General features: G+C 45.0%; 2 protein-coding genes across 5 annotated transcripts; both read left to right on the top strand.

Annotated features, from left to right (window-relative positions):
- Positions 1-26,956: 26,956 nt before the first annotated feature.
- Positions 26,957-125,636, top strand: CAMSAP2 (calmodulin regulated spectrin associated protein family member 2). 4 transcript variants are annotated; one of them, XM_060126660.1, is made up of 17 exons: positions 26,957-27,585; positions 45,824-46,083; positions 82,990-83,151; positions 92,045-92,128; positions 100,777-100,918; positions 101,214-101,353; positions 106,074-106,167; positions 108,210-108,294; positions 111,177-111,211; positions 111,479-111,548; positions 111,864-114,036; positions 116,724-116,860; positions 117,271-117,491; positions 119,498-119,570; positions 120,319-120,434; positions 121,967-122,085; positions 122,722-125,636. In XM_060126660.1, the coding sequence occupies exons 1-17, from the start codon at positions 27,447-27,449 to the stop codon at positions 123,025-123,027; spliced, it is 4,356 nt and encodes a 1,451-aa protein (XP_059982643.1). In that variant the 5' UTR covers positions 26,957-27,446; the 3' UTR covers positions 123,028-125,636. The 4 variants fall into 4 exon arrangements, with proteins under 4 accessions (XP_059982643.1, XP_059982648.1, XP_059982658.1 ...); XM_060126652.1 differs by having other exon boundaries at positions 27,154-27,585; positions 111,129-111,211; XM_060126665.1 differs by lacking the exon at positions 82,990-83,151 and having other exon boundaries at positions 111,129-111,211.
- A 9,784-nt stretch (positions 125,637-135,420) lies between these two features.
- Positions 135,421-136,542, top strand: GPR25 (G protein-coupled receptor 25). The gene has a single exon (XM_060142009.1). It carries the CDS (start codon positions 135,421-135,423, stop codon positions 136,540-136,542), a length of 1,122 nt encoding a protein of 373 aa, XP_059997992.1.
- The last annotated feature ends 7,637 nt before the right edge of the window (positions 136,543-144,179 follow it).

The following is a 144,179-nucleotide window of genomic DNA, read 5'->3' as shown; positions in this document are numbered from 1 at the left end:
TATTATTCAATGTAGTACTGGAAAGTCTAGTCGCTGCTCTAGGGCAAGAATAAAATAAAAAGCATATCATCTGGAATGGAAGAAATAAAATTATCCCCATTTGCAGATAACACGATTGTGTACATAGAAAATCGAAAATCCCAAGGAATCTGCAAAAAACAAACAAACCCTAGAACTGAGTTCAGCAGGATCGTAGGATAAGAGATCAACACACAAAACACAGGGTATCTCCACATACTAACAATGAACATGTGGAAAAGAAATTTAAAACACAATACCAGGCTTCCCTGGTGGCGCAGTGGTTGAGAGTCCGCCTGCCGATGCAGGGAACACGGGTTTGTGCCCCGGTCCGGTAAGATCCCACATGCCGCGGAGCGGCTGGGACCGTGAGCCGTGGCCGCTGAGCCTGCGCGTCCGGAGCCTGTGCTCCGCAACGGGAGAGGCCACAACAGTGAGAGGCCCGCGTACCGCAAAAAAAAACCCCACAACAACACAATACCATTTACAATCACCCCAAAGAAAATGAAATACTTAGGTATATATTTAACAAAACATGTAGATGATCTGTACACTGAAAATTGTAGAATGTTGATGAAATAAAAGAAGACCTAAATAAATAAAGTGACTTTCTGTGTTCACGGACTGGGAGACCAAACAGTAAAGATGTCAATTCTCCCCAAATCAACCTGTAGCTTCAATGGAGTTCCTATCAAAATCCCAGCAAAGATTTTTTAAGACATAGACAAGCTTATTCTAAAATTTATATGGAACACATCCTAGAATAGCTAAACTATCTTGACAAAGAAGAATAAAAGGGGAGGAATCACTCTACCTGATAGTAAGGCTTGTAATCTAGCTACAGTGACTAAGAGAGTGTGGATTTGGAAGAGGGAAAGACACGTAGTTCAATGGTTTAGAATAAAGAACTCAGAAATAGGGGACTTCCTTGGTGGTCCAGTGGTAAAGAATCTGCCTTAGAATGCAGGGGACATGGGTCCGATCCCTCGTCAGGGAACTAAGATCCCACATGCCGCGGGGAAGCTGAGCCCGCGTGCCACAGCAACTGAGCTCGTGCACCCCAACTAGAGCCCGTGTACCGCAAACTACAGAGCCCACCCACTCTGGAACCGGCGCACCACAACTAGAGAAGAGAAAACCTGCATGCCACAACTAGAGAGAAGCCTGTGTGTCACAACAAAAGATCCTGCATACCTCAATGAAGATCCCGCATGCGGTCATTCATAGTGAAAAAGATTTGAAACAAAGTGTCCACTGAGAGAGGAATGGCTGAATATGTTACATTCATTCACACTGTGAAATGTTGTGCAGCCATGAAGAAGAATGCGTTAGCATTCTGCCAGTCGACACAAAGGGATTTGGATGAGACATTACTGCAAGACAAAACTAAGGTTTGAGAGCAGAGTATATAATATAATCGCATTTTTGCAAAGCAAATAATGGTTTAAAATCTACATATCTATGTATAGTTATATGTCTGGAGAAAAACACAGAATAAATATGCATCATCTTGTTTGCACAAATTCCCTGGAGGAGAAAGGGGTGATCAGAGGGATGGGGGAGCAGGAGAGGAGAGAAGGAGAGGATGCAGATAAATAAATAATATGGAAAGACTAAGCAAAGTGAACGTACTCTAGTATACACGGAATAAACTCTTCTATGTAAAATGGCATGTGTGAGGGAGATTAAGTATGAAGAAATTAGAAAACATTGTTACAGACGTAGATCTACTAACTTGCAGAGAAATCTATGATAAACTGTCAGATTAACAAAATGTAAGTTGGGCTGCATGGGCTGAGGGTACTTAAAAGCAAGTTGGGATTCGGTACTGAATCTTGGAAAATCTGGAACTGTATAAAGTATGATAACAGATAAGCCCCCAACGTATCTGAATATATATTTGTATATGTGTTAAAATACTGACGTTGGTTATCTCAGGGTAGCAGCAGTGAATGGATGGCGTTGGGGCAGAGGTAGCAAAAAGAGGAGACAATTAGCTTTGTCTTTTATATATGTTCATTCCATGTTATTGCACTTGTTATTAGAAGTGTTCAAAACATTTTTAAAAATTAAAAAAACACAAACCCCAAGTTTTCCCACATGACGCCTCAAATGCATGCCATAATCTTTGTGGAGAGCACACATCAAAGAGGAATGTACTGAACTCATTTTGGAGATGGGATACAGGCATTCGTGGCTGAAAACGGACGTACTTTAAGGAACATAACTTGGGAGAGAAAATAATACCCACATTTAGGTGCATAAATATTCATTTAATCTCAGCTTGAAAGAATATTAGATAGCAACTGCTCGAAAATAAAGCATCAGAATGATTCTTAATGTGAAGCAGGAGAGGTAGATGGACTCGTGTGGCTGGACATGTGATACTGATGATGCAAAGAGACAGAACTGCAATCTTTAGGGCCTGTGAGTGCTCACTCCAGTTCAGTTCAGGCAGCCACAGCCCAATGAGCCAACAAGCCAATGGAATCATTTAGGACGGTTTGCAGAAGCTCATAGACAGACCACTAGAGTCCTAGGCAAATTGCAATGAAGAGAATTTAAATGTGTTCCCTTTCCTCATGTCTTCCTCCTCCTTGGACTCCCACTTCCCATGTCACAGGATGTGAGAGGAGATTTTGTCTCAATATTTCGGTGAAAGCCTCAAGGCTTGGACAACGGGTGACAATGCACCCATATTTAAGAAAGAGACTAGACACATCCCTGTAGGACTAACTAAGGGGTGACCACACGGATCCATCAATAATCAATACCATCCCCCATTTCCAACCTTTATAACAGAAGAGATTCCTCAGTGAGATTCTTGGTAGTAAGGGAACTCAAGTGTGAGTAGAAAGTCTTGTAGTTTTGCTTCCCCTCCCACCTCCAAACCAAAAGAAGGGATCCCAGTTGACCCATTTATAGAGATTGGCGCTATCTACAAGAGGGGAGATTGGAATCTCACTTTCCAGCCGGATGTTTTGCTACTAATGTGGAAACAACAGTTGGGGGAGAAAATGTCCCCAGGAAATTGGGTCATACAGGACGAAGGTAGGGACTAATGTCTAACTCTCCCCTGGAAAATTCATCAGGTGGGGAGCTGAGCTGGAGTTGCCCATGGTGTCAGGGCAGGAAGAAAAGGCAGCAGTGGGAACAGTCTGCTGTTCCGGAGAGCATCGTCCAATCCTGGAGCAAGGATGTGCAATGTTTCCGGTGGACAAAGTGAGTACCATGGCGAGTAGCTGGGAAAGGATGATCTTGGAGGAGCCCCATCCAAGAGAACCATCTGCCTAGATCCCTACAGAGGGATACTCTGGGTGACCCACCAGGGGATGGAGGTGATAAAGGCCAGGAACAGTGCTGTAACAGGACATCCAGTGGGACTTCCAAAGACCTCGCTACATGCTGTGTGAAAGAGCCAGCACTTGGATGCGCGCCACACATTAGGTGGCCAAATGAGAATTACAGACATCACCAGATGTGAGAAATAGACTTTGCCACTTTCCCTCTAATCCCTTACCTGCCACTGTCTCCAACCCTAAAGAAGCCAAGAGCAGTGGTGGGTAGGATATAGAGCAGGAACAGACCAGACGCCCACCCATTGCTGGCTCCCAAACCAGAGGTCTGGCCTGAGCTGAGGGCAAGAGAAGAGCTCTGACCGGATGAGGGATTGGCATGTTTATTTATATTTACTCAAAGCCCTAAGTTTGCCCTGAAAACTATGGACCTTGCTCAAAAAGTCACTCAAGGGGTGAAGAAGAGAATTCCTATTTGGAGTATGTTTTCAGCAAGTGGTGATAAGTAAAATCACTTCCTAACTGCATCCAACCAAGTTCAGCCCATTCGCTACCTGTAAACTCGTATGTCCTTAGCTGGCATTCAGCGCCCTCTACCATCTGGCCCTTACATGCTCTTCAAGTTTCTTTCTTTTAAATTTAGTTATTTTATTTGTTTATTTTTGGCTGCATTGGGTCTTCGTTGCTGTGCGCGGGCTTTCTCTAGCTGCGGTGAGCGGGGGCTACTTTTCGCTGCGGTGCGTGGGCTTCTCATTGCAGAGCACGAGCTCTAGGCGCGCGGGCTTCAGTAGTTGTGGCACATGGGCTCAGTAGTTGTCGCTCACGGGCTCTAGAGCGCAGGCTCAGTAGTTGTGGCGCACAGGCTTAGTTGCTCCGTGGCACGTGGGATCATCCTGGACCAGGGCTTGAACCCGTGTCCCCTACCTTGGCAGGCGGATTCTCAACCACTGCGCCACCAGGGAAGCCCCCAAGTTTATTTCTTAATGACTTATTCCCTCTATTCCAACTAACATTACGCGGAAGTCCCACACCCATGCCATCTCCTGTTTTGTTGTTATGCCTTCCTTACCTCCTTTCTGCCCGTCTATGCTCCAATGTTCTTTGAAGGCTTCCTTTCAAGCCACGCCTCCTCCACAAGGTCTAACCAACCAGCCCAGGTGCTTAAGAATCACCCTTTCTTCTGAGCTCCATCTGCTGACTGGCAATAACATAAGAGGTTCCACCCCCATAAGTACCCTTAGTCCACACCACGCAAATCTCATTTGAAAAAAGTGCTCACTGTACACCTAGCCTTATTACTTTACGTTGTCGTCTACGTTTACGATTATGCCCCACACCTCATTAGAAACTCCTTGAGGGCAGTGTTTACATCATGATTATGTGTTTGTCTGTTTTGGTCTTATGTCTCCAGACTTAGCCTGCAGTAGATTCTCAGGAGTGTTTGTTGGTGGTGTTGCCAGTGCTGATAATTCAGTGCTTTCCCGCCTCCTGGGAGCTTCCTGCAAGTCCTTACTGCCCGTAAATTATCTCCTGGACCGCCCAGCTCTGAAACATCCCAACACAAACCAAAACACGAGGATCGGTCATTTTACAACCACTTCCAAAAGGCCAGAATGACTAAACTGTATTTCTAATGAAGGCATTTCCCGACTGAAGGCATGAAGCGTTTCAACACAGAAGAGCCAGGAAATAGGGAAAAAGATAGCACTTCAAACCATGGGGGGCGGGGCTCCACCGGCTCACTCCCTGTTTTGCCAGCGATCTGTGAGCCAGGACTCTAAAAGGGCTTTGTGCCACTTTCTCTATTTCTGAGACGGGAACAACAATATATTTTCTTCTGCATAACCAGTAAACATATTAGTAGAACCAAATGAAATGATGTGAACTGATTTGCTCTGTAAATCTGATTATATATCATTAGCCTTTTGCAACATCATTTCTGGAGAGATACAGAAATGATCTGAAAGGATACCAGTTTCTCAAAGAAAGACTTTCACTTTTTACTGTTGTCAATTTAAAAATCAAGATGTCAGTCCTTTAGACATAAAATAGCTGGGGGGCTTCCCTGGTGGCGCAGTGGTTAAGAATCCACCTGCCAGTGCAAGGGACATGGGTTCGAGCCCTGGTCTGGGAAGATCCCACATGCCGCAGAGCAACAAAGCCCATGCGCCACAACTACTGAGCCTGCGAGCCACAACTACTGAGGCTGTGAGCCACAACTACTGAAGCCCATGTGCCTAGAGCCCGTGCGCCGCGACAAGAGAAACCACCGCAATGAGAAGCCCACGCACCGCAACGAAGAGTAGCCCCCGCTCTCCACGACTAGAGAAAGCCCGCGCGCAGCAACGAAGACCCAACACAGCCATAAATAAATAAATAAATAAAGTAAAAAAATAAATAAAATAAAATAGCTGGGCCACGAATCAGTCGTGATTCATTTCAAAGATTCAAACGATGTAAGGAGAGCCTTAACCCAAAGGCTCCTCATCCTCTAAAGGCTGAAACTTGTACCTAACTCCCGTTTTCCAATTCTTTCTCTGTTAGTCACCAGGAGTCTTCTGTGCCCTATGACGGCACAGGGCAGGTTAAGGACAAAATCAGCATTTGCTCCCGGTGAAGCAAGTAGCCATGCTTTGCCTCAAGAAGCTGCCGAATGAAAGATGATGAGATTATCTGGTGAGCTTTAATTGCCGAGTTAATTGTCTGGCTAATTCAGGAAAACAAGTCCAGAAATGGAATTGTCTAGATTATCTGTCATCACCTGGATCTGAATTTGCCTATTCCACAGATAAGTCAGCCCAATCTCCATCTTCCCCTCACTTGTTTAAAGTTAATTTGTAGTGTTTAAAGCAACATGTCCGACACGTGATCTTTATCCCTGGTGGTGGAAAGTCCGGGCTCTGACCTCAGCTAGTATCTCAGGAGGGACAGTTAAGAGTGAGCAGTCCTGCCTGGGACGCGGGCAAAAAGCAACGGGGGCCAGAGGCCGGGGACTGATGAAGGGGTCCCAGGAAGAAGGGATGGAAAGCAAGGCAGGATCAATACACGTGTGATGACAAGTATTTAATTTTCCCAATGAAAGGTTTCTTTGTAAAATTGGAGCATGTCTTATATTTCCAAATATGGTGATTTGGAAAAAGAAACCATCACATCCCTCAAACTTGCTTTTAATCTCATGAAACTCCAGCAATAAACCAACTCGAAAGTTAATAGTTTCCTTCCTGAGTTTGGTGAATGAAAATAAGAATTCTAAACTTTTTAGATAATTGTTGAAAAAATCACCTTTACTCCTGAGCTTTGAGCCTAGTTGTTAGATATGACTACCTGATATTAGAGAGTCCTTTCATACATTTTCAGGTTTACGTTATGATTATACTTGAGAGCAAATGGGGGCAAATATTTGACTATGAGCACAGGGAAAGAGGTCTGCAGAGAGAAAGAGAGAAATGTGATGAACACAGGAAACCACAGAGTCCCCAAGTAAGAATGCAGAGGCTTAGTTTTCTAATTTAGTTTTCTTGTTTAGTTGTCTAATTCTTCACATTACCCCATTCTTGAGGTTCCTTGTGATAACCTAATTACTTATAATAAACCCTTTATATAGTATATTTTCAAGATGGCTTGAGTAGATTCCTATTGCCCAGAACCAAAACAGTTCTGATTAAGATACCCTGCCATTCACTGTAGCTGAGTATTTAGAAGTTGATTTCACCCAAGCACCACTTAAAGGACTTACGACAGTTTTTATTGCTAGTGTAGATGTACGTCAGCTCTTTCAAGGTTTTTGGTAGGCAAAGTTGCACCTAAATGCAAGTACTGGAAATTGATTATTGAAAAAATAGTTATCATTTCAAGTATCTTATTTAAAACACTTCCTATAAAATATTTAAAGCAATATGTTATTGATTTGTCATCAAAATTTCCCTCTCTGAATATTGAGTAAGAGTAGTAATTCCAGGACTTACCTGGTGGTGCAGTGGTTAAGAATCCTTCTGCCAAAAAAAAAAAAAAAAAAGAATCCTCCTGCCAATGCAGGGGACACGCGTTTGAGCCCTGGTCCGGGAAGATCCCACATGCCACACGCGGAACAACTAAGCCCGCGAGCCACAACTACTGAAGCCCTCGCTCTGCAACAAAGAGAAGCCACCGCAATGAGAAGCCTGTGCACCACAATGAAGAGTAGCCCTCGCTCACTGCAACTAGAGAAAGCCCAAGCACAGCAACGAAGACCCAATGCAGCCAAAAATAAACAAATAAATAAATAAACTTATTTTTTTAAAAAGAGTAGTAATTTCAAAGTTCCTTTAAGAGACACTTTAGAATTTAGGCAAAACGATTATAATTGATATTTAATTTTAAGGAGTGAGTTACAGAATGCATTAAGATGATCTCCTCATCTACTTTGCTGTATATTATAGATGTTATGCAAGATGAAACCCTTCTTGGCTAACATTAGAGTAATAACAGTGATTAACGCTTCATGTGATAGTTGACTTAGCGCATGTTCAGATTTTCATACCAAATTTATTAGGAGATATTTGACTAAATGTTTCTGATAAATTCTCTAAATTTAAATAAATATAAAAATAACCTTACATCATTTACCTTACCTCTCACTGCTTATACTGGAGTTATTCTCAAACCTTTTGTATGGCTCTATTTGGAGGTAGGGTCTTTAAGGAAGAATTAAAGTTAAATGAGGTCATAAGGGTGGGGCCCTGATCTGATAGAATTAGTGTTCTTATTGGGGAGCTTGGTGTGTGTGTGTGTGTGTGTGTGTGCATGCGTGCGTTTGCACATGTGCACACCAAGGAAAGGCCATGTGAAGACACAGCGAGAAAACATCTGTCTGCAAGCCAGGAAGAGAGCTCTCACCACAAACTGAGTCATCTGGAGCCTTGATCATGGACTTTCAGCCTCCAGAACTAGGAGAAAATTCATTTCTGTTGTTTATGCCACCCAGTCTACGGTGTTTGTCCTGGCAGCCTGAGCAGACTAATATATACCACTAGGTACATGTGATGGAAAATTAAAGTGCTGTTTGTTGAGGAAACTTAAAGGCCGAGAACAACAGAGGGCACACGATCTTCCCATCTCTCATTATCCCGCAGAGAAATGTGCTCAAGTGGGGACTTTGTGATGTGTCACAGGATCCAAAAAGAGGCTCCCCCTTTATTGTTCTACATATTTCTAGGGATGTTGGAAGGAGAGGCAAGGAACATCTATTTACAGCAAAACAGTGGGACCTTCTTGATGGAAGAAATGGACTTATTAGGAAGAGGAAGCTGGCACTACTAGGATGTGATATCAGCCTGTCCTTCCATCGAGTTAATCTGCTGAGCTACTTTCTCCTTAAGCTACCAAATGTAGGAGGGAATGAGCCTCAAGGACGACCTGTTTGTCTCTCATCAATAAGCAGGAAACTTAAAATGTAAGGGCACCAAAAGGGTGAAAAGGTAAGATGGGAAAAGCTATGTTAGGTAAATTCTAACAAAAGAAAGCTCTGTAATTCAGCCAAAGAGCATCATCAGGGACAAAGAGAGTAACTATCCAATGATAAGAGGAAACAATTTTCCAGAAAAATATAATAACACTAAACTTGCAGGCACCTAATAACATAGCTTCAGAGTATACAAAGCCAAAGTTGTCCAAAGTACAAGGAGAAACTGAAACATGAACAAGCATATTGTCGAGGTATGAATATGCCTCTCTCAGTAATGGACATAGAAAGCAGACAAAAATTGGAAAAGATACAGATGTTTGGAAAAAACATGTATCAACTTCAATCAAATGCACATATAAAGAACCTTGCAACAAATAATTAGATAAAATCCAGTCCGTCCAAGCATGCATGGAACATATATAAAATACATCACACAGGAGCACAATAAAAATCCTAACACATATCAAATAATCAATATCTTACATAGGATGTGCTCTCGGAACATAGTACTTTGAAATTTTTCTTAATAAAAGCACAAATATCGTGTCAAGAAAGAAGTAATAATATAAACTAGACAATTCTTATAACTGAAAAATAATATACATCAGCATTTGTGGGTCAAAGACTAAGGAGTTCTTAGAGGGAAGTTTACGGCCTTAAATAGTCACATTAAAAAAGGAAAAAAAGTAAAGATTAGTGAGCTAGAATCAACTTTAGAAGTAATAAAGAGAAAGCACTGTAACCCCAAAGAAAATAGAATGAAGGAAATAAAGGTAAGAGCAGAGATTAACAAGATAGGAAACAAAGGGAGACTAGATCAATAAAAACAAAAGTTAGTTTTTATTTTATTTTTATTTATTTACTTATTTTTTTGGCTGCGCTGCATGGCTTGTGGGGTCTTTGTTTCCTGACCAGGAATCAAACCCGGGCCCTGGCAGTGAAAGTGCTGAGTCCTAACTACTGGACCACCAGGAATTCCCCAAAAGTTACTTTTTAAAACTATTAATGAGATAGACATGCTTCTGGCAAGACTAATCAGAAAATAAGAGAAAAACACAAGGAAGAAATATTGGGATGAGAAAAGGGAAATAACTAGGAGATTAAGCAGAAATTGAAATAGTAATGAGAAAATGCTATGAGCAAGTATATGTAAATAAATTTGAAAACATAAATGAAAGGGAAAATTTTCCTAGAAAAAATTTAACTGATCAAAACTGACTCAAGGGCTTCCCTGGTGGCGCAGTGGTTGAGAGTCCGCCTGCCGATGCAGGGGACACAGGTTCGTGCCCCGGTCCTGGAAGATCCCACATGCCGCGGAGCGGCTGGGCCCGTGAGCCATGGCCGCTGAGCCTGCGCGTCCGGAGCCTGTGCTCCGCAACGGGAGAGGCCACAACAGTGAAAGGCCCGCGTACTGCAAAAAAAAATAAATAAATAATAGAGTTTTAGAAAACCAAATTGCATTTCTACATATCATCAATATAATAGTACCCAAACCCATAAGATTCTTAGGAGTAAATCTAACCCTGTAAAAAAAAATTCTGAGACTAGTCAAAATAAATAAAAGGAGACATATAAATGCAGAGCTATATCTTGTTTATTGGAAGATTCAATATTGTAAAAATGTCCGTTCTCTTCCAGTGAATCTCTGAACTCACAGTATTTCCAACCAAAATCTCTACAGGGTTTTCGCAAATGAATTCTAAAATTTATATGAAGAGATGCTTTTAGAGAAAAAGAACAACGTAAAAGAATATTCCCTGCCATGTAAGAAAGCTTATTATAAGTTATGACTGTGCCTATTATAATTAATGTTGGTTCAGTGATGGGAAAATAGATCAAAAACACCAAACAAAAATTTGCAAAATGAAACCATTCCTACATGGAAACTGCACATGACATTACAAATTTGCGGGGAAAGGACAAACACTTCAATAATTGGTGGCAAAACTGATCAATCATGTGGGAAAAAATAAAATAACATACCTATCGCACACAATGCACAAAGGAAAAGCCTAAATAAAATAAAGACTACTCAAAAGCAAAATGAGTGAAGGGCGAAAATAGGCAAGTCACAGAAGAAATTCAATTAACATGAAACAAGAATGATCCAACTCACCTGCAATCAGAGAAATGCAAAGTCTCACGAAAATGATCTTGCATTTCCATACATCGGATCAGAAAAAATGTAAACATCTGATGATGTCAAGAGCTGGTATGGATGTGGACCAGGAGAAACGCACACACTTCTTTACAACCAAGGAGACATCTTTTTTTTTTTAATTCATTCATTAATTTATTTATTTTTGGCTGCGTTGGGTCTGTTGCTGGGCGCAGGCTTTTCTCTAGTTGCGGCGAGCAGGGGTTACTCTTCTTTGCGGTGCGCGGGCTTCTCATTGCGGTGGCTTCTCTTGTTGCAGAGTACGGGCTCTAGGCACACAGGATTCAGTAGTCGTGGCACACAGGCTCAGTAGCTGTGGCTCGTGGGCTCTAGAGCGCAGGCTCAGTAGTTGTGACACATGGGCTTAGTTGCTCCGAGGCATGTGGGATCTTCCTGGACCAGAGATCAAACCCGTGTCTCCTGCATTGGCAAGCAGATTCCTAACCACTGCCCCCGCCACCAGGGAGGTCCCCTGAAACTCACACACTTTTGAGAGCCTTTGAGAAATACATATTTAGGTTGAAAAGGTGCATCTTTGTAACCCCTAGCAACTCTCACACACGTGCCCAAGAAAACAGGTACAAGAATATTTACTGTAACACTTTGCAATAGCAAATAATTAGAAACCACCTAAATATCCACTAATAGTAAAGTGGATCAATAAACCGTAGTATATTCATATAAAAGGATGCTATACAACTATCAAAATGAATGAACTTGGGCTTCCCTGGTGGCGCAGTGGTTGGGAGTCCGCCTGCCGATGCAGGGGACACGGGTTCGTGTCCCGGTCCGGGAAGATCCCACATGCCGCGGAGCGGCTGGGCCCGTGAGCCATGGCTGCTGGGCCTGTGCGTCCGGAGCCTGTGCTCCACAACGGGAGAGGCCACAGCAGTGAGAGGCCCGCGTACCGCAAAAAAAAAAAAAAAAAAAGAATGAACTTGAGTTGAGTGGGTCAACATGGGTAAATGTTAACATTGAAAGATGGTCTGATATCATTAACATAAAATTTAAAAGCATATGTCAGTAATGTGTTTTATTTGTTACACACTCATATGTAATAAAATTATAAAAAGAAGTAAGGGAAAAAACGTTCAGTGTATAATGTATACATGGGAAGCAGAGGGTGAGGAATGAGATGGGGAAAACATACAGAAGGTTTTAACTGTACCTGTAACATTTTATTTTTAAAAACTTGGAGCAAATATAGCAAAATATTCAGATTTGACAAAGATCAATGTTCAGTACTTTATGCTATTTTCTGTAACTTTCTGTAGTGTTCTTGAAATATTCTAAGCAAGTTTCCTGAAATATTTTAAAACAAAGTAAAACCAGTCCTGCCTGATTTATACCTTCGAATGTTGCAGTAGTTGCTGAATACAAGTCCTATTTTTCTAACATTTTGAACTTGAGTAGGAATGTCTTATGATACATTGATTTAATACTAGCATTTTCTACTTATAACACAGCAAATGAAGAAATCATTTAAAATCAAGCAGTGTTTTCCAAAATTACTTTACTAGGGTGAAAGAGTGAAGACGCAGTCATATTTAATAAAATTGGGAGAACAATGAAGCGAAAAGTGAACCAGGCTTGGCGGGGAGCATAGGGATAGAGAGGAATACAGCTGAGCAACCAGGAGAGAAGGGAACCAGAGGAAAGGAAAATAAGTTTTAAATAAGCAGGCCCAAGACCAAAAACAAAGGGAGCAAATTGAAAATAATACGAGTGGGTAATTTTTTAAAGTTCAGAACCTTAATTTTTTTTATTTTCATTTTTTCAATTTTAGTATTTTTTATTGAAGTAGAGTTGATTTACAATGTTGTGTTAATTTCTGCTGTACAGCAAAGTGATTCAGTTATATGTACATACACTTTTTAAAAAAATATTCTTGTCCATTATGGTTTATCATAGGATATTGAATATAGTTCCCTGTGCTCTACAGTAGGACCTTGTTATTATCCATACTATATATAATAGTTTGCACCCGCCAACCCCAAACTCCCAGTCCATCCCTCCCCAACCCCCTCCCACTTGGCAACCACAAGTCTGTTCTCTATGTCTGTGAGTCTGCTTCTGCTTTGTAGATAAGTTCATTTGTGTCATATTTTAAATTCCACAATTTAAGTGATATCATATAATATTTGTCTCTCTCTCTGATTTACTTCACCTAGTATGATAATCTCTAGGTCCATCCATGTTGCTGCAAATGGCATTATTTCATTCTTTTTTGTGGCTGAGTAGTATTTCACTGTATATATGTATAGAGTGGGTAATTTGTCACGTAATTATAGAAACTATTTTAAAAGGCAGACTTAAATGCCAAATGTGATTTAATTTAACTTAGGCCATTCCTAACGCCTTCTTCAACACCCTACTTCGAAATGGGAAAACTGAGTCCCAATGAGGTAAGTCACCCTGTGGTCAAGTGCAGAGCTGGAAGAATGCACGGCCCTGAGAGCACCTGGATGCAGTGATTCTTTCTCTTCACAGCACCACCTCATGCACCTGGGTCTCCATCTGCCACGAAGGGGTGCTGGGTGAGGGTGGGGTGCGAGGGCAGTTCAAGGGACACACCCAGGCTGAGAAAAACCCAAAAAAGGCAGCAGAGGGACATAGTGAGTTAAACTTTTACACCTGTGTAGTCTTCCTCTTGTATTTTTAAGCCTTCTTTTTTTTTTTTTTTTTTTGCGGTACACGGGCCTCTCACTGTTGTGGCCTCTCCCGTTGCGGAGCACAGGCTCCGGACGCGCAGGCTCAGCGGCCATGGCTCACGGGCCCAGCCGCTCCGCGGCATGCGGGATCTTCCCGGACCGGGCCATGAACCCGCGTCCCCTGCATCGGCAGGCGGACTCTCAACCACTGCGCCACCAGGGAAGCCCTAAGCCTTCTTTAAAAAGGCTAAGTGGGCATGCTTCTTCTGTTTTAGGTATTTAAATTGACAAATGATATAGGGAATTAAAAATGGACAGCTGAGAATAAAAAATGTTGAGAACTGTTACATTAATCCATTCTCATACTATTTTTATTTCTGCTTTTCCGGGAGAACATTCTCTGTAACTCATTCCTTGAAATCCAGTAAAGTATCTAAAAGGAATCTTCTCTAATTAGGCCCTAAAAGAAGAGTACAACCTGCAGAGGAGAAGCTGGCCTCTGCACACCTCCAAGATGATTGCAATGATTGCCTTTTTTTAAAACAAAATGACATATCAAATTTAAACAGTAAACTGTGGTTTTTGATGATTGTTTGACATTGATGGTTAGGAAGTGGTTATGTGCTTTAAGACAGAATGTGAAGTTAAGGGAAAAAAGCAAACAAAAACCAAATGGGGAGCATGATACACTGAGCTTGAAGTGTCTTAGTTTTGCTGGATGGTAAAAGCCCATTATTAGCTAATGAAATAATCCATGTGCCAAAATAATATTTGGTCTATCAGAAGTGCAGTGCATGGGCAGATCCAGGCACCCTTCAATGTGTTTCTTTCCATGCCTTTGAGTTTTCCAGACAAACCCCACTAACAGCTCCAGCAACCTCATGTTTAGCTAGTGACAGACTGGAGCGTGCAGTGTCCTGGAGACTCCTGAATGCTTCTTTGTTCCAGAGCTCTGCTGACCTGAGGGCTCCGTCCTGCCCAGCGCTTGCCATTCAAACCTCCCTTTGCAGAGATGTATAACTTGGCTGGAACACTTTATTCAGGGGATTGTTGTGGTGGTAGGTTTTTTTCTTTTGTTTTGTTTTTTTTACAAATTCTGAAAACACACACACCAGGTAAAGCAAACCGAATATGATGTGTAGAACCTGACTTTGTCCATTTGCTCTCACTTTTTATTGTAAGAAGTTTGGGGAAAGGATGCAATTAGGAAAGTGTGTGTTTCAATAAGACCTTTGATCAAAACCCAATCATGCTCTTGGCCAGCATCTTTTACATAATGTAGTTTTAGTTCCATTTGGGATTTAGAAAGAACTAAGATATTTGCCTGGAAAAAGTGGTAATTTGTTTTCTTTTAGAGAATTTCCTCTGCAGAAAAGCACCTGGGGTCCTACTGAATCAGTTGAAAAAAACACCTTGTAGTAGAGACCATGTAATGTTGTTCTAAACTACAATAATTAATAGATTTTTTTTAAAAAGAGGATGACAAGACCATTTTTATTAACTTTCATGAAACTGTGAGAAGCCACTGAAGTGTCACAGAGCTCAAGGGCTGGACAAGCCCTCTGAGGCCACTCAGTTTGTCTTTCCACCAGACTAGACTGTCCCCTTCATTGTTCTATTCAGCATTGTTCTCTAGTCCCCTTGGAATGTCTAAAGCAACACAACACAGTCCTTGGAATTACAGTTGTTATTCCAGCATTTCATCAACTGAAGCAGTGCTGAGTGGTTTTCCTAAATTGAATGCGGCTTCTAACCTCCGTTAAGAGATTTAAAATTAAGGCAATGACCCTCTTTTCTTACATTGGAATTCTGTTTGGGCCTGGATGTTAGGGTGGTGGGTAACTTATAGATTAGCACAATTCAAACATTTACTGTATTTGGTCATTATGTTTCAGAAGATAGTTCTGTGTGGAGTCATACTATAGGTCCTGCTACAACACATCATTATTTTGAGGTTTTATTGCTTTCTTACATACAGTTATTCTGTAAAATGACATACTATCCTTTTGGATGTTTAGTTGGAAGTGTCTGGTGGAAAACAGTTTATTGAAGGAAAGAACTTACCTCAAGACACAAAACATATTGTAGCTGATGGCCCCCAAAGAATATTTGTCAAGGGACCTATTTAAAAAAAGGAAGAGGCAGGGCTTCCCTGGTGGCGCAGTGGTTAAGAATCCACCTGCCAATGCAGGGGACATGGGTTCGATCCCTGGTCCAAGAAGATCCCACATGCCACGGAGCACCTAAGCCTGTGCACCACAACTACTGAACCTGCACTCTAGAGCCCATGAGACACAACTAGTGAACTCCCGTGCCACATCTACTGAAGCCCGCGCGCCTAGAGCCCGTGCTCCACAGCAAGAGAAGCCACCGCAATGAGAAGCCCTCACACCGCAACGAAGACCCAACGCAGCAAAAATAAATTAATTAATAAATTTTAAAAAATACATTTGTTAAAAAAAAATGCTATAAGTGGGAATTCCCTGGCGGTCCAGTGGTTAGGACTTGGTGCTTTCACTGCCAAGGGCCGGGGTTCAATCTCTGGTCGGGGAACTAAGATCCCAGAAGCTGCGTGGTGCGACCGAAAAAAAATGCTATAAGTAACATTAAAAGAGAAGTGATACTACCATGTATAAAATAGACAGCTAGTGGGAACCTGCTGTATAGCACAGGGAGCTCAGCTCAGTGCTCTGTGAGGACCTACACGGGTGGGATGGGGGGTGAGGGAGGTCCACGAGGGAGGGGGTATAGGTACGCATATGGCTGATTCACTTCACTGTACAGCAGAAACTAACAACATTGTAAAGCAATTATTCTCCAATAAAAAGTAAAATAAAACAAATGGTGCATCCATTTGGAATAATTTAAAAAAAAAGAAGTGATAAATTTGGAAAAATGACTATTCGAGAGACAAAGCTAATATATTTAATATATAGTATGTCTCTCACAAATCAATACAAGAAGATGAATACTGTAATAGATAAATGGGAAACTAGTCTTATAAGAGAAAAAAGGCAAATAAAATTATGAAGAAATGTTTCACATCATTAGTTAGCCATTAAAGAAATATAAATTTAAAAAACAACGTGTACTCTTACCTATCGCTGGTATGCATGAAAATTTGTACAACTTCTCCGAAGAACAGTATAGCATATATATCAAAAGGCAACAAAAATGAATGGACAATTCACATTTAAGAACTTATCCATATCTAAGAATAATCAGTGAAGTAAGCAAAGATGTATGTTCAAGGGTATTCCTTACAGCTTTATCATAAAAACAAAAATTATCGAAATAACAAAAATATCCTGTAACAGGGGTTTGGTTACAAACAAACAAAAGTAATGCATCCAAACAATGGAATTCACTATGCATTAAATTGATGTTTTAGATGAATAATTATTAATATCAAGGTATATTAATAATACTATTATGTGAAAGAAACAAGGTACAAATGGGATATACAATATGATCTCACTTTGGTACAAAATATATGGAAGTATATACAAAGCATATCTCTGGGTGGTGAAATTACAGGTGTTTCTTTTCTCCATTTGCTTTTCTGTATTTTCTAAATCAAAGAAATAAATGTGGATTGCTTTCGCCGTGAGAAAAAATTGTGAGTTTTAAGTATAAAAAACATACTCAATTGCAATTAGAAGAACGTATTCTAAATTGTTTTTAGTATTAACGTAGGGTTCCTGAAGTTATTTGTACTGTGTTCCCTTTTCCTAATGAAAAAATACATACTTTAAAAAGTGCTGGCCACGATTTGGGAACAGGCTGTGGTTCCGACCATTTTTTTTCCGATCCTACCCACCATGTCTCTGCTCTCATCTCTCAAGTCCATCCTCACTCCCAAAAGTTAACCAGACTAGCTAAGTGGCCTGTGGAAGGTAAACAACAAAACTCACTTCAAATGAAATCAAAAGTTAAATGATGTACAAGTATCCAACCTGCTTGAACCAGCCCCGCTCTGTGAATATTCATGTGGACAAACGAGATCAGCGGTGAGAAAATGGTTTGCTATTCGCACATGTCCAGGTGGCTCCGAGCATTTCCGATCCTATTTACTTTCAAATAAAAATCTCCTGATCTTCTTTACAAATGGTTGTTATTATTCTGAATTGTGTCCACTAATGTATCAAAAAATGTTTTAAAATGCAATAAGAAACAGGTTTAAGCAGGTTTAAAATGGATTAGCTAACGCTCCAGAGTCTTTCTTCTGTTTTCAAGGACACCTCTTTTGTTTGGGAATCGTGGAGGACGATCTCTGCACATTTTTAACCCTCTGGGCCATTTGTTGCTTTTCCTGCCTTTTCAACTCCAGCTTTGATTTTGAAGACCCCAAGTGTTTCTCAAGTGGCAAAGATAATGTTGAGTTACCCAAGCGCCATAAGCAATATCATTTTGGATGCCACAGGCTTTTTCCTTTTCAGATGCTCAAGCCCAAGCTGTAATTTTCCTCTTCCAGTTTTATCCAGAACCTTTAAATCAACAACAGAAGAAACTAAACAGGAAGCTGCCTTTCTCTGATGTAGAAAATGGGAAGGAAGATGGGGACAGATGAGAAAACTAAATCTGGAGAAGGAAGCCACCATATTTTGTTTCTGTTCATCAAAATCATATATGCAGCATCCTCCCAGTAGCCTGGCCCAAAAGATCAAACATCGGGGGGGGGGCAGTACATTTTTCTAGCTGTCTATAGGGCATCACAAAAGGAACGACCATATCCTATCTTCAGCAACAGTTCGAAATCCATTTAGAAAGAGGTCCACAAAAGTTGAAGCATAACTCCTAACAAGAGGTTTAAAGGAAGAATTGATTTATATTTTTAGTGACTAAAAAAGAAGGAAAATTTAGCCCATATGCCATCACTTGTTCAAATACGAACATATTTGAAATGAGAGTGATAACTGTTTCCATAGCAAATATGGTAACACAAAAATAACACATCTGTGCTTTGTTTTTCTGAATGCTATTTGGAGCCAGTTTTGTTTAAGAAGCCTAGGCAGGACTAATTCACTTAGTTCGGTCGATTAGAGCAGTGACCTCCAGACTGGGATTTCACAGAGCAGCGATGGTTCCCAAATGAATGAATAAGTAAACTGGAGAGGAGAAAATACAGGGTTGTCCGCTTTTCATTTCTCTAAATGATACAAAAAGCTCAACCATCGTCAATCATCATGGTTATTCCCTGAGAGAAAGGACATTTTAACAGAAAAAAATCAGGAAGGGAACAATCTCATAATAAAAAATAGCCCTTCAGAGGAAGAAAATTAGTTTATGGAAAAAAATCACTACATTTTCTCACTATAGATTCTAATAAAACATAATAGACTAGTACTTATGAACCAATGGAAACGACTTAGTATAGTATTGAGATTAACTTTCCATTTTTAATTCCCATATAAGCTAGTTAAGTTATATTGGTCTGTTTCACGGTCTTAGAATGTGTGTTAATGTGTATTTTTTGTTACCTGTTAATTCACTGATTCTTTCTTCTATTCAACAAATACTTGCTGTGGTCTATTATATATTAGGCACTGATGGAGGTTATAAAGCAGAATAAGATTGTCTCTTCTCTCTTTTTTTTTTTTTAAATTTTATTTTATTTATTTTTTATACAGCAGGTTCTTATTAGTTATCCATTTTATACATATTAGTGTGTACATGTCAATCCCAATCTCCCAATTCATCACACCACTGCCCCACCCCGCCCCCCGCTTTCCCCCCTTGGTGTCCATACGTTTGTTCTCCACATCTGTCTCTATTTCTCCCTTGCAAACCGGTTTCATCTGTACCATTTTTCTAGATGTCACATATATGCATTAATATACGATATTTGTTTTTCTCTTTCCAACTGACTTCACTCTCTATGACAGTCTCTAGATCCATCCACGTCTCTACAAATGACCCAATTTTGTTCCTTTTTATGACTGAGTAATATTCCATTGTATATATGTACCACATCTTCTTTATCCATTCGTCTGTCCATGGGCATTTAGGTTGCTTCCATGTCCTGGCTATTGTAAATAGTGCTGCAATGAACATTGGGGTGCATGTGTCTTTTTGGATTATGGTTTTCTCATGGTATATGCCCAGTAATGGGATTGCTGGGTCATATGGTAATTCTATTTTTAGTTTTTTAAGGAACCTCCATACTGTTCTCCATAGTGGCTGTGTCAGTTTATATTCCCACCAACTGTGCAAGAGGGTTCCCTTCTCTCCACACACTCTCCAGCATTTGTTGTCTGTAGATTTTCTGATGATGCCCATTCTAACCGGTGTGAGGTGATACCTCATTGCAGTTTTGATTTGCATTTCTCTAATGATTAGTGATGTTGAGCATCTTTTCATGTGTTAGTTGACCATCTGTATGTCTTCTTTGGAGAAACGTCTCTTTAGGTCTTGTGCCCATTTTTTGATTGGGTTGTTTATTTTTTTAATATTGAGCTGCATGAGAAGATTGTCTCTTATGGTGCACAGAAAGAATTATAATTCAAGACAAAACTTACCATGAGAGGGCACAGATCGATGCGGGAAGCCAAGGGTGGGGCTATAAAGGCTTCATGGGGAAGGTGGCATTTGAGGCAGATATTGAAAGATGAGAGGATTTCCATAGCTCACGTTGGTCTGGTGGAGGGTGTTATGGAAGGAGGTTAAAAAAAAAATCATCCAAACCAGTCAGCCTGGGAAAGGATTCAATACGTTCAAGGTCTTGAGAGCAGTATGGCTCGATATGTACTGGAGAATCCTGGGGAAATACGAACATAGCGAAGGCCATTTCGTAGGGGATCCTCAGAATCAAGGCGAATGTTTAGACCGCATCTAGGAAGCCAAGCAGAGCGAGCAAGCAGGTGTGTGCGGATGGAGAGATTCCCGACCTTGAAATCAGGAGGCGTGACTTTGAGCGTCCGCGCTGTTCTCCCCATGAAACCTTGAGGAATTCTCTTACTCTCTCTGGGCCTCCATTTTCCGGCTGTAAAATGCGATTAATACCTCGATGACGTGCTATCGTATTATTCAGTTCAATAAGCCACAGTATGGGAAAGGCCTAGGACAGTATCAGACACATAGTCGGAAACCATGACAGTTTGCTGGTCGTGGATATTTGCTGAATCACCAAAATCCAGGTTTAGGAAGATTCTCACGTTCACCTGTGGGCTCAGAAAGTGAGACATAGTGGGAGTGGATGAGAGGGAACGGAAGTGAGAGATATTCGGATTGGTTGGTGCAGGACTCAAGGACAATGACACATGTTAGCAGCACGTGCGAGGCAGAAGCTGAGACGTGGATTAGGGAACCACCTGGTCCAGTGATGAGAGTTGAAGCCATCAAGACATCCCTGTGATGCCAAGAGCAGGAGTGTAGAGGAAGGAGGGGACCAAGGGCTGGGTTTTGACCATCTCCTCTGCTGGGCTCGGAAGGACAGCAGAGAGAACACGGGTCTCCCGGAGCCCACGGAACCTGAGAGAGAAGATGGCCTCGGGAACAAAGGGGCAGTTGTAAGTGCCACACGTCACAGGGGCCAAAGAAACAGGAGCACAGGAGTCACAACGGGAGCTCCTGAGGGACTTTTGTGAGCACAGTGTCAGTGGTTCCGGGGGAGCCGAAGCCACATCGCAGCAAAGAGTGAAGAGGTGAGTTTAAAATAGATTAAGTTAATATTTGGAATAAGTACAGCTGCCTATGAATCAAAAGGTACCAAAGCATATAAAGAGAAACCTAGGTCTCTCACCTACTCCTCCAATTTCTGTTCAAATGTTCAGGAATATCCATGGAGAATCAATGAATAGGTATTTTTGGTTTTGGTTTTCGGGATTTTTAAGTCCCGAGAATTTTTTTATTGTTATTTTATGATAGTTTCACACATTTTAATATATACCTGATTCTTCATAATCTGAATTTGTAGTAACATATCAGGCACGTTTTCGAAATACCAACTAAAACCTACTACTCTGCACCCCTCTTTCTACTTGACCATATGATGTCTTGGAGATCTCTCTATATGATCCCGACATACAGCGTAATTTATTTGATCAGTCTTGACACAATCCTCTACTGGTGGATATGTGGGATGTTTCCATCAAGAACTTGATAAAAGGAACAAAATCTTCATGAGTGACTAGGTGACGTCCTAAAACTCTAGACCTTGATGACTCAAGTAGCAGAACTACTGGATTTATCCACAAACAGCTGCATCCATTCCCTCTTGCTAGACTCCTTCCAGTTTTTTTTTTTTGGCCGAGTCATGCAGCATGTGGGATCTTCCCCCACCAGGTATTGAACCCGTGCCCCCTTCCCTGCTGCGTTGGGAATGCGCAGTCTTAACCACTGGACCGCCAGGGAAGTCCCCTTCCAGTTTTTTTGTTTTTTTTTTTGCGGTACACGGGCCTGTCACTGCTGTGGCCTCTCCCGTTGCGGAGCACAGGCTCCGGACGCACAGGCCCAGCGGCCATGGCTCACGGGCCCAGCCGCTCTGCGGCATGTGGGATCTTCCCGGGCCGGGGCACGAACCCGTGTCCCCTGCATCGGCAGGCGGACTCTCAACCGCTGCGCCACCAGGGAAGCCCCCACTTCCAGTTTTTATTTGGTCCTTGCCTTCACTGGAGGACCCCATTTCTTGTCCTGTAACCTCCCCTAGCCTTTTTGCATTATCCTATCATAATGCTTTCTGGAAATAAAAAAAGTAACTTCTGCTCTAAAGATTTAAATCTTGAGTGCTAGCCAGCTGACTGATTAAACCTTCAGTTATGGTCTGGTAAAGTACAGAGATGTCACGCTCCCATTGTGGACTGTTGGCATTGCGAGTACCTTAGAATTTGCATAACTCTACCTCCTTTGTTTTACAGAAGTGGAAATCAGAGAGCAGAGAAGTGACATGTGTTCCCCCAAATCATGTGGCCAAAGAGTAGTGGAGCCCAGTATCCCCACTACCTTTTTTTTTTAAAAATAAATTTATTTATTTATTTATTTATGGCTGCATTGGGTCTTTGTTGCTGCATGCAGGCTTTCTCTAGCTGCAGTGAGCGTGGGCTTCTCACTGCGGTGGCTTCTCGTTGCGGAGCACGGGCTCTAGGTGCGCGAGCTTCAGTAGCTGTGGCGCAGGCTTAGTTGCTCCGCGGCATGTGGGATCTTCCCGGACCAGCGCTCGAACCCGTGTCGCCTGCATTGGCCGGTGGATTCTTAACCACTGCGCCACCAGGGAAGCCCTCACTCCCTTTTTTGTTTTGTTTGTTTTTTGGCCACGCCATGCAGCTTGTGGGATCTTAGTTCCCTGACCAGGGATTGAACCCAGCCCCTGCAGTGAGAGCGCAGAGCCCTAACCACTGGATCACCAGGGAATTCCCCCAGATTGGTGTTCTTTCTGTTTCCTCCAACATCCTTACCTGTCTTCAATGATTCTGAAAGTGGTAGAAGCATTGCCCATTACTGGAGACTCAGGTTTGAGCAGGGAATAAATAAAGGACAAATGTCTTAGGGATCTGGAAAACGGGAGGGCCGCCCCTGGGAAGCTGAGGGCCAGGCTTCACGGTTGGGTTTAGACACTGACTCACCTCCCGCCCCGCTGGGAGGTTTCGGGGATCCCAGTGTTTCAGCTGCTGCAGCTCCACACTTGGCCTCAGACCACACAGGCCTTGCTGGAGTCGTTGTGAAGGTTGATGAGGTAATCCTTGTAGAACTCTGTTAGCTCTGCGGACGAAAACCACAACCGTGTCTAGAAATGATGGAGTGCCCGCCATTCGGCCCACACTCTTCTACCCCAACTTGGTTTATCAGATGCGGCTATACTTCAGCCAGTTTAACCTCTTATTGTCATCGGTTAGCTTAGCATTCTTGTCCTTTTTAAACCTACCCCACCCCTGCCGGTCATTCTTAACTTGGATGATTCAAAGGTGACTTATTCTAGTTCCTTGAGTTTCAAAATAACATAAGGTCTCCACCACCTCCTTAAGCCCTCTGTACCTTGGTTATTCCATTTGCCAAATGAGGAAAATAGGGCTGTGGTGAAGGTTAAAAAAGTTAATGTATGTGGAGCAGGTCCTGATACACAGAAAGTGTCAATAAGCGTTAGCTCCTGTCAGTGTAACTAATTGAAAATGGATGACAGTATGTGAATACACGCCTTCAGTTCAAGAAATAACGTGCACTTAGTGTAGTGCTTAGTGTAGTGTAGTGTTTAGTGTTTCTCTGTTTCCGAGGGGACGCAATGAAGATTTCCGTGGGTGAAGTACCAAGGCTTTGAGCCTACGAAGATGTAATCATGACAACGGGAGGAGAGCTGGGCTGCCCAGGCCCCGAGATCTCTCAGTTTTCCCATTCAAAATTTGCTTTCTCAGCTGTCTTGTTCGACACTGCAGCCTCAGCACGCAGGTACTCAATCAATATTGGCTTATGAATGAATGAATAAATGTATGAGTCTATCCAAAGACAGAGAAATGGAGGATGGCCCCAAGGAAGGAAGTCTGGCTGACACTGTGGATTTTCCAGGAGAAAGGAGATCAACTTTTAAAACAGAGAGGATGAGGAATAGACATGTAGGAATAGTGTAACTGTGGCCTGATGGCTAGATTCCAAGCCTGGAGATAAAAAATAGAGGGATGGCTGTGCAGTTGGACAAGTTGGCCCAAAGAATCATTGGGTTTTGTTTCTGTTTTTTAATGAAGTCAGATACCTCAAGAAGGCCGCGGAGAGCGTTTCTTTTTGACAGCGGTACTCTGCAGAGATTTCCAGTTGTTAAAAGGGATCATTCGGAAGGTATCACAAAGAGCACCCTATTAGAGTGTCTGTCTCCCTGAAAGTAAATCCTTCTCCTTTGTACTCAGGGTGTTTCTCTGTTAATAATAGCCTCCTACTATGACCCCAAGTTTCACAGCCTCCCTGAAAGTAAAAGCTACTCTTTGTGTAGGCATTTTTTTGTTTTCCATTCCTACACACACTCCTACCCAATTGGGGTCATAGTTATGCCATCGCTACTAAATGCATCACCACTGAATCAAAGGACAAGCAGAACAGCTGTCTGTGCTCCCTTCTCTTCCTCATTGTGTTTATTTACGTTGAAATTGTTTTCCGTGAGATTCAACAAGCATTCACCCAGCACCCTCTGTGAGTGAAGCACTGTGTTAGGTCACAAACACAGCATAGAGTTGGTTGGGCGTGGCTTCTGGCCTCGAGAATCTTGCATTGGTTTGCAGGTGGTCACGGTGACTGGTGAAATGCTTTGGTGTCTCTCTTCAACCTTTCCAGTATATAGGTTTCTCTTAATTTGACTTGTCACTTTAGGATTTCATTGAAGGTGAACTTGAGTGCATTCGGTTTAACAGAGTCTCTACGAAACCCCCCTGATTCCTCTATCCGGATGTCCCCCCTGCACTTTATGTGCACTTACATCATTGTATTGTATTTATTTATGTACATGTCAACTCCATAATCTGGGGAGGGAACAGGCACAGGGAAAGGAACCCTGGGAGTGGAGCCAGAAGACCTGTGCTTGTTTTTGAAGCCAGCCTCAGGTATGAATCAGCCATGAAATCTTGCCCAGGCAACTTAATCCCTCAGATCCTCAGTCCTGTATCTAGAATTGGAAGATAGTAATAACGCCTATTTCACAGCATGGATGTGAGAATTAAGGTAGTTATCATATGAATGGGCTGTGTCAACTATCATTCATATGCTAGTTTTATTATCCCCTGAATGATCTAGCAAAAGGCCTGGCCCATGAGAAATACTTTATTAATATTCATTCACTCATTGAAAAATGACATCAACCACCCTGTGGTGTATTATTCTTGTCTTCTTTTTGTAGCCCCTATTGTTAGTAGGTTTATCTGTAATGCCCTACTAGGTTCCGGGGGAGTATCTGTAGGGATCAAAGGGGCCTGCTTGCCAGTGGAGCTGCCCTTTTAGATAGTAGGGTCCAAAGCCCCCTCCCCACCCCCCATACTTCATATGTCCTGCTTCTATCTTAAGGGCAGGGAGTACCAGAGAAGCCCTAGTAGTTAAAGCATGGGCTTTGCAGTAAGACAGTTCTGGGTTCAAATCTTGGGTCAACCAGTTTACTAGTTGTGTGATCTGGGGTAATTTTCAAATTTTTCTGAGCTTTCCTTTTTTTGTATGTGTGTGAAATGAGGATAACACAGGGTTGGACAATTAAAAGTCAATAATGTATTGAAAGGAGATAATGTGAGGAATTCTGAGTTAAATAAGCTCAACAAGAGTGAACTACAATGATATCCATCCCGAGTCCTTGTACATTAATTGAGCAAGTACTATGGGTTGGGCCCTACACGGGTGCGGGAGATAGACGCTGTCATCAGTGGGAAGACAGACAAGTCCTAGATGATTGCATGTACAGTACGTGCAAGAGCTGGGACAGAACAAGAACACAGTGCTCTGGGAACAGGAGAGCACCTGCCTGGCAGCCCTGACCGGGAGGATCAAGAGCTGTCAGGGAAGGCTTCCAGGAGGAGGTGATTCCTGTGAGAGCCTTGCGGGCCGAGTAGGAGTGAGCCAAGGGGACAGAAGGAGTACGGCCGAGCCAGGACACTGACATCTGAGAAGACGCCCCTTCGGGAAAACGGAGCAGCTCTGACAAAATGCAGCCACAAGGGTTTGTGGATGCCAGGTCATGCGGTTGGCTCCGTGCAGGAACTGATGCTTTGTTTGGAGGCGCTGATGGATGTGCCCCCTCCCGAGAGAGGACATTTAAGTGGAGAGCATGGAGTAAAGTATCCTGAAGTTGTGAAATCAACACCGGTGCGGAGCTTCCCAGATCCTCAATCGTGGTCAAGCCCCACGTGTGACTTAATCACCCCACGTTAACCTCTATACCTTTGTGGTCAACCAGCGATCACACCCATCCCCTCGGGTTACTTCGAGGACTAGATGGAATTGTTTAGGCACAAGTTGGCAGCAAAGTGTGTGTCACCGAATAAGCATTTTACTAAACATCAGTTCTCTGTGCGTCAGTCCTGCGTCGCGAAAACACGAAAGCCACAGCGAGGCCCGTCTCCCCCTCCCTCCCCGCCTCTCCAGCAGGGGCAGCGGCCGCCTCACGCCGGGCCAGGACGCCAGGATGTGCACTCGGCTGACCAGCAGAGCCACCGCCGCCACCGCCGCCACCGCGCATGCTCCGCGGGCCGCCTGGACCCCCCGCGGGGCGGCGGGCGGGGCGGGCCGCGCGAGGACGCATGCGCAGACCCGCGCCGCCGCTCGGTCCAGTGCGGCAGCTGGAAAACCGCAGCTGCGGCGGCGGAGGCGGCTACAGCGCGGGCGGCCGCAGGGGAAGCGCGGGGCAGGGCTGGCCGGGCGGGGCCCGAGCTCCGGGCTGACGGCGTCCGCAAGGCGGAGGGCGCGGGGCGGCAGCGCGGCGGCGGCGGCGGCGGCGGCGGCGGGGAGCGGGCGCCAGGAGGGACGGCTGTCGGCGCTCGCGCCGCAGGGACTTTGACGTTCTCCGCGGCGGCTCCGGCTGCGCCGGGTGGGGGCCGCTCGAGTCCCCCGGCCGCGTCTCCGGCGAGTCCCAGCGGCCCCGCGCTCCGGCCGGCGGGCGCCCCGAGGGCAGGGCCGCGAGCGGAGGGCGGCGCTGCGGGCGGCGCGATGGCGGGACGGCCCCCGCGACGTGACCGCTGAGGACGCCCCCGCCGCGCCCGGGCCCGGCCGCGCCGAGACAAAGGGGAGGCGCCCGCACGCGCGCTCGCGGGAGGCTCGCGGGACGGCCGGACGCGGCGCCGCCTCATCCCGGGCCGGGCGCGCGGGGCCGATGCTCTGAGCGGCCCGGATCCCGGCCCGGACCCAGACCCCGACCCCCACCCCCCAGCGCCTACCCCGCGGCCGGGAGCACCATGTGAAGGGCGGGCCGGCGCCCCGAGCGCGTGAAGATGGGGGATGCTGCGGACCCCCGGGACGGGAGGAGGACGTTCATTGTTCCAGCCATCAAGCCCTTCGACCACTATGACTTCTCCAGGGCCAAAATCGCCTGCAATCTGGCCTGGCTGGTGGCCAAGGCCTTCGGGACAGGTACGTGGTGCCCGCCCCCCATCCCTCCATCCCTCCGTCCCCGCAGGCTGCGCGCGTCCCCGTTTTGTTTCCCATCCTCTGGTCCCCTTCGCGCGTGTCTCCGCGCACGGCTCGGGGACGCGATGGGAGAAGAAAGGAGGGGGGATAACGCAGGTTTGCTCTTCAATCAGGAGTCCTTGATTTGGGCAGGTGGGATGCAGCCAGATTTCTTTTATTGGATAGCAAAAGTGGGTGGTTTTGGTTTTTTTCCCCCTCCCAGTGACCAATTTTGTCATGTTTTTACATGGGGTGGTTTTAATTTGTGGTATTTTCCTCATTGTGCTGCATTCATTTCCCCCACAGTCATAGTTGTGATTACACCACCGAGAAATCTGAGTTGGTTTCGTTATTATTGGAAAGAGGTGGATGGCACACAGACTACATTGATTTTGACATTTGTAACCATGGCTGCGATTCAGGATCCGTGGACTGTACCGTGGCCTCTGTCGGAGCGCAGTATTAATTTTTGTCGTCATTTTTGAAGCCCGTGTCCTCCCGTACACGTTTCAGGCTCTATTAAACCAGCTATTTAATATTTAGCTTGCTGAGTGTCACGTCCTATTTTTACTTCGTGTTCAGACACATTCCTTTTCCCAAACATTTTGGCTTCATAAATTAAGAAAAACAACAACTCCCTACTGTGGGATTTTTTTTTTTTAATAGAAGAGATTTTTGAGGGCATGTGCTGTTGACACAAATTGTATAGGACAGTAGGCGTCAGACACTCCCACCTTTACCCAGTCTTTGCAAAATGACAGGAAAAGGGCCTCCTGTTGTAATTCCTTAGCTGTTGCTTTAGGAGCCCATGTTGTGGAGCTCTGGAAGCATTACCTTCTCATGTGGAGATGCTCCTGGAAGGTAATTTAATCTGATAACTTTGAGTTATTTTGTAAGATTTCTGTGGCCTAGTTCATAAAGATTGGATGTGTAAAATATTTATTGAGAAATTTCTTAGTATTTACAGACTTTTCTCCGGATGTTAAATACAGGGGTTTTTTTGTTTTGTTTTTTTTGAGGGGAAGAGGATGGCTTATTTCCAACTTTAGGACCGTGAAAATTTGTGGGTAAATGTTTTAATTCATTCTTACTGTTTAAACATACACAGCTGGATACATACACAGGTGACTATCAGGGCTGCATATTTAGTTAACTAGCAAATGAATCTCAGTGTTTAGAAAACTATTTGAATTAGTTTTGAGGGAAACTTCACGTTACAGTGATTTTGTGCTTATGACAGCTTCTGCTTTATTTGAATTATCATGCTTTGATATTGAAGTAGAAAGATGTTAAAGGTTTTATTTATTTATTTTTGGCTGCGTTGGGTCTTCGTTGCTGCGTGCGGGGTTTTCTCTAGTTGCGGCGAGCAGGGGCTACTCTTCGTTGCGGTGCGTGGGCTTCTCATTGCAGTGGCTTCTCTTTGTTGCGGAGCACGGGCTCTAGGTGCACGGGCTTCAGTAGTTGTGGCAAGTGGGCTCAGTAGTTCTGGCGCGTGGGCTTAGTTGCTCCGCAGCATGTGGGATCTTCCTGGACCAGGGCTCAAACCCGTGTCCCCTGCATTGGCAGGCGGATTCTTAACCACTGCGCCACCAGGGAAGTCCTGATGTTAAAGGTTTTAAAACTAGCATCAGGAGTAAATATAATAAAAAATTTATTTTGAAATAATTTAGATTTTAAAGATTTCTTTGGAACTAAATGTGTAGAGTAACACCTCGGAGGAAACACAAAGTGTTAGTATATTTTTGTTTTCTGGCACCACTGATATCGGTGGTGAAAATAATTGATGTATTTTGGTTTTAACTTAAGCAGCATACTGAAGCTAATATCCATTTAGAAGAGAAATGAAAGCTATTTAAGTTTTGGGTTTTTTTTTTTAAAGATTTTGTTTTGATGTGGACCATTTTTTAAAGTCTTTATTGAATTTGTTACAATATTGCTTCTGTTTTATGTTTTTGGTTTTTTGGCTGGGAGGCATGTGGGATCTCAGCTCCCCGACCAGGGATCGAACCCACACCCCCTGCATTGGAAGGCGAAGTCTTAACCAGTGGACTACCAGGGAAGTCCCTATTTAAGTATTTAGAAAAGATGGAAAGAGTAAAATTGATATAGTGACCTCTGTGGAAAAGCAGTGTGTACAAAATGGAAGGCAGAGGGAATAACAAAAATATTTTCTTTCCTTCTGAAACTGAGAGGAAACTTGTAGTACAGATGTCACAACGTTGCCCTGGATTCACAAGGGTTCCTAACCAGAAAACGGCCTACTCTCTGGATGCCTGTCAGGCAAGTTTACTAGATCCTGGACCACTTGAGAAACAAGTGTTGAACACACTTGGCGAAGAAGAGAAGAGGAAGAAACAGTGTCAGTGGAATGTGTGTTGTGCCTGGGCACTGCGCTAGATGCTTTGCATTATGTTGTATGTTCGGGACTTACAGCAGCTCTGTGATGTAGGTAGCGTACTCCCCATTTAAAAAAGAGAGGACGCCAGTGCAGAGAGAGGTTAAACAACTTCCCCACGGTCACAGTTTTAGTACGGGCAGACGTGAGCTTTGATTTGATTGTCTGCCTAAAGGGTATGGCGTTGGTGAGGGCAGGCATGCCTCTTGTATGCCCGATACCTCAAACACATTGCTTCGTTTATTCCCACAGCATCCCTCTAGAAAGATGTTGTCCTCATTTTGCAGGTGAGGGAAGAAGCTCAGATGAATTTGCTCAAGGTTAAACATCTGGCGAGCGGTGGATCCTGCGGGCCAGTGCAGGTCTTTCTGACTCTTAAGTCTGCGCTGTTTACCCTGCTCTGCAGAGTAAGCCTCTCATCTGCCAGTGTGCAGAATGGGCATACAGCACGCGTTAGAAGTCTTATTGATTTATTTTCTTTAAAGGATGGGCAGATCTTAACACACTCTCAGATGGCTTAGGTGAACGTTGTTGGTACTTGCAGTTGTCTTGGCAACAGTTAGAGTGGATGAAAGTCATATTCAAATTGGAATGAAAATCAAGCTCAGAAGACCTTAAGAGTCACTTAGTAACGAGAAATTATATTATTAAGAATGTTACCTTTGTGCATTTTGTTTATTCTTTAATCAACAGTATTTGAAAGTATAAATTTACATGGAGTGAGTTGAAACAATGTCGTGTTTCATTTCTTTTGATGTAAATTTTGTGCATTTGCTGCAGACACTGTTACATGGCAGATGATAGTAGACAACATATTTCAGAGGTATTGCAGGTGGTGTTCAGCTAATCATTCAAAACATTAGCCCAAATTTAAGTTATGATTTACTAAAATCGCTTCTTTAATGATGACATGTCCGGTCCTCAGTCACCAATTTAGTCTTTTTCTGTGAGAAAGTTTCTAACTTTTGACATATTAAAAAGAAGTCAATTTTAAACCCTATGTTGGACAATTCATTTAAAATGATAGCTAGAAATCAATTTTGGGCACAGAATGAAGTTACTGAACTATAAAAAGTAAAGCGCTAGCATTGTAGTACCTAGAAAGCAAATGGAGTATTTACTTAATTTGAAGTCTTCTGTCAGAGCTTGGAATCATATTCTTTTTCTTTACACTAAAAATATTCCACATAGCTCAAATCTTCATAGTTTATTTTGTGGAAGAATGCAGGTACGGTTTTGATCAAATGAAGAATAAGTTTGTTTAGGTGAATTTTAATCTGTAAACCAAATAGATACTTTAAGCAAATTGCGGAAGGGGGGAAGTTAAACTGTGCTGTGTCTGCTGTATTTGAACAGCTTAAGCCACCTAGCAGTGATATTACTGAGTTTGCTTTAAGTGCTTTGGGGAAAATGGTGGGTGCAAACCCTTTTATGACCTTCTTCCTTACTAAAGTCTTGCATTTGGAGGCAACTCTGTGAGGCTTGCAGGATCTCAGTTCCCCAGTCAGGGATTGAACCCAGGCCATGGCAGTGAGAGCACTGAGTCCTAACCCCTGGACTGCCAGGGAATTCCCAGCATTTGGAGTTCGAAACATGGAGCTTAAGGCCCAATTCCTAGTGTCACTTTATCATTTCAACTTTATCAACTATCATTCTCCCTTTCATACAGTGTAGTTTGATACAAACTACAAAACATATAGGAGAATATAAAATCATCTGCTATTTTAAATACCCCTTATTTCATTTCTTTATATATCCCAACACGTTTTCTCAAAATCCCGTCTCACACCTGACTCTCATGCACGTGTGAAGGATGTGCTGTCAGCGGACAGCACTCTGGTTAAGAGAGACTGATTGCAGAGAGGCCTGTTTGGGAAGTTCTCGTAGGAGTCTGGGCAAGAGATGGTGAGAGCTTGAAGCAGCCGCGCGGAAATGCTGCTAATATTTATTGAGTACTTACTGTGTGTCGGTCACTCTCCATGTATCATCTCATTTTAATCATCATGACGGCCTTGAGAGGTGGAAACTGTCCATCACTCCAGTGTTACTGATGAGGGAATGAGGCCCAGAGGGTTAGGGACTCACGCAAAGCCACCCAGCTTATGGTGCTGTGTTCTGAACCTGATTTCAGGCCTCCCACTTTACCATGTGCTGTTTGGGGAGAAGTCAAATTAATGGAAAAGAGGCAAAAGATAGAAAAAACATTGCAAAGGTATAATCCCTAGTGTTTCTAAATGACTGAATTCGGGGTGCATGGGGGGAGGATGAGGCCCCCTGAGGTGGCGAGGAGAATGAGGTTACTTGAGCTTTTGCGATCTGGTGACTGGGAAGGGTGAGTCCAGTGCCGCTGGCAGAGATGGCAAGCAGCAAGTTAAATGGCAAGTCGGCTTTGTTCTGGGGAACCTTAAGCTTGATGTGTTGGCCAGATACCTTATCTGAGAAATCTAGTAAGGTAGGTAGCTGTAAATGTGGGCAGGGAGTATGATTGACCAGGTGAGGCTACACAATAGCAATTTGGGAATCTTCTGCGTATAAAGTGTGATTGAAATCAGAAGGAGATGACACCATAGAGCAACAGAAAAGATTTGAGACAGAATCTAGGGTGGTGAACACTTAGAATAGTTTTGGGAGGAGGCTGAGGAAAAGAAGGTGGAATTAGAGCAGAGAGTTAGGAAGAGAATTAAGAAAGTGTAAAGACACTGAGGCCCTGGAAGGAGAAAGTTTCCAGGCGGGTGGTCTTATTAACAGTGTCAAAGGCTACAGGTGTTTAAACCATGCCTGAGTGGCAAATACGGGTGGCGGGTGGAGCACGTGGTCTGTGTGCCGGCACGGAGCTCCGAACCCGAGCACCGTTAGTGCAACAACATAGCCCAGTAGGACTGGAGGAGGTTTGTGTGATGAGTAGAGGGAGATGCAGCTTGAAAGGTAAATTGGGATCGTTTGAAGGACCACGTTAGGGAATTTGGTATTTGTTTAGTAGATAAATAAATTATCCTAAGCACGTTGGAGTTTTGGAAAAGCTACTATGATTTATTGAGCACATACTTTGTGTTAAGTACAGTTTTGAACATTTTATATGCCTTATTTTAATCCTGAGAACGACCCTATTAAGTAGATACTATTTTATTTCTTCGTCTGCCACTCTAAGGTAGGGTTTCCCACTGCAGAACTTCTGGCTGGCTCCTTCCTTGTTGAGGGGGCCATCCTATGCATTGTAGGATTTCACCAGCATCCTGGCCTCTACCCACTAGGTGACAGTGGTATTCCCCACTCCTACTTCTTCCCCAGTTGTGACACCCAGCAATGTCTCCAGACATTGCCAGTGTCTCCTGGGGCCAATACGACCCCAGCTTAAGAATCACTGCTATGAAGACTGTGAGATACACCTTCAATTTAAAAAGGTTTTTTGGACATTGAAGTACAAATTTGTTACATGTCCTGATTTCACAGATATTCAAATGGAAAATAAGAATTTAGGAAATATGACAGTTTGCCCTTTTTATAAAAGAGGAAATGGGTTTAGAGGGGTTAAATAACTTGCCCTTGATCATCCAGCTTGTAGATGGTGGAACAAAAATTGGAGTCAAAACCTTTATGATACTAAAGTTTGTATTTTGACCTCTGTGTTATACCTCTGTGCCTAGAGTTCATTACAGTTCTGTAGTATAATACTGGAAGTGAAGGCGCAAAGAAAGCGTGAAAACCGTTCAAAAGTAAGTCTTACATTTTTTGTTTTTTGTGGAATTTAAAAGTATATTTAATTTTTCTTCAGCAAACCTGTTTATATTTGATTAGTTAGTACAGAAATAGGAAACATATTTAGCATCGGTCTGTCATTTCAGGGTCGTCCCCACCCCCCACCCCAGTGGATCTAGTTTTTTAGGTCCTAGTTCATGGACCTTTTCTATTGGTAAATTACAAATAATGATCTTTAAATTAATATTACACATTTGTTAGTAGTCACAGTGTGGTGCTTCTGCTGAGATAATAATTGTATTCACTGATCACGTTTAGCACTTTCCTTCCTGTGCCTTGCAGGGTCTCTCCTTTTTAAACACGGATTCTGCATCAATGTAACATTCTGGGTTAAAGGGCGACACCCCAACACTGTAGTGTCTTTCCAGCTCTCCTTCTACCACCTGCTCCCTTTTTGGGGGCCTTTTTCCTAAAGTCTTTGTCTCAGTTCCCCTGCTTGCCAAATAGTCATGATAATAAGCATTTGTTTTGCCTTCTTTAGAAGAAAAAGCGTATACATTGAAACATGAATTGATCCATCTCACACTTAGGCTGCTTTTGGATATTCTGTTTCCCATTGTGGAATGGGATTGTATTTCTTTAATAATTTCAAAGAATTCTTTTTATTCAAAATACTTTTTTCAGGAACGAAATTGGGTCATTTGTAGAGACGTGGATGGATCTAGAGACTGTCATACAGAGTGAAGTAAGTCAGAAAGAGAAAAACAAATATCGTATATTAACACATATATGTGGAACCTAGAAAAATGGTACAGACGAACCGGTTTGCAGGGCAGAAATTGAGACACAGATGTGGAGAGCAAACGTATGGACACCAAGGGGGGAAAGCCACAGCGGGGGCGGGGGTGGGATGAACTGGGCGATTGGCATTGACATGTAGACACTGATGTGTATAAAACCGATGACTAATAAGAACCTGCTGTATACAAAAATAAATAAAATACAATTCAAAAATTAAAAAAAAATAAACTTTTTCAACTATGAACTGGGAAAAATAAAACAGAGGCTGGGACTCCAGCACTAGAGAGAAAACCGAAGTCCCTCTGTAATCGTCACGGTCACACCCTGAGTGTTAGGCCTAGTTGTGTTTATGAAGCACCTGAAAATGGTTTTTTGAGATAAAGAAATAGAATTTCAGTTCACTGAAAAAGTGTTCGTCTCCTTACTCCATATTTAACGAATATAGGTTCCTGGGAACATGTGTGTATGGTCTTGAAAAGTTATTTTGAATCTACCCCCGCTCCCACTCCCAGCCCTCTCCTTCAAACCATTTTGTCTCTAAATGGGAGTTACAAGGAAATTTTAAGTACTTTAGGCTCTTGGAATAAAAAATATTTGAAATGTTTGAAATACTTTAAAAGACATTTGTCCTCAGCAAAGGAACGTTTCAAAGTAGATGGTTTCATTTTTGTCTGCTGGCATTTTACTGCTACTTTCAAGATTCTCTTTCAACTGTCTTCTTGTTTTCCATTCTTTTTGTTTTATGACATTCATATGACGAGGGTGCTGGCTTGTAAATTTTTCTCTAATTTACGCGTTTTGTAGAATTTTGTGTTGTAACAGATTTTGAAACAGCAGAAATAACCTTTTTTCTTTTTTAGCTACCTCCATTTTTTTTTAACATAGACTTTAGAGGTCTTGATTATAAGTTCTTGAAATTTTACTTTTGACACTTAATAGTTTTTGAAGAGGTGAGACAGGCACCGATTCAAAAGTCCAGAGGTGTAAAAGGCTAGGTCTAGTGGAAAATCTCCTTCCCTCCTGGACCCTGAGCCACTCAGTTTGTGTTTTAAACTTGGTAATGTTGGAAGACTGTTTCTCAAAAGATCTCTGGGAGTGCACTTACAAGTGGTTGACATGGTGATTTTAATGTTACGTGTATTTGGCCACAACAAGGAAAAAGATCTCTTGGATACAGAGCAGGAAATGCATTGGAGGGAGACGAAGGGTTGTGAAGGGGGAACAGTTAGGAAGTTGTTACCGTCCAGGTGAGAGGTGGCAGCGACTTGAAGGTGGATGGATGCGGAAGGAGGTGGATGCGCGTCAAAGGTAAGACCTGGTGGTTGGTTGGACACGGCGAAGGAAGGATGATATTGTGGGGCGTGTGAAGACTGATTTTCCTTACTGGGGAACAGAACAGTGGGAGAGGGCCAGGTTGTGTGTGCGAAGGAAAGAGGGCGGGACAGAGCAGCGCTGAGACGGTGGGGTGTGCGTTGGGCCCTTGAAGAGTCCCGCTCAGGTGGGGCTCAGAAGATCTCGGGGATGAGAGGCGAGGTGGTGATGGAGACACACAGGGTGGGTAGGTGCCAGTCACCCCGTGGGAGAGTGTGGGGAGGCCCCCAAGACAGGAGAGCCGCAGAGAGTGACCAGAGGGGAAGCGAGGAAGCGGCATAGGAGGCCCAGCCTGGGGGGTGAAGGCGCGGCCGGAGGCACCTCGGGATTTCGCAGCTCGGCAGAAGGTGTGGAGGGGAAGCGGGGGAGCGAAGCGGGCGGGGCGGCCGGGGCGTGTTCGCTGCGGCACGGAAAGCGCACCTGGGTCGGCGGACGGACGGCGGCGGTGGCGGAGGTGGGGGGGAAGCCCTCCTCCCGCGCCCCGCCCTCTCTCACGTCCTTTCCCACGGCACCCAGGGCTCCTCAGAGAAACTTCTCTGCCCTTCTCCCGCCTCCTCCTTACTCTTCAAGCAGACAAAGCCATGTGACGATGGCACATCCCAAACAGCTACGATGACAGCGAGCTCCCTGTACCCCGCGTCTGACCTCCGCGGCCGGCGGCTCACCCCCGACCCAGCCGCCGGCTATTTAAAGCAAGTCCCCGACATCGTGTCATTGCATCTGTAAACATAGTAGTGTCTCCGGTAGCCAGGGGCTCCCTTTTTATTTTTTTTAATTTATTTATTGTTTAAGATTTTTTGATGTGGACCATTTTTAAGGTCTTTATTGAGTTTGTTACGGTGTTGCTTCCGTTTGATGTTTTGGGTTTTGTTTTGGCCCGGAGGCATGTGGGATCCTAGCTCCCCAGCCAGGAATCGAACCGCACCCCGTGCCTCGGAAGGTGAAGTCTTAACCACTGGACCGCCGGGGAAGTCCCTTTTAAACTTTGCCGTGGTGCTGCCGGCATCACACCGCTCCACGTCACCAGTCATCTTTTTGTTTTCACTTTTCTGTTTTACAGTTCATTTGTTCCAGTCAGTATCTAAATAGGGGCCAGCCTTTGCAATTTGGTATGTCTGAGTTTTTTAAATATATCGGCTCCCCCTCCATCTAATTTTGTTTTCCTTACAGTTTACTTACTGGAGAAACCATAGTATTTGTCCTGTCGTTTCCCACGGCCTGGATCACCATGAGATTGTTTAACAGGTTTCTTTTTGTCCCCTGTATTTCTTATACATTGACAGCTAAATATAGAGAATTGTACAGATTCAAGTTTGATTTTTTTTTTTTTTTGCATACTCCATAGGTTTGTGTACTTCCACCAGGAGGCACTTAATGTCTCGTTATTTCTCTTTGTGTCATGGCTTCTTTGTTTGTTAGTGGGAATTCTCTTCCCTGTATTAAATGTCTGGGTGCCCTGGGGGAGAAGTTTCCACAGCGAGCTGCTGGGCAGCCACCCTGGAGGTCACGGAGCAGGAATATTCACAGACAAAGTCAGAGAGCTTCAATCACAGGGATTGTTAAATCGGTTTACAGTGAGAAGCGAGGGCAAAGAAAGGTGGGGTGAATTAACACACCCTCCCCGAATCCTGCAGCACACCACACCTCGTTCTTTGTGCTCCATCAGCCTTGCCCACAGATGGTACGGTTGCAACAACCAGCGCTGAGGTTTGAACAAGGAGGCCCACAGTGACACAAGGCCGCACACTTGCTCCATCAGAGACGCAGAGGACATGTATGCCTGCCGCAGCTGTGGCTTGTCGGGAAGCCTGATGAATAGCTTGGGTCCCGTGCGCCTTGGGCAGAGCACACGCAGGCCAGAATGTGTGTCACTGATGAGTGGCCCAGTTAAGCATTCATGAATTTTAAGTGTTCATGTATATTTAGTGTTCACTGCCTATTGTTTGTTTAGCCTCATGTATATTTAATATATCATGAATATTTATTGCCTGGTGTATCATGAATAGTTAGCACGTTGGGACCTCATGAATATTAGGTATCTTCTGGTTTTTCCATTCCTTACTATGTTTAACATACATATGCTGCTAACCACTTAACCTTTATTTGGTAAATTCTTTGAGTTCTGTCTGTGATTAACAACTTTTTGCTTACTAGTACTTATCTATACTTCAAATATCTTAAAAGGTTTCACATATATTTTACAAACTTAAGCATCTTTTATAACAGAATTGGATAGCCTCGGAAGTAAAAGTGCATTTTCTGAGGTACAGGAAAGGCAGGATAACTGTTCTGTTCTTTCCCTTTATTGGACCAAACTGAATGGATCACTGGCCCCTGAGAATCTGGAAGGGAGGAAAGAACAGGGAGGAAGAGCACGTGAACAGTGGTGACGAGAATGTGCAAAGGCTTTGCGGGGGGAGGGAGCGTGCGTGGTTCCAGGAACTGAATGGGCCGCCAGGGGCAGGGCCATGTCTCTCTTGTAGGTCAGAGGAAGGCTTTGAGTCCTTAAAGAAGCAGAGGTCATCGAAAACCCTGAGGTCTGGCAGGGTGTGTGACCCGCTCAAGTTTGCCTACGGGAAGGAAGCAGATTCTGGCTCCAGTAGAGAATGGTTTGGAGTGGGGACAGGTGTGAACATTGCAAAGACAAGTTGAGGAGTAATGCAGTAGTGCAGGTGCAAAGTTCCGAGAGCCAGGACCAGGAGGTGGGAGTTGAGATTGCGAGAAGGGGAGGGTTGGGCTGGGTTTGGTGATGGATTTGGTCTGGGGCTTGAGGGACGACGCCTAGATGCCGCTGTACTTCTGTGACGCAGGGAACACCGGGAATGATTACGCTTGGGGAGAAGATTGATTTGGGGCACTTTGAGGTTCATGACTCTCTTCAGCGTAATTTCAAATGCATAAGAATAGTACAAGGAATTCCTGCATACCCTTTCCCCAGGGTTACCAGTTGTTAACCTTTTGTCCCATTTTCTCCCTTCCCCGTCCCCCACACAAATCCGTGTGTGTCTGTATACACACACACACACACACACACACACACACACACAGACACACGTAATGTTTTCTGAGCTGTCTGGGAAAGAATTAGAGACATTGTACCCTCTACCCCTAAATACTTCAGACTCTCTCCTGATGAGAGATGAACGATAAGCCTCAGGTAATCTCAGTAAAATTATAAGAATAAGGAAATTTAACTTGGACCCCGTATTATCTAATCCACATCCCCTATTCAGATTTGCCATTGTCTTGATGTCCTGTGTTGCTGCTTTTTTCCCCCATTCCAAGATGCAGTCCAGGATCGGGCATCACATTTGGTAGACTTGTCTCCGTCGGCTCCTTAACCTGGAACGGCGTCTCAGTCTGTCTCTGTCTCCCGTGATACGGACATCGTGAAGCCTCAGCGCCCCAGCTGCCTGCTGAGCTGGGTGGCAGGCCCCTGCCCTGGGCACTGTCTTTGCCTGGTGCTCCTGGCACAAGCAGGCAGTTCCCTGCAGGCTCCACCTGGGCCACCTCCTGCCTCGTGGTCCTCTGCCCTCTCTGGAACGCTGGGCCCTCATTCCGCCCCTGGGCTCCATGACTGGGACGATGAGATTCTGGTGTGGCTGTGGGCAGTGTCCCAACAAGAAAACCTAGACAGTCTGAAGGAACAGTACACAGACCCCTGCCCCAGACAAGAAGTGATGGAGACCCAGTAACCGGAGACGTTTCCCGACCCCCGCCCCGCTCCTGTCCCCTGGTGCCACCCCGTCTTCTTTGGCTTTCTTCCTTCTTGTCCTTTGACCACCTACTCTCTACTCTCCCTCCTTCCCTCCCTGCTCGCCTCCAGCTGACCCGCCCTCGCACCCCCTCATCCCTGCCACCTCCATCACCTGTCTCTCCAGCAGCAGGTGTGCTTCGTTGCCCCCTGCCTGGCCGCATCCCTGCGTCCCTCAGGAGGCTTGGGCAGGGATGCCCGGGAGGCACCAGAAATGAACCGCTGGGCAGCTAGGCAGCCGCAGAGGAGAAGTATCTAGACAGAGCGCAGTTTCCTTACCCTCTGTTGCTCCCAGGATCAGACCGCTTGACATCCTCCCTCATGCACCGAGATGCTGGGGGGGGGGGTCAGGAAGTAGGAAATCCAGGTTCTCAGTACCCCCGAAATGTCTGAGCCTGCAGTGTTGATTTGCTCCCTTTATTAAAATGTATTTTTATCTTATGAAAACTGTAGGCCAGTTATTTTATAGAACGTCCCTCATTTGGATCTAACGTGTCTTCTTGATGGATTCAAGTTATACAAACCTGGCGGGACGACCACAGAAGAGGTGCTGTGTTTTCAGTGTGGGTTGTGTCAGGGACACGCGATGTACGTTCAGTTGGTGGTGCAGACTTTGATCACTCGCTTCAGGCGGTATCTGCCACTTCTCTCCGCTATAAAGTTATTATTTTCCATCTTTAATTAAGAAGCAATTCGTGGGGAGATAATTTGAAATACCCTGTTCATCAAACCCACCAATTTAGCATCCAGAATGATTCTTGCTTGAATCAGTTGTTATCCCATTTATTTTATCCCATTTTTAGTTGGTATTCCACTACAAAGAAGAGTTTTCCCTTCTTTTTCTTTCACATACTTATTCATTCATTTGTTTCCATCAGGGTGGACATTCTTGTTTTATTCAGTGGGTTCTAATCTTTTATTGTCATTATTTATTTTGATGTTCAGATTGTCTCAGGTTTGGTCAGTGGGATCTCCTTCTGAATCCTGTGAACTTTTGACATGGTCCCATCATTTGTTAGCTTTTGCACACGCACACACACACACACACACACACGTTCTTAGCTGATCTTGCAGTTTTCCTGCTCCAGCCCGGGAGGAAACAGCCATTTCTGGAGGAGTCCTGGTTCGTTTTAATGGGAGGCGTATTAGAAACTGAGATATAGGTGCGAGGCTTATTGCCGCTGGGATTTAGCAGACAGAGCTAGGAAACACGCACGTGCAGGTGTGACTCTCTCTGTCACAGATACATGCCAACCACCATGTGTCCACACTGACACTTCCCATCTCAGTCCAGCCCCACAGAGCTCGCTCGGACCCCCCCGCCCTTTCCATGTTTCTGAGAAACCAGGCTCTGGTGTGGGGTTTGTGAAGGGTTGTGAGGACCTGGAGCTCAGGAGAGGTCCCTGCGTCTCAAAGTATCCCGCTCTCCTCGAGGCTGCATTGTAGTGGGAGGGGGTAGAAATAGGCTAACCTAAATATTATGGGATAGTAGTCATTGAAACAGGACGACTGCGTGGGGTCAGGGAAGGTGTATCTGGGAGATGACCACTGACTGAGCTCCCGATGGGAAGGGCCGACCGCGGGAGGAGGGTGAGGGGCCGGGGAGTAGCTGGTGCCCAGGCCCTGAGGGACAGACGTGGCACCCTGTAGCGTCTGCGGTGTGGTGGGCCCAGAGGTGGAGGAACTTGAAGTCAGGAGCGACCATGGCTGCACACCTGTGCAGGCTGGGGAGCCCGAACTCAGGACCGGCAGTTCCTGTACTCACGGTCCCGGGTCAGGGAAGACACAGCTTTTAAATCCAAAGCCCGTTTTCCCCACTCTGTCATGCTGCCTCCTGCTGGTAGTGAATGTAGGTTAACTGGAAAAGGTTTGGTTTTGAGAGGGATACTATTGCAGAAGTAAAGAGTGGCCTAGGGGAAAACTGTCAGGTTTTTCAAAGCAGGTACTCGGAGTAAATTAGGATTACTAGTACAGAATCTGGGAGTTGAGGGGAAATTTGAAATCTGGGAGCCCCTTTAGGACAAGACTGATGACTAAAATTAAAAAAAAAATAACATTTTCATTCATCAAATATTTATTTCGTGCTCGCCATGATCAGGCACTAAGATGCTACGGTTTGTATTATGGGGAATAATTATGGTCCTTGCCCTCTGGTCATGTAGGAGGTACTCTTTTTTTTTTTTAATTAATCTTTATTGGAGTATAGTTGCTTTACAACGTTGTGTTAGTTTCTACTCTACAGCAAGGTGAATCAGCTATAGTATATATATATCCCCTCTTTTTTTTTTTATACTAGTGTTTATTTTTACTTGTTGACAGTTTTGCTTTATTTATTTATTTATGGCTGTGTTGGGTGTTCGTTTCTGTGCGAGGGCTTTCTGTAGTTGTGGCAAGCGGGGGCCACTCTTCATCGCGGTGCGCGGGCCTCTCACTGTCGCGGCCTCTCTTGTTGCGGAGCACAGGCTCCAGACGCGCAGGCTCAGTAATTGTGGCTCACGGGCCTAGTTGCTCCGCGGCATGTGGGATCCTCCCAGACCAGGGCTCGAACCCGTATCCCCTGCATTGGCAGGCAGATGCTCAACCACTGCGCCACCGGGGAAGCCCTCCCCTCTTTTTTGGATTTCTGTGAGGTACTCATTTTAATACATCCTTGTCAACTGTGGGTTTAAAAATTACTTGCCATTTTGATAGGCAAAGTCTCATTGTAACTTTCTTTGATTACCAGTACTATGATTTTTTTAAAAAATGTTAACTGACCATTTTTGTGTCTTTTGGTTAATTTAGAGTTCCAGGTGTAGGGCTTACTTTTACTTGGAGTTTTTGAAACTCACAAATTCTGTCTTAGTAATTGCCTTAGACATAATTTTTAGATTTGGAAAATAAGGCAGTGTTCCCATGGTTGAGTGCTGATATTTCTGAATGGCATTCCCCTTACACCCTGACCATTCACTGCTTTAAGGAAATCTGTGTCATTTGCTGGTGCATGGATGCAACTAGTACTAACTCAGCTTTATAGAAAAGTGCCTTGGGCAAGACTGTTTCTGTGCCCTCTGCCTGTGCCCAAGCATGTCAGGTGATTGTTAATTTCAAAGCTTAGCTCTAGTCAGGATTTATAATAACATGAGTAAGGTAGGTTCTTGCTTACGTCCTGGTGCACAAGAAAAACTTGTCTCTTATCCTTTGCAATTCTGGGAGTTTCAGTTTCTTGAAGTATTAATTTCTTACCTTCTTGTACTCTAGAGGTGAGGGGCAGGGTGAAACCTCTTATCTTTGATTTTGCCTGTTTATTTTCTAATATGTGGTTTCAGGTCATTTGTTTTAAAAATGTGATACAAGTCCAAACTGTTTTCTAACAAATGATAGTCTTGTACTGTTGGCAAAATGATAGACATTTTCGAAGTCTTCTTTTAAGCATATTTAGTTCTTGAAGACTTGCTCTTAAAAGTGACCTACTTTACAATACTCAGTATGCAGTTTTGCATTCTTTTGGGGTGGAATAATCTGTTTTTGTCATATTCTTGAAACATTCTTTGACTTGCTGGATTCCTTCCCTTTTCCTTGCATTGAGATCTTTTTGAAACTTACATTTTCATCACTTAGATTTGTGGGTTGGTCATAATAAAATGAAAAGAGCCCCTAAGCTGTATGTTTTCCACCTTCCAGCCTGTTGATCCTGGCAAACCATTGTTATTTTTGAATCTGTTTAGCTACAAGGTTTAGAGCTAAGACTCTGCACTTATCAGCTATGTGTCCTTGGGCAAGGTAACCTTTCTTGAGTTCCTTATCTGTAAAATAGGGACAAGAGGGTTGTTAGTATTGAACGACAGAATGCATGTTTGTGACAGTGCCCGCACATAAAGCCCTTTTTAAGTATTATACATTCCTGATATTTTTCTGTCTATTGTCTGATTTGACAGTTCCACCAAGTGGTAATAAAGATCGTGTGTGAGAATGGATGTAAAAGCTGTAAATAAATGTAAGCGGATGTACAGGTGCGGTGAAGTTTGCAACCCTGATGATGAGCAGTCACTTTTCTTTGCACGGCAGATGTTTAGGTACCAAGTCACCGCATTAGTCAATTTTTATTGTTATAGGGGAAAAAGTCTATTATGTATACATTTTATAATAATGTCTTCAAATCCAATAATTTCCCTTTAAATTTGCTCTACGAGTAGCTTCCATTTAGCTCCTGTGATACGAGAATTTAAGTGAGCGCCAGCACCGTGTTCTGTAGATTACAGCGGAGCTCGTGTCGCGCTGAGGCAGCTGCTAAGCTTAGGGCTGGCTCACCAGCTTCCTTCGTAGCTGGTTAATGCAGCTACGAAGGAAGGAAAGTGTTTTCAATTATTAAATGAGGATGATATTTTTAGATGTCTCCAAAATCCCAAATTGGTACATCTACTCTTGACCTCTTTCCAGAGTCCTGTATTCCCAGCTGCTTTTTGGATATTTCCACTTGGGTATTTTTGCTATTGTTTCAAACTCAGCATATGTAAAACTAAGTTTATGATCTTGCTTCTGGAGTTGATGCTTCCTCTGATTTTCTTTTCTCTTTTATTATTTTTTTTCATTTTAAATTTATTTATTTATTTTTGGCTGCGTTGGGTCTTCGTTGCTGCGCGCGGGCTTTCTCTAGTTGCCGCGAGCGGGGGCTACTCTTCGTTGCGGTGCGCGGGCTTCTCACTGCGGTGACTCTTGTTGTGGAGCACGGGCTCTAGGTGTGCGGGCTTCAGTAGTTGTGGCACAGAGGCTCAGTAGTTGTGGCTCGCGGGCTCTAGAGCGCAGGCTCAGTAGTTGTGGTGCACGGGTGTATTTGCTCCGCGGCATGTGGGATCTTCGCAGACCGGGGCTCGAACCCGTGTTCCCTGCATTGGCAGGCAGATTCTTATCCACTGCGCCACCAGGGAAGCCCCTTGATCATTTATTGCTTACTGTTGTCTCCAGCTTCTGAATTGCTGAACTTTACCTGTCTGTCTCGATTATTTGTAGACTACTGGCTCCTTGAGGGTAAGGATTATTTCTAAATCCTTGAATTCCCCAGAACCATACTCATATAGAAAGTGAACGTGCAATCATTATGATACTGTTATTTGATGAAAATGTTTTTCTAAATGATAGGACCTGTCAAGAACTTGAAGGTAAAATTGCTACGGAGTATATTAATACTCGCGAGTACACCTTTTGGAAGGCTGACGTGGCTGAGCGCTGTGGCGTCGTCGGGCTCACGCTGAAGCTGCCTGTTCAGGAGGCTCCTCAAAGCCGCAATGGGCGGCGGGTGGCCCCGAGCCCTCATGCTCCGGAGGAGGCAGGCGGGGGCCTGGCTGGTGTCGGGCCAGAGCTGCCAGGTTCTGTGACTGTGGCTCTACGCCAGCTTCCTGCTCAGATGCCCGCCTTTCCTCGCGGGGGACGACGCCCGTCCTTGCCTGGCGTTCTTCCCGGGCGATGGCCTGGCCGCCAGAGAGAAGCTCAGAGACCGTCCCATCGCCCAGCTGCCCTGTCTGTCTCCCTCGAAGGGAGCAGCTGGGTGCCCAGGAAGGCTTTTTGGGGTTGGGGTGGGGTCGGTGGGAAGGCGGAGGAAACAGGGCTTGCTGACGTTCGGGACCTGTAAGGGTGGTTCTCCGAGAACCGCAGCTGTAGCTGCCCCTCAGCAGCCTCCGCGGGCCAGCAGGAAGGAGAGGCCAGAGGCGGCGGGAGGCGGAGGGATGGCGCGCAGCGGGCGCGTCCTGCTTGGCAGCCGGCGAGCCGGGCACCTTTGGGCAAAGGATTTTCTACTCCCAGGCGTCGAGGCCTAGCGGTGCCCGGAAGCAGCTGTTATCGTGAGCGCTTGAATGTGAGCGGATCCGCTGGAATGGGCTCTTCGGAGCCTTGTAGCTCGCGCTCTGTGTTCCAGCGTGCCCGTGGGAATACTTTCCGCAGACTGCCCGGACTCAGAAGACGGCTCTCCCTGATGGCTTGGTAGAGTCGCTTTTTAGAATATTCTCGGAACCGTATCTTCCGTAAAGGAAAATTCTCTCTCTTGCTCGTTCCAGATTACCTGCCAAGGTCGACTAAATCATCTTTTCAGCTAAAGGGTTATTGTTATTTTGCGAAGGAATCTTAACTTTTAAGACATGAATGATTATTAGATAAACTGTGTTTCTTTTATAAAAACCTTGTAAGAAGTTGTTTCCCCTTAATCTTTGTAGAAAATGTGCCAGAGGAGCTCCGAGAGCCGTTTTACACAGATCAGTACGACCAGGAACACATCAAGCCGCCTGTCGTGAACCTGCTTCTCTCGGCTGAGCTGTACTGTCGCGCTGGGAGCCTCATTCTCAAGAGCGACGCTGCCAAACCCCTTTTGGGCCATGACGCTGTCATCCAGGCTTTAGCACAGAAGGGTCTGTATGTCACTGACCAAGAAAAGTTGGTAACAGAACGAGATCTCCACAAGAAGCCCATACAGATGGTGAGTCTATACACCCAAGATTATTTTGCTTCAAGTGTGTACGTTTATGACTTGTATTATAATGCAGAGGGACATAGGTTTTACAGTTGCATTGGCATCTCTGCCTAGAGTTTAAAAAATACCTTTTTTCTCACAAGCCTCATTTTCAGGAAATTAAGGAAGATTTTTTAAAATTGAAGTATAGTTGATTTACAGTGTTGTCTTTCAGGTGTATAGCAAAGTGAACAAATTAAGGAAGATTTTAATAAACTGTTTTGGAATGTTTGGTGCTATTATAATGCCTGGGAGAAACAATTACATAATTTCCAACTAAAGTAAAGTGATTTCTGTTTTGGTTTAAAAACTTTTTTCCATCATAGAGACTCGAAGAGATGTAAAGTGCATCCTTTTATTCTCATTAGGAAAGAGATGGGATTTGTAAGTGTTCATTTACATGCTTGAATGACCTCTTGGTAAATGTCTGTATATCAGATACTTTAGTTTATTTAACAACGTGAATGCGTTCTTGTGGAAAACACACAATGAAGCGCTCTGCGCTGGCTGGGGACTAGCAGGCAGGCCTCTCTCATGATAGTCTGTGGAGACACACAGACGCTCAGGTGTATCGTGTGCCGCTTCAATCTGCAGTACCGCTGTAGCTCAGGTTGACAAACCGCTGGGCATCGTCAAGAATGGCATTAGAACAGCGGCTTCGCACGTTTAATTAAATCATGCTCTTGTATGAGACATTCCTTACTTCGGAGGAAGGAGAGAAACATACGAGAAGAAGATATGAAGTTTTGAAATTGAAGAAGTTCGAAGAATGAACGAAAATTAGTTTCCCGAATATAGTGCTGAAAGAGATGATTGACCCGCTTTTGCTTTCTGCCTATTTTCCTTCTTAAAGAAAAACAGTTACTTTCAAGAAATGGAGAATAATGTCTCAAGAAAAACTTAATGAATTTAGTAATAGATTTATAATAGAATTATTAAGGAAAACTAAGAGTGTTTATTATCAGATGTGAGATTTTCACCTCTCACTGACGGCTTCAGGTCCACCTTGCGGGTTCCCCCTATCGTTGTGCACCTGTCTCTGTGCTCAGGTGTCCCCACAGGCGCTCACCGCCACCTCTCTGCAGTCACTGCGCTAGTGGGATGCTCCTGCTCTGATTATTTTTGCTTCCATCGTTCAGGCCAAATGGATGGTTATAAAGCACGTCCGCAACGTTGAGTCTGTGTCTGTGTCTGCTCAGTACCCGTTCTTTCAGGTACCAAAGATACACGTCACATGACCTGGTCCTTCTAGCATTAGAGGAGGTTATCCATTTTAGATCTTCTTTAATAAGAGTGAAACAAACCTGCCACATTTTCTTCATTATTTTTCCTAGTGCAGCTTGTGTGTGTGAAGATACAGTCTGGTAGACGACTAATCGCATTCCTGTCAGGTTTCTTTCACTCTGTCTCGATCCTGCTATTAAATCTGACTCCAGTAGCTGAGATTTGAGGAACGTGATGTAAATGATACGGCCTCTGGTCCTCTGGGTCTGGCTTCTGTCTGTGGGCATCAGGCACTCATGCTTGACTACATCACCTTCACCCTTGCGGTGTCACACCTACTGATCTGTGTTTTAATTGTATACTTCCAGTTTTTCTTACAGTTTGATTTAAAGTTTTCCAGTTGCTGTGAAATTTTGACTGATGATGCCGTACTCTAACTACTTTTCTAAGACCCATGTGAGAAAATTTCTCAGAGTACTGGTAAAAGCTTTGCTTCCTGAGAAACTGTTTGGTCTGGTTTTACAGTAGTAAGAATCAGTTTCCTGCCTTGTCCTGCTTTTTGAGAAGTATAATGAAAACTGGTATGTTTAACTGTACTGAATATATTGACCCCCACCACACTTCCCACCTCTAAATTATCTTGGTGTGTTTGAGATCTTTTATTTCTGTATGCTGCCTCACAGCCTTTTGGGGGAAAGAAATGTGTGGTGGTAGCAGAAATATCATTCTAAGGCCAGTTTGACTAACCAGATTTTATTAACTTGGGGTGGGTGGGGATTGAAAGCAATGCATTTTTAAAAAAATGACAACACCCGTTGCAGAGCACATGCTTTCTATCACAGTGCTTTTAAAGACAGATTTTGAGAGTATAGCCTTTAAAATGTTTTCTTCTGTATTTATATCCATGGGCAAGTGTTTTCAGGCATTACGTTTCAAAGCCGGTTAATAGTTATGACGTATTAAAGTTTATTCATAACTATTAACTGAATTATCTGTCAGAGCGCTAGAAGGGGTTGTAGAGTCGTGGTCTGCCTGATGGCTGTCACACATATGTGAGTAAAGGACAGATTGTGAACCAGGCACAGTTGCAGGGCTGGAAGCATCAGGCTCTGAGAGCTGACGCTACCACGTGAGTCAGCGTTAAACGTACGGCGAGCTGTGTGCATTAAAACCACAGGGGAGCGCCTTCCACCAGCAGTGTGTTCTGACCCAGATCAGGTTAGCTGTCAGGTTATCTGTCAGCACAAATACTGGTGTGTAGGATGGCTTGAGAGTCGAGGGACTTGTGCAGCAAATGGAGCCAGATGTTAAGAATGATAGCTTTCGAACTTTCCTGCACAGCGAAATGAAGTTGCGTGTGGACTGTGTTCGATATCATCACGTTGGGCTGGGGGATTTGATCCATGTCATAAAATCTTAAATTCATAGAACTTTAGAGCCATAAAGAGCATTAGAGATCAGAAACCAGTGTGTAGTTTGGGAAGAAGACTTCCCAAACAGGAGGAGCCTGGGGAGCACGAGTCTGTGGGAACTTTGAACACAGACCCCCTGGCCCCCAAGGCAGAGCTGCTCGCATAGAGCCTTTGGAAGAGGGGTCAGTACATGTATTTCCAAACAAGTGTTCAAGGTGATTTGTATGATAAGAATGGGATCTGGGAAATCTGATCTAATCCAGAGTCATTTCAAATATGTAAAACTTAGAATTTAGAGAGGTTGAGTGACTTGCCTAGGGCAGCACTGTTATTTAGTAGCAGAAGTAGAATTAGAATCTGAATGAGCTAAAACTGTGACTTTCTAATTTAGACTGCTGTAATTGGAAGCGAATTTGAGCACTTTAATATTTGGGCTCATGCTATCTAAACCGTAGACTGCTTATGAATCAAACTCTTGGTTGTAAATCAGCTTTCCAGCCATGTTTGTATATGTAGGAAATAAGAGTTGATATTTATAAAACTCCACAAAGTGAATGTATATAGTATGTGTGATATGAAACAAGGAGATTGATTTTCATATTTGATTTATAAAATTCCGTTTATTATTTAATCAGATCTTGTTTTGGAACAATCATCCTCATATAACAAAAATTTTATTTTGAAGTGCTTTCTTTTAATGAGTAGCAAAAAGATTTAATACTCTGCTTAATTAATGGAAATTAAAGTGGGCTGATAAATCATTTGATAAGTAAGGCATAAAATGTTCTCTCAGTGAACTGTCAGGATTGTTATAAGGGATGTTTTTGGATATTCAGAAAACGTAAGCTAAAAAGTTAGTACGTATCCCTGCTCCTGTCCATTACACTGCTTTGTAGTAGTGTCAGGCCAGTGAAGCTGTGTTTAGAACACAGAAAGATGACTGAAATATTTGTTTACCCTCAAGAAGGACATTCCTGTAGGTGAAGAAGTGTTCCTTTATTTTGTTACGTTTTGTGGTCTGTGCATTCACCTGACCGCTGACACCTCCACTTGAATGACGTGGAACTTAGAATCCAGTGAGGAAGAAGATTGGAAAAAATGCTAATTAGCATGAAACAAGTGCGCTAAGTATGAGTTTAAGCAATAGGCGTTGGGAACGTACAGAGGGGCGTGATGATTTCTGCCGGGGAGGATGAGGAAAGGCTTCAGAGGATGAATGATTAATGGGCTTCCAGAGGTTGGCAAAAGGGGTGGGTGACAGAGGTGACTGCCCTGAAGGAATTCTTGACCCAAGTTGGAACTGAAAGCATATATGTCACTACTTACAGTGTTGCCTGTGTGGAGGCATAAATGTGAGACGAGGCTGAAAGATAGGGTGGGCTTCCTAGATGGTGAGGAGGCTCTAAGCCGAAGTTGAGGGTCTGTAGCTCTTTTTGTGGTTACAGGATCATGGGGTAAGTTTTCATACTGTTTTTCTGGGGTTTTTGTCGGTGGTGGTGGTGGTAGTGGTGGTTTGTTGACTTTTTTTTTCCAGCCTGCGTCAAGCAAGCAAAACATGGCAGAACACTGTGGAGCACTTTGTGTGCTGATTTGCTTATATCCATCTGTATACGTGTTCCCGTACCATCCCACCTGGAAGCCCTGTTGGTTTAGCTTACTCTGTGCCCGGCAGTGTGCCTCCACGTTTCATCCCCCGTCTCACATAATTTAAATCTTACAACAGTCCTTAGAGGAGAGTGTATGGTCCCCGCTGTACAGATGAGGAAGCTGAGGCTTTGAGAACGCGGCCTCGGAGCCAGCGCAGGGAGGGGCAGAGGCGGGATCCAGGCCAGCTCTGCTGCGGCTGGCTGTAGTTTCGCCTGGGTATGGGAAGTCCTGGGAGCTGGGCCGACGGGAGCGGGTGGGAGGAGAGAGGGGCTGTAGGCGGGAGGGAGCAGGGCCTTGTGCCTCTGGAAGCCTGCGCAGCCCTCTGCCCCGGCTTCTGCTCCTGTATGTAGCCTTGTGTGAAGGGCTGCGGACGGTGGGCGGGTGAAGCAGTTGTGATCAGGTCTTCCTGGGGGGTGGTTTAAGACTGTGCGTGGTGATCCCCCGGTTACCACCGATTCTGCTGGGCACATGGAAAGCGCGGAACGGACGAGCCGAGCTGGGGGAGCATCGTGCAGTCCTCCTTCCTCCTGTTTTCCTTCCCTGCCTCCCTGCCAACTGCCGGCACACTGGGCCGGTCAGCAGCTGCTGTTGGGATTTCCTTGGCACCTCTGTCGCTGGAACTCGGGGTCCTGTACCCATGTAGAAGCTTTAAAAAATCTTTTCCCCACGTAAGAAGGTTAAAAATTGCACTTTAGAGGACAAGGATTATATACATGTAACGTTATAGTAGTGGTTGAGAAGGTACTTATTTCTAGTCACCGTTGTATAATAGAGCCTTACAAACTTATGAGCAGAGCTTGTCTGTGAAAAATTATTTTAAATTCTCATAGCTGTTGTTGAGCAGGGTTCTTTCTTCACGCATAGTGCCGGGTCTTTCTGTTTCCCATGGGTCATGTACCTAGTTTGGGCTCCATTAGTATTTCGAGGTGGCATATACGCCTCAGTTACAGAGTCACAGCATCTCTTGGTATCTTACAGCCGTGTTTCTTGTGTCTGAGTTTATCTGTAACAGTTATTTAGAACTCCAAGTTACCTTCTCATAGAAATAACTTGACGACTGGTGCTTATTTCACCAGATGATCTCACAGTAACCTTTATATTTATAATAAAACTGAAGTCAGTCAGGCCGTTTATTAATTTATTCAGTTCAGTTACGGAGCTTCTGTCGTGTACTCTGTATTACCTGCTGTGATGAAACAGAGTCCCTGTCCTTCAGTGGCTCACTTTCTACTGGAGATGATAGAAACCTAAGCACACTGTAGTACGTACGTTTCAGGAGTTCAGAGGCACCAAACTCAGTCCTAATCTTAGTCTGAGTCTTGACGGCTCTGAAGGGGTTGCCAGGTGGGCACAGAAGCGCCTGTTGTAGATGGTGCGTGAGTGCCGAGGGTGTGAGAGCCGTGCGCACCGTCACAGCTTTAGCCCAGGGTACGTGTCGGGGCCGATGAGAACCGAGGCCAGACCGTTGGATGGGGGCAGGGCACGGATGGGCTTCTGTGTCCCCCAAGTGTCACTTCATCCTGGAAGTGATGGGGCTTTAAACCAGGGAGGGGGGCATCAGACTTGTGTTACAGTCACTCTGCCATGGGAGAGACACCGCTGGAGGCCGTGGAATTTCAGCAGAAGCGTTTTTGAGGTGGAATTGAGATGTTTTTTTTTAATCTGTGTCCCTACCCCCCACCCTTCCCCCCGGTAACCATAAGTTCCTTCTCTAAGTCTGTGAGCCTGTTTCTGTTTTGTAAATAAGGTCATTTGTATCATTTTTTTTTAGATTCCACATGTAAGTGATATCATATGGTATTTGTCTTTTTCTGTCTGACTGACTTCACTTAGTGTGATAATCTTCAGGTCCATCCCTGTTGCTGCAAATGGCATTATTTCATTCTTGTTAATGGCTGAGTAATATTCCATTGTATATCTGTACCACATCTTCTTTATCCATTTCTCTGTTGATAGACACTTAGGTTGCTTCCATGTCTTGGCTATTGTAAACAGTGCTGCAGTGAACACTGGGGTGCATGTATCCTTTTGAACCAAGTTTTTCTCCAGATATATGCCCAGTAGTGGGATTGCTGGGTCATATGGTATTTCTATTTTTAGTTTTCTAAGGAACCTCCATACTGTTCTCCATAGTGGCTATATCAATTTACATTCCCACCAACAACGTAGGAGGGTTCCCTTTTCTCCACATCCTCTCCAGCATTTAGTGTTTGTAGATTTTTTTGATGATGGCCATTCTGACCTGTGTGAAGTGATACCTCACTGTAGTTTAAGTATGCGTTTCTCTAAGAATTAGTGATGTTAAGCATCTTTTCATGTGCCTCTTGGCCATCTGTATGTCTTCTCTGGAGAAATGTCTCTTTAGGTCATCTGCCCATCTTTTGATTGGATATTCGTTTTTTTTGGTATTGAGCTGCGTGAGTTGTTCGAAAATTTCGGAGACTAATCCCTTGTCGGTTGCATTCTTTGCAAATATTTTCTCCCATTCTGTGGGTTGTCTTTTTGCTTTGTTTATGGTTTTCTTTGCTGTGCTAAAGCTTTTGAGTTTAATTGGGTCCCATTTGTTTATTTTTACTTCCATTACTCTGGGAGATGGATCGAAAAATATATTGCTGCGATTTATGTCAGAGAGTGTTTGGCCTATGTTTCCCTCTAAGAGTTTTATGGTATCAGGTCTTACGTTTAGGTATTTAATCCATTTTGAGTTTATTTTTGTGTGTGGTGTTAAAGACTGTTCTAATTTCATTTTTTGACATGCAGCTGTTCAGTTTTCCCAGTACTGTTTTTTGAAGAGACTCTCTTTCCTCCATTTAATAGTCTTGCCTCAAACCTCCACAATTTGTTGTAGATTAATTGACCATAAGTGTATGGGTTTATCTCTGGGCTTTCTGTCCTGTTCCATTGATCTGTATGTTGGTTTTTGTGCCAGTACCACACTATTTTGATGACTGTAGCTTTGTAATATAGTCTGAAGTCAAGTCCTCAGTTGGGAAATGAAGAAGAGAACCTAGGATAAGGACTGGCCAAAAGATTTTAGCCCTTAGATCAACTCCAAGTAATTAATTGTTGGCTAACTGCTAGAAGCTGGGAAAACCAGCTCTCTGGTTTTGCTTCATTCTGGGAGCGTCAGGCTCTAGATTTTAGCTCCCCATCCTCTGTTGCTTCTGGTGGTTTTGAATGCTGATACTTTTACCTAATAGGTTAAAAAAACAAAATAAGTAAAGGGACAGCCTTTTAGTTTAAAAATCTTGAGCTGATGGTCTTACGTCTTATTTTTGGTCAGAAAGATAAAGGTTACTCTGAGTCTCGTCTTCAGCTTCTCTTTTCTTCTTAGCACCTGTTGAAAAACATAGGGATGTATGTAAGTGAAAGTGCGTCTTTGTTGTACTAAGGAATGGAGTAAATTGATATGCATTTTGTTAGAAATGTCTGGTTTTTTAGTTTGCTATGTTACATTTATGTTTTTACCAAGAAGATGGATGGGAATTCACTTCTTTAATGTACTTACTGAGCTCCCACTGTGTACTCTAGGTTAGGCGTTGGTGATGAAGTCTATGGTCTCTGCCCTAAAGATGCTCCTGGAGACCTAAGGTGAGGAGTCACATGGATTGAAGGATCTGTAGTGTGAAAACGGGATAGGACCGAAGGCGGAAGGTTGTGGGGATGAAGCCAGGTGTGAGGAGAGTTGAATATACTTTACAGATGTTAATTATCCATGCAATATGTGATACAGGTGTTAGTATCACTGTTCTATAGATGAGGAAACTGATACTCCAAAAGGTGAGTTGACTTGCCCAAGGCCAGACAGGTGAGAAATGCTGATGCTCGGGCTTAGCTTGTATCTGCTGACTCCCAAGCCCACGCTCATCCCGTTTATGCATATGGCCTTCCCAAAACCCTGACACACACACACAAAAAACCCTACTATTTCTGTAGTGCTTAACAGTTTATAAAGCATTTACACTTTTTTTTTTTGGTAACAACTAGGAAAAGTAAATAGGGCAGTTATTACCATCTCTTTTTATAACAAGTAAGGAAACTTTATGGATGGATGTTGTGAGTAACTACTTGTTCAGTTCCGACTGGAACAGGTGTGCAAAGAGGCAGTGAACAGATGGTGATTGTGTAGCCAGTTGCTGACAGAACAGTGACAGGCTCGGGCCTCCCTGACTCCCGACCCAGTGCTTGTTCTGCACATACGCTGTGCTGCCACCCTTGTTCCTGTCCTCGTGGATTTTATTCTGCGTGGATTCTGGGGAGACCGGCAGAGAATGTCAGCGTGAAGCAGGATGCGACACAGTGAGAGGGTGTGCAGCAGACACACAGAATGGTGAGAGGAGAGGGTTAGGGACCCCAAGGGCAGGGGAGGGCGGCGGGAAGGGGAGTTGTCTGGTCGCCCAAGCGAGGGGCTGTCTTAGTCTCCTCAGGCTGCTATAACAGACTCCCACAGACTCTGTGGTTCATGAACAAGCGAAGTTTATCCCCCCCAGTTCTGGAGGCCGGGAAGGCCAAGGTCAAGGAGTCAGCACGGTCGGGTTTTGGTGAAGGCCTCTTCTGGGTTGTAGGCTGCCAGTTTCCCGCTGTGACCTCACGTGGGGGAACAGGCAGGGAGCTCTCCGGAGCCTCTCTTACAAGGGCCCGAATCCTGTTCACAAGGACCCCACCTCAGGACCTGACCACCTCCCAGAGGCCCCGCCTCCTCGTACCATCACCTGGGGCTTTAGGGTTCAGCATAGGAGTCTTGGGGGAACACAGACATTCAGATCACAGCAGGTACTCTTCTTACATAGGGACGTCTCATTTAGTGACAGCTGACGTATGAAGATGTAGACTTTTAAAAATACAGTGATTCACTTTGCAAAATAATTTTTAAATTTTAAAAATGCCTTACACCAGGATTTATTTTCACAACATTGCTTTGGAAAAATACGCCTTTTAATAACCCAAGTTTCTAAGAATATGTGAAATGAAAAATATCGTCCATATTATAATGTTCAATGTAATGTTCATTATTTTAAAAGACTTGCTCTTACATATAGTGCACAGTCTCCTTTATCTGTTGAAAACATATTTTATATTTCTCATTTTTCCCCAGCTTTATTGATAAAATTTGCATATATTTAAGGTATATAATTTAATGTTTTATTATACACGTACACTATGTATACTGATCATATCGAACCAAATATTATGCCTAGTACATAGTGCTTAAAAATGAAATGTTAATTTCTGGCCATAAAAATCAGATGTTTTAGACAAATTGGGATGGTGGAGAGTTTGTTTCCCCAGAGACCATGTCTGCACTCCCTCCCTGCTGTCGCTGGTTTATCCAGGAGTTAGGCTGCCTGATGTAGGAGGGCTGATTGCATTGTGCGGGGAGAAACTCACAGCACTGTGGTGGAAGGCGAGGCCGAGCTTGCAGGCGCCCTGCCGAGGCCCCGGAGCCCTTCGGTTTCTGCCCTTCCTGAGCCCACTGGTCCAGCGCTCCCAGAGTCTGTGCACTGCTTCAATGTCCCCATCAGTAAGTCCCAGTTGTTGTTTAAATTAGCGTAATTAGTTCCACAGACTCTGCTGCCTGCCATTAAAAGAAACATAGCTAAACATTAAATAAAGAAGCCACTCATTTCCCTTTATTTCCAGGTAAGGACAGACTTAACTGTAAAATAAAAGTTTTAGAGCGAAGAGACCATCACAACCGTCTGGCCTGGACTTTTGAAATTCTCTTGACTAAGACTCACAGTTAGAAATACATTCTGCGTCAGGACCCATGCCTGGTCTAGCTAGATAAACGCATGTGACAGTTATCCTTGTGACTTGATTTTTTTCCTGTTCTATTTGGAAAAAATGTGGACTGCAATTGACTGAACCTACTTCACGCGTGACCATGAGTGGGGCATAAACCCACGTTTAAAATTGCTTGTTTAGTTAAGTTTTTTTTTTTTTTATAGAGAAAAAATGGTGAAATGACAGTCTTGGTACTGAAAACTAGATAACCATACTCATGTTTTTCTTAAAAATGTATTCTAATATACAAGTTACCAACGTGTATCTGTTTTAATGAAAAGAACTGTGGGAATAGAATTTGTATGTGGACTTGCCTCCTTAAGATTTATGTTACCTAGGGACTTCCCTGGCAGTCCAGGGGTTAGGACTCAGCGTTTTCACTACCGTGGGCCCAGATTCAATCCCTGGTCTGGGAACTAAGATCCCACAAGCCACACAGTGAGGCAAAAAATATCTATATCTATATCTATCTATCTTATCTAATTTCTATGGTATACTGCTGCCAGATTAATTTTCCTGAAATAACACTTTGATATCTGTCTTATTTTCCAATTAAAAATTTTTAATCATTTTATTTGACTTGAAATGCAGTATACATTACAGATTCAGATGCGTATTCTTTTGAAAAAATTTGACTTTCGGAGCTAGTGTCTAAAGTGTGGTGTAACCAATTACTTCAAACTTTGTCTGTAAAATAGATAATTCACTTGTAAATAATGGAAGTTTTATTCTGTTTGTAATCTCATCTCCATAACGTATTCAAAGTAGCAAAAGCTAAGATACTTAGGAAGTTGTCTGATATTACAGACCTGCCAGCAGTACTTTTTGATGATTATTGAAGGTGAAGTAAATGTATATTAACTAGGACTTTTCGTCTTTTAAGAAGGGAAGAAAGATAACTATCTATTCATTGTAGGTTACTAAACTTACGTAGGTAGTACCGTAGAGGATGATTTTTCTTTATTTATGTGATATATACAGCATTAGTATATATAATTGGAGCACCAAGATTGAGCTGTTTTAGCAGGTTTGGTGTAAAAATGCGGATTTTTCTAATATGCACGCTTACAATCCAGTGCTGTCTAGCGGTGCACGGTCCCAGCGGTGGTTCGCAGCCACCGACACACCAGTCTGTGTCGAACAGATTGATCCCCCATCCCCATCCCCATGATACCGACCCATTTTTGTCGCTTGGTAGAGTGTAGTAGTTTAGCAGATTGTTTTTAACTAAGGTCAGTGATGAGCTTTAAAGGAGGAAAATAGATGATTATTTAAAAACTTTACCAAAAAAAACACAAAACTTTACAGACTGTTCCATTTGAATGCTTGCCTGTGTTTAGACACCTGGATAAATGAGCTTCTGTAATGGGGGAAAAAAATCTTTGTAATACTCGGTTTCTTCTGAGCTCACACTGTTCTGTGGTTGAAAAGAGGGTTTTAATGAGCTGTGTTACAAAGTGAGCTGTGTTACAAAGCCGTCCCTGGGGCCTGTCTTTTCAGGAAGTTCTTATATACTTTCAGGGATCTAAGAATGCTAATTATTGTTCTCCTGAAGCTAAAATATTTAGTTTGTGGTAAACAGTCCAGCTAGTAAACAGATTAAAAAGGTAACTTTAGAGAGTGATGAGGAAGGACTGTGAAGCATATAAAAGCGGGATGATGTGACAGAGCGATCGGGGGAATCGTATGCAGGTCCATCATGGATAGAATGGTTGGGGCAGCCTTGTGTGTGAGAAGGAGCAGAGGTGTCCATGAGGGTTCAGTTAGGCCGAGACAAGGGGGAGAGCATCGCTGACAGAGGGAGCCTCAAAATAAGTCAGCTTCACGTCTGGATGATAAAGTTCCTACTAAGAGTTTCCTGGACGAAACATGTTCAGGAGCTTGAATTTTTAGGGCCACATTTATTTGACTTGTAATTTGTACAGTATGAACTACTCGATTCATTCGGTAATCCTGGTTGACAATTACTGTAGGTCTAGGCGATAGGAGACAGAGATGAGAAGACAGACCAAGCCTTGCTTGCACAGAGCTAATATTTGAGTAGCAAAGACGAGCGATGAAAAGCTAAACAAATTGTAATAATTGCAGATGGTAGTAAACGCTCTGAAGAAAATAAATCGAAAAGAAAGAGGTGGAGGGAGTGAAGAATGCTGTTTTCATAGGAGGTGGTCAGGGAAGGCTTGTCTAGAGAGTTGACATTTGAACTGAGACCTAAATACCAGAAAGAAGCAGCATGTGTGACATCTGGGAAAAGAACAATCCAGGGAAAAGGGACAGCAAGCTAAAGGCCTGGATGTGTGTTTCAGGAACTGAAAGGCCACTGAGGTTGGTCATGAGCAAGATGATGAGGGATGTTCAGCATCTTTTCATGATGCCTGTTGGCCGACCGTGTGTCTTTGGAAAAATGTCTATTCAGGTCCTCTGCCCATTTAAAAAAAAAATTTTTTTTTTGGTTGCTTTCTTTTGGTCTTCTTTTTTTTTTGGCTTTGTTTTGTTTTTGATTTGAGTTGTATGAGTTCTTTGTGTATTTTGGGTATTAGCCCCTTATCATTTGCAAATACCTTCTCCCATTCAGTAGGTGGCCTTTTTGTTTTGTTGACGGTGTCCTTCACTGTGCAAAAGCTTTTAAGTTTGATGAGGTCCCATTGATTTATTTTTGCTTTTCTTTCCCTTGCCTGAGAAGGCAGATCCAGAAAAAGATCGCTAAGACCAGTGTCAAAGAGTTTTCTGCCTGTATTTTCTTCTAGGAGTTCAGGTCTTACATTTAGGTCTTTAAATGATTTTGAGGTTTATTTTTGTGTATGATGTGAGAACATGTTCTAATTTGATTCTTTTACATGTAGCTGTCCAGTTTTCCCAGCACCACTCATTGAAGAGACTGTCTTTCCTCCTCTGTATTTCTTGCCTCCCTTGTTGCAGATTAATTGACCATAGGTGTGTGGGTTTATTTCTGGGCTCGTTATTCTGTACCATTGATCTATATGTCTGTTTTTGTGCCGGTACCGTACTGTTTTGATGACAGTATAGTATAGTCTGAAGTCAAGGATCGTGACACCTCCAGTTTTGTTCTTTTTTCTCACAATTGCTTTGGCTGGAGTCCATTTCTTATCAATATTTCCCTTTCCTGGGTATGGACTACAGGGAAGGATGTGAGGGCTTAGAAGAGAGAGTGTATTTCCTTTTCCTTAAGCCAATTTTATGATTAAAAGGGTTTAGATTTTTGTTGTTGTTGTTTGTCTGGATGATAAAGCTACTTCAGAAAAACACTTAAAACTAATTGGAAAAGCAATGGTGGAAAATCTTGGATAATAATCTGGAAGGAAATAGAATATTGTATTTATCTCCATTTCTTTCTTACAGTGTTTTATTTTTATTGAGATACAATTGACATAGAACATTGTATTAGTTTTAGGTGTACAGCATATATGTTTATATTGCTGGATTGCAGTAGGTTCCGTTTTATCCCTACTCTGAAGCCTTTGGGGTTTCTGTTTGGGAGGTGAGGATGGAGAGAGAGTACTGATCCTACACACAACAAACGGCTTTATCTGCTAAAGCTTTTTTCTTTTTCTTTCTTTCTTTCTTTTTTTTTTTTTTAACTCTATAAGAAGTCGTTTTTTTAGAAAGAGTGAATCACAGAGTTCAGCTTATTTTTGTATGCTGGAGCCAAAATGAAATTCCTCAGATAAAGTTCTAAATGGGGAAAAATCGTTTACTACTTCGCAGTTCTCCATCCAGCCGACAGGGAGTGCGCTTTTTGTGCCGAATCAGCTCCACAAAATCAGGGCTGTGTTGATCATGTTGTGTTCCCAGCTCCTGGCCCAGAGAAGATGCTGCCTCAGTGAAGGAAGAAGAGATGTTAGTGAATATTTAAATTAAGAATTAAATCTATTTTGAAAGAGAAGTCATTCAGAATTACAACCGAGAGAGTGGTAGAGATGTGGTTTTTGTTTTTGTTTGCCTACAGATTTGAAAAGCGTGAGCTCTGATTATTCATGACACGACACGTATGTTTACTGAGCTTCCACATGAGGTCTTCTGGGGGAGGGAGGCCCTGAGAATCTAATTAAGTGTTGAGATTGTTGGCTTTCTACTTCACCATTTTAATATAGTAAGCGCCTGTCTGCTTTCAGATAATCAGCTGATGAGCATGTGTTGACTTCCCTCTCCACCTCTGCTTTCTGTATCCAGCTGTGCCGTTTAAAACTTCACAATTCAGACCGCCTGGGGGGGTGGGATAGGGAGGGGTGGGAGGGAGGGAGACGCAAGAGGGAAGAGATATGGGAACATAGGTATATGTATAACTGATTCACTTTGTCATAAAGCAGAAACTAACACACCATTGTAAAGCAATTATACTCCAATAAAGATGTAAAAAAACGAAACAAAACAAAAAAACTTCACAATTCATATTCATATATCAAATCACCAGGATGTACATTTTAAATGTCTTAACAATTTTATGTCAGTAAAGCTGAAATTTTTTTAAAAATTCACATTAATGAATTCTGTTTATAACACAGAATTAATTAATGCATTTTTACCAGTTTGTTTTCATGAAGTGAAGTATGCCTGAGATATAATTAGGTCTATTAATACCAAGGATATAGTTTAGAAACTAAATCCAGTTACAGTAGATTTTAGGTTGCTCAGATTCTTTCATTATAGAGTTACGTGGTATTTCTCTAGAAATAGTTTAATTATAAAGTAACTTCAGAGTTTTATTGCATTTGGCCAGAGCCAGTTTTTGGTAAGAGCAGATTAAATCCAAGGAGTCGTTGACCCCTAGCTTCTGCCTAGTTGCTTAGCCCAAGGTGATAAACGAAGCCAATGAGAGTCTCTGCTTCAGAAATCTGAACAAACCATGGAAGGAATTTGCTTGTTAGCAGATGGAGAAACTAAGCAGAGAGTCCTGAGGAGGGAGAGTTAGGGCTGGGAAGGCATGGCAGACGGTGGAGTTAGGGGCAGGGAGAGCGCCTGGAAAGGGTCATAACCATCTTTCCATATTGATGAGTATAGACCCATGCCATCATTTTTCAAGACTGTACAATACTCTGTGGTGTGAAAAGACCATAATTTATTTTTTTTATTTTTTTTAAATTTTATTTATTTATTTATTTATGGCTGTGTTGGGTCCTCGTCTCTGTGCACGGGCTTTCTCCAGCTGCGGCGAGCGGGGGCCACTCTTCATCGCGGTGCGCGGGCCTCTCACTGTCGTGGCCTCTCCCGTTGCGGAGCACAGGCTCCAGACGCGCAGGCTCAGTAGCTGTGGCTCACGGGCCCAGTCACTCCGCGGCATGTGGGATCCTCCCAGACCAGGGCTCGAACCCGTGTCCCCCACATCGGCAGGCAGATTCTCAACCACTGCGCCACCAGGGAAGCCCAAAGACCATAATTTATTTGCCCAGTTCCTTGATGGATGTTTAGAACCTCCCCGCGCTGAAAGGTTTGTAAGTATAACAGTGACGTGATCAGAGTTCCATGTTTTTTTTTGTTGTTGTTGTTTTTTTTTTTTTTTTTGCGTTATGTGGGCCTCTCACTGTCGTGGCCTCTCTCGTTGCGGAGCACAGGCTCCGGACATGCTGGCTCAGCGGCCATGGCTTATGGGCCTAGCCGCTCTGCGGCATGTGGGATCTTCCTGGACCAGGGCACGAACCCGTGTCCCCTGCATCGGCAGGTGGACTCTCAACCACCGCGCCACCAGGGAAGCCCCAGAGTTCCATGTTTAAAACATAGAAATAAGAGACTGTGTCACTAAGACTGAGCAGGCTGAGTGCATATCGTAGTGACCTTTCCTGAGGTAGGGAAACGGGGAGAGGAGGAATTGCAGTGCGGGGAATGGCCACGCTCCAGTGAAGAGATGCCTGTTGAGGTGTGTGCTGAAAATAGAGATTTGGGAATCACCTGGGTAGTCCTGGATAGCTGAAGCCGTGGGATTGCGATGACCGGGGAGGGCATGTTTTAGAGGAAAGAGAGAAGGTTAGGGATGGAACTGTTAGAAGCAACCAATATTTAAGTAATGCACAGAAGACACTGTGGAGAACAGACAAAGGTGTGGGATGAAGAATTGAACATTTCTGGATAGTATCAGGAGTCTTCTTGTTCTGATGACATCTATTTTTCTTAATGATTTTTATCCTCATTTTGCTCGGTAATTATTCTTTTCGTCTTATATCCCAGACTGGGAAAATATTTTAACCTGTCTGTTCAATATGTAGAACATCATGATATATTAAGAGTGATCTCATAGATTTTTCTAAAGTAGTTTTGAAAAAAAACCTTAAAAGTTTCCTTTAAAAAAAATGATGAGGCATATAGGTTCAGAAATGCTTTGGGTATTTTGACATTTTATTAATTGCAGTATGGTGCACTGGTACCACTTGTTTATATTCAGCTTTTCCTTCCCATCTTTGGGAGAATTGATGCCACACTGCTAGTTTCCATATAGCTATAAGAACGTTACTGAAGAAAGCCTGAAAATACAAGGAAAACTGATTTTTTTCTATCTTTCTTTTGTTAGACAGCATTGTTATTGATAAATAATAGCATTATTTCTTGACTTTTTTAGTGATCTAAACTAGAATTTAGATTTGAATAATGTCAGTACTTAATGGGTTATTAAAAATTAATGTTTTAAAGGAGTTATGTTTGTTATGGTCTACCAAAATTATAGTCGTGGCATTTTATGTGGACAGTAAGGTATTGTATTACCAGCTCAGAGGGTTAACAAAAAAACTTGATAGTCTTTTGATCTCTTTACACATTTCTTCACCTTAGAATGAACATAGGGGAGATTTGACAGTTTTATCGTAGGTAGGAGCATTTCTTGAGAGTTACGTCACCAGATTAGTTTGGGGGTCTCGTGCTGACAGCATCTGTTCTAAGTGCACTGGCTCCTATACATATTTAAACTCCTTTCATGTAAGCACTCGTTTTCCTGCCAGTTACCTAGTGAGGTACCTCCCAGATCTACAGCTCTTTACCTCTGGCCAGTATCTATGTGTAGAGGCCGTGATGCCGGCCTCGGTGAAGTTTGGTGTCTTAGTTCTGCCGCTGTGGCATGTGTGTCTCAGCACTGCTTGCCAACAGGCCTTCATCTGGAAGGAAGTGGTGACCTCTACCTGGTGGCTTGGAGGAAAGGTGTTCCTACTTCTTTGCTGTTTGAGTTTCTGCCATAGCTGTGTGCAAATCTTGTGACATTTTGCCCGCTGTTATTCAACTTGAACTTGTCTTTGTAGTTTCTAAAAACCTGGGCGGTAACCTTCCACGTCGCCAGGGAGAGACATCATGACCTTCCTTTGTCTCTTCCCCGTAGACAGTGCTTGGCAGATGAGTCCTGACTGCATGGTGGGCAGGTCAGGGAACAGCTGTGATTGTGTGGGAACCTCGTGTGGTTCGCTTTCTTTTTTTCTCTGGTAAAGCTAGTACTGTCAGGTGCAGTCTTCATACGTACCCAGCTGAAAGGAATCTGCTGACCAACTTCCTTTCGGGTAAATTTTTGAGTGTTAACTGGAGCTTTTACTGATGGTTATTTTTATATGATGAAGCATATTTCGGTGTATTTTATGCAACTTGTTTTCGATTTTGAGATTTGAGGCAGTTTTTGGCTCGGCATATCCATATGCCTGGAAAACTTTCAAATCTGGAAAGCTATAAAACACAAACATACTTTGAAGTACGCCATATGTGGCTGGTTCAGCTCTACTAGGAATGTCACATTGGTTAGCAAATGAAAGAACATAGCTGTCATTCTGCGTTGTTGGCATGAGGTGGGAGCAGTTATGTTGAGTGGCGGTGGACGAGCCTGAGCTGCCATATATAAACGGTCATAAAAATAAAACTTGCCCAGGTCACTATGGTTAGGACGTTTGAAAAACACAGACGTTCTGTACTTAAATCGTGATGTGTTGGATATAATCATCTACTTTCGTGGGTTTTCCGTAAAGCAGCGCACGCTCTGCTGTCCCCGTGGTGGCTGTCTTTTCCTGCTTCCACTGTCTGGTGGCTCATTGCAGCCCCACTCTTAGTGGGCCAGGCACACTCCTAATTTCATTCCTTAAAGTATCGATCCATGTAGCATTTGTTTGGGGGAACATAAAAATAAATGATTACGGGGCCTTCCCTGGTGGCGCAGTGGTTGAGAGTCTGCCTGCCGATGCAGGGGACGCGAGTTCGTGCCCCGGTCCGGGAAGATCCCACGTGCCGCGGAGCGGCTGGGCCCGTGAGCCGTGGCCGCTGAGCCTGCGCGTCCGGAGCCTGTGCTCCGCAACGGGAGAGGCCACGACGGTGAGAGGCCCTCGTACCACAAAAAAAAAATAATAATAATAAAAAATAAATGATTATGATGAAGTTTGAAGATTATCTTTAGGTAATAAATTATTCTGCAGGCTAATCCCATAGTCATACACTGACTAATACCTGAAGTAATAAAACAACACTACAAATCATTGTGTCACATAACAACTTCTAGAGTACTTTGATGTACTTTGGTCTCATTTGACGCCTTGTGGGGTGAGAAATTATGTATTATCCACATTTAACAGATGAAGAAGAGGAATCTCAATGAAGTCTGAGTGACTTTCAGGTCAGAGCTTTCTTTTTAAAAATCACCTTTGTTGAGGCATCATTTAAGTAAAGTGTACCTATTTAAAGTAAATAGTTTGAGTTTTGACAAATGTATACACTCATGTAAATACTACTCCAGTTAAAATATAAAATGTTTTTATTGGCTCCCAAAATCCCTTCGTGCCTCTTTGCTGTCAGATCCCTGTCTGCATCCCATGGTAGATCTCCATCAGTCTCCTTCCTGTCCCTGTAGGTGAGTTTTGCCTGTTCTAGAATTTCATATAGATGAAAGCATAATGTATGAACTTTTATTTTTTTAATTTTTTTTTTTAGAAATGTAGAATTTACTTACGTTCACCGTAAAACGGTGTCACATTTTGTACATGGTTACCGGAAGAGAAATAACACTTGGATGACACTATATTGCTATCAACATTGCTTATGCTGCAGAGTCGGGAAACACTTACTTTCCCCTTTAAAAAAATTTAAAGCTCAGTTTCCAAAAGGTAGTTTTACCACTTATTTTCCTGTTCAAGAAACTGGGAAAATTCTGCAATGAAGGGCGAAGGGGTGGAAGGGGAGGAACAGTGCTTCCTTCACTCCTGCCCCCGCTGAAGACACTCAGTGGGATTCGCAGTTGTCAAAGGCTCCTATTTGAAATGTGTTTGGTTGCAAGATCAGACAAATCAGTAGATGGGAGAGGCCTTAAGTATAGATCTTTAGCATACAAACAAGGAAGACTAAAAACATTATCACCTATTGCTGGCTAACTTATTCGCCAGTTGCCTACATACAAACGTGCACACACAGTAGCGTGAACTCATTTTCTTTGGTAAAGCTCACCAAATAGAAGGTCTCTTCTAGCACGCTAGTAAAAGATATTTAATTTCCTTTCAACTTTCAGATCAAGTGGCCACAAATCTGTCCTTTCTCCTAAATGCTGTCCTCCATTTTTCTTTTCAACCTGGTAGTAGAACAAAACCATAACAGTAACTCGAGTGATGTGAAATCCATGTTTAAGTGATAGAAGGAAATGGGACGAGGGGGCGTGAGAAAGCTAATCACGAACACAGCTCGGGGTATTTTCTTGAGAATTACTGTATCAACGAGTTCCAAACACAACTGAGTTCCACAGATGTTTTAGAAGTACTTTTTCCGGTGCAAATATTTCATTCAATTCACAGTGACACAGTCGTTTTACAAAAAGCAGAACATGTTGAAACTCAGTAAACTACTTAACAGCTCATGAGGCTGATGCTGTAACAACAACAAAAGCCAAAAAGGGCACCGTGGATTCTGCCTCTGGCATAAAGAGGTAGAGACAGTCATCCAGTAGAAAAGATTAACAATAAAAAAACAAAAACGGTAAAACAAAACAGTGCACCCCCCCCAAAAAAAAAGCTCCACCACATTCCATTTCCGAGGGCTAGTTCTGGAAAGCCTGGGTGGCATTCAGTCTGCTTCCGTGTTGAGATACCCGTTGCCCACAGTCATCTTGCTGTACTTCTTCTGTGCCTCTTCCTTAGAGACGTCCTTCACCTAGGCTCTCTTCAGTCAGCCCTCCAACCCAAGGAAGCTCAGTCAGCCCTCCTTGTACAGCAATAGCAGACTTAACCCTGTTAGCAAACTGGGCTGCATCTTCTCCTTTCTCTCTGGTCATGGGGGGCGCGTACCGCACAGCACAGACAATGGCCCAGCTAGTCATCACTCAAAGCACGTAGCTCACCGTGTTGTATTTACTGCTGTTCCAAAATGCATCACCAAACTCAGGATCATACTTAATTGCAACTGGATGTATGGTTCCTCCAGTTTTAAAGCTTCCCTTTTTAAATATCATGACTGAAGTATTGTTGATGCAAGTTCCTTCAGGAAAGATGAGTGTGGGTAATTTTTTCTTATCAGCAATATGTTCTTTTAGTCTGTTGGTAACCAGGTGTCAGGCCTTCATTTCTGAGCGTTCGGACCAGACATGTGGACAAGCCTTGACCATAGCTCTGAATAATTCCCATCCACCATGCATGCACCTGGCCAACCGTAGCATAGCATCCATCCATTGTCAAGATAAAACATCTACAGGGAGGTGTGGTTGCAACACAAATGCCTCCCTTCTGGGGTCTGTACTGCGTGTTATGATAGCGAGTAGTACAGGGAGGGCATGAACATAGATCCGGCAGTGGACCAGTTCACTCAGCCGGTTTTTGAGGCTGCTTCCTGACAGCTGTCCAATCAGGGTACTTGCTGCAAACCAACAAACTGATCCTAGCGAAAGCCAAGGTAATTCTCAGAGGTAGTAGGACACAGTAGCGCACTGTGACGCCCAGCACCACACCATGGTGAGCCACGGACGGATGTCTGGAACTTTACGTTGGTCCTTGTGAGGAGATTCCATGACACTAGCTCCTCTGAGGAGAACCGCTGGGTCACTTCATCTTCCATAGTGGCCTCCAATACCTTCTTGGAGAAATAAAACACATCAGACAGCTCCAAGTCCCTTCCTCACAGACCAGACAGCCCATTTCCCACGGGTGACTCATCTCTGGAAGCTGAGTTTTTAAGAACTGACTCCTTTGAGGCTCCTTTTTCAATCTGTAACGTGGTCCACTCTCAAGTTTTCACCAGGGTCTTCACGTTGAGCTCGGAGATGCCCAGAGACACCCCAGAGGCCGAAGCTCCAAGCATCAGAGTCAGCCCCACACCATCCATGGTTCGGCGCACCCAGAAGGGGTCCCCGGAGGAGGTCCGAGAGTGACGGCTGTCCCTGTGCCCGGCTCCCAGGAGTCAGTGCCGCCACCTCCCAGCACTTACCGCTGCAGGGAAAAACGAACTTCTGAGATTGGATGCTTTCGCTCATACTTTGTTGATTCAGTCACGTTGTTATGTGTCGTCCGTTCCTTTTTGTTGCCTAGTATCATTGCATTTGATGAAAACCACAGTATTCATTCACCTGTTGGTGTACGTTGATGTTTACAGGGTTTGACCTATTACAGATAAAGTGGCTGTGAACATTTGTGTACATTTTTGTGAGGACGTATATTTTCATTTCCCTTGGGTAAATACGTAGGAGTTGAATTGGTGGGCCATATGTAAGCACGTGTTTAACTTTTAAGTAGCTGTCCAGCAGTTTCCCAAAGTGGCTGTATTTTTTTTTTTTTTTTTTTTTTGCGGTACACGGGCCTCTCACTGTTGTGGCCTCTCCCGTTGCGGAGCACAGGCTCCGGACGCGCAGGCTCAGCGGCCACGGCTCACGGGCCCAGCCGCTCCGCGGCATGTGGGATCCTCCCAGACCGGGGCACGAACCTGTGTCCCCTGCATCGGCAGGCGGACTCTCAACCGCTGCGCCACCAGGGAAGCCCAAGTGGCTGTATTTTTAATTTTGCCACCAGCAGTGTATGAGGATTCCAGTTGCTCCACATCCTTGTCAACACTTTTGGTGTTGTTTTTTTAATTTTAGCCATTCTGGTGTGAATCAGTATCTCCGTATGGTTTTAATTTCCGTTTTCTTGATGACTAATGTAGTTTAGTGTTTTTTATATGCTTATTGGTCATTCATATGTTGTCTTTTGTGTGTTAAATCTTTTTCTCATTTTCTTATTGGGCTTTTTATTTTCTTACTCTAAGAATTCTTTTATATTCTGACTACAAGTCCTTTGTCCATTATATGTATTACAAATATTTTCTTCTAGTCTGTGGTTTACCTTTTCATTTTCTTAATAATGTCTTCCCAGAAATTTTAATGAAGACCAATTTATAATCTTTCTCTTTTATGGTTAGTGCTTTTATGTCCTAAGAAGTCTTTGCCTATGTCATGGTTGTAAAAGAGTTTTTTCTCTCTTTTTTTCTTCGAGAATTTTATAGTTTTAGCTTTTACGTTTAGTTCTGTGACTCATTTTGGATTGTTATTATTTTGTATAATGGGAGGGAAGCGTCACGGTTTATTTATTGATTTAACCAGAATATTTCGTTGTTCCATAACCATTTGTTGAAGACCGCCCTTTCCCCACTGACTGACTTTGACACATGTGTCTGTTAGGCCAGCACCACTCAGTCTTGATCACAGTAGTTTTACAATAAGTCTTAAATCTGGCAGTGTCAGTCATTGAACTTTGTTGTTCTTTGTCAAAATTGTTTTAGTTATCCTAGGTTCTTTGTATTTCCACATAAATTTTAGAGTCACTTGTCAATTTCTACAAAAAAGCTTAGATTTAGCTTAGATATCGATTGGAATTGTGTTGAATTTATACATCATTTTAGGAAGAATTGATATTTTAGCACTATTGACTCCTCCTGTGTGAACATGCTATCTTTTCCCAATTTACTTAGGTCTTCTTTAATTTATTTCAGCAGTGTTTGTAGTTTTTAGTGTATGAGTCTACACATATTTTGTGAAATTTTACTTTATTTCATATTTTTTATTTTGATTATAAATGGAATTTTAAAAAATTAATTTCCAATTGTCCATTGCTAATACGGAGGCATACAGTTGAATTTTGAACATTGATTTTTGTATGCTGCAACCTTGCATTTGTTCCTGGTGGGCTTTTTGTGGAGTAGTCAGAATTCCCTACATGCACGATCCTGTTGTTCATGAATAAACAGATTTACTTCTTCCTTTCCAGTATGTTTGCCTTCTTTTTCCTTCTCTCATTGAACTGCCTGAGATTTCCAGACAATGTTAAATAAAAGTGGTGAGACCAGACATCCTTGCCTTATTCTTGGTCTTAAGGAGAGTGTATTTGGTTCTCATTGTTAAGCATGATGTTATCTGTAGGAATTTTGAATATCTGTAGGATGTTCTTTATCAAGTTTAGGAGGTTCTCTTCTATTCCTGGCTTGCTAAGAATTCTGTGTATGTGTGTGTTTTAAATCATGAATAGGTGCTGTATTTTGTCAAATGCTTTTTTTGCCTCTGTTGATATGATCATATGGCTTCCTCATTTATTCTGTTAACATGTGAATTACATTGATTGATTCTCAAATATTATACCAGTCTTGAATTCCTGGAGTTAAGTTCATTTGGTCATGATGTATTATCTCTTTTATATATTGGTGGATTTCATTTGTTAATATTTTCTCAAGGGTATTTGCAGCCATTTGTATGAAAGATATTTTTCTTCTAATTTCTTTGTCTGGTTTCAGAATCAGAGTAATACTGACCTTACATGTTGAGTTGCAAAATGTTCTTTCCTCTTCTGTTTTCTGAAGGACTTTGTCTAAGATTGGCATTGTTTCTTCCTTAAATGTTTGATGGAATTCACCAGTGAACCATCAGGGCTTGATGTTTTCTTTGCAGGAAAGTTTTAAAATTACAACTTCATTAAAAAAATAGGTTTAGGTGGGTGGTGAATGCTATAAATGCTGTAAATTATATTTACAGCTATAATTTTTTTTTGTTTCTTATGTCAGTTTTGGATATTTTGTGTCTTTTCAAGGACTTTGTTCATTTCATCTAAATTTGTCAAATTTACTAGCACTAGGTTGTTCATAATATTCCCTTATTATCCTTTTAATATCTGTAGAACCTGTAGTGATGCCCCCTTTTTCTTTTCTGATATTATTAATTTGTGTAGAGGTTTATCAAGTCTATTAATCTTTTCCAAGAACCAGCTTTCATTTCTTTTTTTTTTTTTGCGGTACGCGGGCCTCTCACTGTTGTGGCCTCTCCCGTTGTGGAGCACAGGCTCCGGACACGCAGGCTCAGCGGCCATGGCTCACGGGCCCATGTGGGCTCTTCCCGGACCGGGGCATGAACCCATGTCCCCTGCATCAGCAGGCGGACTCTCAACCACTGCGCCACCAGGGAAGCCCTCATTTTTTTTTTTTTTTTTTTTTTTTGCTTTTTTACTGTTTCATTAATTTCTGCTCTTAGTTTTATTATTTCTTTTCTCCTCCTTCTTTTGATTTAATTTGCTCCTCTTTTTTAGCTTTTTAAGGATGGAATCATAGGTAATTGATTTAAAAGTATTCTTTTCTGTTAAAAACACTGAAAGCCATAAGTTGCCCTCTAAGCTCTGCTTTAGCTGCAACCTGCAAATTTTGACATGGAGTCAAAAACCAGTGAATGTTGTTCATTAACATTCAGTTCAAAATATTTTCTGAATTCCCTGGTGATTTCTTCTTTGCCTCATAGAAATTCAGATGATTTAATTTCCAAGTACCTAGATGTTTTCCAGATACCTTTTTTTTTATTATTGATTTCTAATTTACACCTGTTGTGGTTAGAGAACATATTTTGTATGATTTCAGTCCTTTTAAATATGTTGAGGCTGTTTTATGCCTCAGCATTTGAATCTGTCTTGGTGAGTGTTTATGTGTACTTGAAAAGAACTGTTCTTTGGTATCGTGTTCTGTAAACATCAGGTCATTTTGCTTGATGCTTTTCAAGTCTTCCATACCCCTTCTGATTTTATGTTCAGTTATTCTACTGATTCTTGAAAAAGAAGTATTAAAAACTTAAACTAATTTTGGATTTCTCTGTTTCCCTTTTTAATTCTGTTTTTCTTCATATATTAATATTTTGGCTTCTTTCAAGATTTCCCCTTTTTTCAGAAGTTTGACTATGAGATGCCTATGTGCATTTTTCTTTACAGATATTCTGCAAAGGGCTCACTTAAATTTTTGGTTCTATGGGTTGAAATCTTTCATTAATAATGGAAAAACCTTGGGGTTTGTTTTGGTTGTATGACCAGTTTATTTATCTATTTATCTGTTTATCATAAACTATATAAAACATAGAACTTACCATTTTACAGAGTACAGTTCAGTGGCATTAAGTACAGTGTTGTGCAGTCATCGCCATTACTTAGCTCCAGAACCTTCCACCGCACACCTGAAAGCCTAAGCCCATCAACAGTTACTCCCGAACCTCCCCACTCCATTGCCACAGCCCACAGCGACCATTAGTCTCCTTTCTGTCTCTGTGGATTTGTTCATTCTGGACATTTTATATAAATGGACTCATACAATATGTGGCCTCCTTTTGGTTGGCTCCTTTACTTTGCATAATACTTTCAAGGTTCTTCTGTGCACATAGCCATACTTCATTCCTTTTTATTGCCAACTAGGGGTAGAACACATTCTGTTTATCCATTCATAAATTGATGGACATTTAGGTTGTTTCTGCTTTTTGGTTACTATGAACAGTGCTGCTGTGAGTATTCATCTGCACGTTCTTGTTGGGATACCTGTTTTCAGTTCTCTAGGGTGTGTCATGAGAGGACTGGTTCTCCCAGTCAGCGTTACACTGTGTGTTTCTTGCATGCTCATTCGTCGGCAGGCTCTTCTCTGCTGATCACCTAATGTGTGTTAATACAGAGCTACACCATCGGAACACGTAGAGTCCAGCAGGAGGGACAGACAGGGAAGCAACTGCTTCATGGGACCTGCTGCTGCTCTAGGTGCTGGGGAACCTCCCAGAGACGCACCTAAGCCCAGTCTAGTCAGAGGTGGGGAGTAGTGATCAGGGAAACCTTTCTGGGTGATGCCATGTGTAGTCCAAGACCTAAAGAAATGAGTAGAAATTAGCTTAGATTTTTTTCTCATGAGTTAAAAATAGTCAACTGAAGATTACATACAAAAGCACAAGAACTAAGATGTGCATTTTATTCACTGCCCGACAAGTCCTTGTGAAATCTTTAAGGCTTGGCATTTTTCTGTATGTGTGTACAGGTGCACACGTGCGTGTGCTCGTCTGTTTCGGGCTGAGCATGCTTGGTAGGAAGTGGATAACCCTGTGTGTACAGGTATCTCTGAGCCCACCGCCTCCTGTCGCCGCTTGGAGAGCCTGACATGCCACTGAGAGCTGGAGCGGTCTGTTACATTTCTAGACTTTTTCCTGTGCTGTCCATCGAAGACGTGTTCTGGGGCGGCTACCACCTGTAGTTATTATTTCCTTAAACACCTTCACAGACATTTACCTTTCGTATAAGCTGGTTAGGTTAAGAATTCAGTTAATACTGACCAAAAATAAACTGCTTCTTACTTTAACTGTGCCATTACAACCTTCTTTTTAAGAGTGCAAACTTTAGTTAGAGCTTTAAATGTTCATAAGAAAGGTCAGTTAAACTGGGAAAGTTCAGCCACCTATGATGTTGACTAATTTAGTACTTCAGCGTAATCTATTTAGCAGGCCCCTAAAAGTGTACGTGAGATAGTTTCTGTTGGATGTTCAATGTGTAGCTCAAGCTGATGTGTGTACATTTATAAAAGTGTTAACAGTCATAATCTCAAGCAGTCAGTGTCTCAAGAGCTTTATTGGGGCTCAGCAATAAAAAGGAACAACCGATGGATAAATACAGCAGCTTGTATGAATCTCCACAGAATACGCTGAGTAAAGAATGCCCATCCCCAAAGCTTCATAGTGTATGATGGCATCCACGTAACATTCCTGAAAGGACAAAATTGTAAAAACAGAGAACAGATCAGTGTTGCCAGGGTCTAAGGAGAGGGAGGGGCAGGAGGGAGGTAGATGTGGCTGTAAGAGGCCAACAGGAGGGACCCTTGGGATGGACAGGTTCTGCAGTTTAATTGTGTCAATGCAGTCTCCTGGGTGTGACATTACGCTGTGCTTTTTACAGGATGTTACCGTTGGGGGAAACCAAGTAAAGGGTACGTGGCGTCTCTGTGTTACTTCTGACAATTGCACGTGAACCTGTACTTATTTCAAAATAAAAAGCTTGATTTAAAAAAAGTGTATGCAGGATGGACGTTTAAGATTGAAAGGAAATGCTACAGTTTGGAGTAGAAATGGTTTGTGCCCTTTGGCAAACGCGTCTCTGCTGATGAGGCAGAGTGGTGGTGCTGGAGCCCTTTGTCGCTAGAGCAGGACAGGCTCGGGTGGCAGCAAATAGCTGTCTGCCTTTGGACTGGTTCTGAAGCTCTCTGCGGTCCAATTTCTTGTCCATGTAAGGAACGACACTGTTGTCTACCTTCCACAGTTGTGAGGATGAATTAGAGTAGGCCAGGGAAGCGTCTAATGTAGTACTTGACCTGCGATAAGAGGTCAGTAAATTTTAGCAATTGTGCTCGGTTTCTGTTGCCCTGTTTCTCTTCCTAGGTCTTTTGTAAACTGAATATTAGTATGTTAATTAATTCAAAATAATATATTTACATATGTCTTGTTATAAAAATGGTTACTTAATGTGTGGTAAAGCAAAATAGTAACTAAAAGAAATAAAATTTATCTTCACTTTAGATCCTAAAATTTCTCAGGAGTGGCGCTGTTTCTGGAAGGGGTGCTGCAGAGAAGCCTGCCTCACCTGGATGGCACTGATGCCAGGACAGTTTTCCGACCTCTTTGCTCTGTGTACTGACCAATCGTTTACGGGGCTTATATGTACCTCAGTTGAAGGCCTTTTATTCCTTAAACCTTTTTCTTGATTTTATATATATTTTCTTTTTGGCTTATTGAAAACTCCTCAGTTTCTGTATCTAATTGTAGCAACAGGACTGGCAAGTATCGCTTAATTAGAACTTCATTAAGGCCGTACATTCTCCTGTACCCATCTGATGACTTGTTTAATGGACAGATACACATTTGGAATGCATTCCTTGTGTGGTACGGTTTGGGGAGAAAGCCACCAACAATTAGCTAGGAATTAAAAAGGTAAACAGAAACAGCTTATTCTGTGCATGTATCAGCAGCTCCTGTTTTAGCTAGACAGCATTTAAAGCTTGCTCTGTAAACGTAATTTTGTGGGATAAGAATATCAATACAAGATTCAGAGTAAAATCTTTTTCTTTTTTTGGCGTTACGCGGACCTCTCACTGTTTGGCGTTACGCTGCCCCTCCCGTTGCAGAGCACAGGCTCCGGACGCGCAGGCTCAGCGGCCGTGGCTCACGGGCCCAGCTGCTCCGTGGCATGTGGGATCTTCCCGGACCGGGGCACGAACCCGCGTCCCCTAGCATGGGCAGGCGGACTCTCAACCACTGCGCCACCAGGGAAGCCCGAGTAAAACCTTTTGACATGAACGCTATGACATGAATAGGTGATGTGTTATACCCTTGATTAAATCTTATCATGTCCCATTACTGGTGATTCTAAGTTTGACCACTTTTCCCTTTGTAACCGGGGGCATTATGTGGAGTGATACTTTGACATTTGTTGCATATTGTGTTTCCCAGTGATACACCACCTAGCGGTTTTAGCATCTCTGGGTGATCTGTGCCTGAATGAATTACTGCAGTGGTGGTTGCAATATGGTGATTTAAAAATTCTCTCATTCCTTTTGTATTTCTTACCTGGCATTGTTCTGTGAAGAAAAGCTTTCTCATCCTCCTTCCCCTTTAGTGATCATCACTGTGGACTCATGGATTCATTTTGGTTTTGATTACTTGTGTTATGATTCATTCTTGTTGTTGATCTTTTTTGTATTCATGTGGGCCCATATTTGGCCAATGGGACGCCCCGCTAGGCTGACTCCTGTATCCTTTTAACAGCTCCCCAGCAGTCTTTGAATACTTTTTTCTTTCTGACCCAACTAGCTATTCCAGGCTCACTTTGTGCTTTTCCTGTCTCTGACTTGGAATCAGCCATTCTCTAAAGAGCCTTGGGTTTATTTTAATGTGGAGAAGGGCACAGGTATATTTATTGTGTTACTGCTTCTAGGCTAGGGGAGACGTACACGTAGGATCATGAGCTCTTAGGGCAGCCTCCAGTCCAAAACTGCCACCACAGCCTTCTCTCCTTTTCATTCTTCAGAGGGGCATCTGCCCAGGGCCCTTTCCCGAGGGCAGCCCCGCGAGTGCAGTCTTGCCTGGGGACAGCTGCACTGCTTCCCGGGTCCACCTCTGCTGGCTGAGATCCACGTCCATCTGTGTCATCGTGTCATCATCCACCAGCCAGCCTCTAATTAGAAAGCACGCAGCACGTCCACACTCGCTTCTGTGCAGTTTCCCCTGCGCACTGGGGCAGCTTCCAGCCCGGTGGAAGCCGGGCTCTCCAGGTTAACTCCTGGTCACAAAGGTGCCTACCCCAGCCCTGTTCTTGACGTAAACTGTGTTGTTGTCAGGGCACGAAATGCCCGTACTGTTGTTGTCAGCCCACTTTGCAGTTGAGGGTAGTGAAGCATAAGGAAATTGAGGGCTTTGCCCAGGGTTACGTAGGGGGTGTAGAGTCAAGGCTGCACGCAGGCACTCTGCTTGCTCGTCACCTGCGCTCCTGGACCATAGGTTCACGCAGAGAAGCAGTGAAAGAGGAGACCCTGGAGGGTGGGGGGCCCCGGGACGCCCCTGACGGCGCTGGGTTGTGGAGTGACGTCACTGTCAGTCTGTCGTGCTGAGGGCCTTTGGGGGCAGGACTCCTGTCAGGATGCTATTCTGGGGCCCTCTGACGTTTGGGGCCGGGAAATTTGTGATTTTTGATGATGAGCCAGATTCAGAACCACTGCTGTAAACCATTTCCTGTGTTTACCGTATTTATTTGCTACTAATGTGCAGTCCCTGTCTGCGTCTGCCCGGTGCAGCCTCAGGTAAACATCCTTAACTTGCCAGCTGAGGTTAAATATAGTCCAGAGGAAGTGATGGAGCTGCTCAGGAGACATCATTTCTTTCATTGGCCTGGGACTTGCATCTTGATAGACATTTGGGCTGCACTGTTTCTTGCATGTGTTCCTTTTGTAATAAAGCTTGATATCAGTTTGGTTCAACATTATCTTGGAAACAGTTCTCCATTGGGTGTGTGATTATCAGATTCACCAAGTGCAAATGACAGAATGTAAGCCAGATGCTCGTGCCGCCCTTATGGACACAGATTAAAGAGAACTCTTCGACTGCTTTATTGTGCGTCCTACGGTATGTTTTCAATTTAGGCAGAGTTAAATGGCAGCTAAATAAGTATCACTGTGCTAACAGTTCCATGCTGGTAATCGTACTTTTTACCTTTCTCTCTTTACCCCATTCACATGTCTAACCAGATGCGTCCAGATAAAATCGATGTATCACTTTTGTGTGGTCACAAGCAAATGTCATTCATGTTAAGAGTTTGAACCTCACGGACATCCCCTCCCTTGCCAAGGCGCCCAGTTCCACCGTTCCGTCTGGTGTAGCAGAACGACGCTGGCCCACTTTGGTCCTGAGTGTGTTTACTACAGGTTGTGAATACAGCATCATTATGACTGGAACAGCCATGCCTGGATCCTCCTGTAGGTTACAGCTAAACTCTTTGCTGTCTCAGTGATAGTCTGCCTCAGTGATAGTCTGCCTCTGTTTTTTTTTTTTTTTTTTTGGCCGCCTCTCATGGCACGTGGGATCTCAGTTCCCCGACCAGGGATCGAAGCCATGCTCCCTGCAGTGGAAGCGTGGAGTCTTAACCACTGGACCGCAAGGGAAGTCCTGCCTTTGTCTTTAAGGCCAGTGCTTTTTGCTCCTTGGCCCAGCCTACTTTTTTTTTTTCTTTTTTTTTTACATTTGTAGCAAGTATTACTATCAAATCAAATTACTCCACTCATTGGGCCAAAGACCCTTGTGATGTTAGCAAAAAACTTGCCCCTCCTGTAGCACACTACCTACACTTGTGAGTCCAGCCTACTTTTGATAGCCTGAATTTTTGATACGCTAAGATTTTCTTATCATGTAAGGGGACCAACATTATGATTGGAAATAAATTGTTTTTCTGGAAAATTTCTATTCTCATACCAACTATAGAAATCTATCGCTAAGATCCTAGCTACTAAAATAATGAACGGTATCTAAGAAAGATCGTAAATAATAATCTTCTAAAGTAAACTATACCTTTTATCCAGATTAGTTGCAGCCTTAAGAAAGTGAACATAAAAAAAAAAAAGAAAGTGAACATAAATATCTGTGGGAGGAAAATAGAATTCACTCAGCATATTTATTTATTTTTCTTTTTGTCATCAATTCATGTATAGATGTTTCCTGCTTAACGTTATGTAGGAAACAAACTTATGGTAGTAAGCAAATGTTAATTTATTTTTTAATAATATCTAAAATACTTCACTGTCCAGAAAAATGTGTCCCTTCACCTTGAAGTCCTTCTGAAGATACTTTGCAAACACACGGATATAGCTAACTGCCTAACTTAGACCTAAACGGTCATTTTTGAGGTGTTTGCACTGGAAAAGGGTCAGCAGAGCATCATAAATCAATCTCATCTCTCGGGGGGGTAACGACTTGAGGTGTAATCGGCACACCATACAGTTCATGCATTCTAAGCGTACAGTGCAATGGTTTTGGTATATTCAGAGTTGTGTAAGCATTGCCACAATCCATTTTAGAAAACAACATTGTTTACCGGGTTCACACATGTTGTGGCCTATGTCAGGCTTTGTTCCGTTTTATTGCCGAATTATATTCCATTCAGAATATCATGGCGGTATCGTTTTTGCTTATCCAGTCATCAGTTGATGGACGTTTGGCTTGTTTCCACCTTTCTGGCTCTTACAAATAATGCTACTCTGAATATTTGTGTACAGATTTTGTGTGGACACGTTTTCGTTTCTCTTGGGTATAATGAACCTAAAAGCAGAGCTGCTGGGGCAGACTCTGAGAAACTGCCAGACTCTTGCACAGTGGCTGCACTATTTAACATTCCCGCCAGCGGGGCACAAGGGCTCCCATTTCTCCACATCCTTGCCAGTGGTTGTTATTATCTGACTTTTTTAATTATAGCCTTCCTGGTGGGAAGTGGTATCTCAGTAGGGCTTTAAGTGCTGTTTTCCTTGTATCTCCATGTAAATGAAGGATAAATGAAAATTTTGGTGAACTCGTTTATATAAATAAATGATGTGTAAAATATTATTTTCTGAATCGGAATTAACTTTGACAAACTATAGCGTGATATGTATGTGCTGTTGTGTGCCATTTTAGCAGAATAATTCCAATTCTTCCTGTTCGTGTCCATCTGTTAAGTCTGTTCCCTCCCGTGTCCCTCTAAGAGGGCTTGGACACGGTTGGTGCACTGGCCACTGCGCCACAGGCCTGAGTTCAGTTTCGGAAATATTTTCTTAGTCCTGTGTCTGATAAAAGAATAAAAAAGCCATGAAATAGTAGAACTTGGATGTTATTAATCTGTGAGGCTCATTAACAGCCTTCTTACCTACAACACTTCGATGCTCTTCTTTATTTAATAGCCTTAACCTTCATTTCTGATACCTAAATGTAAATCATTTTTGTCTAGACTCCACTGGTCGGAGATAACAAAAATGTAACCTGTAACCCAGATCTAGAAGCTAGTAGAGGCCTCAGTGAGTTCCCGGGCCTCCTTGTCCTTGCCTTTTTCACTAAAATGCAGGGAACCTTCCTGCTTTCCTTCCTCACTAGCCTTTCTGCTGCTGCTCCTGGGTGGCGGGCTCTGCACTGCCACCGCGGCGCCCAGCCCTGGGGTCTGCAGGCTGCTGCTGGGCCATGCGAGCTCAGCACCTCCTGGCTCTGTAACCTCGGACAGGTGGCTCCGTTCTCTCATCTGTAAAACAGGTTTAATAAGAGTGCATCTCACAGCGCTGTGTTATCAAGTGAGTTGACACAAATGCGGGAAACATTGCCTGGAGCATAACACTCAGTGCTAGCTGCCGTTATTGTTATTCTGACCTCAATGCTTTGGGTAAACAATTAAATGCATGTATTTAATTTAGAGACATAAATCGTCCCAAATGGATTGATTGTAGCCTACAGCTTATCTTTCACTGTCGATGCTTTCTAGATTCATTATGTATATAGTTTCTGTTATATATAATTCCTAAATTTACTTCTACCTCATAAAGTTAAGGGGTTAAAAAAAAACCATAATAAAATTTGAAGGTTCTTAGTTTAAAAGTGGGTGAACGTCTTATGGAAATATCTGTAAACACTGTAGTGGAATTTTTTTAAGTCTGTTTTTAAATTTAGGAAGTGAAGTAATCAGTGAGATGAGCTTTGTTCTGAAAATGTATTACTAATTATACTTAGCGTTTACTATCCTAAGTTTTGAAGTAAACTATAGATTTTTAATGTATTTTTTGCATATTATAACAAGGTCATTTCTAAGTAAGTTTTATTTTTATTCATTCCTTTTCCTTCCTGTTTTTTATATATATATATTATATGTATATTCAAGGTGTATATGTACATACGCTTACGTCTGCCCATTTATATGTATATATTTATTTTGAGCATTGCTATAGTATGGCATTGTTTCTTCTACTCAACATTGTACTGTGCACATTTTCCCCTATTGTTAAATAGCTTAGGATGGCATAAATTGCTCATTGTGGTGGTAACATTGCTTCCTTTCTTGTTATATACAATTCTGTAACGGTCAGTTTCATTCCTACAGCTCCGTTTTCTCCCTTAAATTGTATCTGTAGAATAAATTGCCAAGAGAAAGAGTCTTAGTGAAGAGGAGGTGAATGGTTTTACAGCTCCCGAGATGTTTTCCCACATTTTTGTTCAAAAGAGTTATGCTTTGTAATGCTGTAAATACTGATTACTGAGACTTTGCCCTCAAAACCTTGTGCTGGGAACAAAGATGAGAAAGACGGGACCCCGCTCCCTAGGGCTCGAGTGAATAGAGAGAGGACGCAGAAATCACCTGAGTGGAAGGGCGCGCTGCGGTTGATCCCGTGTCCACTCTGAGTCTGAAAAGGAACTGGGGTCTCTCTCTGGACAGTAGCCTCCTGAGAAAGAGGGAGAATGTGAAAATATGACTTGAGGTTCAAATAATGATGCTGATTTTTCTTTCTTGCATATGGTGTCTGTTTACCATTTCCAGAACATATTTCTTGCCTAACTATTGGTACGTGACTTAGCTTCTGCCAACCGCACGACGCAGTAGGAGGAGCACATGGGTTTGGACGAACTATTTAATTTCTGGAGCTTCAGCTTCCTCACATTAAAAACATAAACGATGCTCCCTTCAGAGCTTTAAGGGTTATAACAAATGTATATTATCTCCAGCCTCACTTCCGCAAAGATTGGAACTGGAAGAGCTCGTACGTTAATAAAGCCCTCAGCACAGCACCGCTTCAGACAGAGCACCTGCCTTCCTGTAAACGCCGCTAAGCTTTCAGTACGCTGGCCCACCACCTCCAAGTCAGAACCCACTTCCTCAGCCTCCAGAGTCAAGCTAGCTCTTCGCCCTCTACAGTGAGCAGTAGGCCAGCTCCTTTCCTTCCTTTAGCCCGTGCTCGCTGTCAGTCACCGTGTGAGGTGTAGGAGTGCGAAGATGCTCAGACAGTGCCCTTGCCCTTGGGGTCTCGCTGTCTCACCAGCGAGATGGTGCCTGTCCTGCAGCAAGACAGTCTGTGATCCTCAGCCAGCTTCTCGTTAGCCTCATCCGGGGAGCTTCTTACAGATACTGTTTTCCGTGCCCTGCTTCAGATAATGAAGTCAGAATTCAGTGCACATGTCACTAAACCTTTTGTGCTCATCGTTTCACAATATCTGTATGTCCAGTCTTCAACTCACACAGCGCAGCATTTCAGTTACATCGCAATAAAACTCGAAGAAGAAAAGGATTTCATGCAAGTATAAATAGTACACTCACTCTGTAGGAAGAATGATCCATCTTGATTGGAAAGGGGGTCGGAAAGAGGGTGACAGTCAGACCAACAACAGGACTTAGTCTGCAGTGTGAGGCGGCGACAGCAGGTGAGGGCATGGGAACTTGAAGCCTGGCGACAGGTTTGGGGAGCAGCAGACACTCTTCTGAGGCCGTTCTAAATGGAATGTAGATTGGGGGAAGGAAATGCGGGTTGTAAAACTGGATTGATGGGGAGGGGCCTTAGACTTTATTATATAGAAGATAAGGTAGACTTTAGGGGAGCGTGATGTGATGACGTCTCTGGTGTGATGACGTCTCTGATGTGGAAAAATAACTAGTCCCTAGTTGATAACATCTTCAAAAATAAATTCCACGTGGATTTAAAGTATCAATAACAGAAAAAGTAGAGGCTACTATTTCTATATTCTTGGGGGTGTGCGGGGGGAGCCTCTTGTAAACTTGGGAGAAATTCCAAAGTCGTGAAGGAGAACGTTAAGATTAACAGGTTTTACAGAGTAAATACTTAGAACTTCTCTACAGCATAATACATTCCGAATAAAGTTGAAAGTCCAAAGACAGGCTAGGAAAAAGTATTTGCTACCTGAATGGTCCAGAGCTAATGTACCTAATAAATAATGAGCCCTTACAAATCAAGAAATAAAGAAAGGTGAGTATACCTAAGAGAAAAGTAGGCCAAAGACATGAGCAAGCAGTTTTCCAAGGAAAAAATACAAATAATTGCCCAACGTACAAAAGATGCCCGTCCTCAATCAGAGCAATGCAAAGCCTGAACAAGAGTGGGGTTTTTAACCTTCAGACCGATACAGGTGATAAAAAGGGAATGATGTCTAATGTTGGCAAACAGCGTGGGGAAACAAGCACCCTTGCTAACGTTCTTGGGGGATGTGAAAGTTGCTACAGCCTTTCTAGAGAGCAGATAAGTGATTATTCATCAAAACTTAGCATGCGGTTGCTCTCGGGCCCAGTAGCCCCACGGTGGAGAATCGTCCCTGGAGACACACAAGGTTGTAGCGTTGTTTGTGACGCCAAAGAATAGGAAGCAGTGTAAATTCTTACCAAAATTACATTTTTGGTAAGAATACGTACCAAACCGTAGACGCTGCTTGGGAAACAGGAGGGGGAGAGGGTACTTTCGACTTTAGATACTTTGTAATGTTGGGAAATGTTAAGAAACACCCCCCTCCCCCCACATAACGTTTCTGTTTGAAACCACCCCTCCCAAAAAGCAGCCACAAAGGAAAGACTAGACGTCCTGTGCTGGATGCAGAGCGTGAGGAAGAAGTTGGAGCCACAGGAAACTCAGGATTTTTGCCTTGTTCAGGGGAATGGGAGCGGAGCCACCAGACCAGGAGGGTAGCCTTGAGAGACAGCTTACAAGTAGCATGTGTACATTTCTACCACGTGGAGGAGAGGAGTGAGGAGAGCACTTACTCAGAGACTGCTCTGAAGTTTGAAGTTGCGTTGCCGAGCCGATGACCGCGACATTTTCGAAGGCAGGACAAGAGGAAAAGGAGCGTGCTCTGAGCAGGAGATGACGAGTGTCTTGAGCATAGATCCTCAGGAAGTATCTGAGTGATAGATGACTTGGGTTCCGTCAGCTCGCCTCTGGCCTGGACCATTTGTGCTTTCTCACCAAGGCTCGTCTTCCATAGCCTTGAGTTCTGCTCCTGTTCATAAGGAAATATTAATGTGTAAACATATAGAAGCAGCAGTTTCTGACGGTTGTTCTCGGTTTCTGTTTCCAGAGCGCTCACCTGGCCATGATGGACACCCTCATGATGGCTTACACCGTGGAGATGGTCAGTGTGGAGAAGGTGGCCGCGTGTGCTCAGCAGTACTCGGCTTTCTTCCAAGCCACAGAACTGCCCTATGACATCGAGGATGCCGTCATGTACTGGATAAATAAGGTAGGGATATGCTCCCTCGGGTAAAAAAAAAAGTCTCAGAACCAGAAAACATCACACATCCTCACTCTGCTGCACACTGAATGTTTGTGTCCCCCTGCCCCCCAGTTCATGTGTTGAAGTCATAAGCCCCAATGTGGTGGTGTCAGGAGGTGGCTAGGTCGTGAGGGCCTGGCCCTCACACGTGGGACCTGTGCCACTGTCTTTATCAAGAGACCCCAGAGAGCTCCCTCGCCGCTTCTGCCGTGTGACAAAGCGGACTCACCAGACGCAGTCTGCTGGCGCCTTGATCTCGGACTTCCCAGCCTCCAGAACTCTGAGAAATACATTTCTGTTGCTTACGGACCACCCAGTCTGTGGTATTTTTGTTGTAGCAGCCTGAACGGACTAAGACAGGTTCCATTACTCTTTTTGTTTGAAATCAAAGTGAAAACGAAAGTTGTGCGATCTTACTTGAAATTTCCCATTCCCTTTAGACTTAAAAATGTATATATACTGTTAAAATGATGGAAATAGATTTTATGTATTCCACAATATCTGTAGTTACATTTAATGATTAATCTGGTTCATATTAGATGATTAGAAAATTCAGAGCCCTCCAAGTAGGGAACGAACTATACGCTGCAAGCGCTCAGTAAGTGTTTTTTACATCCAGGAATGAAATAAGTTTCTCATTTCCAACTAGATGATTTTTAGGTTTGCTTGGCTGACTTGCATAAGACTATATAGATTGTAGATTCCTCCTCTTGGAAATTTTTATAGAGCTGTGATTACTTATTTGTGCTCTGAAGATGCTTCAATTGTCGATTTGTCGCTCCCTTTGCCAATTTGAATAGTTAATTCCTCTTGATTCTCTTTCGTTTACAACTGTAACCCCAGAGAAATCAAACCTTATCTGTGAGCAAGACAGACCCGAACGGATTGAAAAGCAGTTGCATCTTCAGGTGTCCTCCGCTGAGTGCTTGCGTGGGGCTTGTAACAAGAAGCTAAGTGTGAAGACTCCTGCACCTGCCATTGTGGTCTGTAGTATCGGCGTCAGTGTCAAAGGCCCGTGTGGCACTCTGCCCTCCACTCGTTAGCTGTAGGGATCACGGTCCTATCCTGGACCCACTCATCGTCAGAAACCACGTGGCCTTCACGACCCACCGCAGACCTTCCATTCTTGATTAACTCTTTTCCCTCACTCTCACACCCCCACTATTAAAAACGTTCACCTTTGGCTTCCCTGGTGGCGCAGTGGTTGAGGGTCCGCCTGCCGATGCAGGGGACGCGGGTTCGTGCCCCGGTCCGGGAAGATCCCACATGCCGCGGAGCGGCTGGGCCCGTGAGCCATGGCCGCTGAGCCTGCGCGTCCGGAGCCTGTGCTCCACAACGGGAGAGGCCACAGCAGTGAGAGGCCTGCGTACTGCAAAAAAAAAAGAATCTCCTGGGAGCTTGTAGGTCTGGGCTGGGGTGGAGAGTCTGCGCTTCTGAGAAGCTCCTGGTAATGTCCCAGCGCTGGTCTGTGGGCCACACTCACGCTCCTCCGCCACCCGACTCCCTCCCTGTCAGGTCGTCCTCTAAGAGTAAGGCTGGTCTGCTGTCTCCCATCTCGATAAACAAAGCTTCCCCATCCACCTCAGACCCTGTTTCTCTGTACAAGAACCTCTCCATCCCCTCCCCCACTCCCACCCTGAAGTCGCTGCTGAGGCCGCTGCAGGCTCCCATTTGGACCAATCCAGTGGCTGCTTTTCTGTCCGCGTCTCGAATTCACACGTGAGCCTTGGGAAGCCTCGGGACCGCCGGGCGTTCCCCAAGCCCGAGCGCCACGCCACCGCCCTGCCGGGGTCCCAGCAGTTGTCCCCTCCCCGGGCCCCGGGGCCCCTTCCTGCTAGCACAGTGCAGGCCAGCCAAGGATCTGTGGCAGTTTCCGTGTGGGTTGGGGTCCCCTCCATGAACGAGTCCTTCCGGCCAGGCTGCTCCTCCTTGGTACCCAGCCACGCCGGTGACTGACCCCTTTGCTCCTCAAGCCACCGGGGCTGCAGCTCCCTGCTCGAGTCCAGCCACTCAGCCTCGCGTGGGTTGAGGGCAGAGCCACGCAGGCCGACCGCACTCGGCGCGCTCCTCCTCCAGCGGCTCCCCCTCCCGGTCCTGCCGTCGTGTCCAGAGCTCTCCTCCGTGTCCCTGGGAAGCTCCGGGTGACACCTGCTGCCTCAGCAGGACCAGAGCCAGGACCCCCAGGGTGTTGCTTTCAGGCCACTCGGATCATGCTGAGTTCACATCTTACACTGAAAATGTCAAGTGGACCAGTGCCGGCAAAGTACCCCCCAGCCCGACCCAGGTCAGGACCTTCATCCCAGCTGCGGGGCTCACCTCTGGCCCTTTGGAGGCGATGCTTCCCGTTCCTGGGTGGCCCATCGCCCAGCCTTCTGTGCGGCTCGGTGCCTCTGCGCTATCATTTCTCAGCTTGGATGGCGCTCTCCTTCGCAGCCTGTCCAAAGTAGGCACCTGGCAAGTCTTATTTTCTACTGTGATGCTCTGTTTCCTTTATAGCACTTTTCAGAGTTTAATCCTTTGAACAAACTAGAATAATCGATGTGAGGACAGGTACTGTGCCCATCTTTCTTTTTTTAGTGGTAGGTGCCTGGACTAGTGCCGTGTTTGGCAAAGCGATGGTGTTTAATACATGGAAGAGGGCGTTTAAGCCACAGAATCAGGCTTGGCACTGTAGAACTTTGGGAGTCTACGGAAAATAAGGAGATCACCTGATTCGGAACATCCAGCACCTTTAGGCAGCCGTGTCCTCTTCAGTTTTCAGGTCATGATTGGAACCAGTTGATTGAACCTGCACCTCAGAGTAGCTCAGAGTAGCTTTTTCTCGCTGGTTCCACCAGCCCCGGCGTCGGCGTCTGTTCTCTGGGTGTGACGTCACCTTCCGCTCTCCTTCTGGCTCTTATTTTGCCTCATCCTGACCTAGTTGCCTTTTCTTCTGGATAATACAAGTATTAAAAAAAAAAAAAAAAGCTACCATAGAAAAATGGGAATTACATGGCTAGAATAGTTATCTGCATTGTTGACTATAAATGAGCTTAAACTTAAAAAAAGCAAGATCACAGAGGACAAGATTGCAATGGCTAAGTCAGGCAGGGTACACAAGAGTTGTGAATACAGGCGCCTTCTGTTACTCGGCCCTACCTCTCTCTAGTTCCATCTGTAGCCCCCCTTGGGTTCAGCCTTCCTGTTCTCTTTCACTCCCTCGAACACACCAGGCCTTCCCACCACAGGGCCTTTGCTTGTCTTTCATCCTCCTCTCTGTGTCGTGGCTGCCGCTTCAGAGGCCGCCGCTGGGACAGCGTTCCTGCCAAGATAGGTCTCCCCACTCCTGTGATTTTCTACTCACCTCTTTATTGATTTGTACCACTCCTTACAAATTGCTTTTGTGGGGGGGAGTTTTTCACCCTCTTTTTTTGTTCCGTCTCCCTTGTTCCGTGAGGACGGGGACTAGACTGTATTTATGCACCATTGTGTCCCTGTAGCCTCTTAATATAACGTCCGGAGTTCAGTAAGTCGCTGTTGACTGTGTGGATGAGTAAGTGAAGGAATAGTGGTTCAGAACGTTCACGTGTGACCAATTTGCTTTGTGGAGAGAATCAGATAAGGACTATTTAAAAAATCATGAAGATATTTCCAAACTGACAGATCAGTTACAACTACCTGATATTGAATTTGAAAGTGTTTCTTTTTTAACTTAAAAAAAAAGAAAAGAAAAGAAAAGAAAATGCTAAGAAAAAGGACCAAACCAAAAACCCAGAAAAAGTTATAAACTTTCCCAGGTTTGGGCCCTAGCAACCCCTCCCCCCCCATAATTGGTAAATCCATCAAAATGCTTCAAGATGCATGGACGTTATGACGCCTTGTAACACATGTTGCCGGGACAGAACATTTTAGTTATTTTGGCAGCGTGTCACATTCAGCGGTAGCCCTTCCTGTTACAGACTCCTGGACGTGTTTGATAAAATGCAGTTGGAAAGGTTTATGCTACAGAGCTGAGCATCAGAGACAGAAAAGGAAACTGTCGGGTGCCAGAAACAAAGTGGGGCTGCAGGCGTTGGTGGCCTCTCAGGGGCCGTGGAGCCTCTGCCGGGGCTCGAGAGTCGCTGGATGCCAGAGGAGGCCGTGGGTTTTGCCGGTTACGGGAAGTTGGAACCGTGACCTCTGTGGAGACCCACCAAGAGCTCGCGCCCTCAGTGGAAACGAGCACACCAGCCGCGATGTCTTTGCTCTTAAGTGCCACCTGGAGGTGGGCCTTGTCGGTGTTAGTGTCATCAGTAACGCAGGGGCTCCAGCTCTGCCACGGGGCTACTTCCACGCATGGTTTTACGATGGCTGCGGTGATTCCAGAGGTCGTACACGTGCAGTCATAACGGTGTCCGGCAAAGACGAGAGTAGGGTCTTCTGGGCGCTGCTATCAGCAAAGGAACCTTCCCCCAGAAGGTCTCCCCCAGGAGGGTGGTTCTCAGGCTCACAGGTCATGATTGGAACCAGTTCAGTACACACACATCTTTAATTTTTTTTTTTTTACATCTTTTTTTTTTTTTTTTACATCTTTAATTTTTATCCGTGAGTTGCCATGTAATTCCCATTTTTCTATGGTAGCTTTTTTTTTTTTTTTATACTTGTATTATCCAGAAGAAAAGGCAACTAGGTCAGGATGAGGCAAAATAAGAGCCAGAAGGAGAGCGGAAGGTGACGTCACACCCAGAGAACAGACGCCGACGCCGGGGCTGGTGGAACCAGCGAGAAAAAGCTACTCTGAACTACTCTGAGGTGCAGGTTCTAAACCACCCCCTGGCGAGAAGATGCAGCCTGTCGGGTAGTCTTGGGCTGACTTTGCATCTCCCTCCAGGTCTGGGGAGGAGGCCTCCTGGACTGAGCGTGGGGTGGGGGGCGACAGATGACCAGAAAGCCCAGTGCCAGGCCAGTGGTATCTTCCTGGCACCTGGCAGACCAGCAGAGGTAAAGTTGCTCTGAAGGTCACTTCTACACCCAAACCGTGGGAGTCCCCAGCAGTGGGGGAGGGACACTCTTCTCACAGATGCAAAAGTACCAACAACAAGCGTTTAGGAAATGATGAAGATGCCGTCACGTACACGGGAGAGTCAGCAAACCTGACAAACAAGGCCCACACGCCGGAGCTGCAGAGAGCAGAGCAGTCTGAAAAGACAAAAATAAATGCTTGAGTGGCTGAAAATAAAACACGGAATAAAGGCCATAGGAAAGAATAAGGCAGCGTGGAGGGTATATTGGAAAAAGAATAAAATATAACTTTAGAAATTGACAATTTTAGTCGTTGAAAAAAAAAGATTAAACAGAAGATTAGACATAGTTGAAGAGGGGAGTTAATTAACGAGAAGAAATTACCCAGAATCAGCCCAGAGAGATGAGATGGGATAGATGACATTGAGGTTAACAGACTTGCCTAGAGGCCCGATTGGAATTCCAAAAGGAGTTAACAGGGAGTGGGTAGGCTGGGGAGAGAATAATTGAAGAGACAATGGATGAAAATGTTTTACAATAGATGAAAGGCATAGACGTTCAAATTCAGGAACCATCGTGAGTTTGAAGCAGGAGAAATTAAAATAAATCCACGCCTACATATATAGCAATGAAACTGCAGAATCCACAGATAAAAGACAGTCTCTCTCAAAGGAACGCGATAGTAGACATCTCAGCAGTAATAGTTGAGCCAGAAGACAGTGCAGCAAGATCATCGAAGTGCCGAAGAAAAATAACGACGAACCTAGAGTTCTGTACTTTGGCCCAGGACTAAAGTTGTGATCGAGATTTGTTCAGACAGAGGTGGTCTATCATTCAGACCTTTGCAGAAAGAAGTACTGAAAGGTTGTACTTCAGGAAGAAAGAAGGGGAACCTAGAGGAAGAGGTGGGGTGTAGGAAGCAATGATAAAAAGGGGGGTTGGTGTGCACATGGGTAAATCTAAGCAAGTGTTATTAAAAAATCATCATCGTGCCTATTTCTGAGGCCCTTAAAAAGGAAGAACTATGTTGCTAGGTTAAAGTAACATGAGGGGTGAGAGGAGGTGATTTGAATTAAAGCCTTTCTAAGGTTTTTGTATTATTCAGGAGGAAGGAAAAAGTATTGACTGACTTTAGACTTACATCAAGGCAAGGATACACAGGACTATTTTGTATTTTTAAATGAAAAAATTAAATAAAAGCTAGTGTCCATTTTTAAATTAATGGATATTTAAAAATGCATGTGACGTTTTAGCACATTTATTTTTAATTCATATGCCAGCGCCGGCTGTTCGTTGTATGTTCTCTAGTTCACTGGTCCTCAGCGCTCGTTCCAGTGGTGAACTGCCTCCAAGTCGTGATGGGCTCTCTGATACACACACGTCTTTAACTTTTATCCGTGAGTTGCGCAAAGAATGTCATGACTCAACTTTAGTGCTAGAACTTTCTAACCAGCATCTGGGAACTGGCTTAAGAATTACTAAGCTAATTATCTCATTTATCTGTCTTGTGTACCCAGGTAGGTTAAATAACTTGAAGTGACCAGGTCTTGTACTTTCCGTGTAGTTTCCCTATTATAAAGTTAATGAATTATCAACATGTAAAATTTGCTTATAATCATGAGTTTGGTATTTTGGATGATTTATGCCATTACATCAACTTAAAGTATTTTGAGTAGGATTTGTTAAAGCCCTTACAGACATGTAATATCTGGAATTACATTGGGGGTGTATTGTTTCTAAGTAAGGGCAGTAGTTTCTATTTATGGGGTCTGTGCTCTGTATTATGCACTTTACTTGGTACATTTTATACATTATCTCTTTTATTCTCTGTATTAGTTGTTTTGCTGTAATAATTACCACAAACTTAACTGCTTAAAACTTCTGGTAGCTCAGTTATTTACTCACTTATTATAATCATCTCAGGATTACCAGTTTCTGTGGGTCAGGGATCCAGACCTTGCTTACCTGCATGCTCCACCTTCAGGGTCTGTCACAAGGTTGGGTCAAGGTGTTGCCCAGGCCTGGGGTCTTATTGGAAAGTTTGGGTGTGGAGGGTCCACTCCAAGCCCACGTGGTTGTTGGCAGGGCTTAGGTCCAGCAGTTGGACGGAGAGCCTCGGTTCCTCACTGGCTGCTGGCCGGAGGCTGCCCCCAGCTCCTTACCATGCAGGCCTCTCTGTAGGGCAGCTCGAGGGATGGCTGCGTGCTTCCTCGAAGCCAGCAGGAGAGAGTGGGGCTTAGTGTGCGAGGCGTAAGCGCCAAAGTGGTATCCCATCCCCTTAGCTGTATTCTGTTGGGTAGGAGCAAATAATAGGCCCTGCCCACACTCAGGGGGATCATTGGGGACCGTCTTAGGGCCATCGTCTCCAAACCTCTTGTGAAGTAGGTTTTATTCCAGCTGGCAACGAAGGCTCAGGTATCAGGAAATTAAGGTCGTGGCTTGTGAGTGGGGGTCTTGAGTCAGAGCCGGGTCGCTTCTGCTTCTGCTGTCTCTTCGGAAGAGTGTTTTACATTGCCAAGTCGGTGCCCTGAGATCTTAGAGCACGGCAGCCTACTTGGCAGTGCAACCCAAGATGAATCTGTGTGTTGGTTAAATTCCTTCTAACGCCTCGGAGTGTATCGTAACTGTTAGTTAAATTTATCATAAATTCAAATTCTTCAGTCTTTTTTTCTTAGGCACTGAACTGAATTTTAAGCAGCAGAAGAGGTTAGAAAATTATTGATTTAGTTTAGAGTTACAGTGGTTGATAATACCATTCAGAGTTTCCAGAATGCCATTATTAATTAACTTGAACATTTGCTTATTATTACTGGACTGACCTTAAAATCAGTGACTCAGAATCCAAACTTGTCTAAACTATTCTGAAGAAATACTTTTGCACTAGACAGAGTGTCTCTTAATCATCTTGAATTATGGGCTGTTTGAACAATCTGATAGATAAGTCAGGGAAGATAACTGAAGAAGATAACTTCTTCTCCCTAAGAAGTTCCCATATGCAAAATTTTTTCATGTATTTGAACTGTGGCCTTATGACCGCACTAAAACCTACTCATGATCCAGGGACATGCCTATGAGATCACAGCCTAAGAATTTGATTCAGGGCTTCCCTGGTGGCGCAGTGGTTAAGAATCCGCCTGCCAATGCAGGGGACACGGGTTCGAGCCCTGGTCCGGCTCAGAGATCCCACATGCCGCGGAGCCACTGAGACTACGCGCCACAGCTACTGAGCCAGCGCTCTAGAGCCCCCAAGCCACAACTACTGAGCCCACGTGCCACAACTACCGAAGGCTGGGCACTTAGAGCCCGTGCTCTGCGACAAGAGAAGCCACTGCGATGAGAAGCCTGCTCACCGCAATGAAGAGTAGCCCCTGCTCGCCACAACTAGAGAAAGCCCACGTGCAGCAACGAAGACCCAACGCAGCCAAAAATAAATAAATAAATAAATTTATTTTAAAGAAAAGAATAAAAGACAAGGAAGACATTTAAAAAAAAAAAAAAGAGTTTGATTCCGAGTGTTTTTGAGGAAAATAATTTTCACTTAGCAGTCCTAAAAGAGATTGTAAACTTTTTACTGAAAAAAGTTTTATTGTTTCCCAAGCATTAAAACAGAAGTTATCGAGTACCTTTTTTTCCCCCTAGCACTCCAGCTAGTACCTGACATGTACTAGGTACTCAACAAGTATTTGGTAAAGTCATGAATTTTAGAATTTCAAACAGAACACCTGTAAAATACTTTTTTCTGGTTGGGAAAATGGAATTCTGTTCATTTGCGTGGTACTGGTATTTGACATCAGAGATCTGAACACAGGCATTTTAAGGTACATGTTAGTTTACTGTTATATTTGCCTATAAATTCAAATTAATGTTTTTATATTTTAAGGTAAATGAACATTTGAAAGACATAATGGAACAAACACAGAAATTGAAAGACCACCACACAGTGGAAGCTTCAGGAGGCCAAAAGGTACATGTTCTTAAGAAAAAAAGGCGCCTTTGTGAGACCCTGTGTTCATATGTGTGTGCTGTTTGGGGAAGCGTTAAGAGTGTGTTCATCAAATTAGTTTTTGGTGATCTTAACTGTACCGTAGAAAGCCTTTCCATAAATACCAAGTAAGTAGCAGTGCAAAATGAAGGTTAATTGGATGACGGTGTTTAGGAAAATTTGTTAATGACTAGAGCTCAGCTTCTGACATCCTTTTGGCAAAAAATAATGGGTTTGTCTTTGTTTGATAAAATATATGAAACAGGAAAACAGTTTTCAATATATCAGCCTTATAATGACTTGTAGTAAGACCAGCCTCTAAAATTACATTCCAGGAATTATAAGTTGTACATATGGTTATTTTGTGAAGGAAGAAGAAACATTAACACGGATTAATTCTTTAAACTTCTTGAACAGGCTTTTAGAGTTTTTTTTCTCCAAACACTTGTGTGTTTGTGTTTGTTATATACTAAGACCTAAAGTATATTTCCTACATCTTTCAAAATATATTATAATGAGAGCCCTTTAAACATGTTGTCTAGCATTTGAATTGAGGTATAAGAAATTATCTTATGCAGAGACTTTATTTTCCATCTGGGTTATTTTAAGTCTCTTCATTATTATACAGCACTTCTGTTCATTTTGGGCGAATGCTGCTAGTTACTGATACTCTGTAAGAGAGGAGACCGGAGGAGGGAAAGGGAAAAAGCTGGTTTGTGCATCACCAGCTGCGCCAGGCAAGTTGTGCGGAGACCACCTACACTTCTGTCTCAGTCTGGTGCTTGGGGTCACAGTGGTTTCCCTGGGCTTGATTCTTGTCTTTGTTGACCACCTTCCCCAGTGGAGATCTGCACCCGCTTCCCTGCTTCCCCCCAAGCTCTGCCCCCGCCTTGTCCCTTGAGTCCCCCAGCCCTTTCCAGTTTCCCCCCTTGCTCTTTCCCTCCCCTTAGTAGTAGAAATCCTTGCCCTAGAGATGGATTTAATCCTGCCCCCCCCCACCCCCCATTTTGCTCCTGGCTCTGATCAGGAATAAGGTTCAGCATCATCCTGCGTTACAGGATTTCCATGGAAACCTCGTTTATTATATATATGATTTAATTCTGTAGTTTTGCATACACATTATGAACTAAATGGGGATTTTATATGCTGACATAGGATCCAGTAAACCTTGTTTCTATGGAAAAAAATGCTATTTGTGTTCCAAACAACTGCAGATTAAGTGACCTTTAAGAAAAGCAAACTATGGTATCCAGACACTACTGGATCACGTCACTCTGACTTTTTCACAGCACTTGGCCCATGGAATTGTACATACTGACCTCACAGCCAGTATTTGCTGAGTGAGTGATTGAGTAAATGAATGAATGAGTGTGCTTCACTTAAATATTTGGGTCAGTACACATTTTTACTTGAGCACAAGCATAGCATTTATACCTTCATTTTCATTTTTTTCCTCTTTTATTATTTGTTTTCATTTACTTTTTTATTGAAGTCTAGTTGATTTACAAAATGTTGTGTTAATTTCTGCTGTCCAGCAGAGTGACTCAGTTATACACATATATACATTCTTATTCATACTCCTTTCCATACAGTTTATCCCAGGATATTGAATATAGTTCCCTGTGCTGTACAGTACGACCTTGTTGTTCACCCGTCCTATATGCAATAGTTTGTATCTGCTAATCGCAAACTCCCACTCCATCCCTCCCTCATCTCCCCTCCCCCTTGGCAACCACAAGTCTGTTCTCTATGTCTGTGAGTCTCTTTCTGTTTCGTAGATAAGTTCATCTGTGCCATGTTTTAGATTCAATACCTTCATTTTCAAATGAATTTTATCCTTTTTCTCATTGTGAAAATCTTTGTGAAGGTAAGTGTTCATTTCACATAGTCTGTGAAGTACAGGGGTCCTCATGAAGAGCACACTGCCAAGCACAGAGTGGGTGATGAAGCCTTGCTCTGTTACCCAACGGTGGGATTTTGGGCATTTGAACTATTTGCTTTGGCTAGAAATATAATCATTTTATTCTTGATTTACATTCTTGTAAAAACAAAATTCTTCCTTATAAACTTTCACATTTATGTATATATTTAAACATTTTTAAAATTCAGAGATGGTACCATAACTTTTTTTTCTCCAAGCAATATTTTATAAAGATGATTTGGTCTGAAGAAACTTATACATTAGTTAGATATCCTAGTACCGTGATTTTAATCTTTGCCTAAGAGTACTATAAAAATGAGATTTCTTCAGCAGCTTTATAGATCAGTAGTCTTGTGCATTTGGGTACAAGACCCTACAAAGATTTGGATTGGGATGGATTTAATATAACTTGTTAAGAACATTTATTTTGAAATATTTCTGATTTAACAAAAAGTTGCAAGAATAGTTCAAAGAACCCTTACATGTCCTTTGCCCAGATTCATCAGTGTAACATTTTGTGTGCTCTGTGCATTACATGTTGCACACACAGACGTATATATGTGTACATTTTTCTGAAACATTTGAAAGAAGGTTGCATGTATCATACTCCTTCACCCCTAAATATTTCAATGTATATTTCCTAGGAAGAAAGCTATTCATTTACACGACCACAGGATAGGTAACAATGTCAGTAAAGTGCTTTGATCAGACTTACGGCCTATGTTCTAGTTTTGTCAGTCATCCCAATTGAACTTTATATATTTTTCTAGTCCAGGATCTAGTCCAGGGTCAGGTAAGGTATTTAGCTGTTGTTATCTCTCGTCTTCTTTAAACTGGAACAGTCCTCAGCTTTTCTTTTTCATTCGTGACCTTGACATTTTTTAAGAATACAGGTCATTTTCATAGAATATGCCTCAATTTCAGTTCTTCTGATAGTTCCTCATCGTTAGATTAAGTTGTGCTTTTTTTAGCCTAGAATACTAGGTAAAGTGTGTCCTTTTCCCAGTATTGTATCCAGAGGCGTGGGATATCCATTTGCCCCTACTAGGTGATACTAATTTTGATCAGTTGGTTCAGATGTTGTTTGGGTTTTTTGACTGCATGATGATTATTTTTCCTTTCGTAATAAGTAATTGGAGAGGAGGGTACTTTGAGACTGTAAATATTCTGTTCCTCTTCAGTGTTGCCCCACCTCCTAGACTTAGCATTTATTGACGATACCTACTTCAGTTACTTTTTACTATGGTGGTTACAAAAGGGCACTTCTCTAACTTTATCATTTCTTCTACGTTTATTAGTTAGGATTCTATTATAAGCAAATGTGACCTCATCTATTTATCAATCTACCTATCCTCTCTTTATTATCTGTATGAACTGATGGATTCTTATTTTATTTAATGGGTTATAATCTGTTTCTGTCCATCATTATTCATTTGTTCATTGATTCGTTCATTCCCAGTTTTATTGAGATCTAATTGACATACAGCCCTGTGTAAATTTAGGGTGTGCGCCATAATGATTTAACTTACATACATGGTGACCGCAATAGATTTAGTGAACATTCATCCTCTCGTATAGATACAGCATAAAGGAATAGAAAAACCTATCTGTTCCTTGTGATGAGAACCCTTGGGATTTACCCCCTTAGCGGCTTTCCTGTATAACATGCAGCAGTGTTGACAGCACACTGCACATCACATCCCTAGTACTTATTATCTTGTAACTGTTTGTGCCTTTTGACCACCTTCACCTCATTTCGTGTGTATTTACTTTTGAAATCAACTTTGTTGTGGAATAATTTTAGATTTACAGAGAAGTTCCAAAGATAGTACAGCTTCATCCAGTTTCCCCCGACGTTAACATCTTATGTAATCGTGGCCTGTTTGGCAACACCAAGAAAATAGCTTTAGTGCATTCTCATTGACTAACTACAGACTTTATGTACATTACACCAGTTTGTGTCCTGACCAGGTGTTTTACCAGTGTCCCTGAATGGGGGTTTGTCTCCTGTGTCCTGTGATGAGGTTGGGCCTGTGGGCCTTTTGAGAAGAACACCACAGACGTGGCTTCACATCTCATCACGCCACATCAGGGAGCACGTAGCATGAACACGATTTGTCACTGATGGTGTCCACCTTGACCACTTGCTGAAAGTGGTCTCCTTCACTGTAAAGTTTCTGTTTCCCCCTCTGATGCTCTTTTCTTTGGAAGTGGGTCACTAAATCCACCCCGTGTTCCAGGAGAGGGAAGTTAAGCTCCCTCCCTGAAGGGAAGAGTATATACACCATCTGGAATTCTGTAAGTGAGATTCGTACTTTCTCCATCTATTTATGTCCGTCAGCCGTTTATTTGTATCGATGTGGATGGGTGTGTATGTGCTCTGTACTTGGTGCTGCAGTCCAGTCTGTGTTAATTTGTACTGTTATGGGCTCCAGTGTGTGTTGTGCAGTTTGGGCTGCAATCCAGCCTGTGGTATGGACTTGTTCCGTTTCTCCAGCTGCAGCCACTGGGAGCTCTTTCAGAGTTGTCTGAATTAGTAAAAAGGTCAAGTATTGAATATTTTGCAAGAAACGCAGACTCATTTGAACCACGAGAGACTCCTTTGCTTATCTTCTGTTTTGTATAATCCATAGTAGTTTCTTGTTATCGTCAGTTTCTGTGTTATGGATTCTTCTAGTCTCAGAAACGAGAGAACTCCTGTTTTTGAAATTCCTGTCATTCACTGGGAATCCTGACGCGTTCCCGGGGGCTTCCTGCTCTCTGGTCCTGCTCGTGCACTTTTTATGGCTATTATGACCGCAGCTGCCAAAAACTTTTGGCTAAACGAGAGATGCAAATACATGCAAAAAAATTATTAGGGTTATTCTTCCCGATGCAATAAGAAAACATTATTGGAAATATTATCTCTTTGTGGGAAGCTGGTACTTTTCTGATTCTTGAGATGACATTTTTCTGATCTTTGAAGTTCTTGAAAATACCTCATTTATATTATCTTTCCGAATAATGTTATTTGTGCTATTAATTTCTGTAGGAAAAACTTTCTGCATAGAAGTTGAATATGAATTTTAACTCAGACCCCATTTAGTTTGGTTCACTTCAACAAATATTTATTTAGGGCTGCCAGAAAACTGTGCTAGGAAATACCAAGATAAACAGTTACAAATTATGCTCATATTATCTGAAATTATGGGCTTATTGTATATTCATCTTCTTAAAGACATGAAATTATATTCTTTGGAACACCCCTAGATAGTAAAATTAATAACATTTACATTCTCTTTGTGTTAGTAGCTACTTGCCTTAGAGACTCTATCAAAATACTAACTGGTGAGAATTGCCAACTGGTTTTTTATCCCCCATTAATTGAAAGAAATTCTTTATGTCGTTAAAAGAAATGATCATTGTGTTCAATTCTACATTGTTATTTGCTTTCATTCATGCACTTGTGAAACAGTCTTTCTTCTTTTCCTTCTGGGAAGAAGTCTCCCTTATCAGACTTGGCCTCCTAATGTCTAAGAATTTTAATGATTGCAAGTCCAGCCCTAGAATCTCTCTACTCCCTCTTGCGATATAAATTTAGTTTCTAACGTGATGTGTGATCCCAGAACTGGGAGGTAAAATTCTTTGCTGCCGAAGCACACAGCACGTCCTGGGTACCCTAAAAACGCACATCCATGTTGGGAGAGGAGAGAGGGGAGGGAAGGTGGTGGTCTTTATCGTTAGGAACCTCTGTAGTTTAAGCTAAATTGTAAAGTATTAACATTTAAAAAATGTTTTGAGAACTATAAACTTGGAACTCGACTAACAGAAACTTTACTATAACTTGTTAATTTTAAAAACTTCTGATGAATTTTCCCTTTACCTTTTGCTTCCCCTTTCTTCCTGCTGCTTCCTCTGAAGTCTCCTTCCAAATGGTTTTGGAAATTGGTTCCAGTAAGTTTGCACAGCTTCTTCAACTTGCTCTCCAGAAGTGTAATTGTAGAATGGTATCGTTTATGTCTTGCCGATATGGTCATTACGTAGAATTCTGTTAGTCACAAGTAGAGATTGGATTTTAAGGTGTTTTTGATCATAATGTAAAACAGAAAGATTTTTAAAATCTAGTCAAATTTTGGATTAGAAGCTTTAAAAATAATTTAAAGTGTAAGCTAGTCTGTCAGTATTCACAGACCATCAGTAACTAGGTAACAAAAAAAGTATGGATATAGATTTGCATTAGTTCTAATAATGTTAGTAAAAGTGAATATGAATTGCACATGTAAATTATTTGTATTGTAAAGTCATCTTCTCGAAAGGATCATTTCCTTTTGGCCTGAACTGTAGAGGATACTTTTTGTGTAATAAAGAAGTGACAGGTTCTGTGTCCCTCCCAGCACTGGACCTGAGCTAGATTCAATTCTGGTTTGACTTGAAGAGTTGATCTTTCACGGTGACATCTGGGGGTTAGACCACTTAAGTATTTCACACCCTCAGAAACAGAAATGTAACTTAGAAGTGCACCATAATGTTGAAAGATAGAAAGTATGTCCCTCTTAAATGCCAGATTTCCCCATTTGTAGAAAGAGCAGTAAGTTTGTAAGGCATAGAGCATGTTCAAGTATAAAAGACTCTGTAGCCTTTGTGAACTGCAGATGAACTTTCAGGGAGTATTAAAAGTTGGTTTACCTGATGCCTCTCCTGGGATATAATCTTCAGGAAGATGTTTCGGCATGCCACGTATAAACCTCTGATTGGTCTAAGCCTTGGGCCTCTGTGGCTGCAGCCTTATGAAGCTCTGTACGTGTGTGTCTGTGTGTGCCTTGTGCAGGGTGCGGTACAACACAGCACACAGCTCAGTTCTTTGTTCCATGACTCTGGGCACTCAGCTCAGTCCAGTTCAGACCGTGGGCCGAAAACAAGGGTAGACCTGGAGATCTGGGAAGTTTGGCCCTGAGCCCAGCCCATGTAGGGGATTCCCAAGAGGTGACTCTTTTGTTTCTAGCCGGCCCAAGAGGACCTGGAAGGGTGCTTACTGCCAAGTGTGAGGGGCAGCGTAAGGCCGGAAGAGGCCACTGGCTGATTTCTTTCTCTCTCCCCCTTCCTCCCCTCCTCTCTCCTCTTTTTTCATGGCTGATTTTTAAACCATCTGCCAGCAGCAAAATGAGGACGTTTTCTAAGGATTATGTAAAAGTCAGTAATCAATTAAAGAATTTATGTAGTGTATCTGTGTGATTTTTTTTTCTGAATATAGGTAGTCTATGAGTTTGGAACATACCATTAAACACAGATGTCTAGTCCCCACTGATTCATAAGAACAAGCTCCTCTGAAAATCTTCGGAGGAAGAGATGTTCCGTGAACCTTGCTCTTGAGTAGCCAGTGACAGGGAAATAGGGATAAATGTCTCCTTGAACGTGTGTGCTCTTCTGAGGGATATCATTTAGAGGAAATCTGACCTCACCACCAAATAGTAAATTTTCTCTTTCAGTAAATTATAATATTTTTCTGTTATTCTCACGAAAGTATTATATTTCATAATTGTATTTTAATTATGAAATATAATCAGGTTAGATGGAGTTAGAAGAAAAATTAGTTTTGATTACTTAAAAAAAACTGTGTTTAAATATCAGTAACCACTATAATTGTAAAGTTTGCTAAGAAAGTACTTCAGGGTGCACCTTCATTAAGCCTTCAGCGTTACTTTTCTTGGCCTGAGGAGAGCTAATAGCTAGTAGCAGCTGACCACTGGCGATTACCCGCTGTGTGCCCGTGTGTGCATCGCACTTTCTGTCCATCATCTTCTGTAGTCCTTCGTGCTGCTGTGAAGTAGGTACTGTGATTGTCCCCAGTTCACAGATGGGGAAAGCGAGAAATGAGCACTGAAGTACCTTGTCCAAGATCACAGAGCTAAGAAGTGGCAGAACCAGGACTTGAGCCTAGGTGATCTGGCTTAAGAGCTCGTTCTCGTGACCTCTGAGTTCTACAGCACGTCTCATGTCTAGAGAACCGCCTTACACGTTTGTATCCACTCACGCCAGCCAGTCTTTAGAAAACAAGAATTTCATCTGTTTTTCTGCGAGGGAGCAGAAACCCTCGTACTTGCTCTGTTATTGGTTAATGCGACCTCAACCAGGAGGGTGTTTTTCAGTTGCCAAGTCGTTACACTTTATTGGCATCGTCTCAGCATTCAGATGAGGAGCCAGAATATCTTCATGGTATTGAATATCATTCCAGTTCCTAAAGTGATGTTTCTTCTCGCCACATTTCCTTTAAGAATGGTTTCACGTTCCTCTGCCCGCTCTCCCAACTCTGATGCCTCTCCTCGTTCTTTCAGCTCGAGTCTCACTCTTGCCATGTGAGAACGTGTGGTCTAAGTGAAGTCTACCCTTAAAGTGAAAGCATTTCATCATCTGCAAAAGAGCAGAACTGATGATTTGGATAACAAATATTCAAGATCCGTTTTGTGATGCTTTCACATGTAAATTAGGCTAAGTGAATTTCACATAAATGAGCGCTGTAATGTTACGTTAAGTACTTGGCTTCAGAACCAAAGTGCTGTTGGTAAAGTGAGGTCTAGGTGATGTTTAGAAAAGAAGGATGTTGGTGAGTAGTTCTCATTTCTCTTGACTTATATTTTATTACTGATACATTGGAATCTACAATACTGTCCTTTTCCTGTATGTTACTTAGTACTTATTCATTTTCACCTCTTTTTTTTTTTTTTTAATGTAGGCTCGTTACAGGAAAGAGCAGACATTGCTTAAGCAACTGCCTTGCATTCCGTTGGTAGAAAATTTGTTGAAAGACGGCTCGGATGGCTGTGCGTTAGCTGCCCTTATTCATTTTTACTGTCCTGGTGTCGTCAGATTAGAAGGTAAGTGTTCCACTGAAATGTCTCCAAACTGCGGATAGATGGTAAGAAATATTTAAGACGGTAAATTTAATAAGTAATGACGGCTTCCTTTAAGAAGAACATTTGTGTATAATTCTAGGAAGTAGTTGAGCGAAGGAGTGCTTGGTCTCTAAGCCTCTGTGCAGTGATCACTGCCGTTACATGTGTGGGTCAGACAGATTCTACGTAGCTGTGTATCTGTATTAAGGTAATAATTACAAAATGAACATGAAATGTACATTATCAGAATTAACCCTGGCTCTTTTCCTGTTTGAAGATATTTGCTTGAAAGAAACCATGTCATTGGCTGATAGCCTCTATAATCTGCAGCTGATTCAAGAATTTTGCCAAGAATATTTGAACCAGTGTTGCCATTTCGCCCTGGAGGACATGCTGTACGCCGCTTCCTCCATAAAGGTATTTCACCCATCCTCTTCCCCTTTGTTTGTTCAAGTTTGCTGAAAAAACATATAACCAGGTACATAAACAGTATAGCTGCTTTAAGCTTACAAAATTAACTGTAATTTCAGGCAAAAGAACTCTTGAAAAAATCGTTTTTGTTTGATTTTTCTGCAGATTTTATTTTATTTCTTATTTCTTAAAAACCTACACTGTTAGCTACAGGTTTCTTTTGTAGTGCAAAGCTAAACTTAATGTCATAGTACAGAATTAAACCACTGTTCTGATGTTGTTAGCAAAACAGAGGACGAGCCAGTAAGCGTTTCTGGGTCCTGGAGGGCTGCTGCCGCCTGTGGGGAGCGTGCAGGAGGTGTGGCCGCTCGGGACACTCAGCAGGACTGTGGACTCTGTCTGGGGAGAAGGGGCCCTCAGGTCCCAGAACTTGAGGCAGAGCCTTGGGAAAGGAAGAGGGAAGGAAATATCACAGTTACCTGGAAGTGAACCTTTTAGGAAGTCATCGCATTTACTAGCCATACGCTTGTCCCTTGCTTCAGGACATCACATGACCTCTCAGCTTCAGGGCCGTTGCTTAGTGAGTGCCTTTCTTTCAAGAAATGTTTATTGAGCGCCTCATAGTGTTCTAGGTGGTTGGGATAACTCAGCAGACAACACAAAGACACCCCCCACCCCCCGTCCTTTCAGGGCGTTCTTTCTAGTGGTGAAGACAGACGCGTGTCTAAGGCGTGATGGCTTCTGAGCTACAGGTTCCAGAACTTCATGGTGGGAACGCTGCCCTTGTTGTCACCGGCAGCTGCAGCTGCAGAATTCCTTCACGGCTCTCGTACACCTGCCTGAAGTTAACACTTCTGTTTAAAGGCTTTAGGAATAAGTGATCTTACAATCGATTTGTTTGACGTCCGAGAGGGACAGCTTTATGTCAGTCCTAATTGTGCCTGCGATGCCCACCTTCATAGAAGCTGCCAAAGGACCCCTCCCAGCGCAATGCTAGTGCCTTGTGATGCTTTAAATTGTTGTTCTCCGGCCTCTCTCTTTTTCCTGTACCCGTTTCTCGGTTACCGCGAGGCAGATTGACGGAGCCAGGGGCAACGGCGTTTCCAGAATAAGCCACTGCCCCTGTTGACCAGAATAGCGCTCACTCCCCACTGTCCAGCACATCACAAGAAAAACCTGGACTGATTTTGAATGTTTACGCTTTGCCGTTTTTACCAAAATGGAAGTTAGGAGATATTTTCATATTTATCTTAATACTTTTTCTGGCGCTTCCTATTAAAAATTTTAAATACTTTTACTGAGATCTCAAAGAAAAAAAATGACCTCGTTAAATACATTGAATTGTAAGGTTACATTTGCTTAAGTTGTATACCTTGGACTTCCAATAAATAACATATATCCCTGACGTTTAGATCAACTTAGTCTGGGCGTGATCCGGATACAAAGACATTTTCTTCAATCGGGCACTTTAAAAATAGATACTTACCTGCAGAGAAGACTTTGGTCACTTTCTGTGTTCTCTGCTAAATTATCAGAACCACAGTTTTGACCTCAAATGAGTATTTTAAGGCTCTAGGCCCGCAAGAGGTTGCTCGGTCCATGGTGCTGGCCGCCTTGTCATTTGTTAACTTGAGTAACAGCTGTTTGTGGGGAGTAGGGAGTGAGCCCTCTTTTCCCCTCGTGGCGGACTTGTAAACTGGTGTGCTCTTTTTAGAGGGCAGATGGGCGTTGTCTAACCACATTCAAAGTGCACAGAAGGACGTATAAGGATTGTTCGTGGTGGTGAAGAGTTGGCTGCAGTCCACCTTGGGAGGGCCACACTTGAAACGTCTTGTAAGGCAGCTGTTTGAAGGAGGCAGGGGTATCTTACTGAGGCGGAAAGCTCGCTAGGAGTTACTGAGGGAAGCGTGCGGGGAGCACGCCCTATGTGCGGCATGATGCAATTTACATATATTTTAAAAATCCTTTTTCTGTTTGTATGCACATCTGCACACATACAGAGGCGTGGGAAGAGGTCTGTAGAGAGATAAACACGGAACTGTTAACAGTGGTTTCTTCTGACTGCAGTATTAGGATTTGAGGGAGAGGAGTTAAAGCATACTTTTACTTTTTATTCTATGTCCCATATGTTTGTATTCTTTGATGTCATTTACAGTGTTTAAGAACGTTAATGTACAGCTGCATGACTGTCTTAACGGAAAGAAGCAAAGAAGAGCTCTTAAATGAAATTAATCTGGTACCATTCCAGGAACATAGTGACAGATTTATTGCTGTTTAATCATCATAAATTCAGAAAGACATTCTCTTCATAAACTAGTTACTGGGAAAATTATTTCTTACTATGCTGACATCTAGTGGCCAGACACATTACAGTTATGTTATTAGGACAGTTATCTTACCAAGGTGCTTAAAATAAATTTTTTCCATAATTGACGTATAACATCGTATAAGTTTAAGGTGTACAGCCTGTTGATTTGATTCACCTATATACAGCAGAAAGATTATCACCATAGTATCAGTCAGCACCCTCATCACGTCACATAATTACCATTTTTGTTGTGAACATTTAAGATCTACTCTTTCAGCAATTCTCATGTATATAATACAGTTATCATTAACTATAATTATTTGATCCCCAGAACGTATTCATTTTATAATTGGGAGTTTGCACCCTTGACCAGTACTCCCGCATTTCCCCTACCCCAGTCCCTGGGAACCACCACTCTGTTTCTGTGGGTCTGGCTTTTTCAGATTTCACGTACAAGTGATGCCGTACAGTGTCTGTGTTTCTCCGTCTGACTTATTTCACTTCACACAGTGCCCTCGAGATCCGTCTGTGTGGTTGCAAATGGCAGACCTCCCTTGTTTCTTGTGGCTGCACGTACACCACATCTTCATCCATTCATCTGCTGGTGGACACTCGGGTCGTTTCCATGTCTTGGCTGCAGTGAACATGGAAGTGCAGATATCTCTTCAAGAGATCTGTTTTCATTTTCTTTGCTTATGTACCCAGATAGCTGGATCATATGGTGGTTCTATTTTTAATTTTTTGAGGAGTCTGCATGCCGTTTTCCATAGTGGCTGCACCATTTTACATCCCCACCAACAATGCACAAGGGTTCCCTTTTCTCCACGCCCTCATCAGCGCTTGTTATCGCTTATCTTTTTGACGATGGCCATTCTGACAGGTGTGAGCTGGTATCTGCTTGTGGTTTTGATTTGCGTTTCCCTGATGATTAGTGATGTTGAGCTCCAGGGTCCTTAAGATAGTAATTAATTTCCTATCAACAGACAATTATGGGGTACTTAAACAGTGTTCTTCCAAAAGATATACACAGCTTTCAGTGAACTGCACTAGTAGAGCTGGAACCTAGCACCGATGCTTTAGATATAATTTTATACTTTGGTTTTAGAAAGTATACTATGAGATAAGTATAAAGAAAAACTATAAATCACAATCATCGTACTACCCAGAGATATTCCGTATCAACATTTCGATGCTTTGCCAGTGACTGGCCTTTCTTATAATATGTTTATTCATTCATTTATATGTTCATTCAATACATATTTATTGGACATCTATTATGTACCAGGCACTGTCTTAAACACTGAAGATGTAGTAGTGAGCACAGCTTTGTCCTTTTGACCATATAGTCTGATGGGTAAGATGAGGAACCCTGGAGAATATGGTATTAGATGAAGCTGGGGAAACTGAAAAGGGACCCAATCAGGTACCCGCTTGTAAACTATCGTCAGTCTCCCAAGGGCGAGGGCGAGCGGGGGAAGGGGCGTTGCATTTTGAAAAGTTTGGCTTCATAAGCCGAAGAAGAAATGCCCGTGTGCTAACCAAGAGGCGGAAACAGTTTGAGTGAGGGTAGTGACGCTGCAGGTGGAGAGAAGTGGGGGGATTCCAGGGCTGTTGAGGCGCAGAACCTGCAGGCCTCGGCGGTGAATCGGGTATGAGGGGAGAAAGAGGCCGGTGTCGCGGTGACTCCCAGGTTTGCTTTGTGCGCCGGGAAGGTGGCTGCCGTTCAGGGAAATAAGGATGGGATCTGATCGGACTTGTGGGGAAGACGGCGGGCACAGTGAGAGAAACAGAAAGTGCATGTGCAAGTGCAGTTGTGCCTTTGGGGGCCGTTCGATAGCTGGTGGGTGTGGGCGGCAGTTTTCAGACATCAGGGGTATCGAATGCTGCTGAGGGCTTGGGGGCAACGAAGACGAAAAAATCTGTTTCATTTAGTGACACAGACATTGGTGACCTGAGCAAATGCTGGCTCAGAGCGAGGGCGCCTGAGTGCCAGACTGGAGTGGATTAGGGAGAGGAGGGCTGAGAGCAGGTTGTTGGGAGAGGCCGGTGTTACAGAAGTCCGAAGCGATGAGCAGGCCACGTGGGCGCATGCCGGAGGGTGAAGGATCGCGTGCCGGTTTCGGCTGCGTTCAGTGGCAGAGGTTTGAGCACGTGTAAAAGCCAAGCAGGAAGGACTCAGCTGAGGAGAAGAAGAAACATACAGGAGAAAGGAATATAACTGAGAATGGAAAGCTTCTGAGAAGGTAACCCACGGCACAACCTTAGGGATTATAAGCTTTATCATTTCTTTAAAAAAAAAATCACAGCTTTTGATGGGTGAGTGCTATTTCGAGCTGTGTTTTAATAGGTAACTCCCTGTCACTGCTTTCTGGTCGGGCGTTACCTGCTTTCTCTCCTAACTTCTTGCCTCTCGCACAGAGTAACTACCTGGTGTTCATGGCGGAGCTCTTCTGGTGGTTTGAGGTCGTGAAGCCCTCCTTCGTCCAGCCCCGCGATGCTCGTCCGCAAGGAGGTGATCAATGTTCCCGTAAACAAGCAGGATGGAGCGTTCAGATAGCCTCACCTGGTTATTCTTTTACAGGGAAGCCTGTTGCTGTTTCCTAGTCTAGCCTTGATAAAGTCTCTCTCAACGTTTAAAGCTACTAAATTCTCCGTGACAGACATGGTGTAGGGGAGGCAAAGGGGGTGGCGAGAATAGCCCTGCATTCCATGGCTTATGCTGTGGAACTTGTAGCTTTAACTGTTTTCCCACTTTCCTCTCTTTGCATCTTTTACCCCCATCCCTAGCTTTTTGTTCCCTGTTAGAGTCTGAGTTTTTAACATTGTTGCCCAGAAGCCACTCAAATTATGGCTTGGCTTTAATCTGTAATTTGAGCTTGCCCTTAAACCATACAGGGGCTTGTTATATTTATTCTTAACCCTAGTAGGTTTTGTGATTGTTACGGTACCACGATCTATTGATTGCTCATAATAAGGACACTGGTAAGAAATAAAGGGGTAAGTTACTGTAAAGATCTCTGGAAATGAAGAAAAAAAAATCTCTCTGTATTTTCTCTAAAGCAGAACAAATTTTCCATCAGCTTCCATTATAAGACCAGAGTTTAATTTCTGTAGGGGAAAATCAATTCCACATGATAAGTGTGGGCCCACTAGAGAACTTGCCCCCGTCATAACTCTGGGTTCTGCTGCTGCCAGCGGTCTGCCCAGCACGAAGTGGGATTACTGTGCCTCCCAGCTAGCTAGCTGCTTTCCTTGGTGCCCATTTTTGTGTTTTCCCTTATTTCTCCCCATCCCCACCCCTTCCCTCAAAAAATATTAAAGAAGAGCAAGAGATCAAGAAGGAGGGAAAACTGCGTACTCAGGCGGCAGTGGGTAAGGGACGTGGGAGGGCGATACCAGTCTGGTGAGTAGAAGGAGCTGCCTTCAGTCGGCTGGCCCACTGCGTCCCAGGCCAAATTCTGTAAAACATGCAGGAAATGAGTGTTTAACCTGTTGTGCCTCCGAGCTGCTTAGGGCAGAGCTGTCGTGTAACGAGGCAGACCTAGAGAGCAGCTGAGGCCCTTCCCGAAGGCCACTGCGTAAAGCCAGGTGTCTTCAGTAGTTACCCCAAACGATACTGTACAGCTTTTCACCGTTAACATGGAGTTTTCATGTACGTCGCTTTGTGTGATCTCATCTGTGAAGCCCACTATTCAATATATTCAACAGCTGTTACATTAGGCCTCCAAAGCAAAAAATAAATGAGCGTTATTTACAAAAATGTAAACTATACCAGTGGTTTTAATTACTAACTAATGAAATTCTGTCTCTAATTGATTACCAAAATACCAACTATTTCATAGATGTAAAAGTGACCATGTGTAACTGAAGTTCTGTGAAAGCTTTTAGCAAAATTAGACACTCGTTTATTTTTGTTTTAAATACGTTTATTTATCTTATATTAAGCCTTTTTTTTCCCAATTAGCCTTAATCAAGTGGATTTTTTTAAATTCATTTATTTATTTTTGGCTGCGTTGGGTCTTTGTTGCTGCGCGTGGGCTTTCTCTAGTTGTGGCGAGCGGGGGCTACTCTTTTTTGCGGTGCGCGGGCTTCTTATTGCGGTGGCTTCTCTTGCTTCAGAGCACAGGCTCTAGGGCGCGTGGGCTTCAGTAGTTGTGGCACGTGGGCTCAGTAGTTGTGGCTTGCGGGCTCTAGAGCACAGGCTCAGTAGTTGTGGTGCACGGGCTTAGTTGCTCCTTGGTGTGTGGGATCTTCCCAGACCAGGGCTGAAACCTGTGTCCCCTGCATTGGCAGGCGGATTCTTAACCGCTGTACCACCAGGGAAGCCCCAGTCAAGTGGATTTTTTAAGCCAGAACACTTCCAAGAACAGTTTAAAGAAAATCTGTCCTTTTGAAAATTATTTAAGGAGAAAATTAAATATGCTAAGATTTCTCTATAAGTAATAAGGAAAATTGTGGTTAAACTTAAACATTTATTTGTGGCTCATAATTCCTGAAGCAGTGTTGGAAACATGCTAACTATGTAATTCTGAGGGTTTTTTTCCTTTCCTGTAGCTGAACCTGTGGACGATCTGCCCTCAGATCCTGTCTTAACTGCTGCCCAGAGAAACGCCTTGGACAGCTCTGACTTCACCCCAAGGTAGAGTCCAGAACATCGATTCCATTCACTCAGGAAATCAAAATCTTATTACATTAGAGTTTTTAAAGTTTCAGTTGGACTTTGAACTAAGTACGTTTCAATTAACTTACCCTATTAAAGCCTGTTTTAACATCACCGTAATTGAAATTTTACACTGAAATGAATGTTTCATAAATAGGCTTTTACGAATCGCACTGAAAGGTGGGAAGGTCCAAGTAATCGGCCTAAAACTAAACTTTTGCTGCATAACTTGTTTATAATTGAGATTATATGACGCTTATACGACAGGTAGCTCTTAGGCCAGGGGGAGATTTTTTAATTTTCCATTTTTTAACAATTTTTTAATCTTTGAGGCAGTTTTCCCTACTGTTTTGTTTGCTGGTTACTGTAGCTATTCATAGAGCACAGTGGAATATTTATTGTCCTGTTGAATCTTTATCTCATGCTTTAGTTCTTAGTATCAGGAACTGAACTGGAAGCAAAGTAAACATTTAATAGCCGGGTAATCCTGACTTCTGACCCAAGTATGTGATAGAGACATTAATTTGTTTAAAACTGTCTTTCAGCAGATCCCATAAGCACTTTTAATGCGTATTTACTAGAACCTAAAATGTGTATTGACTTTGGGCTCCCTAACTTACCTGATTTTTATTTTAAGTTTAAAACGGATGTATTTTGGGATTTTTTTTTTTTTTTAGAAATTCAAGCAGATCTATTAAAAATACATTTTAAAAATTATGAGTAAGAAATTGAATCTTTCTGCATGAAATATGAACTTGTACTGAAGTTGTCACCCCCTCCTCACATCTAAGAAGTTTCTCTCTCCACTGTGTGCTAACGAGCACGGACAGAACCCTTACATTACTCTTACTGCCTTCGGTAGGGCTTCTTAGCGCTGTGAACTTCTCATCTCGCTAAGTATTTCCTTCAGATTAAGAAGGCATTTTCCTTCCCTTACCCTCTGATTGACTCCTATAGATTTTCTTACTTCCACTAAGTTTTCTATTTCGTAACCACCCCTGAGATTTACCACAAAGGGATTAGGTTAGAATGTGGCTGATCCAGGAGCGTCTCTGTTTTATCCCGTCGGAAACTTCTTTGTACACGCTACTTCCTCAGTGCTTTCCTGGGTCGGTTGGATAGTGGCATTTCCTTCCCTGAAAATTTAGAAAACACTCAGTATTCTGGGTCGTAACTCTTGTACTGTTAAATCTTTAAAACCTCTGAAACTTTCCAGTTAAAGACTAGGTTATTCCATGATTATTATTTCTAGGAACTTGAGTGGACGACCTTCTACCTTTCTGACACTGGGAAATGTCTTAAGATTCTCTGGAAGACTCATTCCTTCTCTGTCTCTCAGATATCTGAGTGGCTACCTTTCTCCTTTCTCCCAGCAGAAGAACTTCCTATAACCAGATGGATGTCTGAATCCTTTTCCTTGAAGAGTCATTGTGTAATCCTTTCATTTCTATGAGTTTCTATATGGTCCATTTGTAGTTCTCCCATTGTAGAACTTTTGGGGAAGGATTCAAGGATTTCTGCTCTTCCTGGGAATAATGCAGCCACATTTACAAATGTTATCGCACCTGAATGGTGACCTTACGAGGAAAAAAAGCCAAAGGAAGAAGACAGCAAAGCAAGACATTGGTAGCAGCTACTGCACACGCTTGGCTACTAACCTGTTCGGGAATCACCCCACATCAAAATCCTCTGTGCAGGCGTGAAGTAAGGCAACTGTAGGAAGGTACCACAGTTTAGCCATTACTTGGGGAAGAAGAAAAGAGTGAACCTATTTTAATAACCGAACTTACATCTCTTCAGGATTATGCTCCTGTTGTAGATGTAGGAAGGGTAGAGGTTGCGGAAAGGCTACTGGAGCGGGGATGAGAGAGACGGACGAGACAGGGAGCAGCGTGGGGTCCTCTCCCCGGGTTTCCCAGGAAACGACCCGGGACGCCAGTGAGAGGAAACTGATGTGCGGGGCAGGGGCGGGGGCTGTGGGAGCTAAGCAACAGCGAAGGTGTGCACGTGCTCCGGGCGTTGTTGCTTCTGGAAAGCTCGTGAATTAAGCTTTCATTAAATAATAAGAATGCAGCATTGTGGCTTACCTTTGTATCCTTTAGCTGATTGTCCACCTTCGCAGTTTGCGTTAGCCGAGAGGTAGTGTGGTCGCAGGGAGCTGCAGAGGTCACGGCGTCCTGCTCCCAGCTTAGTCTCAGCCCATTGGGGTCGGGATGCTTAGTTTCACCTGCTACAAGGTAGGCCGTGGTGGACTGAAAACGCAGAAAAAGAAAAACTAAATTGTGGCCAAATGTCGTCAGAAACTGAGAAGTAGACTGTGTGATCCGCTGCATTAACTGGAACAGGGTGGAGTTAAATCAGAAAAAATGTTAAGTGTTAAAGACGTGCAGACTGCCCGCGAGCAGGGGGTGCCAGGCTCTTTCACAAGGATTCATCATTCCTGTACTTTTAGAGATTGAGATTTGACCAGAATACTGCAAGTTGACGACTTTACTTTCTTTAATTCTCAGTCTTTCTATTTGTAAAATGAAAATAATGTGCCGTATCTTGTCTCATAAGGACATTGAGCTGTACATGAAAGTAGCGTTTCAAGCTCTTGGGCTAAAAGACATAAAATACATAGAGATACATATAATCACCGCCATTCTTTGGTTTAAACACTATATTATGTTTCCTTATTATCTTTTTTTTTCACTTAGGATGGAGAGTCGGAAGTGACAGTGTTGTTTCCGACTTCAGCTGTTGTATCTAAAATTTATATGCAAGAGCTAGACACTTTATGACATTTGATTGACGTGTATTTTACGTTGCAGTGGGGAAGGAGCTGCGCTTACACACTCTCGTCCTCATTTGCCTTCTAGACACTCACGTCCCCAAGCTCATCCTTCAGCCTCAGGTAATGTATTTGAAAAAGCCTAGGAAAATGCCATTTAAGTGGTTAACTAGAAAATGATTGAGAATAAATGTAAATAAAAGTATCCAGTTCTTTTTTCTAAAAAGTGTTACATATGACACACTAAAAGGGCTGCTTCTCTATGCTTGCTTTTAACAAAATGATCTTTATTTCTCCACATGTACTTACCTTATGTGAAATCTGTTAAATTATTGTAAGTTAAATTTTTTTTACATGATTTCAATGACTTTTACTTTTACGCATTTGAAGGAGGAATAAGAAGGTCTTCATCTATGTCCTATGTTGACGGCTTCATAGGGACATGGCCCAAGGAGAAAAGGTACACAGAGACTTATTTTTAGTGTACTCACGTTCTCAAGAACTGCTCATTCCCCGCCCCCACCCCCTTGTTAGCCAGATTGCAATTTAATTAGTACCTGCATTTGAAAAGGGCAACGTGGGCCGATGATAGAGTGACCAAAGGGGCCAAATGTGACGGGTGGCCCGACAGCCTTACCCTCGCCTTGAGGACAATGTGCTTATGAGAAATGGGAAAGAAAGGAAGCATAATTTCAAATAACTGTTGCTGTTCAGTGATATCAGATTGTTTCCTTTCTGGGATTATTTAAAGATTTTCTCTTTAATTTTTTTTTAGATCATCAGTGCATGGCGTTTCATTTGATATTTCTTTCGATAAAGAAAGTAGTATACAGAGATCCACTCCAAACCAAGGAATCACTCGTTCTATTAGTAATGAAGGACTTACTCTGAACAACAGTCGTGTATCCAAGAACATTAGGAAAAATCTGTCCTTCAAGCCAGTAAATGGGGAGGAGGGAGCAGGAAGCATTGAAGAAGAACTTCAGGTGGGCTCTCACGGCCACCTGACGGCCTACGTGCCCCTAAACACAAACGAAGTAGGTTCTAAGCAGAACATGGCTCACAGGCTTCCGAATGGAGCTCTGCAGAGCAGGGTGCTCCTCGATGAGTTCGGCAGTCAGGTCGGGACCCCCAGCATCGAAGAGGCGTTACAGATAATCCATGACACTGAGAAGCCTGCCCACACCCCTCGGCCGGACCAGCTTGCCAACGGCTTCTTCCTCCACAGCCAGGACGTGGGCGTCCTGAACTGCAGCGTCCCGCGCAGCCAGTCCAGTCCCGAGAGCATGGCGGACACGAAAGGCGCCTCGAGCCCCGTCACTGACAACACAGAGGTGGACACGGGGATCCACGTCCCTTCAGAGGACATTCCGGAAACTATGGATGAAGACTCTTCCCTGAGAGACTACACCGTGAGTCTGGACTCTGACGTGGACGACACATCCAAATTCCTCCAGGACTACAACCCCAGAGAGGCCTTGAGCCCCTGTCCCAGCACCGTCAGCACCAAGTCCCAGCCCGGTAGCAGCGCCTCCTCCAGTTCCGGCGTGAAGATGACCAGCTTTGCCGAACAGAAGTTCCGGAAGCTGAATCACACCGACGGAAAAAGCAGCGGCAGCAGTTCTCAGAAGACCACGCCGGAGGGCTCGGAGCTCAACATCCCTCACGTGGTGGCCTGGGCACAGACCCCAGAGGACACGGGCCTTCCGCACGGCCGGGACACCACGCAGCTGCTGGCCTCCGAGGTGGTGCATCTCAGGATGAAGCTGGAGGAGAAACGGCGGGCCATCGAGGCCCAGAAGAAGAAGATGGAGGCCGCGTTCACCAAGCAGAGGCAGAAGATGGGGCGAACGGCCTTTCTCACCGTGGTGAAAAGGAAAGGGGACGGCCCCTCCCTGCCCCGGGAGGAGGCGGCTGGCGCGGAAGACGGGAAAGTGTACGCGGAGCGGCCGCCGGAGAAGGAGCCACAGAAGGCGAACGGGCCGAGGAGCGGGTCCCCGGCGGACCCCAAGGAGGGCACGGAGAGCCCCGTGGGCAGGTGGCCGCCGTCCCCGAGCGCGCCCGGCGACCCCGAGGGGCCGTGGAGCCCGGCCGGCCCCGCGGAGGAGCCGCCGCAGGACGGCGAGCTGCTGGAGCACACGCGCTCCATCGAGAGGCTCAACGCCTCCCTGCTCGTCCTGCAGCGGGAGATGCAGCGCCTGGCGCTGCAGCAGGAGCTGCTGATGCACATGCGCGAGCAGCAGGCCTGGGTCATCTCCCCACCCCCGCCCTCTCCGCACCGGCCGGCCCGCGCAGGGAAGCCCCACCGGCCGCCGGCCGAAGCCCCCCGCCCTGCCCACCCGTCTCCGCAGCCCGCTGCCAGGAAGAGCGCCTCCTTCTCCGTCAAAACTCAGAGAACTCCCAGGCCAAATGAATTGAAACTCACGCCCTTGCACCGAACGCTGACGCCCCCTCGCTCTGTGGACAGCCTCCCTCGGCTCAGGAGGTTCTCCCCGAGTCAGGTCCCCATTCAGACCAGGTCCTTCGTGTGCTTGGGGGGCGGCGGAGAGCCGGAAGCGAAGGAGTCCGGACGCAAGGAGGGAGCGGAGGACGAGGAGGGGGAGGAGGAGGGGGAGGGGTCCACGGGCCCTCGGGAGCAGCACGGGCACATCCCGGAGGACGAGGAGGCGCAGGCTCCGCCCCCTGCGGCTCCCGAGGGCCTGGCGCGGCCCGCCACGGAGACCGCGTGGCCCACCGGGAGCGAGGACCGCGTGAGTCAGCCTGCAGAGCCTCCTTGCAGACCTGCCTTCCCACCCGCTGCTCCTAAAAGTGCTAATCTGATTGAAGTCTCCCTCTCAGATTTGAAAGCCCCTGAAAAGGCTGAGGTATCTGTTGAAAAATATGACGGAGAAAGTGATAAAGAACCAGTTGATGACGACCAGAAAGTATGCTGTGGATTCTTCTTTAAGGTAACGCTGACCCGCGTGGCCCAGGCCTCTTCGCCGGTGGGTGTTTTCAGTGGGTGCGCTTGCTGCTTTGGCAGCCGCCCTTCTCGTTCCAGGTCTGCCATTAATCCTAAAATGTATTCTGGCCCGCCCTTGCGGACTGCAGTTCTGTTCGGGCACATTGGTTTCTAGAACAGTCCTCCTTTCATCACATGGTGGTACATGTTTAGACGTGCTGTTTTTGTCCCTCTGACTCTCTCACTTTCACCAAAGCCTTTTGAAAACCAAGTGATTCACACTCTTCCAAAAGATGTGCAGTGGCCACTTTGTAAAAAGCTCATAACTTGGCATTCATTGCATGTAAGTCTGCTTTAGTTTATTTTCTTAATACTGACCATCTTCCCTTGTATGTATTGTTTTTTAAAAAATCTTTTGAAAACTGACCAGACAGACTCGTGCAAGGTGAAACATTTAAAAGTATATAATTGGAGCAGTTGTCATTGAAATAGCTTCTCTAGAAGCATTGGCGAAGGTGTAGCATATGACCCCTAATCTCAGGATCGGTGTTGGATGTGACATGTGTTTAAACAATACTACAGCCAACTAACACAAATACTGAGCAGTATCACCTCGTGATGGTAAGATCTTGAAATTTATCATAGGTATTAGAACCAGAAAAGCCTAATATTATTTAAAAATGTTTCTCCTGTCATCCCTTTTTTCATCTTTACATTTTTCCAAATTCCCTATAGGGAATAATACAGGGTTCTTTATAATCAGAAGCATGTATATGTGTGCTACTCATGTTTCTTTGTTTAGTTAAGGGACTAAAGTAAATAGTTTGTGATCCTGAATAGCTCCACAATTGGGAATATAGACAGAAAGACAGCACTCAGTGGCAACAGTTTATAATTTCGGGTTTTAAATGAAACGTACAGCAGTCCTATCGGGGTCAAAACCCGCGAATACTGAAGTGGTTACAACTGCTAGTTTTACTTAGGATCATTAAATATTGGAACCTGGTAACTTACTTTGAAGTTGGTCATAGAGAGATGACCCTCTCGGCCCTTTTTAATGTTTAGAAATTTGAATGTGGGTTGTGTTTTGTCTCTTAACCGTGTAGAACTACTATTTTTTTTTAATAGGCTGCTACTGTAGACAGTAATAGATGTGTTTAATTTTAGAGACCTTGCTACCTCTGCACCTGCAGAGAAAGGAGAACAGAGGGGCATCCTTGGGTGTAAAACGTACAGTCCATCTCTACCCTCGTTTCCTCACTTCAGTTTTCACCGCCCAGTACTCCCCCCTTGGACCGTGGTCATAGCTCATTCGCGGGGCTCCCTGCCTCTGTCATGGTCCCATTCGTCACACTGCCACTTGGTAGCATAACTCGACAGAGTCTCTTAGAGTTGCCTGTTGGATAAACTTAAACCCCTCAGCATGTATTCAGGGGCCTTTCACAGACTGATCCAAGCCTGTTGGTCCACCCTCTCCCCCCATAACTCTGTTTGGGATGTTTTGTAAGACTAACTTCAGGCCTCATCTGTTTGCTGCAGCCTTTCATGATTCCTTGGGTAGATGTGAATATGTTCTCCTCTGGGTCTCTTGTATCCTAAACATCCTCATAGTAATGCTGCTGACCCAGAATTTCCAACTGCCTTGTGATTTGCTTCTGTTACGATTTCTCTTAGACTGTGAACTCCTAGAGACACTGCATCTCCTTATCCCCAGAGCATAGTAAAGTGCCTGGCAAATTGCAGTGTGTGTAGTTTGTTTGACACAGACGTGTGAATGTTTGGACTGACTGTTTGAATGGTATCTTCTGACTTTCTCCATTCAGAGTTCATCTCTCTCTGGGTTTCTGTGCAAAGCACCTTGTTTGTACCTCTTCCCCGTGGGATCTAGAAGCTCCTTAACCTAAGGTGCCCTATCTTTTTCATATTTTAGTATCTGTAATGTCTGACACTATGTTGTGAATGTATTAGACACGCAGGAAACACTTGTTGAATTAATAAGCAAGGCATCCTTACGACAGGGAACCACTTCTACAGCTGGTTACTTTCCTGACTTCTGAGCTCCCTGAGCCTTCAGGTAGAAGCTGGGGCAGGCTCAGGACACCTACAGGTCATGAACTAGCTCTGGGGTTAGGAGTATAAGTATGCTCGTCTTCTCTTCAAAGGAAAAACCTGTGGTATAGTTCAGAACCCAGCAAGCAAACTGTCAGGACCTCAACTTTTTAAAGAAAATCATGCAGCAATAGCTTCATTTATGTGATACAGGTTTGGGTAGCTCATTTTTTTGATGCTTTTACTTGAGTTTTCTATATTAAGCATGTATTTAAATACAATTTAAATGCAGTTTTAAAAATTGTGGGGAAACTCTCCACTCTATCAGTTATTTATCAGGGCCCAAAAAACCTTTGTCTTTTTTTTTCCTTTTTATGTTGTTCTTTGCTAACTTCCTAAGTTTTGAAAACATGTAATCAAAGAACTTTGTGTCCTCTGTTACTTGATAAAAGTATTACCACTTTAATTCATTTCTCCCCTCATAATTTTGGAACATGTCCATCTATGGTGCGGTTGGAGTGAGCTTCACTAGACAGTTTGGATTTTCAGTTATTAAGAGTGACCCCTCCATGTGGCCACAAGCATTGAACATGAGGATGTTGGTGCCTCAGATGTTTCCTCTTTCTCAATGACATTCACTCTTAGGATGATCAAAAAGCAGAAAATGATATGGCAATGAAACGGGCAGCTTTGTTGGAGAAACGATTAAGAAGGGAGAAAGAGACCCAGCTGCGGAAGCAACAGCTGGAAGCTGAGATGGAGCACAAGAAAGAGGAGACCAGGTGGGGGCCGCTGCGTGGGGTCCGTGGGAGGTGGTGTCCCCCTGGCTCTTGTTAACGGTGTTTAGGGACCTTTGCAGAATATAGAGACAACGCTGATTTGGGGTGCGTTTTAGAAGTTATTTTCCCAAAGTGTTACTTGGTTGCATATTTTTATCCTGAGTTTGAGGCATCTTAAAGTTCTCCAGAAACATTAATTGAAAGTAATTTTCCTGGGTTTTACACACACACACACACGCGCACGCGCGCATTTTTTAAGTACTTACTTATTAATGGTATATTTAAGTGACCTAAATGATCTCAAGTACATTTTAAATGAACCAGTTTCCCAGGGGCTGAATCATTCTTCCTTCTCACTTACGCGCACACCTGACAGTGTTGTGCACAAAGAAATGTACCCGCTTGTTTCCTAGGCGTAAAACCGAGGAAGAACGTCAGAAGAAGGAAGATGAGCGAGCCCGCCGGGAGTTCATCCGGCAGGAGTACCTGAGGCGCAAGCAGCTGAAGCTCATGGAAGACATGGACACGGTCATCAAACCTCGGCCTCAGGGAGCAAAGCAGAAAAAGCAGCGGCCGAAGTCTATCCACAGAGACCACATTGAATCCCCCAAAACACCCATAAAAGGTCCTCCAGGTAACACGTGCATTGTGAGGAGTCTGTTCATAGCCACAGCAGCCTGGGCAGTCACGCTGGCAGGGCTTGCTCGGGGCTGAACTGCACACTCCCTGTGTGCAGAACCAGAACGAGCAGAGGATGCTTCCGGTGACTTGAGTGTATTATGTGTGCATGCATATGGCCAACAGAGCAAACGCAGGGGCTGAACATCCAGCTTAAACACTAACCTGGCAGGGAGCTCGCCCTCAGACGTCAGCTCCCTGGATCATTAACTGCCCTTTCTGTACTGGTAAATTGAAGGATAAGCATTGTGTGCCAGGAATGTGTACAGAACATGTCAGTATAACCAGGAATATAAGATCAGGAGTTCATGAGTCCCTCCTTTAAGATATAAATGGTCAAAAATCCAAATTTATAATTTCTGGAGTTGAGATAATATTTTTTTCTAAATTCAACATGCATACTCTTATTTTTTTAATGTTTACTTTATTAAAACTAAATGCCATGGAAAATTTTAGAGAATTCCTAGAGTAATTCTAAAACTGAAGGAAAATAACATAACATTGACTGTTTAAAGAGACCTCTAATGCTCACAGACGTAGAAAACAAACTTATGGTTACCAAAGGGGAAAAGGGGCGGGGTGGGTGAGATAAAGTAGGAGTTTGGGATTAACAGGTACACACTACTATATATAAAATAGAGAACCAACAAGGACCTACTGTACAGCACAGGGAACTATATTCAGTATCTTGTAATAGACTTATAATGGAAAAGAATCTGAAAAAGAATGTGTGTGTGTGTGTGTATATATATATATATATATATATATATATATATATATATAATATATAACTGAATCACTTTGCTATACACCAGAAACTAACACAACATTGTAAATTAACTATACTTCAGTTCAAAAAATAAAGAGAACTCTACCTTTTCTAGTCAGTGAAAATTTTTGATACCCAGTATTGGCTGAAATTAATAAATTAATTTTCTACCTGGTAATTAGATACTCCTAAATATATTTTATTCTTCTTGTTAATTTCTTTGTTAATTTTTCTTATTGTTAACTTTTTCCTTATAATCACTGTATTATATCTCATATTACCATGTTGTTTCTGGAATAAATCCTGACAGCACTTAATTTTGTCATTATTTCTTTTTTTTTCTTCCAGCCTTATTGAGATATAATTAGCATACAGCACTGTATAAATTTAAGATGCACAGTATAATGATCTGACTTACATACATCATGAAATGGTGACCACAGTAAATTTACTGAACATCCATCATCTCATCTCGTATAGATACAACAGTAAAGGAGAAGAAAAACATATTTGTTCCTTGTGATGAGAACTCCTAGGATTTACTCTTAGCAGTTTTCGTGTCATATATCACACAGCAGTGTTAGATAAATTATAAACCGTAATCGTCTTGCTGTACATCACATCCCCAGGACTGTTTGTCTTGTAACTGGAAGTTGTACCTTTCCACCACCTTCTTCCAGTTCCCCCTCCCTCCCCCCACCTCTGGTAACCACAAATCTGATCTCTTTATCTATGAGTTGGTTTGTTTGTTGAAGTATAATTGACCTACAACACTGTGTTAGTTCCTGTTACACAACATAGTGATTCATTTGATGTTTCCATACGTTTCAAAATGATCACCAGGGTTAGTCTAGTTACCACCTGTCACCGTACAAAGATATTACACAGTTATTGACTATGTTCCCCACCCTGTACATTTCATCCCCGTGACTCCTTTATCTTCCAACTGGAAGTTTGTACCTCTTAATTCCTCACTTATTTCATTATTTCTCAAAAGTAGTTCCTTGCTCATTTTGAATAAATTGTGCGTACATGCATGCAAGCGTATTATGCATCTAAAAAGGAAAAGAAACCGCGTGAGCTCCGTTTTCATATGCTGGTGTTGCCTAATGAGCAGACTCTTTTCCAGTTGTTCCTTTTGAATTTCTAATCTTGCTTTTATTCAGGATCACAAATTTATCGTGTCTTTTCAGTCTCTAGCCTTTCTTTGGCGTCACTGAACACAGGCGACAGCGAGAGTGTGCATTCAGGCAGGAGGACCCCGAGGTAAGTTGCAGCATAAGCGTTTTCGTAGAAAATGTTACTTTGTATTTCCCAGTGAACGGACCATAGTCACAAATGTTTATAAGTGTTGCTCGCTAGGAGAGTTTGGGTTTCTGTTAAAAGAAATTTATATGTAAAGAGGTCTGTTCATCTTTCAGTTTTTTATCTTTCAGAATTTTAGAACTATGACACCAATAAGACATTAACCGTAATTGTACATCAGTCGTTGCCACTACGATTGTGATATAATCATGGTAAAAACAGAAAGCACCTCATCGGTATAGTGCCGGCCTCTAGTTTTCTTCCCCTTTAGAATAATTCCAAAGTAAGGAATTATTGCTCGTGACTTAGGAAAGATCTCTTTTGTACGCTGTCTTTCTTTCTCTAGGATATATGTACCTTAGAAGCAAAGAATCAGTATTTCATTATTTTATACTATAACACCCATATACAGAAAAGAGCGTTTCTAGGGACAGTCATCAGCTCTGAGCTCTGATCTTTGTATTACCACCCTACTGCGTTAATTGCGATTGTCATGTGGACAAACCATTCATTCTGTCATTCAGCAGACACCTAGGGAGTGCCTGCTGAGTTCTCAGGACTTGGATGTATAGCTGTGAATGAGACGAAGTTATCACCGTCCTCTTGTTTTAAAGCCTCTGGGTTGAGTGTGTTTGGTGCTCACGTATACCCTTCTGAACCCCGAATGTTTTTCTCTATCTGAGGCATTAAAATGTTATTTATTATTTAGATCAGAGTCTGTAGAAGGCTTCTTGTCTCCAAGCCGTTGTGGCAGTAGAAATGGCGAAAAGGACTGGGAGAACGCTTCGACCACTTCTTCTGTGGCTTCTGGAACAGAGTACACAGGTCAGTGCCTGTGCATTTTTAGGGAAACAGTTTAACATGGGGCTGAGACTAGCCGCAGGCTGTGCTAAGAAAGGTTCACTGATTTGCCTCTCGGTCTAAACACGGAGGACTGGTCCGAAACAGTGAACGTAGGTGGTCACTTTCAGGTAAGTCGGTTTCAGTGATATGGTTTGTCCCAGAAGAATTAAGGTAAGTTTCTAAAAGGTAGTACCACTTAACACCTCATTCCTCTACTTCTCCCTTAAAAATGCAGGTCGTTTCTGTGGTGTAGTTTGGGTTTGAAGAAGTTTTAGAGAGGGTCCCTCAGCAGTGCATCGGTCCTGAGTACTGGGAACAGCTAGAGTCCACCAAGCCCCTGCTCTAACGCTGGGATTTCAGTATCTGGAACAGTGTGTCTTGAAAAAATGTTGAGAGGCTCTAGAAGACATGGGAATGCATTGGGTCTAGGAGGGCACCCAGCCTGGCACGTCCCCGTCAGGCCCGCCTCCAGCCTCTGTTTGCAGAGGTGTTATTGAAGGAAAAGCTCATGGAATGGAAAGTAGGTAAGAACTAAAGAAAAGAAGCAGGAGAGGAAATGTGAGCGCCCTGGAGAGGTAGGTGGGCGGACAGGAGAAGTGCGGAGGAGCAGAGACCACCCGCGTCCCGCCTGCATCCGTGTGGCCCTGGAAGTGGCCCCCAAAGGCCCAGGGAGGCAAAGCTGGCTGACTTGGTGTGAGCTTTCCCTCCCTGTTCTATGGCTTCTAAGACAGCCCCCTTCAGCAGCGTGTCAGCCTTCAAGGCCAGCTTAATGGCCGTGTTGCAGCACCGCTGGGAGCCCAGAGCTGCAGGCCTGCTGCACGCACCTGACCAGCTCAGACCAGCTCACGGGCTGACTGTAAAATTCCAGGAATTATGCGGCTGCAGAACAATTGCTGGCCCTGAGTCAGCCACGGTAGGAGTAGTTTACTCTAGAAATAGGTAAAGGTCAGGGCTCATGTTTTTTCTTTCCCAAAGAACCAGTTTCTCGGCACACTACCGAGGGCCTTTCGGGGCAGAGCTGAGTTAGTGTGAGGGGGAGGGAGCCTGCCAACACACGGCCCTTCACGAGCGCGAATGTCCCAGCAAAGTGGCAAAAAGGGTTTCTGTGCTTTACAGACACCGTTGTGGGAAAAAAATGCTAAGAAAAAACCCCAGAGGTGCGGAAGAAGAAAAAGATGAAGCTTTTTCTTGTCTTTTAAAAGCTAAAGTTACTCGCGGTCCCATTGTGCGTTAAGCTCACCAATCACCTTACCAAACCCGAGAAAGAGGTGAGACGGGCAGTGTGACGATCACAGCAAGGCCCGCGAAGGCCCCCAGGGGTGTCCCTGCGGATGCAACAGTGCTCTGACCTGCTCTGACTGCTGCAGAGCCGCCAGAGGCCCTCCGGCACAGAATGTGGTTTTCCATCACAGAGTTTAATCAGTGTAGGGACAGCCGCATCGTTTAAACACAGTCGTATTTCTGACTTCGGAACGCTGTTTTTGTTTTATTACTGTTATTAAATTCTGCCACAGGACCAAAGCTCTTCAAAGAACCCAGTGCAAAATCCAATAAGCACATAATACAGAATGCTTTAGCGCATTGCTGTTTGGCTGGAAAAGTAAATGAAGGTCAGAAGAAAAAAATACTGGAGGTAAGCATGTTTGCATGAAAATTAGATTTGGCAACATTGTAAAACTGTCGGAGTCTTCTCCTTCAGTTCAGGAGGAAATGCTCTTCAGGGGACTCCTAGAATTTCAACAGCATATGAAAGATCTGTTAACTATGTTCTCATTGTTAGACTGAGTTTACCTTCAAACGGGATTCTGGAAGACCGCAGATGTTATTAAAGACTAGGCATAGACTTAAGATGATAATATAAAATTATAAATTATTTTCTTGCCCAGAGTCACTCATTCACGTTTCATAAATGTAGATAACATGATTTGCCTTTTTTAAAACGAAGCTCTGTTGCGAAGGAGATCGCCAGTGCCTGGTTGTTAGTGGTAGAGACAGTTTGACTGAGACCGAGAGTTAGCAGACCCTGCAGCCCTTTTAAGTCCCTCCGGGATTACAATTCCGGCCCAGCCAACAGGACCTCAGCGGTAAGGTCTCTGCACACATCTCAATCCCCGTGTGCTGGACGTGGATTGCATGCCTCGTTTTGGCTACTAAGAACTTATATTTTAAATTACATATCATAAAAACTGGCCAAGAAACGTAACACAGTTATATAAATTATATTCGGCAAAATGTTTAAGGGCTTTTATTTTTGTTTCTTATCCTAAAGGAGATGGAGAAGTCAGATGCCAACAACTTCCTAATCTTGTTCCGGGATTCAGGCTGCCAGTTCAGGTCTTTGTACACTTACTGCCCAGAGACTGAAGAGATTAATAAGCTGACTGGGATAGGCCCTAAATCTATCACTAAAAAGATGATCGAGGGCCTTTACAAATATAATTCTGACAGGAAACAGTTCAGCCACATCCCCGCTAAAACTTTATCTGCCAGTGTTGATGCCATTACCATTCACAGCCATTTATGGCAGACCAAGAGACCAGTGACGCCCAAGAAACTTTTGCCCACTAAAGCATAGGAACCGGGAAATACTCGCTTCAGAACATTCATGCTAAATTTGCACTTCATCTTTCCTGCCTATAGAAAACCTTTCTAATTGCCAACAGACTTTTATTAATTGAAACTGGACATCCAGCTCTGTTGTCATGACAACTGGAATGTAGACCGCAGTGTTTGGAGTGCAGGAGGACCCACACGGGTGATAGGCCAGGCGGTGACGCGCTGTCCAGCTCACAGGTGGAGGTTCGCCTGCTCGGTATTCGATACGTCGAAGCACTGAGTTCTCATATGGACACTAGTTGAAATACGGCTAAGATTACGAATTGTGTGTTTTGTTTGTTGCTTTTTTTTAAAGAACTTTTTAACGTACGTGCCTGTCTTCAGATGGTTTATTTTGCTGTTTTTCTCTGCTGGGGGTTTGTTCCAAGATACCTTTGTATTTTGTTTCACGTGGAGATCATGCGAGTAGGAAATAGGCCTTCAGAGGTAACTTGCGTCTTCCTTAGGCTGCCGAGAGAAACACTAGTGTTTAGTTTTACAGCAACCCTCATGTTTTAATGGTGTTAGAGCATTTGCAAGAATTATTCTGCTGAGTATTTACAATTCCATATTTATTATTCACTCAAGTATTAATGTTTCTCTATTAAATAAGAGGAGAAGTCGTGAAGAGCTGCTATAGGTTCACTTAAACCACATGAGCTTAACCAAGAAGATGTTATAAGAAGTTGCTGATTAAATCAGTGCTGTTTTTACACCACTTCTGGCCAACTCAGAATAATTTGGATTGTTCTTTTAACAAAAAGGCTTTCTGTCTCTCTGAAAGTATGTCACTTTATAAGCTGGCGGAAGTGAAGGACACTTGGAGAATAGTCTCGGAATCAGAGGATGTAAGACTTCCTGCCATGAGTTCTCAAGAGGTCTTTACATTATATTTATAACTGATATAAAAAATTATATTTAGAATTTTTAAACATGTACAAAGGGCTACGTTTTAATTTTAAAATAGCTTCACATTCTTTTGCTTACGTTGAGTTCTTCTTCTTCTTTATCCTTTTCAAGTGGTTCAGCTTAGATTAAGTACACACTTGAAATCTTCTCTATGTGGTCTTTGTTCCTTTAACAGTGTATACCAGAGGGTTAGTTGGGGAAAAACTTCATTCTCAGGAAAAGACTTGAATGATTCTGTGACCCTGTTATGTTTCAGTGTTGTGACAACCGTGTAAACTTAGAGGGAAAGACAGTATTGTAGCATATATGAGATGTGTAGTCTGTTTTCTTTCACGGGAAGTAGAGACTAAAATTTATACATTTCTCTAATTGAGTGGTTTAGAGAAATAACTAATATCTCATATGATGTATTTACTTATTTTTTAAAAAGAGTAGGAATGAGATGTCCCTGAACTGTACTTTTCTATTATTATAAGGCCTTTAGGCATCAGTGCATCTGGGTTGTCAACATTTTCTCAAATGCTGTCAATATTTTACTGTAATTTATGTCCTTATATTTATGTATATTTGTTAAAACTGTAAAAAAAAAAAAATTCACAGATTTTTTTCCAGTACCTGTGCAAGATATATGTGTAGCTCAGAACTATTTGTGATCTACTGTTTGCATGTAAGAGACCAGGATATATGTAACTCTTATATTTTAAGTGTATACATACTGTGTATATAATATATGGAGATTTAAACTGGGGGACTGCACATGTTACCTTTCAGACAACCGTTTCTATCACAATGAGAAGGAAATGATTGCCAAATACATGTTTAGATTGACTAGTTTAAAAAAAAAAAAAAGTAAGTGAATCTAATCAAAATGTGGTAAATAATAGAGACAAAAGGAGAATTAATAAGCGTTCTACATTACTAAATTTGTTCTTTTCAATCAATTAAATTTCCTTTATCAAAGCAATCTTCTTGGTGACATTACTTGGCCATTAAATTTTTTTAATTGGCTGCCAGACAATGGAGGAACTGACTATGTAAAACCGGACAGGACCACCCTTTATTCTCAAATTTGTGTGTGTCCAACAATGTCCACAGTGTCTAAAGGTAGAATGTGAATGTTGCCACAGAAGTTCCTCGCTCTCAGTATGTTTTACTTTCTTCATGCGGAAAGAATATGGATATATTTAAGTCTGCAGATCTTTTTTAAATTATGTTTTGAAAATTATACACATGAAAATTACGCTATTTCATAAAGTCTGGAGATATCCGTCAACCTTATTGAAACACATTGGTGCTTCTCATCATTGGAGGGTCACGTTATTAGGACAATTATTCAGTCAAGTTTGCCAAACAAACCCGTAACGGTTACCAGTGCGGCCTGTCAGATTCTGCCACGTGACACAGCCTTGGAAAGCTTTTCATTCCTCTCGGCTTTTCCCTTTTGCTTTCGAACGACTGTTAACCGTTTTTATTTGGCTGTTTTTAAAGCCGAATTCAGCTTTTTAACTGTGGTTTCATGGGCACTTCGGGCGGTGCAGTGTCTGGTGTGCTTACTGTGCGCCCCGGAACATCGCTTACAGGTTTTTTTACGACGCTGTGCTGTAAAGGACTGTCCTATTTGCTACTTCCTGGTACCGTGTAGTTTTTCCCCTTTCATTTGAATAAAAGCATGGCACCAAATGACCTTTTCTGTTTCTTGAATAAAATACAGGTTTTGGGGGTGATATTTGAACTTGGGCAAACTCATCATATCGTTTCTCCTATCTCTTCACCTCTGTTTAAATGGAACAGTTGAGTTATTCATAAGAGGCCACTAACACTAGATGTTGTTTGAACCCTGACTTAGGCAATGCTGAAAGTCTGTTGCCTTCCGTGCTCGGCTCAGACGGTCTGTGTGGTGGCGTGTAAGTGTTTGTGCTCGTCCCACACTAATTTTGTCTGTGTTGCTTCACTTTCTTCTGGTAAGTTAGTAATCGTGTCAGAACTAACCCTCTGTACCTTTGGAACTGAACGGCTGCTGAGGCGACCCCCTCACCGCCTACCCCGCCGTCTCTGGCAGCGGTGGGAAGCCAGGTCTTGGCCGTTATTCTCTAAGTTTCACTTTGATTTGGCTGATTCTCCTCGTTCAGAGCAGAGCAGTTAACAAAAAGAAAGATCTAGCAGCCGGTTAACAACAACAGAAATCCTTCCTGCATAATTCCACACCTGAAGAAACGTCTGCGGTTGCCAAGCGCGAGTGCGTCCTCCGCCTTTGGTCCTTTGACAGGACACTCGGGCCTCAGCACGGAGTTGCGCTTCCATTTTCAAAACTGAAAGTATTTAACCGTGAGACTCAGGCGACACTAGAGAAGCGTGCGCAAACCGTGGTGCCCGGGAGTGTGCCCCCTTGCCTGGCTCATTGGGAGTCCTTACTCAGGGCAGAGGAAGGTAGCCTGGTGGATAGGAACAGGCGCCTTTATTTCGTAACCTGTCCGCGCGGAGAGATAACAGCAAAGGGAACACGGCTGTGAGGCTCTGACCTAGGAATCGGGTGTGAGTTTGAAACTCTGCCCTCCCTCAGAATCACGGGTGCTTAAAAAGTAGACCTGCATCTCCTTAAAATGGCAGTTTTGCTTCTCAGAGACACATGAGAAATTAACTGTTTGTGTCATTTGGGGGGTACGTCAGCTGCTCTTCACGTCGGGGCTCTAGAACCTCGTCTCGGTGGCCCGCTCTCTCCGGGTTCCCTTCCACGTGCCCCGACAAGAGTGAGTTCCTATTTATGTCGGAAAGAAAGAAAAAAAGGATTATTTTACTTTCCATTGAACAGGGTAAAGGCAACTGAGTTAACAAAAACATATTTTAAGGCCCGCGAAGGGTTTTTGTGGGGTTTTTTACCATATGAAGCGAAGCCACTGTGGAACCTCAGCTCCTGATGCCTTTTATTCTGCTTCACCCAGTGTGTGGCTTGAGGTGGTTGAATGCTCGCCCTCCTTCAGGAGCATCTGCTGGGGTGCGAAGCACCGCGGGCTGAAGACACGCGGCGGGGGGGGGCGTGTGTCGCTGACTGTTACACTCGGCTGCGGTGGTTCACGTCGATGTGAGAAAGGAAACGCGGCTCTCAGCCCCGACCAAACAGAAACCGTCCCCTTTCACGTCGCCTGAGGACTTAAAGGGTCCTCTGATTGGCGCTCCGTGGAGACGCGAGCATTGAAATCTCCATTTTACAGACGAGGGTGACGAGGCCTTGGAAGGTTAGTGACTCTGTCAGGGACACAAAGCTAAGAAGTGACGGCGTCCCAGCCGGCGGCGTGTCTGCCCGGGGATTTCAGAGCCCCTCCCCGCCCGGGCCACACGGGGCAGCCTTTCCCGCTGCCGTAGGTGCTGTGGCGTGAAAAGACGACGGAGTCTGACGGTTGCAAAAGGCGGTCACACATTCACCGGCGGTGGGAAACAGCCCTTAGGGTTGAGGTGGGCTTCCCTCTGGTGCCCAGTTCTCTAAACATCCACACAGCAGCAGCAGCTAAAACCAGCCGGGTGTGTTCCCGTGGCCTTGAATACCTGGATTCACAAGGATGGGAAGACGGAGCGATCGCGAGCGTACTGGAGATAAACGAAGCCTGCCAACAGGTTGACTACACGTATCGAGGAAAGAGTCGTCAGGTGCGAGGGTCACCACGGTAGGGTCCCTTCCATCAGGGAGCTCGACTGCCTGCAGGCAGACGCACTCAGGCCTTGAAAACAGCTGGTAGAGTCTCTGCTGTGATGGGGGCAAGCGAGTCCTTTTCTCCTTAACGGCAGCAAGTTCAGTCTCATGAAAGCCGGGTTTGTAAGGAACATAAGACGGTCCTACAGTATTAGCTGGTAGGACGCACGTGCAACGTGGTCTCAGACCTGAATTTTGAGTCGCCGTAAGGGCCTACTTTTACGACCACGGCCCTTCAGCAAGGTAGCGGCTTGTAAACTGCACCCTCTTGACTTGGAGCCAGAGGCAGCCACTGTGTTGCCCGTCCCACGTCCCACGTCCCACAGGGTGTGAAGGCGGCGGAGCGCGGGGCCCTGGGGGAGCACACAGCTGTGTCTGCGGACACTGGAAGTCTGTGCTTGCATCCCTGACCCTGCGATCCGTGTGTAAACATAACAGTGCTGAGTCAGTATTCGCCAGGTGAGTCAGTGGAGGCCCAGAATTGAAAATCAGACCCAGACCTAGTCTGGTCCCTGCTGGGCCACCCCTGCTTTCCTACTAAAGATATTTCTGCCCTCATTAAGAACCCCGCGTTGGCTTTCCCGCTCTGACCCCTCCGGTTCACACAGCGTTCCCTGGGACCCGGGGGCAGCTCGAAATTCCAAACTGCCGGGTCATCATGACGGTGACCTTCTGACCTTCTCTCTGGGCCCCCATCTTCCCCCCGCGAGTTATGGGCCTGTCTCAGAGCTCCGCTCTCCCCGACGCCCACCCCAGGCCCTGCTCACCCCCTGCCCTCCTTCGGGGCCTCCAGCCCCTCAGGGTCCCGGCCCCCCACACCCCGCCTGCCGCCACCATGCATCTGACCTGTCCCCTGGAAGTTCACGGCCATCCCCAGCTCAACCTGCTCAGGAACCGAACAGCAAACCTCCCAGTGGAACCAACTCCCTCCTGGCAGCCTCCAGCCACCAAGGCCGAAACCTTCAAGAGCATCCTTTCCTCCTTCCCCCGTGCAGCACGGAAGGCACCCAGGCCTGGACCCCCGTCACGTGTCCCATCCTCGCCTCCCTCCGCCCCCAGTCCCTGTCGGGCAGCTCTCGCAGGTGAGCCTCGGGTCCCGATGCATCTCGAGTGTCTCCCCCCCACAACCCCGGGGCCGCCTCGCCTGGGCCCGGACCTCGCCTCGGGAGCCCTCCCCAGCCGGCCGGGTCACTGTCATGGCAACCGGCAGGGAGATCCCCAGTAGACACCGCGAAAATAAGACAGTCTGACATTCCGAGGTAAGTCATCAAGGTACTCGTATAAAGGTCAAACTGTAAGGACGGTCTTGGGCTTATCTTAACAACTCCTCTTGTGTCTGTCGAGCTGCGGGGAGGATGGTGCTGGGGTGACTGTGACCCCTCGGCGCTGGGGCCACTCAGGACATCACCCCGCTTATCACGTTGCCCCCGACGCAGTCCTCTTCTCTGCGAGGCCGCCCCGCTGCCCGCATCCGGGACAGGATGCCGCGGGCTGCCTCGAGTCATGCTGATTCATGTGGTAGAATTCATCCTCTCCAGTAACGTGAGAGCGGTTCTCAGGGAGGCAGGGCGTCATTTTCTTCTTGTCTTTTGTTACCTGACAGGTGGGGCATCCACCCCGTGGTAGGAGGGGACGGGGTGGGAAGGGCAGGGTCAGGTGGGAAGGGCAGGGGCAGGGGCAGGACGGGGTGGGAAGGGCAGGGTCAAGGGCAGGATGGGGTGGGAAGGGCAGGGCCAGGGGCAGGATTGGGTGGGAAGGGCAGGGGCAGGACGGGGTGGGAAGGGCAAGGGCAGGGGCAGGGGCAGGACGGGGTGGGAAGGGCAGGGTCGGGCAGGATGGGGTGGGAAGGGCAGGGCCAGGGGCAGGATGGGGTGGGAAGGGCAGGGTCACAGAACCAAGAGAGCCGCCCCCCAACCCCCACCCCGCTCCAGTTCCTACTGAAATGACTAGAAATGTGCACCCACTTTCCCACTCCAGCTTTCAGTGAAATCACTGGAAAGTAATGGCAGGTCCTAGCGAGCAGCCTGTGTGGGCTGAGTAATGGCTACCGAGAGCTGTGACTTCCTTTCCAAACACGTTCTGGGGTCCTGGTCCTGCCGAGGGACTTCCCTGCCGCCCATCTGTCAGGTTCCTGCCGCCTTGTGTGCGCCCCGGCCGTGGAGGGGATGGAGTCTCCCTCTCCTTGAAAGCCACCCTCCGCCCCCGACCCCCACGCCCGACCCGCAGGCTGGCAGTGAGGTCGCAGCCCTGAGGCGCTTTCACTCTGAGTCACCTCGGCGCACCTGGGGTACACTGATGCCCCTTCCCAGCCACCCAGGTTTATTTCCTGAGAGTTTCTGAAACAGTCGAGCATGTGACACACTGCTCGGCTGGCAGCCAGGGTGGGGCCCCTCGGCTGGGCAGGCTGCAGGGCAGGGGCAGGACCGCCGCCTTCCTTCCCTGGACACCCCTCCCTGCCCTGCACACGCACACAGGCACACATGCTCGGATGCACACACGCGCATGCACAATGCACACACAGGTACACACACGGGCCGTTAACCCGTCGACCGCAGAACTGGCAAAATGCCACCTGTCTGTGCCTCAGCCCCGTCAGCATCTGCAGCAGAAGCCCCCTCACCCCGTGGAGTTCACCACCCATGAGCCCAGGCCCAGGGACCTGTGGTGGTCAGGTCTACAAGCCCCCAGATGGGGATGATCCCTTGGTAGTCTCCCAGAGCAATTCCAAATCATTACCCACCACCCACTGTGTGCACAGAAAGCAAAGAGGGGATGGGGCTGGGGGAAGCTGAGCCTGGCAGCTCCGGGTGGGGGGGAGCCCTTGACCCCCCCTGCTCAGACCCTGCTGGAGGGGGGCCTTCCCCAGGGCTCTCTGATGTGATCCTCACCCGCTCAGGGAGACCCTCTCCCGCCCGCTCTAAGACACAGGAACTGGAGCCCAGCTACACACAACTGTCAAGTTATAAAACTGACGTGGGAGCCAAACTCAGGTCAGTAACAATCTGACCCGTTTGTTCACTGGCCAGAAGCAGACACTCGGACACAGCGTGTGAGGCGTGTACATGATGAACTTGACATCACAACACAGCAGGGTTTTTAAAAATATTTTTAATTTAGTGGTGTTGGGGAATTTCGACAGAAATCTAAAAAGAATGACTACGCTCTAGGTGGATTAAAAAAGATACAAAATTTTAACAAGAATAGAATTGAATGTTTTTAGATCCTCAAAGAGAAGATAACATTCTAAACTCTGGAACTGCTAAAAGCACCAAATGACTATGGAAATGTAAAACAAAAAATTAAAAATCGCTAAGAAAAAGGTCTGGAAAAATACTTAAACCAAATGGGACAATGGTTTATCCTAAATAAAATAGTCCATACACATTAATAAGAAATACAAAAGATTATAATAGATAAATGTCTGAAAGATGTAATTAGGCAGTTCACATAAGAGGAATTACATCTAGAAAGATTTTCAGTCTTATTGTTTTCAAAGAAATGTAGATTTAAATGAGGTACCATTTGACCTCATTACCTATTAAAGTGGAAAAATATATTTTACTGATGAATATCTCTAACAAGATTGCACTGAACCCGTACCCTCCTACAATGCCAGGTGATTACTGATCACTGCAAGCATTTGTATCAAGTCAAGAAAATGCTTATAGCCTTTGACCTTCACGAGGGCATTTATACCCTGAAAACAGTGAAAGAAGAAAAAAGCTGTAAGTGCAGTTACTCGTTACAAATCTCTATAACAGCAAAAATTACTGCAAACAACCTAAATGTCCAAAATTAAGGGATTAGAAAATTCAGCAACATAGAAAAATGTGAATTTGCATGAATTGAGAAAAGCAGACTATAGAACAGGGCACATTCTGATGACATACATGCCTCTGAAACAGTTGTGTAAAATCTATGTACGTGGAGAACATCTGAAATGGAATGTTGACAAAATAGAAAACCCAAGAATAATGGGATTACAGACGAATTCTCCACTTCTGAAAATGTCTTTCACTGGTAGGAAAGAAATTCACCACGTCATGCTTCACGAGGGCTGGGACGCCTTTTCTTATTCCACGTTCTGCGACGTGAGTGTGGTTTTTATGATGAAAAAGGCGAGATAATTTTCAAAATTTTTCCAAAAGAGTTAAGATGATTATTTGTACAGAAAAATTAACATTGAGGGGGGAAAGTGGTAAGGGCTTAAATATACAGCCCATAAAGGGCCAGAAATAAAAATACTCCTGGAAGCCATCTAGTTCAAAGCATTGGATATTTACTTACTAAGTATCTCCTCTGATCTCAGGCTTGTACCAGTCGCGGTGATGGCGAGCGTCCCTCACCCCAGGAGCTGATAATCCCACGGGCAGGGTGAGGCTGGCCCAGGTGACCAGGCCACCCGGGCTCCAGCCGTCCAGAGGGAGGAGGGCCCGTTGGCCTAGGAAGGCCCCCGGGTGGGATGGAGAGAGGGAGGACCATTTCCTCTCTGCTGTGTTGACACCCATCAGCAGTGGCCTGGATTCTCAGCTGACCGCGATGAGTTTCCACTCATGGACTGTTTCTAACCCTGAGGGGGGTCCCCTGAAGAGGGGAGGAGAGACCAGTGTCATGGAATTGGCCTTAGTCACTGAAGCCAGGCTGGACACGTGGCAGGCCAGGCCCAGAGCAGCGCCCCCAGCTCTGGCCCGAGCTGCTTCCTGCCACCAAGAGACATGCGGAAAGGCCCAACGCCCAGGCCCTGGCAGAGAAAATCCGCCATGTGCTCGGGACCACAAGACCACAGCCCAGGAAACAAGAACCTCTGTGTTTTTAATAAACAGGCCACTCTGCCTCCCCTCCACCCCCTGCCTCCATGACCCTCTTGGTCTCTTTGCCCTATTCTCTTCCACCTGGAGGTTTCCGGCCGTTCATCTTGAGCTTTCAGATTTACGCCCCTTCTATGCCCCAGGCTGAGAGGCGCCCGGCAGGTCTGGGCCTGTCCCTGACTGTCCCGGGCTCCTGCAAGGCAGCACCACCTCGGCTGGCCTTCTGGGGAAGGAGGCTGTGGCCCCCAGGCCCCCCAGGACGAGAGCGTCCCTCAGCAGCAAGCACGTGATCAAACATCAGAAAAATTGCTCCACATGTCCCGTGGCCCCTCAGGTGTCCACGCTGTATGTGGGTCTTGAGGAGAAACCCAGGCTTGGGGGCTGGGATGCCGTGGAGGGCTGGGCCAGAGCCTTCCATTCCCCAGCCTCTTCCCTTGCCTGCTTCTCCCGTCTTGTAACTGGCCCAGGAGAGAAATTCCTGACCGGAACGGCGTGGACACGCGCGCCCACCCCTCCTTAGGCTTTGCCACCCCTGGGGATCTCCATGGACCAGAGGGGCCACAGCTAGGGTGACCTCATGTCCCAGTTTGCGCAGAACGGGCCAGGTTGATCGTGATAATGCTTCTTTCACTCTCAGAAGTGCCTGCTGTGGATCAAGAATTATTCCATCAGGGCTTCCCTGGTGGCGCAGTGGTTGAGAGTCCACCTGCCGATGCAGGGGACACAGGTTCGTGCCCCGGTCCGGGAAGATCCCACATGCCGCGGAGCGGCTGGGCCCGTGAGCCATGGCCGCTGAGCCTGCGCATCCGGAGCCTGTGCTCCGCAGCGGGAGAGGCCACAACGGTGAGAGGCCCGCGTACCGCAAAAACAAAAAACAAAAACCAACAAAAAAAGAATTATTCCATCACTCCACCTCAAATCAACATGAAACGGAATGCACACACAAGCCGCCCCGTGGCCCCGACCTCAGTGGACGGGCAGTGCCCCTGGCGTTCCCCACTGGCCGTCCAGGCCCAGCCAACTCCTCTGCGCTGAGGTCCTCGGTGCCGCAATTCTCTTGAACAGATCCTCTCCTTTCTGTCCCCTCGTCCAGTTCCCTATGTCCGACCCTGCCTCTCCCCAACACAAACAATGACAACAGCCCACGGTGGGGTCCCCCGGCTGGAGCTTCTCCCCATCCAGTCCACAGTTCTGCACTGACCTGTGCAAAGCAGATGGGGGGACTGCCCTCCTCAACATGTCTGGGGGCTCCTACTGGTGACATCCAAGTCCCCTGTTGCCTCTGCTGCATCCCCTCCTAACACCCTCCTCCCACCTGGGCTCTGCTGCTCGAAGAATTCACCTTTCAGCTCCTTTCTGGAACTGACCTCAGGTGCCGGGAAAGGTTTCTGACTCTTCCCATCAGAGGCAGCTGCTCCCTCCCGTCTGAGCTCCAGGGGGACTTTGCTAACATTCACTCCAGGCCATCTGACCTCTAGCACGCTGGCCACTGCACGTCCTGTGCATGAATCTGTCTCCCTTGCCTCCTATTCAGACACCCTCCAAGGTCAAGAACGGCATCTCTGTGACGCCCAAACAGGGCGTTGCGCACGGAGGAGCTCGCTGTAACGGGACGGTATGCTATAAAACGGATAGATAATCCACCTCAAATTTTTAAAGCCAGATGGCCCAACAGTTCATTCATTCCTGGTGACGATGGGGCGGGGGCTCTGGGGGGACACGCACACTGTCACATCAGTTGCTACACAGCAGCTCATGGGAGGAAGTCTGCTAAGAAGAGTTGGGACCTAACTGGAGTCGTCCAGCATCCCCGCGCACCCTTCCCCGTTCCCTCCCTGGCCCCACCGCCTCCTTCAAGGCCAGGCTTCACGCCCACCCTTCTCCGTGTATCCTTCCCCACCTCTCTCAGTGCACGAGGGATCTTGCCCGCCTTCTAAGATCCTGACTCCTGATTTAGGACGACTAATCCGCTGAGTCAGGTGCCGTCGCGTGTCATCTTTCATACTGAACTTACATCTGTGTCTGGCTTAACAGGTAGGTTTTGCCGACGCAGGAAGGTGGGGAAGAGCTGGGATTTGGATTCCAGGCTCTGCTCCTTTCATCTGGACAGTCTGACCCTCCCTCTCCAGGGTCAAACCCTCCCTTGTGGCTCCCTGGGAACCTGAGTTGGTCAGAAAAGCCACTCTTTGGGCTAAGGCACGCGGCCCAGCATCTCAGGGAGCTAACACCATTCGAGGGCCTGGTGGCCAGTCCCTGATAGTAGGTAGGCCCCCCAAGGGCAGGCTCCCCGCAACATGCCCGCTGTGCACAGATGGCAGAACCCCTCTTTCCTAGAAGGCAGGGGAACTGCGGCGGAGGCTCCTCCCCAGATAAAATACTCACCCCTGGTCCTGTCTCCTCCCAGAGACAGACAGCAGCGGGGAGCGGGGGCCCAGCGGGGATGAGGACCGCCTGGGGCTCTGGGCGCCTCTTCAACCGGCCACCAGACCCCTGAGACGGTTGCCGTTCTTGGCCCATGAACAAAGAAACCGAGCGACTTACGGAGAGGGACAGGCTAGGCTCCCAAGGGAGGCAGGGCCGTGTCCCAGCCCTGGGGACTTTTCCTCCTAGGACCCAGCTGGGAAGCCCCCCCGCCCCCGCCTCCGACCCCGCCCCAAATCGTCGGCCACCGTCTCCGCCCCAGGAGCCTCCCCTCCCCCCTCCCCCTCCCCTCCCCTCCCCTCCCCTCCCCCCTCCCCTCCCCTCCCCTCCCCCCTCCCCCTCCCCTCCCCTCCCCCTCCCCCTCCCCTCTTCCTCCCCCCTCCCCCTCCTCCCCTCCCCTCTTCCTCCCCCCTCCCCCCTCCTCCCCCACCCCTTCCTGCCCACCAAGTCGCCTCGGCCCCGGGTGGGTGACAGGAAGGGAGGTGCTGGGCACCGGCCGTGAAGAGCCACCCTCCCTCTCGACGCCGCGTCCGCCCGGGTCTCGCCAGCCATGCGCCCCACCGAGCCCTGGAGCCCCAGCCCGGGGACGGCGTCCTGGGACTACTCAGGGTCGGGCGCCCCGGAGGAGCTGGAGCTGGAGGAGGAGCTGTGCGCGGCCCGGGACCTGCCCTACGGCTACGCCTACATCCCCGCGCTCTACCTGGCGGCCTTCGCCGTGGGCCTGCCGGGCAACGCCTTCGTGCTGTGGCTGCTGGTCGGGCGGCGCGGCCCGCGGCGGCTCGTGGACACCTTCGTGCAGCACCTGGCGGCCGCCGACCTGGGCTTCGTGCTCACGCTGCCGCTGTGGGCCGCGGCGGCGGCGCGGGGTGGCCTCTGGCCCTTCGGCGAGGGCCTGTGCAAACTCAGCAGCTTCGCCATGGCCGGCACGCGCTGCGCGGGCGCCCTGCTGCTCGCCGGCCTCAGCGTGGACCGCTACCTGGCCGTGGGCCGCCCGCTGGCCGCGCGCGCCCGCCGCACCCGGCGCTGCGCGCTGGCCGCGTGCGGGGCCGTGTGGGCCACGGCGCTGGCGGCCGGCCTGCCCTCGCTGGCCTTCCGCCGCCTGCGGCCGCTCCCCGGGGGCCACGGCAGCCAGTGCGCCGAGGAGCCGTCCGACGCCTTCCAGGGCCTGAGCCTGCTGTCGCTGCTGCTGACCCTGGCGCTGCCCCTGGCCGTCACCGTCGTCTGCTACTGCCTCGTGTCGCGCCGCCTGCGCGGGCCGGCGCACCTGAGCCGCGCCCGGAACCGCTCGCTGCGCATCATCTTCGCCGTCGAGGGCGCCTTCGTGGGCTCCTGGCTGCCCTTCTGCGCGCTGCGCGCCGTCTTCCACCTGGCGAGCCTGCGCGCGCTGCCGCTGCCCTGCCGCCTGCTGCTGGCGCTGCGCTGGGGCCTCTCCGTCGCCACCTGCCTGGCCTTCGTCAACAGCTGCGCCAACCCGCTCATCTACCTGCTGCTCGACCGCTCGTTCCGCGCGCAGCTGCGGCGGCGCGGGGCCTGCTGGCGCTCGGCGCGCTCGGCGCGCGCGGCGCGCGGGGGCAGCTCGGCGTCCTCGCTCTCCCAGGACTACGGCTCTCCGTTCCGGAGCCCGGCCCGCCGAGCCCAGACGACGAACGCCTCCTCGGCCGTGGGCCCATAGCTGGCCAGCCCGGAGGAGCGCGCGACAGCGGCGCGCGGAGAGGGGCGGGAGGCATAGCGAGGTGGGCCGCCCCCAACCCCCTACCTGCCTTCCCCGGACCTGCCTTCCCGAGCGCGGAGAGCGGCTCCGCCGGCACCGCCTAGACCCCGCGGGTCTGGTTCACCAGCTTTCCCAAAACCTCAGCGTTTCGAACTCCCCCCACGCCAGGCGGCTGAGACCAGGTCTTCTCCCGCTCGGCCCCGCGGGCACCTGGGCTCTTTGTCTCCAGCCCAAGAAAGGTCCCGCAAGATGGAGCCCACAGCAGCCCGGACACCGCAGGGTCCGCCGAGTAGGGGAAAGGGAAGTGGGCCTCCCTTCTCTGCCCCGTGGATAGCAACACTGGCCAGAGCCCCCCAAAAGCCACTCTTGTCTTGGGCTCTGTTACCTTTGGTCCCTACAATCGCCATTGCCGTCTGAGAAATACCTCCTCCAAGCCAGACCCTCTGGCCCCTCACTTTCCAAAAGATCCTACAGACTATGAAACCGACAGCCCTTTATACTCAGCGGTCTTGGGGCAGAGTTTGCTGAATCATTAGTCACCATCAGTTCAGATCTTCATTTTCAAAGCTTGCCAAAGCGTGGGAACCAGTCCTGCTATCGGCTCACCCAGCCATTCCTCCTGAGTTTCCCCAGAAGCCCGGGCCTGCCCCAGTTCCGTATCTTCTCCCCTCTCCCAACAAGCGGCAGGACTCACCCTGGAAGTTATCCTGGACCTTCCCTCTGGACAGAGGGTTCCGGCATCTCTCATCAGGTGTTTGGATTCTCTCTCCCCCAGCCCAGACACCAGGCCCTTCAGTGTGAGTTCCCCTTTCTCAATAAACACTCTCGCTGCCCTCGCCCGACAACTGTGTCGGTCTTTACTTGAGCAGAGGCGGATGGAACACTGGGTCAGACAAAACTCAACCCAGGAGTTGAGGTTGACCTCAAAGTGATCGGAATTTGGAGTGAAGGTCAGGGACCGAGAGAGCTGATCCCACCGTGGGCACAGCAGTCCCACGGGAGGGCGGCATAGCTTTTAATTCTCATTATTTTAAAGGATGCTTCACATTTTGAAGGTTTCAAAGAGAGAAGAGAAAAAAAAAATAAAAGATTTAAAGTCATCTGCCAGCCAGGTGCCACTTCAAAGAGGAAATGTGTCATTGTGATTCTCAGATCAGCACAGGGCTTTTTCTCCTACCCCTTTTGAGACCATCCAGTACAAATGTTGAGGGTGTCCATTTTCTGACTCTGTGACATCGTTTGAGGTTTCTGGAGGGGTTGAAATTTCAGTGTTTCTACTTTTAAGAGGATTTGGCCTGAAGAAGTGTCGGTCGCTGCGGAAAGGAGCTCAGAATTTCTCTCTGAGGGCCCCCCTCTCCGCCAGACCCCCGGGCAGGCGTGGAGTCCAGTCTTTGGGGCTGATGGGTTAGAGCAGTTCAAACCCGCCTGTCAGCGGCCCTGGGAGGTCAAGCTGGGAAGAAGTACACCTGGACGCGTCCTCCCCACGCACCCGAGGGAGGCAGGCCTTGCAGCCTGTGGGGTCGCCGGGCCGGCAGGACCGAGTCCAGACACTTTAACCTCGGTACATCGGGGCTGCCCCCATCCTCACCTCATCGCCCTCCGAGGCAAGAGGTGACCGTTTCATATGATGGGACCTCAGCTTACAGCAGAAGCGCTTTACTGGGCTGTTCGGACGGAGCCCCTACCTGGACCCCTGTCACCTTGCTTCTCCCGACTTGCTGATGAACTGAGTTCCCTGAAGACAGACAGACAGACAGAAAACTTCTCCATCTCCCCCCAGCACAGCAATTATCAAAGCTCAGCATTTCCCTCCCACTGCTGGGAGATTGGAAAATGCTGATAAGTGAAAAGAAAAAAGGGGTAAGAGTTGCTTGTGTTAAATAAACACCCACACACTTCAAGGCTGGAGGATATAAAATAATTGTTAGCCTTGGTGTTGTCGAAGCAAAACATTAGGAACCACAGGGTCCTTTGGGTAAAAACCACCTTCTGTGCTTTCCCCTCTCTAGCTCCAGTTAAGCGCCATAGGCGTCTCTCTTCTCAACTAGTGGGAAGCCGTCCCGTTTCTCTCTGTGTTGTCTCTCCCTTGAGAATGCGAGCTCCATAAGCCAAGGGAGTATGTCTGTTTGGTTTGAGGCTGTGTCCCCAGTGTCTGGTGGGGAAGGGGACACGCATGAACCCCCCGCGGAGGGAACGGTCATCAGGACCCCGTCGTCATCCGAAATGATAAGAAATAACGCGAAGCGTAAAAGCAGGGTTGTTGCATGGTATTACGATCTAGGCACACAGGAAAGGGCTGTAGGAGTGAGGGAGTGGTAGCCCCTTCCCCTCCATGTCTCTGTCATGAAATTTTCTGCAAGTTTCTTTTAAGGTCAGCGAACAAAGAGCAGTCGCAGTGCCCCGGTGCTGGAGCTGAAGACAGAGCCGGTCCTGACCTGGCTCAGTCCCGGCGGGGGCCTTCCTTGGGCATCTCTGCCAGCTCCCTCCAGCCTCTGGTTCTTCATCTGAAGGATGGAGATGGTTCTAGTTTACTCAGGCACCTCACAGATCGAGGGAAATCATGTTCTTTTCTTTAAACTATTTTGAATTGGAGTATAGCCGATTAACGACCTTGTGATATTTTCAGGTGCACATACATGAGAAATCACAGGAGCCCAACCCTCAGGATTAGCTGGGTCCAGGCCCGGCTGCCCTTGCCCCTCCCCTTCCGAGGGTGCCCCCTCCCCTTGCCCGAGGTTTTTTTTTTTTTTTTTGCGGTACGCGGGCCTCTCACTGCTGTGGCCTCTCCCGTTGCGGTGCACAGGCTCCGGACGCGCAGGCTCAGCGGCTATGGCTCACGGGCCCAGCCGCTCCGCGGCATGTGGGATCTTCCCGGACCGGGGCACGAAGCCGTGTCCCCTGCATCGGCAGGCGGACTCTCAACCACTGCGCCACCAGGGAAGCCCTCTCTGGGTTTTTTAAAGGTCAACGTTTGGGCAAAGGCCGGGCACCTCAGCCTGTGTGACTCTGATTTGAACTTGTGACTAATTCTGGGCTTTCTTGGGCCCTTTCTCAGGGCACCGTGTTGTCACCCAGGCCCCTGGGTGAGTGATCTGGGGAGTTCATGGGAATGGCAGAGTGGTTGAAGCCACGCTTGGTGAGATGACTCAGCCCCACCGTCGCTCTGGACATGGTGAGAACATCTCGTTTGTCAGAGCCCATGGGGTCTAAATGCTGCTCTGCCTTGGCTGGGTGGCCTGCAGGAAGCTCCTCACCACCCCCGCCCCCATCAAGACCCCCGCTCAGTCCAGTGGGGCAAAGGATGGAAAGACCCGGGAGCCCAAGGGCAGGGATGCTGGGCTCGCGGGAGGGAAGGAGGAAGCGGGGAGGTGAACTGTCACCAGAGTGTCTGCTGTGCATGCCATTGCATCTCTCATGAGAGTGGGCGCTGTGTGCGACCCCTAAGTACGTCCATCGCAGGCCTGCAGACCTGGAGGCCCGTTTTGCTCATTCCAAGTCGGGGACAGGGAGGGCCAGACCCGGAAACTCACCTGCTTAAGGTAACGGCGACCACTTGCATCTCTGCAGCACAGCACACGTTTGTAAAAGGCACATAGATGTGCTTTCCTTGGCCCTCATGACCCTGGGGCAGGCAGGAATGAGCCATTCATTTTATTGATGGTGGGGCTGGGCTTGGAGGCAGCCTGGTCAGGGTCGCAGACCAGCAACAGGGCAGCTTAAGCCTCTGTCTCTCCCTCCCGACTTCTCTGGACCCTGTCACCCCCTCCCGTGTGACACCCAGCTCACGCCCAGGGATGCCCAGGCCCAGGCTCTCTCTTACAAATTGTTAAGTCCCGCCCCACCCCCCCGATTGTTTAAGTAATGCAGGTTCTTTGTTTTTTTTAAAAAAGGAAATTACGGGAAAATATAAAGGAAAAATATGGAAAACATCCATTATTCTACCTTGAAGATACCTTCTTTTTCTGTGTATATAATAATAGACATGTACATTGTTTCCCAGCTAAATTGGGGTCTTCCCTGGCGGTCCAATGGTTAAGACTCTGCGCTTCCACTGCAGGGGGCATGGGTTCAATCCCTGGTCAGGGAACTAAGATCCTGCCTGCCACGTGGCCAAAAATAAATGAGTAAGTAAATAAAGTAAATCAAATGAAAATAAATAAATAAACCAGTAAATTGGGGTCAATCTGTATGAGACCAAAAACTGAGTCTATTGTGTTTCCAAGTGTGTACCCAGTGCCTGGCACAAACTTGGCATTCAGTAACAGTTTGTTGAATATATGTTATATACTTTATTTTGTGGCATGCTTCCTTCACTTGCAAAATGCCGTATTTTATCAGGTCGTTAAATATTATTCTAGGGCTTCCCTTGTGGTGCAGTGGTTGAGAGTCCGCCTGCCGCCTGGCGATGCAGGGGACACGGGTTCGTGCCCCGGTCCGGGAAGATCCCACATGCCGCGGAGCAGCTGGGCCCCATGAGCTACGGCCGCTGAGCCTGCGCGTCCGGAGCCTATGCTCCGCAATGGGAGAGGCCACAGCACTGAGAGGCCCATGTACCGCAAAAAAAAAAAATATATATATATATATATATATTATTCTAAACATCTTTTTAAGGTTACATTACATCATTATATGAAATGTAACCGCATTTATTTAACCAAGCCCCTAAACTTTTTTTCAAGTTTTCATTCTTATACGTAATTCTGTGATGAACATCCTTGGACAAAAATCTTTATATTCACTTCTGATTCTTTGTTCAGGACAAATTCCTAGAAGTGAAATTATTCATCAGAGATTATGAACATTTTAAGACTTCGGTACACTGTGCCAAAAATGTTGAAAAATTTACATTCGCTCTGGAGGTATGCGGGTGCCCATTCACCACACCCTGAACAAACACCAGGCGTTATTATCGTAAAAAAATATTTGCCAATTTGGTATCTGCCCAAGTTTAAAAGAATACAATATTACCATCTTATTATGTTATTTCAAATACCTTTTTTATACAACATATTATTACAATATCACTCTGAAGTAGGTGTTAAAATAATGGCTAATATTTATTGAGCACATACTATATGAGAGGTGCTGACCTAAGGGTTTTTTTTTTTTTTTTTTTGTGGTACGCGGGCCTCTCACTGTAGTGGCCTCTCCCGTTGTGGAGCACAGGCTCCGGACGTGCAGGCTCAGCAGCCACGGCTCACGGGCCCAGCCGCTCCGCGGCATGTGGGATCTTCCCGGACTGGGGCACGAACCCGCGTCCCCTGCATCGGCACGCAGACTCTCAACCACTGCACCACCAGGGAATCCCTGACCTAAGGGTTTTATATCTACTATCTTATTAATCCTCACAGCAACTTTATGGCATGTATATTATTCTCCCTGTTCACCAGATGAAAAAATCGAGCCTTGGAGAGTTCATGTAACTTGCCTTAAAGACTTGTGTTATTACTCCCACTGTATAGATGGGAACTCAAACACCAAGTTGTGTTGACTTGCCGAGGTCACGCCCAGGGCAGGACTTAAGCCCGTATCCTGGTGCCCAGCTCAAGCCATCCTCCACCTCTTCTAGTTTGCTGGTGCCCCGCTTACCCTGTTTCTCACCGATTAGCCCTAAACCAAAGGGTGGCCTGGGGTGAAGGCCACCGGCACTGGCCCTGCTTCTGCTCTCAGAAGATCCGGGTGTGACGCTTAACCTCGTGTCAGCCTGACTGGGCCACCGGGCGCCTGGGTGCTCGGTCAGATATTATTCTGGGTGTTTGGGGATGAGATTAACATTTGAATCAGACACTGAGTGGAGCGGATGGCCCTCATCACAGGGGCGGCCTCATGCCTCCCCTCAAGGCCTGACTAGGGCACAAGGGCAGAGTCAGAGAGAACCCGCCCTCCCCCGACCCGCTGAGCTGGGACATCAGGCTTCTCCTCCCTGCGGACCCAGACTGGCACTGGGACCCCTCACATCGGCTCTCCGGGGCCTCCAGCTTGCCTAGTGCACATCTGGGACCTCTCACCCTCCATAACCACGGGGGCCAGTTTCTTTGTTTTGTTGTGTTTTTTTTTTGGGGGGGTGGCCGTGAAGAGCATGCGGGATCTTAGTTGCTTGACCAGGGGTCAAACCTGTGCCCCCTGCATTGGGAGCACGGAGTCTTAACCACCGGCCTGCCAGGGAAGGCTGGGCCAATTTCTTACAATAAACGTCTTTATATATATTCTGTTTCTCTGAAGAACCCAATCTAATACAACCAGGGTCCCCTCAGGAGATGGAGTTTGGGCATCCGATTAAGAGGGGGAAGGGGGCTCTTCCCAGGTGTGCTGGGCTCGGGGTCGGGATTGGGAGAAGCCGTGCTAAAGCCCCCCCCGCCCAGGGCTGCCTGGGTAACCCCACAGGCGGGTGGAAGGTGCTGGGCTTTGCTGGGGAGAAGCCTCAGGCACCGGCCCGCGAAGCAGCTGAAAGTGCAGCATCTGGGAGGCTGTGGTTTGCCCAGGAAGAGGCGCCAGACGAGGGGTGATTCATCTAGCTCGTCCTGCTCTGAAAACGACCGTCTTCGGGTGTGCACACTCCCCGTTTCCCCTGCCACACAGATACCCTAAAACAAGCAGCTCACGCCCGGGCTGTCCCTACCCCAGATCCCGTGTCCGCAAAGTCACAGCGCCGGGGAGGGTCACAGGTTCGCCCAATTCTTTCTATCTTTTCAAACGAAGTTTTGGTTTTTATATAAGCTACTGCCTCAAACCTTCTCAGGTCTCATTTTCTAAAACTCTGATCACTATAAAGAGAGACAAGGCCCCATTCAGAGTAGACTAGCTCAGGATCCTGCAGCCTAACTGTACTCATTTTCATTTTCTGACCTTCTCTCCCCAGCCCTTCTCCTGTCATGGTCCCAGGTCACGTTACTGCAATCACAAGGTGCTCTGCTTTTTTTCCCCGGAAGGTATTAGCAGCATTTTTCTTGGCCACCACGTAGATGTCACAGTGGTCCTTCTGAAGGCTCCATCCGGGGCCAGGCTGCGTGTAACTAGCGGGGCCTCCGCTGTCAGACAGTTGAGACGCCAGCACCCCTGCTCTGGTCAGTGTGTGCGGTGATCACCTCCTCCTCCTGGTACAGGGCTGGTTTGTACGTGGGTCCCAAACCCCCTGCCACCCGGCCCTCCTCGGGGCTCCCGGCCCTCGGGCCCCATGTGACCCATCGCCTCTGGAGACCGCCTCACCTTCCCCAGGAGCAGCGGCTTCGGGAACAAAGCACCTTGAAAAGTAGCACAACTATGTAACCAGGTTTTTGTCAGAATTACCATGATTATTTTAGACGCTAGGCGCTGACTGTGAACCACGCCAGCAGCTCTCAGCTTCTTCCTCCCCGTCTTTGTCCTGTTATTCACCTCAAAATCCTCCTCCTAAAATGGGAATCATGCTTCTTAGCACAAAGGGAATGTGAAAAAGTTAGATGTGTTAATATGTGAAAAATGCTCGGGACTATCTGACACATATTAAAAAAGCATCGTATGTTTGCTATAATTATTGGGAGTAAAAAACCCGAGAAAGACATTCGTTAAATAGAATTGAGTCATACCATCGTTTTGGATTTCTCTTCTCAACATCACTG

This window comes from Lagenorhynchus albirostris, chromosome 2 (genome assembly GCF_949774975.1).
Source record: "Lagenorhynchus albirostris chromosome 2, mLagAlb1.1, whole genome shotgun sequence".
NCBI classification, from domain to species: domain Eukaryota; kingdom Metazoa; phylum Chordata; class Mammalia; order Artiodactyla; family Delphinidae; genus Lagenorhynchus; species Lagenorhynchus albirostris.
The sequence above is the reverse complement of the archived record's forward strand: the minus strand, read 5'-3'. Positions and strand labels throughout refer to the sequence as shown.

Excerpts from the sequence above, each read along its gene's own strand:
- CAMSAP2 (XM_060126652.1), top strand. The coding sequence starts at position 27,447 with ATGGGGGATGCTGCGGACCCCCGGGACGGGAGGAGGACGTTCATTGTT. Across the intron at positions 27,586-45,823 it reads GGCCAAGGCCTTCGGGACAG|AAAATGTGCCAGAGGAGCTC; the intron begins GTACGTGGTGCC and ends TAATCTTTGTAG. Across the intron at positions 46,084-82,989 it reads ACAAGAAGCCCATACAGATG|AGCGCTCACCTGGCCATGAT; the intron begins GTGAGTCTATAC and ends TTCTGTTTCCAG.
- GPR25 (XM_060142009.1), top strand. The coding sequence starts at position 135,421 with ATGCGCCCCACCGAGCCCTGGAGCCCCAGCCCGGGGACGGCGTCCTGG.